Genomic DNA, 144,179 nt, shown 5'->3' with positions numbered 1-144,179 from the left:
GTGGTTGGGGAAGTATATTGATCGTTTCCAATCTGTTGGCCATTGTTTGGTTTTTCCATATCTGTTTACATTTGTTGGTTAGCACTAGAGTTCACTCTGTCAATATGGATTGCAGCAGTTTGATTTGAATATCATCGGTTAATGGAGACTTGTTTTTTTTTTGTTGTTGTTGTTGTTTTTGCCATTTCTCTTATTGCAGCTCCCACCTTGCTTTTTAGAATTAGACCATATATATGCAACTATAAGTTGACTTCAATGGTCAACAGATAGGTTTGGGGGCTAAAATTATGGATTGTGATATGACTCATGGAAAAGCCAAGGATAAAAACTTAGGGGCATGTAACAAAGGATGTAATGGACAAAGGAAAGGAAAATGAACTTTCAAAATTCTGGCAGGCATAAATGTTTGTGCGCACCCTAACTACTTGATAGATGAAGAGGGAACTACAGTAAATAGTAGTTGGGCAATGTGTATGAGGGCAGGGAGTGACCAGGCATGGGTGAGGCAAAGAAAACTCACACATATCAAAAATGATAAAAAAAGCAAAGCAAAGGAAATGACAACTACGTTAGCAATGATTATATCCTTAGGTTTAATGTGATAACTTTGCCTGATTTTAACCCAGAAAAGCTGACAAACATACACAAATGTCTTATTCAAATCCTTCAAAGCCCGATTTCTCTCTGTGTTCCTTTGAGGGGAAGTACCAAAGAATTTCCACCAATGCCATTTTCCCATCCAGGCATTCAAAAAGGTCAGAATGGTGGAGAGAGTAGAGGGGGGGTGTTGCTTTTAGGTTCTCACAGGACAGACTAAGCTCTTGCTTTTCACCGCTCTACTCAGAGAAGGAGATAGCTGCTTTTTTATATACATACATAAAAGTTAAAGTATAGTACTTTCATGGACAAGGTGATTCAAGTTTTGGGAGTTATTTTTTTTTTAAACTAAAATTTCTAGACTTATACATGAGTATATACAGTAATTTAGTTTTCTCACCTGTTAACGGATGGGTTTTAAAAAACAAAATAGCCAGTGTGGTGTAGTGGTCAAAGCAGGACCTCAAGACAATATTGTCCTATGATGCTCAGTGACCCAAGAGAAGCATCAATGACCCTATGCCAGTCATATTCTGCCTCTCAGCATAACACATCTCACAGATTGGGATTATGAAGAATGAACAAACAAACAAACAAACAAACAAATAGTCATATCACAATCCATAATTTTAGCCCTCAAACCTACCCTCAACTTATACATGAGGTCAATTTATCAGAAGATTGTAAGACCAAAAACAAAACAAAGCCCACCTATGGTTTCACCTGACATATATCACAAATGGAACAAGGCCTGCAGATGGATATTTCAGTCTTCTAGAAATGTAACACATCTCTCAAATCAGGACTTAGAAATGCAACTCCCAGAATTCCCTTAAGACTGGCAATTCTGCTGGTTGACGAATTTAGGTAGTCCAAAGAAGCAACTTTTCCAAACAATGATTACTTTAAGTGCTAAGAGTATGCATGAGCTGCAAGGCACTTTAACTTCTCTTCAGTGCAATTTAGTTAGCTCACAACATTTGGTTTGCTTTAGCTGCACATGGGAAGCTCTCTGGGCCTGCACCCTCAACTGCTCCTGGAGGTTGTAACTGCATTCCATGAACTTGGCACTGACCCATGGTAAATTTCTATGCCCTCAAATCACTCGATTTTCTCATAGGGCAGAAGTGTCATAGAAACACCTCTTTTTGTGTACATCTGTTTGAAGTGTAAAGAGAACAGGGAAGTGTGTTATTATTGCCATAAAAACCTTCATTCCCTAAAGCCAAACAAGCAGACTTTGCTGCAATGGACTTCATTCTGTGGGAACTAAATATAAATGGAAAAAAACATTCTGCTTTGAAGGGAGAAATTCCCATCGTTTTGAGGTGGGCACATTTGGAACTTTGATAGAATGTTGGGGATGCTCTCACAAAATAGCTACTGGTACGCATGGGTTTCTATATACATTATTTCCCATTGTATGGAGGATCAGAGTCTCAAGTGCATCTGTACTATAATGCAGTTTGATATCACTTTAACCACCATGGTTCTATCCTACAGAATCCTGGGATTTATAGTTTGGTGAGACACCAGCACTCTTTGGCAGAGAGGGCTAAAGACCTTGTAAAACTACAAATCCCAGAATTCCATGGAACGGAGCTGCGGCACTAAAAGTGGTGTCAAATTGCATTTCTACATTTTAGATGCAGTTACAATCTGCCAGAAACACAACAGCTTCTCTTCAGATCTTCCCCATATACATGAAGAGATGTGAGTGGAGAGGGGTCTAGCCTGCTTGTCTTTTTCTGCCCTCCACATATATAGATGTTGAGCCTCTGAAGAAGGCTAAAGACATCAGGAAATTCCATCACAGTCTTCCCATAGCATGTCACATCTGGTCTGCTCTTAGTTAGAGCTGGAGCAAGTTCCTTTTTGGGACGGCTAGGAAGCCCTAGTCAGTTTTGGCTGGGGGTGTCTGGGAGTTGTAATTAGGAAAGAATATGTTTCCATTATCTGATCAGCATGTGAAAGCATGTGGAAGGAAGGAGTTTTTCATTTACACTATCCCAAAATCAAAGGTGTCTGTGTTAATTGGAGGCAGCTACTAACTTCATTGAGCCCATACAGACAGGCCAAAATCATAGAATCATAGAATCATAGAGTTGGAAGAGACCATCCAGTCCAACCCCTGCCATGCAGGAACTCGCAATCAAAGCATCCCCAACAGATGGCCATCCACCCTCTGCTTAAAGACCTCCAAGGAAGGAGACTCCGCTATACTCTGAGGGAGGGTGTTCCACTATCTAACAGCCCTTACTCTCAGGAAGTTCATCCTAATGTTGAGGCGGAATCTCTTTTCCTTTAGCTTGCATCCATTGCTCCAGGTCCTGTTCTCTGGAGCAGCAGAAAACAAGCTAGCTCCCTCCTCAATATGACATCCTTACATGAAGGTCAAAGGCTAGCACCAGACTCCTATATGTTATGCTATGTAACTTTATGAAGTAGTGTGACATAGCAGTTTGAGTGTTGGGCTATGACTCTGGAGATCAGGGTTCGCTTCCCAGCTCAGCCATCAAACCCACTGAGTGAGCTTGCACTGGCCACCTTGCATGCAGTTTGAAAAGAGGGTTGTATAAATTAATGGATGTTTATATCATGTGGGTATGACTGTGTGTTACCTTACAGGCATTGTACCTCTGAATACCAGTTACAGGGGAACACCAGTGGATGGGTGTTATTGTTCTCAGATCCTCCTTGTGGCATCTAGAATGACACTGTTGGCAATATGAGAATAGACTAGGCAGATGTTTGTTCTAGTTCAGGAGGGCTCCCCTTAGCTTCTTAAGCAACTCAGTTGATGCTAGCCAATTTAGGGAATGCCTCTGAATTCAATCTTGGGCTGCAGATCCTTGTCATCTATAGAATAGGTTACATGTCCTGTACCTAGGATCAAACATCGATCTGAATAGAGACTGCAGTAAAGAAATCAAAGGAAGACGAGGAATAAGAAAGGCAGCTATGAAAGATCCTAAAGAGTAAAGATATTCAATTGAACATTAAGTTAGAAGCATCCAAGCCATTGTACAGACGTGAAAGCTGGACAGTGAAGAAAGCGGACGAAAAGAAAACCAACCCATCTAAAATGTGTTGCTGGAGATGAGTTTTGAGGATTCTGTGGACAGCCAAAAAGACAAACAAATGGGTCCTAGAACAAATCAAGCCCGAGACTACCCTGTTTCCTACTTCTCCATGCTGCAAACATTATAACTGAACTAAGATAATTCTTGGCTTCACTTGGCTTCAGTCTGTGATTATATGGATGCATATTATTCATGATATAAACACTTGGAAGTGTTCATATCCTCTACTCAGATTGTCTTGGCAAGGTGCAAGCATCTCTTTGTCCCTGGCATCTCAAAGAGTTAATGTGGCAGGAATGAGAATTGTTAGGAAGGATCTAATTAGGGGAATTTCTGAATTTAGCTCAAATTGCTGAGAGGTAGGGTCCTAACAACACCCTCGCGAGACCTTGTCCCGTGATGTCTAAGAGAGGTCCACAAGAATTCCCTTGAGAGACGACACTGAGACAGACTGCTCCAATTAAGTCCAAATATTTACTAAACAGGGGAAAACAAACACACAGCAAAGGGGCACACAGATTCACACACACAAGCAATTCTCAATGAAAATAAAAGAGGGAAATCGGGAGATACTTACTTCCGAAGGCTTCTCCGGGAACCAGATGTGGATGTAGATGATGAGATGACATGGCCGCTGAAATGAGAGTTCGGTCCTTAGCTCTGGCATGGCTTCTGACTCTTAGGACGCATGCATCATTTAAAGAGCATACCTCCAAAGTGACCTGAAGCAACTTTATTTTGACATGTCTGTACTGGGCCATTGTCAATGGGGAAGCAAATCTGCTCCAGGTTTTAGTCAGGGTTCTCCAAGGTGCTGAATCTTTGTTCTCCAAATATGTTCATCATCATGGACAGCTTCTTTGCCCCACTGCCATTACCCCTCAATCAGTCAACTTTGGTAGAACAGTCTTGTGAAGGCAAGCCAGATTCTGGAAGAAAAAAGTAAACCAGAGATATACCTGCCATCTCTGTCATTTTGGAGCTTCATAACATTTTCATCACAGGCAAAACTGGACAAGTGCCAAGTACCATAAGCCATCTGTAACTGGAGCAGTTGATGTTGATGCTGCTCCTGACTCTTGATTCACCATTCGCACCATTTGCACATTCAGACACAGATCTATAAGATCAGAGGGATGTTGCTATCAACAATGACAGCAGGCCTCCAGTTTCAGAGATGGAGAATTATGTCTGGGTGGGAAAATCCTTAAAGGTTTATGACGACAGACATGTCATAACATTTGTCTTTTGATATGATGCAGTATAAATGCTATAGTCAGTACTTCATGTACTAGACATCATATGACCTGTCCTCAATTTTTTTTCTTGCCTTTAAGCTTACTCATAAATTATAGACATATTACAAACAAGATGGAGACACAGATTTCAGTTTCAAGTACAGAATGTTTCACTAGATCCAACCCAAACTATATATTCCTGGAGGTGTATACTGATCAAGCAATACAATCTTCTAACCACTAAATGCTCCATTATGAGTGTTTTGACTTTCTGGCCTTCCAGAGTATATCTTTTCACACGAATAGAAGACCCAAACACACTGTACATCAGTTAAATCCCAAGTCATAGAAAAGTAACTGCAAAGTACATGTATGTCAATAAATATCAAAGATTTTGTTCATACAGAATCAATATGCTGTAATATATCCATCTATAAAGGGGTAATCTCTGAGCATGTCCATTTTATATGTAAGTTAGAGACTTCAGACTTTGCTATGTAAGGTTTTATAAAAACATGCCTCAGACAAACATCCAGCATGACATGGTCAAGACATAAAATCATTCATTCATTTTGTGAATTGTGTCATACAGAGAATCACAGTATTTTTCAGTGGGGCAGACTTGCCCAGGTGGTGGTGGTCTCTTCAAATAACTTTGCTGCGTGCATTGGAAGGGAATAATCAAGGCAAAAAATCCCCCAAAAAGAGCAATATCATGATGGATAAAAGCAGAATGTGAAATGATCTGCTGTTAATGAATGTTGAAATAACAAAGGGGAAAGAAACACAAATCCAAGAAAGAAGGCATTAGTTATATTATGTTTATATTTGAAATTTAAAGTAATAGCTTGTCAGCAGAGTTAGCCATCATCACAGCAACCCCACTCTCCAGATCGTTAGCTTTTGAAAAACTAGTGTTCAGAATTGTCCCAGTTTTCAGAGTTGAGTTGCTCTCACAAGTGTCTGCCTTAATACAGTAAATGGGTTCCATATTTCCCTCAAACATACCTTTACATTTAGTGTTACATTCTATAAATATGTTCCTTACTCCTGTGGCACACTAACTAACATGGACATGAAGCAGACAAAATGTAAGGCACTTTTTTGGCTCTTCCCTCAGGCCAAGACATCCCACGAGATAGGCTCAGAGCTTTGAAAAGTTACATTTTAGAATGCAACCCGTACAATCCCCCAGCCAGGTGGCTTACTGGCTGGCCATGCTAGCTAGAGGACCGTGGTTGTCTAATGCACACACACACACACACACACACACACCTGATACCATTTCCATGCTCTGGCTAAACCAGTGATTTGTTAAAGACTAGCAATGATCTCACCAGGCAGAGAAGTTCCACAGACAGACAGCTCTGCCATTTGAATAAGCCTGCTGCTAAGTCCACTGCGTTATTCCAATATCAACATCAATAATAATAATAATAATAATAATAATAATAATAATAATAATTTTATTTATATTTCCCGCCTCTCCCAGTTGGACTGAGGTGTTGAGGTGGGATTACAGCCTAAAATACACCCAAAACAATTAATAAAACATAACATTAAGTATTTAGAATGGAGTACAGATTTAGACTCCATGAAGTTCAAATGCAATTAAATACATTAAGATATACTATGCATAGGGAAGATTGGAAGATTGGCAGTTCGAGGCCCGAGTACTGCATGATGGGGTGAGCTCCCACCACTAGTCCCAGTTCCTGCCAACCTAGCAGTTCAAAAGCATGCAAATGCAAGTAGATAAATAGGTACCACTTCTCAGTGGGAAGATAACAGTGTTCAGTGAAGTCATGCTGTCCACATGACCACCAGAGCAGTCCTCAGACAACGCTGGCTCTCTGGCTTTGTAATGGAGATTAGTACTGGCCCCTTCAGTATCGGGAGGCATGGAGACACACTATCCATGATGCTGCAGCCTTTTTGAAAGCTCACGCTGAACGAGTCTCAAAGAGAAACGACAACGCAGAATGAACCACAACCCAGAAACATCACCCAAGGATACTTTCTGCTGTGCTTTCTGCAACCGGACTTGTTTATCTCGGATTGGCCTTTTTAGTCATCAACGCGCTTGTAGAAAGTGTGGGATTAGTCCTTCCTGAATCTTCATTCGCGAAGAAAAGACAGAGATTCCCACTTAACCCAGTAGATTTTAGGATTACAATGTAATTAATTTTTTTATTAGGATTAACTTCATATTGGGAAACAAATCTCTTCCTCTTCCTCCTCTTCTTTCCTACCTTTTTCCAAAATTGGGAGTTAAAGCAGCCTACAGTAATTTTAAAAACCTGCTAAAATCGACAAGATACAAAAATTAAAACATAAACAAAAAGTAATAATTAAAACCAGGTTAAAACATACATCATTCACACACACACACACCAGCACAACAATTAGCAATATCCAGCGCATTGTGTAAGATGGGCCCTATATAATGACTGACATTGCTTCTGTCATATCATCAAAGCTAGTATCACTGGACAAACCTCCTGCTCTTAGTTCTTCTCTTTATAAAATTGTTTTCTGCTAAATGACTTGGACTACAGAATTAGGCTTGGCCCTAGCATTAGGCAGAGTGACACAATCCCTCTGGGGATCAGATGCTAAAAGATTGCAGCAAGGTATTAGAGGTGTTTGCTGTGGACCATGGAGCTTGCTCTCTATCTCCTAAGCTAGCCTGTCCACTTGGTTTTGGGGCATGAAGGTGACAGAGATGCAACTCAACTTACATTCAAGATAGGTACAAGTAGACTGAGGGTCAAACCTCCTCTTGGTGTTAGATTGTCTTTTATCTATTCACCCTATGTTGACCTTCCTTCTGTCTTAAACTGACATCCTGTTAATGGCATGCATAGGCATAAGTCTACCTTACACCTCCACATATCTTTTGCGTTGCTGTTGCACAAGATGGTATTTCCTTCCTGCCTCTGCTATGGCCAAAGATCTTCCTTCTCCACACTTACCACTGAGCCATTGCAACACCCGTCTGACTCCAGCTAGATGCCGAAGCATCTGGCTATGTCCCTGTAGCCAGATGCAAAACAATAATCTTCTGGGACCTCCAGAGGACCTTGGCAGATTTAGACGCTTCTCCAATCCCCCACCCCCTCCCCACCATCTATGGGGGAGACTGCTGCAGCTTAACAGTATCTCCAGGGTATATTGAATGTCCAGGTCTAGCACAGTATAGGACTATCTGTAATCTTGTCCGAATGCGTAGCCAACCTCTTGGGCAATCAGCTCCTTCTCTAACAGCCTTACTCTGGCCCCAGACAGACAGGCCAAAATAAAGCTGCTTCAGGTCACTTTGGAGGTATGCTCTTTAAATGATGCATGTGACCTACAAGGCCAGAAGCCACACCAAAGCCATGTTCCAGTCGTAAGGACTGGAGTACAACTTTGGCACTCTTAGGATGCATGGATCATTTAAACAGCATACCTCCGAAGTGATCCAAAGCAGCTTTATTTTGGGCTGTCTATATGGGGCCTTCGATAACCTTAGGGTTTTTTATTTTTTATTTTTATTTAGGTATTTATAACCCGCCCTTCAGCCCTAATGGCTATCAGGGCGGCTTACATTTATTATTATTTTTAACCAGACAGTTCCCTGCCCGCAGGCTTACAATCTAAAAGACACGACACAAAAGGAGAAGGGAATGGTGAGGGGGGAGGGGATCAGGTCCAGCATTCTTCTCTCCCTCTGAGGCCTGGACCAAGGCAGATGGACCGGAGGGAGGGCTCTGCTTCTTCCAGGCAGGCCTGGTGGAGCTCACCTGCCTCTCTCTCCCAGATGGTGGCTGAAGGGAGGGCTGGTCCTCTTCGAGGAAGGCAGTTGGAGCTCGCCTGCCTCTCTCTCCCAGATGGTGGCTGAAGGGAGGGCTGGTCCTCTTCGAGGAAGGCAGTTGGAGCTCGCCTGCCTCTCTCTCCCAGATGGTGGCTGAAGGGAGGGCTGGTCCTCTTCGAGGAAGGCAGTTGGAGCTCGCCTGCCTCTCTCTCCCAGATGGTGGCTGAAGGGAGGGCTGGTCCTCTTCGAGGAAGGCAGTTGGAGCTCGCCTGCCTCTCTCTCCCAGATGGTGGCTGAAGGGAGGGTTGGTCCTCTTCGAGGAAGGCAGTTGCTAATGTCATATCCCCTCCCCTTATTTCAAGTTTGTCTTCAGAAGCTTTCTTCTATGAACACCGTTAAGCATGTCTTCCTGTTTCCACCGCCTAGCTCGTCAGAACTAGATTTCTCTTACCTTTTTGTCTCAATTGAGTTATCTTAATAAAGATTCAATTTAGACTTTGAATTGTGCCCCAAAACAAACTGGCAACCAATGGAGGTGTTGTAACAAAGAAATCATATGCTCCTTTGTCTATGATACACCAGAACTAAGGAAGTCAAGGCCCTCCAGGTGTTGTTGAACTCCCCTTCCCTGTAGCCCTAGCCAATTTAGTCAACAGTGAAACATGGAGAGTGAACCTTGGGTGAGAGATTCCCTCCTCTCCTCTACACTGACTGGCAAGTGGCTCTCTGGAGAGCCAGGAAGGGTCTTCCCCAGTCTCACCTGGTGATGCAAGGGACTTAACATGGCTGTCTACATGCAAAACATGCACTCTGCTACTCAGCTACCACCTTTCCCCAGCAGATCAGTTTGGAGGAACTTCACATGAAGTTCTTTCCAGACCAAAGAATCAGGACAGGTTAAAACAGGGAAGGGCTAACACAGAGAAAAGGGAAATGTTCATAGTCCCTCAAAACCTTTCCCCTGCCTCCTCCTTAAGGAATTTACCAGCATTAAACTTATCCTCTCCCCAGGCATTCCTGTATATAAGGGTACAACAGGGTGCTTAAATTTTATTACTTTCTTAGCAGGGTAGTACTTCAGTCTGTGTGCCATATGTCCCTCTAGAGGCCAGCAAAGTATCAGAAAACAGCTGCAGCAAAAGGCAGGATGCTGCTGTGTAAACTCAAGACTTACTGCCCTCTGTATATTATATTACAACCTTCCATCAGCTTTCCAAGGTCTGCCTGGCTGTTTCAGTCCGTCTGGTTTGCACAGCACTTACTGCTGCAATTTAAAACCATTCCATTCCTTGTCAGGACCACAGTTGTTAGAAAAGCAAATATACTGTGTTCAGTTAAAACTTCTCCTCCTCATGTATATAGATGGGTTTGTGAAGGAAAGAGCAGTCTAGAGACAAAAAAACAGACCTTTGTATCAACAGTGTCTTTGGAATGGAAGCAAGGAATTTAAGGCCCTCTGCCCTTCCTTTTGAGATAATTGATCTGGCATTCTTTGTGACCTTTATCAATATTTTTTTCTTTCTTTCTTTCTGTGAAAAACAAATCCTGATACTACCTTTTATCTGACTACTTTGATCTACTTTTATTTTCAGTGTTAGATGTTGAATATCAATCCACATCCCATTCCAGTTGAATTTGTGTGCCTAGCAGCAGTTATTTATTTATTAAAATATTTATATCCTTCCCTATATCACAGGCTATCTAAAGCCGAACAAGTCAGTTTAGCACATGAGACAGAAATTTAACTAAAGCCCCTTTCTAACAGTGCAAATACAACAAGTCAAATTACTAATATTTGCTAAACTTTCATAACATGCAAAATCATGTTTTTCTGATGTGGCTGCCTCACTCTTCTTAATGATAGGACTGGCCCTATATCTCATTAAGGCAGTGGTTCTCAATTATTTTCTGTCATGCCCCCCCTAGGAAGAAGAAAACATTTCGCGCCCCCCGCGCGGCTGTAAATAGTATCATTTGTCTATAAAATTGTTATAAGTACACCTCTGCATAACAGAGCCTCGCGCCCCCCTTTACGGAGCCTCGTGCCCCCCCTGGGGGGCCCGCCCCACTATTTGAGAAAGGCTGCATTAAGGGCACATCTTCCCAAATACTTGGGCCTCATTCCCACTGGCTTATAACGCACATCAAGAATCGAATTATGGGTGCATCGTTCCCATTTGAGCGCACATTCGATCCTCATTGCAATTTGGGGCAAATGAATGGGAACGACAAGGGTGTCTGATTCAGGGACTTGGGGATGGGAGGAGCAGTGCTCAAGGGGCTGGCCTGGGGGTGTCACCCGCTCATTCTCTTTCCTGCATTACCAGCGCCATTTTTCCCCGTTCGCATAGTCTTTCCCCTGGTGGAGTTGACCCTCAAATGTAGTAAACACATTACGCCCTCTGCAACCTCCCCCCTGCTCCACATTCATAGACCGACGTGTGAGGAGACCCATTGAACACCATTTTTAACTTCTTTTTTCTTTTTTCTTTTTTTGCCTCTGCCTGAGAGCCTGAGCAGCAGATCGGCTTTGCATTACATGCCTGCTTGATCGCCCTCCCCCCCAGACAGCCCAGGGAGCAAAGGGGGTGGCAAAGGGATTTGGGGTGAATACAGGCTCCTTCTCTCTTTCCCAGAGGAACTATGGGAAGACACAGAAGAGCCTGGGATACAAAGGGATTTGGATGGATAGAGGCTCCTTCTATCTTTCCCAGAGGGAATATGGGAAGACACAGAGGAGCCTGGGATGCAAAGGGATGGAAAAGCGCCTAAGCGACTGATTGGCTGTGACATCAAGTGCTTAGGCACTTGATTGACAGCTTCTTTTTTTAAAAAAGAGGTTCCAGAACGGCAATGGGAACAGGGAGCAAAATAACCCGCTTCAAATTACCACGGGGAAAATACCAATGGGAACGAAAACAGGAGTAAAAAAGCGGTTCTGTTTGCACCCATTTTAATGGGAATGAGAGCCAGATTTGATTATGACTCGGAAAAAAAATCTGAGTCAGAATCACAGCGATATATGTCGCGTTATATGCCCAGTGGGAATGCCCCTATGGGTGTCTGATGACTATAATGACAATGGAGTCACTATACTCTGCAGATACTCTGAAACTTTAGGATTTAACTTCTTCCTAGTATAGAGACATATTAAGATCCTAAAGGTGGTATGACCTAGACACATAGAATCATAGTTGAAAGACACCCCAAGGGCCATCCAGTCCAAGCCACAATCAATGAAGCCCCAACAGATGGCCATCCAATCTTTGTTTAAAAGCCTCTGAAGAAAGAGACTCCACCACACTTCTAGGCAGTGTTCTACTGTCAAACAGCTCTTACCAGCAGTACATTCTTCCTAATGTTGAGGTGGACTCCTTTTCTGTAGTTTTAATCCATTGCTCCATGTCCTGAGTCTCTGGAGCATCAGAAAACAAACTTGCTCCTTCTTCAACGTGACATCCCTTTAAATATTTAAACAGAGCTATCATGTTACCTCTTAACCTTCTCTGCTCCAGGCTAAACATGTTCAGCTGCGTAAACCAGCCCTCATATGGTATGGTTTCCATATCTTTCACCATTTTGGTCACCCTCTTCTGGGCACATATCTTCTGTGGCTAGATTCAGCCACTGTACAGGCCTGACTCTACCCAGGATCACTAAGGCAGTGAATCTGGGTTTTGGTTAGCTTTGAAAAGTCAAAAGCACCAAATTTGCTCAGAAATAAGGTTTAGAACAGGGGTAGGCAACCTTTTTGACCTGGGGGCCGAGTTGCTGTCCCTCAGACAACTGGGGGGGCCGAAGCCAAAAAATAAATAATTAAATAATTTAAAAATATATATATAAATAAATAAACCAGGACAAATGTAGGACAACATTTTCAAATGGAGGACACTTTTATAAAAATGGAGGACACGTGAAAAAACTTGATTTTTTTTTTAAAAAATGTTAATATAAATACATGTTTCTGAGACTTCTATAGACAATTGCCCCCCTTGCCCACCGCTTGCCCCCACTTGCCCGCCTCCTCCTGACAGGCCAAAGGCCCCGGCGGCAATCGGTGGCAGGATCGGGCTGGGGCCAGTCCCAAGGCCTCGCCGGGCTGGATCCGGCCCGCGGGCCTAAGTTGCCTACCCCTGGTTTAGAACCTTGGACAGTTCATTTAAAATCTGGATTGAAATCTGGAGTGGGTTCATTGCCTCTCTGACATGGGAGCCATAAGCCACCACTGGCCACCACATTAAGGAAATGAATGTCTGCTGCAGGCATCAAATTTTAGATGTAATGCATCAGTGAAAAAAGATGGCAGATCTAGAAGCCAATTTTCTTCCTCCAGGAACTTCTACAGGATGCACTGTACACACATACCCTTCTGCAAAACAATGAGGGGAGAAAATGCAACAAATCAAAACCAGAAAGGAACTGCTTTCAGTTTAGGAACTGGGAAGTTTAGCAGTAGATACAAAATTCTTACTTCTGGAACAGAGGGCTTCCCATGACTACCAGAGAGATGGGGTAGCCATGGGAAGTCTCCTGAGCACTGTGATAGAAAGCTTTTATATGGCACATTTTGAAAAGTAAGCCCTGGAAACTGCACCAAAAAAGCCCACAACATGGTTCCTATATGTGGATGACACTTCCTCCATCTGGAGCCATGGAGAAGAAGATCTGGCTTGTTTCTGAAATATCTGAACAGCATCCACCCAAACATCCAATTCACAATGGAAAAAGAAAAGGAAGGAACATTGCCATTCTTGGATGCCCTGGTCATCCACTAACCAAACCAACATTTGGGCTGCCTAGTATACAGACAACCTACACGCATGGACAAATACCTGCACAAGAACTCCAATCATCACACAGGGCAAAAAAGAAGCACAATAAAAACACTGGTAGACTGGGCAAAACAGATCTTTGAACCTAACTTCTTGGAAAATGAATTGAAGCACCTAGACCAGGCTCTACAGGCTAATGGTTATTCCAGCTCAGACATCAGAAAGGCTGCTAGATCCAGAAAAATGAAAAGGAGGAAAGACAGGGGAGAAAAACACCCAAAGGGAAGGATTTTTTTGCCATACATCAAAGGAGTCACAGACAGAATAGGGAAACTGGTGAGGAAACAACCTCTAAATGATTTACAAACCAACCAAGAAAATCCAGCAAATCCTGCGCTCAGTGAAGGACAGGAGAGACCCTCTCACAGCCACAGTTTACTGCATACTGTACAGCTATGGACAAGTCTACATAGGGACCACCAAACGCAGTGTTCAAACACGAATCATGGAACATGAGAGACACTGCAGACTGAATCAGCCAGAAAAATCAACAGTAGCAGAACATGCTATAAACCATCCTGGACATAAAATGCTATTTGAAAACACCAAAATTCTGGACCATGCCAACAGCTATCAGGTCAGGATGCACAGGAAAGCCATTGAAATCCACAAACATCTAGACAACTTCAACAGGAAATAAGAAACCCTTAAAGTTAGCAAGGTTTAGCTACCAGTCCTGAAAAACACTAGAATCAAGACCCAGCAAAATGCAAATGAAAAAAACCACACCCAGAGTCAGGAGTTTTCCCAGCAGAAAATGATCACTCATTAAACAGACACTAATCCTCTTTGCATATCCTCCAACCCTGAGGCCTTGCCATTCAACAACAGAACAATACACAGATTAACATGGAAATGACTCCTCCCTACCCAAGGTCTGTCAGCGTGTGTGTGTGTGTGTGTGTGTGTGTGTGTGTACACACACACACACACACACACAACTCTCTTCCATGCCAGCATTCTATGAAGATGCCAGCCACAGATACTGGCAAAACTCTTCTAGAACATGGCCACATAACCTGAAAAACCCGCAAAAAACTATGCATGCCAGCCATGTAAGCCTTCGACTTCACAACTATTCCTAAATGCTGAACAACTGGAGTTTTAGGTTCTTGCAATGCTAGAAATTTAGGGACTAAAGGAAAATTTCATCAGGAAGACAGACTTCTTACTGGGGGAGGCAATGCCCTCATTTTGTTCAACTTGTAGCTACATCTCTGGATGAGTTTGTTGTTGTTGTTGTTATTGTTGTTGTGTGGTTTCACATCTTTTCTGACTTTGGGCGACCCTAAGGAGAATCTAGCCTGAGGTTTTCTTGACAAGTTTCTTCAGAGGGGGTTTGCCATTGCCATCCTCTGAAGGACAGAGTGTGTGACTTGTCCAAGGTCACCCAGTGGGTTTCATGGCAGAGCGGATATTCAAACCCTGGTCTCCAGAGGCTTAGTCCGACGTTGAAACCACTACGCCATGCTAAGTATGAGGTGCCATTTTTCTGTATTGTTCAGGTAGAAAAATTACTTAAGCCAGTGGTTCTCAACTGTGAGGTGGGACACGGGAGGTGCAATAGTTGCTCAAGGGACTTGGGAGTCCTGATTTCCCCTTCCCTCATCCTCTGCTTCCCAAACTTTTTTTTTATCCTAGAGGGGAAGAGAAAGGTGGTATAGCCACTTCTTCCTGAAGAGGAAGAGAGCAAGGAAAGTTGCTGGATCTGGTGGGGCCCATCCTAAGTCACCACATCTTCTTTCCTCACCCATCCTATTACTGCTCCAGTTCTTGGCATGAGATGCTGCTGCATGAATATATGCATGTACATTTGTGACTATATATGAACGTGTGAATGAAAATACACACAGTAAACAAATAAAATATTTTTATTCATATACTCTCTGTGTGTATCTGTGTGTGAGAGAGAGATGTCCACATGCAGATGTAAAGGGGGTCACAAGGTTAAAAGTCTGAGAAGCTTACTTTGGCCATCCCTGTTTCTCTGTTGTAAGATACACTTCTGTAAGGTGACAGTGGAAGGGGACATTGCACAAGTTCTACCAGTTCTACCCCATTCTGATATCATTAGGCCCTTATAGGACCCAGAGGCAAACTTGGCACACTAGAAATGTTGCTGCTGCCACCTCTGTGAGACAATTCGCAGCTGTTCTCACCAGCAGGAGTTGCACCTTCTGCCACTACTATATTTCTAGCTTGAAGCATGACTAGGCAGTTGGCACAAGGCATCCCCATTGGCTTATGGCCCAAGGGCCCATCTCTGTCAATCCATTGTAGCATTGTCCATCTGACAATGCAAAGGTGTTAAGGCAAGATTGGGAAACCTTTGACCCTTCAAACGGTGATGAGGGAAAGCTCGCAGTTCCATCATCCAGGCTGGGATGGGCAGATAGGAACTGGAATCCAGAGACATCTTGAGGGACCCAGGGTTCTCCAGCCCTGCTAGTTTCTATGCAGTTCACCCCACCCAGGCGACCCAGACATTCAGGTGTCAAGGGCATGAGATCTTGTCATTAAAAAATCACCTCATTTTAAAAAAGAAACATTTGCACATCTGAAACAGGCTAATGCATTGACACAAATAAAGGAAGCCCACCAAGAAATTCAGTGGAATGTTAATCTGAATCAAACTTGATGAATTAGTGAATTAAAGCGACATGGTGAAATGAGCAGAGATGCTGCTTAATCTACCAAGAAAATGTTAACCTGTGCTTCTAATGCTATTTTGTTCAGTTAGCTTACTTTGAGGTCTTTTGAAAGATTTGGATTTTTCCACTGGGCAGTTAATAATAATACTTCATAAAAATACTTTATGAAGTATTTTACCACCAACTACATTGATCTTTAATTTGGTAAAACTTCTCCATGGGATATGAAGAAAATATGACTAAGGCTCTCAAGATCATTCTATCCAGTATATTTTTATTTTCACCTCAGGGGAAAACAATCCTCAGTTAACAAGGCTATTTCTTTCGCTCTTTATAAGCAACATGAAATGTGCCATATGCAATTTTATCTCTTTGGTTTTACCATAGGGTTGAAGACTTGGGGTGGGGTGGGGGCCTAGAAGTACAATTTTCCACTCTTTTCCTAAGCACAAGACATTTTTCAAAGACGCTATAGTCATGTGGGTGGGCAAAAAGGATGGATGGGTAGACAGACAGACGGAAAAGGGAGTTTCCTTCATGGCTTTCCAATAATTGGTATGTGGTTTGCATTCCATTCATCTGAAGGACTGGGATATTAATCAGAACCAGGCACCGGCTACTAAAACTACCTCTAGCATTCAAAAAACATGAGCCAGTGTGTTTTCTCACATGCGTCTTTGCCTCAACACCCGCAATCCCCTGGGAGAGGTTGTGGTCACTTACTAGCAAAGCTCAGCTGCAGGTACTATAATAGGAGCAGCCTTGGAGATCGTTTCCAGGGAGAGGTTTTGCTGATTGCTAGTTTCAGAAGTGGAATCATTTTATAGACCGGGAAGCCTTTCTCCCCTTTTAAATTGGCTTAACTCATATGCAGAAAAAATTGCTGTGGGAACCATCCAAGTTTTGGAAAAACCTCATCTGGATGGAGACATGGAGGTCTGGCAGTTGTATCTGGCACCTGGTAGCCGGACATTAAAGTGGCCAGGCAACGAACAAAGTCTTACTGCTGGCAGTAATATTTACTGTGTGGTTAGGAAATACACTCCTCCCTCCACATTTGCGGCTTTAACTTTTGCGGCTTTGATTATTCATGGATTTTATTAATATGTTCTCTCTAGGAATATCTAGGTCCTCCAGCACAACTCTGTGGTCAGCTTTAACCAAAAGTCTCACTGAAGGACCTAGAGAATCCTACAGAGAACACTCCACTATGCATTTGTAGCTCCTCCAGCACAGTTCTATGGTCAATGTCTGGTGGATGCACTGGAGGACCTAGAGATTCCTAGAAGGCTGTTCTCTCAGGTAAAAACATAGTGCCTTCATTATTTGCAGTTCTTCCATGTTCACAGGGGTCCTGTGCCCCTAACCGCAGCAAATGTGGAGGGGCGAGTGTATACAAAAGATCTGGCTAGAAGTATCTCATGGTCATACAAACTTACTTTTGAACTCGCTCACAGAGAATAGTAAGGAATGTGGCATTTGACTGCTATCGCCAGTCACATAGGTAAATCGGCTAATGACAAAGGGATGGTTTAGAATCTCAGATCATGACTCCTTGACAAAGGCACAGACATCCAGAAGATAGCATATAGGGGAGACCGGGGCCCTTCCACACTATCCAAATATAGCACTATGATTCCAATTTAACTCACATGGTTCCATCCCATAGAATCCTGAGATGTACAGTTTAGGAAGAGATATTTAGACATTTCAGCCAGAGTTTTCTAGTGCCTCACCAGACTACAAACCCTAAGATATAAGTGGAATCAAAGTGCTATATTTGTGTAATGTGAAAGATCCCCTGGTCTCAGATTCCCAATTTAGCCACTTCATTAGCAGAACTGGTCCAAGACCATTTTCTCCCAGAGGAAAAGGACAAAACGACATCTCTCCACTGTAAAGAAGCTGAGCAGACTAGCAAATGAATTCTTTCAACATAGGAACCTGATTGTATGATTAATTAGTTGACTGAAACATTTATAACCTGTACTATATCAAATGATCTGAGCAGGGAATACAATAAAAAAAACTTGTTTGTTTGTTTTGTATCCCACCTTTCTATTGGCATGAGTCCCAAAGTTTAAACATGATGCAGCAGCTAAAAAAATGCTAATACGATCTTAGGCTGCATCAATAGGAGTGTAGTATCTAGATCAAGAGATGTAATAGTGCCACTGTATTCTGCTTTGGTTAGACCTCACTTGGAATACTGTGTCCAGTTCTGGGCACCACGGTTCAAGATGGATATTGACAAGCTGGAGCATGTCCAGAAGAGGGCAACCCAAATGGTGAACAGTCTGAAAGCTATGCCCCCTGAGGAATGGCTTAGGAGCTGATTATGTTTAGCCTGGAGAAGAGAGGGTTAAGACATGATAGGATAGCCCTGATTAAATACCTGAAGGGATGGTATATAGAAGTAGGAGCAAGCTTATTTGCTGCTGCTCCAGTGACTAGGATATGGAGCAATGGATTCAACCTATAGGAAAAGAGATTCTACCTAAAAATTAAGAAGAACTTCCAGATGGCAAGAGCTGTTTGACAAATGTTGCCTCAGAGAGTGGTGGGGTCTCCTACTTTGGAGGTTTTTAAACAGAGGCTGGATGGCCATCCGTTGGGGGTACTTTGATCATGGCTTCCTACATGGCAGGAGGATGAACTGGATGTGACCTTTGTGGTCTCTTCCAACTCTAGGATTCTATGATTCTATGACAAAGCTAAGAAGCTGATAATAAAAAAGTTAAAACACAAATAAGTTATCATATTAAAATACCATTATGTTTTTAAAAGTGCAAAATAATTTTTGAAAGATAAAGATAAAAACACAGGACATACACATATGCCATCTTTAAATTCTTGTTTCAAAAAAGGGGGGGGGGCTTGCCTCCCAATAAAAGAGGAACAGAGCAGAGCAGTAGCCAATTGGATCTTTCATGGAAGGGAATCCCACAACCTAGGACCAGCCACCAAAAAGACTCTCTTCCATATCTTCACCAGAGTGGCCTGTGACAGAAATGTGGCAGAAATTGCTTTAAATGTACTAATTCATCAGGTTTGATTCAGATTCTGGCAAGTTCATAGAGAGAGAGTTATGACCTTTCATCTCATATGGACTTCAATCAGGGACGTAGCCAGGATTTTGGAAAGGGGGGGGGGGGGTCCAGACTAAGTCCCACCATTATAATGGGGATTGGGCACAGCGGCGCAGTGGCACACACCATTCATTGTATCTAATAGAAGGGGGGGGGGTCCGGACCCCCCGGACCCCCCCCCCCCGGCTATATCCCTGCTTCAACCATATAGGAACTTCAGTTTGTGCCTATAAACAAACCAGTAGCCAGTAACTAACTTTCCCTATAGCTCACTTTAATATCACTTTAAAACGACCAGTGAAACCACCTGCCAGGCAATATCAAAGGAAGGGCATTCCCCAACCAGGATGCTACAGCCAAGAAAGGTGAGATGGGCCTGTGTCCTCCACTGCACCTGAGAGTAGCAGGCTTGCTTTATGGGTACAGACAAGGTTGCATGGCAGAATGATCTTTGTCAGTGGTCATGATGACTAGGGGACTCAAGGAACTGTAGTCTAAAAAATGAACTTCTTAAAGCTCTGCTTTGCACATTGGTTGGGCCAACCCTTTCAGTTAGAAATTTCTCATTCCAGCTGCTCCTTTTGGGGAATTCATATTAAATTGTGACTGAAGATGACTCTCGTGTAGAGCTTAGATATATACATATATCAGGTGGTTTTTCCCACAAATCACACAGTATAACTAGGAGAAGACTACTGGTACCTGGCTCTGGCTCTGACATCTTTGAAAATAGGAGAGGCCCATCTGGGCCTCTCCTCCATTGCTCACCTTCTTTTGAAAAACTGAAGAAGATACTGTGAACAAATTGATGATGAGCATCCAAAGAAGCACAGAGGACTGCTGACATTGGGGATGTCACCAGGGCCTGAAAGATAAGCATTTTTCCATTGCAGTCTAGGGCAGGCTGTGAATTAGAATGCCTGTGGGGAAGCAGAACCTTGCAGGGCAGGTTGTTCAAGGTAAGCTATCCTACCTGCCCAAATTCAGCCTATACAAATCAAATCCATGGGGGTTTGCCCACATCATCTTCCTACTTGATTTGTCACAACTCACTTATCCAAATTTGTAAGACCATTTAACTACACAGGGCAGTAAATCTTCATATTTCTTCTGCTTCAGGCAAATCTGGAGAACCATAGCGTCAAATAATAAAATAAATAGAATCAGCAAAAACATGTCATAAGGCTGTTTTTGCAGTTTCTGTTTACAGGAGTTTCTTTTTGCTCCAAAATAAGAAAACAATACAATCAAATCATCTGCAAAAATGCATGAAGAGGCTGCCCTTTCTTGTGATTTCAACATCCAACTTCCAAGGTATATGTGGAAAAAAGATCTTACCTATGTTCATGTAACGAGAGTTGTGGGAAAGATCAGACCACACTTATACACCTGCAGTTTGCTTCCACCAGAGGCTGCTCAGCCTATTTCGATTGTAGTAGGGGATTCAACAGTCCCCCAGATTTGGCTAGCTTTAGGAGGAATGTATGAAGGCTTTTGGCATTTTGTAAAATTTGAATTTATGTATAAATATGTACACTAAACATCAATAAAGGCACCCAGTTTAAACACAAATCCATTGGGCTCCATCAGATTTCCAACAGCTTAAGTGGAGCTTAAAAGATGATTTGGAAGGTGACCTGTTATTCATTACAATGCTGGAAAAGTAACCATTTTTCATTATTCATTACAATGGTGAAAAAAAATTACCCAGGATATTACTTGTTGTGCAGCTCATTGCTTTTCTATTATGTTAATCATAGAGCTGATAAGAAAATGACATAAAATACTCATGTCAAAACGCTTCTAAAAATTCCCTTCACAGTAACTTTTTGAAGGTAACTAGAAACCATGGCACCAAAGTAACATTCCTTTTACTCTTAATGCTACTTTTGAATTAAAAGAAGCAAAAATGTTGAAATACTCCTTCATTACTAATTCTATGAATATACAGATTCACAGTCATTGCACAGTGTGTACATATGTTGAATGTTATGTGTGAATAACTATACCTACATTCAGTTCAGCAATCTATGAACACTTGTACATTGATTTTACCACTATTCAGTATCATATTTGAACACCTCTGAGGTGTACGTTGTCTTTGAGAGTATCCTGAACTGAAGCCAGGTGATTCCCAAGATGTTTTGCTGCATAAGGTGATGGACAAGATGGCACCTTTTCTCTGTTTCACATACAGAGGCTTTACTGGACAAGCAGTTTAGACTGACTTCAGCACTGGCAGAGGGAGAGTTCCTCCATAACATGGGAGACACCAGTTTGGAGGACCCAGGACAAGTTATGTGGCAGAAGGAAACAGCTGTAGATGTTAGGAAGAACAACCAGGAGGCTGCCAATGCTGCAGCATACAGACTCTGCTGCCAGGGGTGATCCCTCACTTGGACTAATGCTCTGGCACTCCCTGAGATGCAAAACAGACCCTTCTTTAACTTTGGATACCCATATTTTTTTAAAAAGAAATTTTCTTTAAAGGACAGTAACGTTGTGATTGATGAAATGGTTAGTTCAGAATGCTTTGGGTACAATGAGGGCTTAAATTGTGCTTTTGGTAGAATAAATCTAATCAGTTGACCTATTTCTCCAAACCTCAATGTAAATGCCTGAGTAAGCTATATAGCTGGGAACCACAGGGGACCCCTTGTGGTACTGTCAGTTCATTTAATAATTTCCCCCCAGAGTGTTTTTTCTTTCTCCCTCCTTCCTTTTCTGATCAGGATTCGGTAGCCTCCTCTACACAGCGAGACCCTATAATCTGGCCTTTAAAACTTAAACAGCTCCACCATCATAAACATTCCAGTTTGTTCTCTTTCCTTTTGGACCCATGTGTTGCTTTAAAGTGATTATGTTTAAGCATTGCAGGGAGGAGGGAGAGACCCACCTGAGTTAAATAAGTTAGCTTATTCACTTTTGCTGATAGCAGCAGTCCACCCACAGAGCTCTTTCAACTCTTTTTTTCCCTCCCTTGTGTTTTGGAAAGTGGATAAGGGACTCATTCAGTGACGCACAAGTTTTGCCCAAGCCTGGAATGAAGCATGCATTTCATAAAACGAGAAAATAACCTCAGAGACCACACACACACATAGTGCAATTTCTGAACTCTGGCTCATTCCCTTTTTCTTCCCCTCTCTTCTCCCCCCCCCCCCATCCTTCTCTCTCTCCCTCCCTCTCCCACACACATAGGCTCTTCTACAAAACAAGACGATGACTGACATTCTTAAATCCTTTAAGCATCCGTCTACAAGGAATGGGCAAAAGGAGATTTTTTCAGGGCTTAGGTGGCTGATTGTTAGCAATGAGCTGATGAAAAAATGGATTACTACAGTATGTGCCTGACATGCTGAAGAGAAAAGTCACTGAAATCCTTTTCCCATTCTCTCTCTCTCCCCCCCCCCCCTCACTTTTATGGGCAGCTTTTCAAAAGAAAAAGGCAGCTGATGGGTGAGCTGTTTTAAAGAGTGCTGTTAATAGGTAGGTTGGCATGTCTGTTTTGGAAGGGAAGCAAGACAGAGGGCAGGGGAAAGGAGACAACTTTAAAGCTGGTCTCGTGTTTACTTGCAAAACCATGGAAAAGAAATGAAAGCTTGAAAGTGGCTTCTTGTTGCAGTTATCAATGCATTTTTGTGCACTTTGTTGTTATGAACACAATTATGTCATCTGCACTTATTCTCTACTCTTTTTTGGGGGGGATTTCATGGTTTCCAAAGAGCGCTGTATTTTCTGCTGGGAAACGTAGGATAATTTCATTTAGCTAATACACAGAGATGACTGGGTCAGATATTCTATGATGAGGTCACCATTCACTTTCTTTCTCTTTCATGACTCTTGCAGAAATGAGTGATAAGGAAAGTGTAAACCCATACTCAAATCTATAATATAAATGCCTGACACACACACACACACACACACACTGGGAAGAGAACAGGGCAGGGAGACAGGGCTATGGAAGCCAGTGTCCAGTGTCCTATGAAGGCAGAGCCTGGGCCAGAATCAGGACCGTGGCGATTTGGAAGAACTGTGTGATAACGAGTGTCCCCAGCCTGGTATGCTTATGTTTCCAAGACTTACATGATTGGAGTGCTTCTGAGCCTGGTGTAATAAAGTCCATAGTTCATCTTTCCCTAATCCTACCAGTTATCAACCCAAACTTTTTCAAGCACAAGAACTCTTTAGTCCCTGCAGTTTTCCTTCTTATATGTTTCAGCTTTGTGCCCTGTGTACCATTTCTATGACATGTGCCATTTTCATACAAATTGCCCACAGAAACTTTCTACATGAACTGCTGCAAATAACGGTGACAAAGAGGACAAATTTTATAAACATTTTTGTATTTCCCATGATAGTCAGTGGGATACACAACTCCATCAGATTTATGAAATTCAACTCAGGTCTTAGATCTTAGTCAGAGAGGAGTAGCTCTGAATTAATTCAAGAAGAAGCAAGTGCCCAACTGGTATCCAGTTCAAATCTGGGCCTACATTCATATTCTTAGATCTCTTTACATACACTTCTTTATGTTTCCAGCAAGGTTATAATAATTTTATCCTTCCAACAATGGGAGATAGGTTAGGCTAAGGGTGCATCTATACCACAGAAATAATGAAGTTCAACACAATTGCCATAGCTGCATCCTACAGAATCCTGGGATTTTTAGTTTTGTGATGCACCAGCATGCTTTGGCAGAGAAGATGAATGTCCTTATGAAACTACAAATTCCAGGATTCCTTTGGATGGTGCTACAGCACTTAAAGTGGTATCAAACTGCATTATTTGTACAATGTAGCTGCACCCTAAGAGAGTATGACTAGCCCAAATTCAGCCAATGAGCTTCATCTATTTGAGCCCCACTTCCAGTTCAGCAGTCTAAACTACTATGGGGCTCAATAGACAGCTCCGTGCCACCCCTGGAAGCACTGGATTGGGGTGCAGCAACCGTATGCCATTGTCCTGATCTGGCCTTTCCGCAGTGCAAAAAGAAGCTGCAAAAAGTGGCTCCTTTTTGTGTGTGGAAAGGGCACCCTTGCCACCATGGCGGCAGCTTTTTGATACTTCTTTGGTGCAGCACATTTAAACGCTGCACAAACACAGCACCGTAACACCACCTCCATAAGGTTGGGCGTGCGGCATGACATCAGCATGGAGGCAGCTGGTGTGCGTATGCCATGCTCCCACTCCACCCCCACACTGGCATATAACGCTGGTATGTTTAGCCGCTCTATCACTGTAGCTCTCACTTAGCAGAAATAGGCAAGGGAATGAAAAGAATCATAGAATCATAGAAACATTGTGTTGGAAGAGACCACAAGGGCCATCGAGTCCAACCCCCTGCCATGCAGGAAATCACATTCAAAGCATCCCCAACAGATGGCCATCTAGCCTCTGTTTAAAGACGTCCAAGGAGGGAGACTCCACCACTCTCCAAGGGAATGCGTTCCACTGTCGAACAGCCCTTACTGTCAGGAAGTTCCTCCTAATGTTGAGGTGGAATCTCTTTTCCTGTAGCTTGCATCCATTGTTCCGGGTCCTGTTTGCTGGAGCAGCAGAAAACAAGCTTGTTCCTTCCTCAATATGGCATCCCTTCAAATATTTAAACAGGGCTATCATATCACCTCTTAACCTTCTCTTCTCCAGGCTAAACATCCCCAGCTCCCTAAGTCGTTCCTCATAGGACATGGTTTCCAGACCCTTCACCATTTTAGTCGCCCTCCTTTGGACACGTTCGTTTCTCAAGGTCATTTTTGAATTGTGGTCCCCAGAACTGACACAATATTCCAGGTGGAGTCTGACCAAAGCAGAATAGAGTGGCACTATTACTCCCCTTGATCTAGACACTATACTTTTATTGATACAGCCTAAAATTGCATTGGCCTTGTTAGCTGCCGCATCGCACTGTTGACTCATGTTCAGCTTGTGGTCTATTTGGACTCCCAGATCCCTTTCACACGTAGTCTCGTTCAGCCAAGTGTCCCCCATCCTATATCTGTGCATTTCATTTTTCCGCCCTAAGTGCAGTACCTTACATTTCTCCGTGTTGAAATTCATTTTGTTAGCTTTGGCCTAGTCTATTCAGGTCCTTTTGAATTTTGATCCTGTCCTCTGGGGTGTTAGCTATTCTTCCTAATTTGGTGTCGTCTACAAATTTGATAAGTATGCCCCCAATTCTGTTATCCAAGTCATTGATAAAGATGTTGACTAGCACTGGGCCCAGAACAAAACCCTGTGCAACCCCACTGGTCACTTCTCTCCAGGATTAAAAGAAGCCCTTATTGAGCACCCTTTGGGTTCGGCCGGACAACCAATTACAAATCCATGTAACAGTTACCTTGTCTAGCCCACATTTTACCAGCTTGTAATCACAATAAATATAATCCTCCATAAATACTGTTATCAGTATGACAAATGCCTGGACCATCCTGTCCCATGCAGTATCATGTTTTTGTTGTTTATTTAAAGAAAGAGATAGAAAGTATCCATGCCACCCCACAGACAGAAATCCTGTTGGTGCCCTTCATTACCAGGACATCTTTTTCAGGGTCACACAGCAGGGCTGAGAATGGCTCTGAGTAGTCTCTTTCTCCCAACTTGCTTCACAATCACTGTTGGCCTGGGGCCTTTTTGTCTCTTGCTCCCTCCACCTTCACCAGTATAGTCAACACAAACATAATGTACCAACACTGGCCTCAAATTGAAGGAGTATCTATGATTTCTACATGCTTGTGAAAATCATATGGAAATACCAAAGCCAGCCCAAAAACTGAAAATGAGATTACTGTATCCTCTAAAATGGCATATGGTGAAAATCAGAAGCAGCACTGTAGTTAGCATGCATGAGATACAATGGATATTTATACTACAAATAGACCTAATCTTCAGAATTACTGAGAATGCCACAAAGCCACAGAATTCCTGTATGACAAACCCTGGTTAATGCGATCCCTGCCAAATAACGGTTAGATATGGGAAGTACACAAAGAGTTGTGAAGTACACAGAACAAACAATTGAAGATTGCACTAATTGATGACTGCACTTTTCTTGGGGATGTTTCCTGATATTTATTTTGTCACTTCTTGCAATGGTGAATGATGTTCCAAGCAGTATCCAAGTAAGTGGGGAAAATGCAAGGTAAGAACACTTGGTGTTGGCTATGGCTGGGTGCAGGTTGCTTCAAAGCCTGAAACTTGTCAGGTGCAACACTCTCTCCAGAGGTCCCACTCTTTCCCTTAGGAATTTTGCATTTCTAAATCCAAAAATGACCTCAGATTTGCTCTATCATGTACAGATTCTTCACAACTCGCTTTGACATTTCTATGTTGTAATATGTGACTGAGTGAAATGATCCTGCAAAGAAATATCATGCAAATAATAATAATAATAAAATTTATTTGTGTTTCCCCGCCTCTCTCAATGGATCGAAGCGGGGTTACAGACTCCTAAAATCTAAGTACATACAACAATCTTATAAAACACTAAACAATAAAATATAAAGAGTAAGAAAGGAGACCATGTGTAAAACAACAACACACACCACTCATGGCATTAGCATTTTCACATGTATTCCTCACAACCAGGCAACCTTGTCTTCTAACAGATTTTCAAAACACTTTAATTTGCTGATATGAAACACCAAAAACAATTCAAAAGCACTAAAAGAAATTGCACTGGAACATCAGCACCCATGCTTAATCAAAGCTGAGTAACAAGTGAATTGATAGAAATATTAAATTTGTGAAATAACTGTGTGTGGTATGACATTTTTATTGTGTTTTTCAATTTCAGCATCCCACAGTGCATTTAAAATAGCTAAAGTATAGAAAAATGGTGACCAAAAAGGAGGAAATGGTGCTTTAAAAGTCAGTTTTTGAGCACTTCTTGGGAAAGAACGTTCTTAGGTTTTTTTCAGTCACATGAAGAACTGGTACCCAACATTTATGTGAAATGTACCAAAATGGAATACTGTCCTAATATAACTTGTATCAACTCTCAAAAACATTTTAAAAGGTAGAATTTGTACCATATGGGGCATGTGTGGAACACATGCTCGTACGGTGTAAAGATTTTACCCACATTTATATTGATCTTTATAACTTCCTTCTGGTTTCACCACTTGTGACTAATCTGACCATCTGAAAGTCATGCAAGAAAGAAAGAAAGAAAGGGTAAAGGAAAAGGGGGTGGGGAAGAAAATCCAAGAGTGGTCAAGTCCTTATCACACTGCACAGCTATTAATTTTGCAGGCTTCTACCCTCAGGGAACAATGCAATCAACATTTCTCAAGAGGCAGGCATCCTTCACTTTTGGTGGTCCTTATTATCAGATGTAAAGGCAAACATGTCCTCCCCACTGTAAATCTTCTCTGTTTGAAAACTGGAATTTGCTGAAGAAACTACATCAGCATGTTGCAGACCATTACTCCGCAGCAGTTTCTAAAAATGCACCTACTTTGGTAGCATCACAGCCACTTTAATGGAAAATGGAAGTGGAACATGAATTTTGTTGAAGATCAGGAATATAAACGCAGCAGATAGAAAAGTATCAATTTTGTTGAGCTTGGGGAGGGATAAATGTACTTCATAGAGCAGCAAATAGTTTTGGTGAAAAGAGAGTTCTCATACCCCAGAGCTGGGCAACTGCAAAGGAGACAAGGGAGAAATTCTGCCTCCATGCCCCTCACAGGCTGTGCTAGCATACTAAAGCCCCCAGACCCAAACATGTACACTTTTCCAGGTGATTTTTTTTTAATTTCAGTGTTTCAATTTTGGTCATTTCTGGTTTCTATTTTGGTTGATTTTCAGTTTATTGAAGGGTGGGGGTTCCTAGCCATGTAGTGTGAAAGCCTGCATGGTGTAGTAGTTTGAACACTGGACTAAGATTCTGGAGACCAGAGTTCAAATCCCTGGTCTGCCATAGAAACCTACTGGGTGACCTTGGGCAAGTAATACTTTCTCACCCTCAGAAGAAGGCAAAACTAAAACTCCCCTGAACAAATCTTGCCAAAACAAAAGAGAGAGAGAGAGAGAGAGAGAGAGAGAGAGAGAGAGAGAGAAACAAAAAAGTTAGCTTCACCTTAGGATCACCATAAGTTGGAAACTATCTGAAAGCAAATCATAAATAATAACAAGTAGTTCTGAGAGGTTGGGAAAAACCACCTCCAATATATTTTTAAATTTTTAGGGGCTTTGGGAAGCTTCAGCAGCTGCATTTGGGAGCGCTAAAGGCTGCTTGCAACCCGTGGGCTGCATGTTGCCCACCCTGTGCTAAATTATGAGAATTATGAAAATGGTGAGAAAAAGTGCCACTTCTGTTTCCTAAAGGATTATACCATTAGCCCTCCAGATCCATGGATTCAACCATCCACAGCTTGAAAATGCACAATAAATGAATAAATTCCAAAAAGCAAATCTTGATTTTGTCATTTTATACCAGGGCCATTGTATATTATGGGACTTGGGCATCCAGAGATGTCAGTATCCATGGTGGGGTCCTGGAACTAAACTGTGGATACCAAGGGCCTGCTATATCCACTCTGCTGCCTAAGAACCTGTCATTTCCATTAGCATCATATGTAGATATGACCTAATCAGAGCTTGGAAAAGTTACATGCTGGCCAAGGGACTCTGGGAGATGTAGTCCAAAAGAAAAGTAATTTTCCAGGCTCTGAGCATAACTGATAAAGTAAAACATATAGCAGAGCATGGGTGCTGCTCCCATCTGTGTCTGTAGAAGATTGTAACCCATGACTTTTTTCAACTGGTCAGGCCATTTTATTATTTCATTTGATTATTTCACCTACTCTGTGGTCCAAAGCATTCTGTTTCTGAAAATGTAGGCACATGCAGAAGCGACTCTTCCTTTGACTCTGCTGAGAGACCAGCTTCATTAGATGCCTCCTTAACCTGACCCTGTATCCAGTTTGTTATTTAAGAACTATTTCATTGTGAGAAGTGGTGCTGGAGTCAACTTACTTCCTCCCTTCACTCTTTCTTCTTCTTTACTTTTACGTCATGGCTTTTATCTTATAGCCATGGGACAGGGCATATTGTCTTTTATCAATCATTTAAAGAGAAGAAGTAAAATCTCTTCAGGTGGTACTCAGTATGATCAGTTATCACTCTTGTACAGATTGCACTTTGATATCATAGGCGCGCTACAGACCGTCCTTAAAGGACAGTCTGGCAGTGATGCTGTTTGTGCTGCCGTCAAGTCGCAGCGGATATACCGTGCAGCTGGGCGGCGGCAAGAAAAAGAAGCCGCAAAAAGCGGCTTCTTTTTGCAGTGCGCCAGTGACGTCACAGTATGCCATTGACGCACTTGCGGCGTCACCTGGGCGCTGCGATGTGCAGACGCTAAGCATCCGTTATGTCAAAATGGCGGTGCCCATGTGAACAGGGTGCCACCCTTTTGTACATACTCCGTACGTACTAAGGTTGCAGGCGTCTAAAAGAGACGCCTGAAGGCAACCTTAGTATGTATGGAGTACGTACTTGGGTGCCTGTCTGTAGCGCGCCATAATTGGTGATGGAAAAAATTTCCATTGACTTTGACAGACTTGATTATGTCATAAATTCACACCTCTTGAGGTTCTTGAAAATGTGGGCTTCTGCCCACATTTGCATTTTAGTAAGGCTTATGGGGATTGAGCATTTGCATTTTAGTAAGGCTTATGGGGATTGAGCATTTGCATTTTAGTAAGGCTTATGGGGATTGAGCATTTGCATTTTAGTAAGGCTTATGGGGATTAAAAAAAAATACACACAAAATTATACACATATTTTTACCAGTGCGGTGTAGTGTTTTAAGCATTGGACTAAAACTCTGAAGATCATGGTTTGATCCCCCCCCCCCCCACTCAACCGTGGAAACCCACTGGGTGATCTTGGGCATATCACACATTCTCAGCCCCAGAAAACCGCATGATAGCTTCGCCTCAGGGATGCCATAAGTCTGAAATGACTTGAAGGCGCACAACAGCAACAACAAGACTTATGGAAAATTTTCAGAAAAAAAATTAAAATGCACACAAAACTATATATATTCTGCATTATTACAAAAATCAAAAATACACTTTGGTCAGTGAAAGAAAGTTGAATATATTAGATGAAATGAAAATAAATAACAGAAATCAAGAAAAATGTTTAAAATATGTGCAGATATCGGTGCAGGAAGAAAGCACAAAGTCTTACAGTCTGCTACAAAACAAGAATGGGAAGAAAATAAATCTGGGATTCAAACAACCTTGACAAAATCAAGACAGAAGCTGCATCTGCACTGCAGAAATAAAGCAGTTTGACATAACTTTTATTGCCTTGGCTCAGCACTATGGAATTCTGGGATTTGTAGTTTTGTGAAATATTTAGCCTTCTTTGTCAGAGCTCTGGTGCCAGAACAAGCTACAGATCCCAGAATTCCATAGCATTAAGCCATGGCAGTTAAGTGCTGAAAAGCTGCATTATTTCTGCAGTGCAGATGCAGCCAGAGAGATGTTCATGCCCCTAATCATCACATTCCAAGTATTCAAAGCAAAAAAAAAAAAAAAAGATGCTTTCTTGGAGTGCAACAGCTTCCATTTTTAGCAAGCATGCAAGGATCCTAGCAAACGCAGGGACAAAGCGAAGCTTATAGCTTCTTCCCATGACCTAAAGGAGAATCTGCTACAGATCAAATGTAAGCTTATTTTCAACTGGGCAGCGATCCAGACCACAAAAACCACCACAGTTCACAGATTGCTGTGTTCAGCATCAGTGCCCAGTGTTCAGAACAATTTCCCCTTGCATGGAACAGTTTATATACTGTATTCAAAGGCAAGAACATACACAAATCCTTGTATTAATGTAGTGTTAAATATGAAATTTCAAAATGTGCAGGAGTCACACAAATCAAAATGGCTTTGTTTCAAGGAACTCTGCATCAAATAAATTCCTTCCCCATCGTCCATTTAGACTTGGGATACATGATATACATTGCGGCAAATAAGGAATTTACACTGCTTACAATATAGTAATTTTGTAATCACAGAAGGATTAGTTTCTTATTAGGTGACTGTACTAGAAACAACTGTGCTTCCAACTGTGCCTCAGGGATAAAATGCTTGCTTCTTTATGTATAATATTTGTATAATCAAGCCTATTAGGCCATTATCTATCCTTTGTCCATTCCAAAGCCACTACCTCCTCCCACTTACTTTCTCACTTACTTAATTTTTCCTCCCTCCCTCCCTTCCTTCCTTCCTTCCTTCCTAGACACCCATGTGGAAATTTTTTTCATTCTGAAAAGGCAAAAATACAATGTTATCCCAGGGAACCTTCCTTGGTCCATATGCCACAGATGGATCCATCTCCTTGAAAGAAGTGGCCGAATTAAAAACTAACAGGGCCAGGCTCATCATCCTTCTCCATAGCTTGGGAAAGTTACTTTTGGGCACTACAGCTGCCCAAAATTCCCCAGCCATCAAGGCAAGTAGCCATGAGGGATGGAAGATTTGAAAGTTGCAGTCTCCCAACCTGCCAAATAACTTTTCTAACCTCTCCCTCTATCTTGCTACTCTCTCACACACATATTCACCATAAACCTTTCATTAGCACACCTGCACATGTATATTCACACACGACATACTCATTTTCATCGCCATGCACTGCATAATTAGGTCCAAAACACACTGCAGAAATAATGCAGTTTGACACCGCTTTAACTGTCCTGGCTCCATTGCTAGTGAAATTTGGGAACTGTAGTTTTGTGCAGCATTTAACCTTCTGTGTCAGAGATGTCTGGTGCCTCAATAAACTACAATTCCCAGGATTTCCTAGCACTGATCCAGGGCAGTTAAAGCAGTCTTGAACTGGATTATTTCTGCAGTGTGTTTTGGACCTTAGACTTGGAAACAGATGGGTGGCTTTTGTTCAAGCCAAATGATGATGCAGGAGGAGGAAAGGATGGCAAATCTAGGGAGGGAGTTTTCCTTTGCTCTCTGGGCCTCCCAGTCTACCCTGAAACATGCACTTTGTTTATGCTTGGAAAAAGCTAGTGGAAGGAATTTAAAGCTAATTGTCTTGGAAAGAAGGAACAGAAGAGGAGAGCTCTATGGGGAAGCAATTCCAGAACATGCATCCAGTCTTTGAGTTAGAAATCATCCACCCATATTCTCTTTACTGGAAATCTCTGAGCATAGGTCCTAGTCAGGCTGCTTTGAACTTCATTTTGTTTTAATACTTGTTTGTCTAAATTCAGTGTTACTCTCCCTAAATTAGATCTATTGAAATTACATTCAAATATCACCACCATCATCATCATCATTACAGGTTGAGTCTCCCTTATCCATAATCCATAATGCTTGGGACCACAAGTGTTTGGGTTTTGGGGGGATTTTGGGATACCTATATTTGCATATACTTACCTAATGAAATATCTAAGAGCTGGGGCCCAAGTCTAAGCATAAAATTCTTTTATGCTTCAGAGATACCTGATATGCATAGGCTGAAAATAATTGTATACAATATTTTTAAATAACTTTGTGCATGAAACAAAGTTTGTGTTCACTGAACTGTCAGAAAGCAAAGGTATCACTATCTCAGCCACCCATGAACAAAGTGAACGTTGAAATGGAATTAAACTATTCACAGTATTAAAACAATTCAAGCTTCCAGTTCAGAGAATGAAATGAAATTTTAAAAGATAAAAACTCAGTTTTAATGTTTACTTTTTGTATGTTTTTATAGTAATTGTATTTTTAATTGTATTTTTAAAATTTGTTAGCTGCTTTGAATCCCAATTTTCAGAGAAAAGTGAGATACAGGAGGGATCTCCCTTATCCAGAATTCCAAAATTCAAAATATTCCAAAAATCAATACTTTTTCATGGGTGGCTGAATTAGTGAATTAGGAACATGCAAGGCTCACTTCTGTTGAGTTACACAGAAGTGGGAGTGATGTTGTTATGCTAGAGAGAAAGGCCAAAAACAAAGGTTTAAATAACCTAGTTCTTCACTATCTTACCCAAAACTAGTTGCAAAATTTGGCAAAACTTTAGTGTTTGCTGCTCTTGACACTCCTCTTAAGGAAGAGTCTTGTTTCAGACAAACCAGGTATCTGCCATCAAAAGATGCACACCTGAAGGTCCCTGCATTATCTTTGCTAAGTTTCAGGTACCTAGGTTTCAGTCTAGGAACTGTGTGATGAAGACCAAAAGATGCACAAATCTCTTTTATTGTAGATATCCTTGATATTGTGGGACTGTTTCTTACTATTGGGAATTTTTTTTTTGTCAGAGTAGCATGTTCTCTCTCTAAATAAGAAAATGGAGCACCTATTGAATAGAATACTATGAGGCCAGCTTTGGCTAAGTACTGGGAGTACTTTAGGCGAAACTGGCCTGTGTGGTCATTTTTTGTTTGTTTTTTATTGTTTGTTATTGTTATTGTATATGTTCAGAAAATATAAGGGTGCTGCAATTTCAGTCATAATGGACAGGGGGAGGTATGGTGGTGGAATTAGAACAAGGCAACAGGAGAAGCAGGGAGAGAGATCTCATCAATGTTTCTCCTTCTAGTTCAGCATCCAACTAACCTGGCTACACCAGCAGAATCCTATCAGACCAAAAAAGTGTTGCTGTTCCTTAATGCCAAATCAATGACTGGGAAGAGCTGTCTGATCTAGGACATGATCCTGAACAAGCAAGGTGACCTTGCATGTATAACGGAAACCTGGTTAATGGAAGAGGAGGGTGTCAATTTGCATACACTTGGCAATACAACGAGATAAGATGGGGATTCTGGTGGTGTACCATCCATTCCATTGCCCAACTGTCTCCCTGCCTGAGTTGCTGGAAGTGGTCTCAGAGGTGGTGTTCCTCTTCCCCAAATTTATTGTGTTCGGAACTTTATCATCCATGCTGAAACACCCTCATCATGGCCAGCTCAGGATTTCATGGCTTCTATGGCAACTATGGGTCTGCCTCCGTTAATGGTGGTGGTGTTTGACCCAGAGAACCAATGCTCTGCAAGATTTTCGCCGTTTTATTTGTGGGACAAGGAGATGGACCAACAATTGACACAGTTGCTTCCGAGCATCTTTTACTTGGGTGCTGAACATAGACTCCTTAGTTTTCTGACAAGCGGCAGGCAATGAAGTGCTTGACTAGATAACTAGAGCAGTGATACAGAGAGACTCAGGATGAATTCAACTGAGCACAGGTTAAAGGCCCATTTTAGAATCTACTTTGCAGCAGTGAGGGCAGTGAAGAAATGAGTTTTGGCTGTCTCTATTACATCAGCTCAATCTTGCACAGCTGTTCCAGGTAGTTAAAGGGCTATTACATGCTAGTCCTCAGATGGTTGAGAAGCCTTCAGAAAAGCACTCTGACAAATTTACTAAATACTCTGCAGAGAAAATTTCTTCAACTTGTTCTGACTTGGACTCTACACTGAAAGTAGTCTTTGGGGAGGCAACTGAGGCATGTATTTGTCTGGTTTTTGATGGATTTCAGTTTTTTCAACATGGTAATGTAATCCTTGCTTGGAGAAGCAGGTCAATCATTTGTCTGTTAGACCATTTCCATCCTGTCTAATTAAAGGTGCCAGAGGAGGACTAGCCAGTTGGGTTCTGAATGTTGTAAATGCTTCTTTGAAAGGCTTTCTTGGGAAAGTCAGATTGAGGCACAGTGGTTCATGCCAGGTTACCTCCTGATAAGACTACTATAATGCACTGTATGTGGAGCTGCCTTTGGAAAGTGTTAAGAAACTGCAGCAATCAGACACACAGGTGTCAGGTGTGAATTTTAAGGACCATATAACACCAGTCTTGCAAAAACTCCACTGGCTTCCACTTCACTTATGACCTCATTTCAAGGTGTTAGTGTTGACCTATCTTAAACAACTTGGGGTCAGGATTTTTGAAAGACCAACTCTTCCATACAAGCCTGCCAGAAATTTGAAATCTTTAGTGGAGGCTCTGTTGCATGTCCCAACTTGTGAAGTTAGGTAGATGGCTATATGTATATGTATATATATGTAACAGGGCTTTTGCTGTAGCTGTGACTCAACTGTAGACCTCCTTACCCAAGAAATTAGGCCAACCCTGTCTCCTTCAGCCAAAACAGAGCTGAAAATGTTTAAAATTGCTGTTTTAACTGTTTTAAAGCTGGATTCTAGGATTATTTTTAGAGTATGGACTTATCAAAGTATTTCATTGTGTTTTTAAAATGTTTTTATCTCTGTATTATTTAATTGCCTTTTATTTGTTCATTAGCTGGGAAGTTCTTGTGGGATGAGTGGCAATACAGAAATACTATAAACAAATAAACAAATTCTCTTTGCCACTGAAAACAAGTGAAATGAAGTAAAAATGTAGCAAGGAAACTGTGTGGCTTCAAAACATCTGAATAATTCAAAGTAGGTATCCCTCAGAGAGATTACTGCACTTTCAGCTATCTGAAGAAGCAGCATGTTTTGGAAAGTTCTACTAGTCTACAGTGTAGAAACTGAACCATATAAAAACCAATGAAATGATAAAGACTTTAAAAAGACAACCTACAATTATGAAATCTTGTGTATTAAAATATTTTTATTATCAGAATGTTTGCTTACAAATTCATCCAGGATACAGCTTCACAGGACTTGGTGACATACAAATTTTGAATCCCCCCCCGCCCCCCCAAAGCTCACTGCATGCTGTTTACATTACATAGGCCCCAAACCCTGAATGAGGGTTGTTCTCTCAGTGCCCAGACCTGATTTGGCATTTCCACTCCCTGTCCTACATTAAAAAGACTTATCTTTTGTGCTGGGTTTTCCAGAAAACCTGGAACAAAATGCAGCAATGACAGGCAGCTGCTTTTCCACACGGTCCCCGTGAGCATCCCTGCCAAGCCACTCTGTAAGCACAATTTGCTCTGAAGTCAGGACAAGATTTGGCAACCCATTCTGACCTCTGAGTGACATGCAGGCTTGCATGAACAACAAGTGAAGGCAACCATCTGTTATTCACTGAAACCCCACAACAGGTAAAGGGGGGATTCAGGGAGAATTTGGGGCCAGAATATTCCAATAGTATCCCAGAGTAAACTGGCAAATGTAGACGAGCCCATAAGTCATCCATCATTTTCTTATACAATAGTACTTGGCAATTTAAGCAACTACCATAATAGGGATTTTTTTTAAAAAAAACAACCCCCCCAAACAAAACCAACAACTAAATATCAGCGGCTCACATACAGAACAGATTAAGACTGACTCGTAAGTCACACAGAGAAGTGAAAATTTGAAATGCATCAACCAAACCGCTCTGCAGTTTTCAGTGTGGCTATCGTACATTGTTCACAGATGGCAAACATTACAGTGCAATGGTTGGTAATCTGTATCCACTTACTTCCATAATGTTTGTTACCTGCTCAGTGTTCCAATAATAGCCAGGTTCAACAGAACCAAAAGATGCAATCCCTATGTGCTCCCGAGGGCTGGAAAATTCTCTGGAACTGATTTTCTCTACAGCAAGTTGGGGAAAGGAGGAGAGAGAGAAGGAGGAGGAACACTACTACAATGTTTGATCCTGGCCTATGTTTTATATGGAAACAATATACCTATTAAATAGCTGTTTAAAGTTCTAGTTAGGGAAGATAAACGTTTGATTCATTTTAAAACGTTACTTGCACCTGATTTTCCCCTGAGCAGCCTTACACAGTACAGAACAGCTAGTTTTAACATACCCGAGTATGTATCAAAACAAATTTCAGTAATTTCAGATTATCCCTTTAAAGGGGGTTTATTTTAAATTTAGGAGTCTCTGTAATAGGGTTGTTTTTAATGACCTATGTTTAAAACACTACAACTGAAAAGTTCTAATCCAAATAAAATGTAGCAGGACTCATGGTTAAATTCAAACAATGATACTTGTGAGTTTTTGTTTAAGCAAGTATGATTTGTGAGACAGTAATGGATACCCTGCAGGCCCATGCTGTTAATGTTACACACCTTGCTACATAAATGATCCCAAGGGAATGGCTCCTCTGTCTCTCACATATTACAAATTAGATAATACAACTATTTGCTCTTACTCAATCCTCCTTCAGGATAATTTGACAGTGTCTGTAGACACATCTTGATAAATTTGTGATGCCTGATCATGCTGTTAACTTAGTAGTTGCTAAACTAGATTTACCATTGCACAAATATTTTCAAGATGTCATAACCACAGCAACACTAGAGGAATGTATCTAGATGCTAATCTATTCAGACATTTCTTAGGTGCACAACGGGAGAAGGAGAACCTTCATAATCACTTGTGTCATCTTCCATGTTTGCAGGGTGATGAGCTTGAAACTGAAAGCCTCCACTTTCACTGATGGCTCTCCATGTGAGTTGGAGCCTTGGGAGAATTGCGGTTCCACTTCACACAGACAGCCTCTTAGAGCAGATGCTTGGCTTTGGTCTGTTACCCTCCATGAGTAAGAGGGTAATGAAACAAAGGATGGAGATAGGTTTACTATGCACACTTAAAGAATGACTGAATAGTCATATTTACAGTAGATTCCATGAAATCATCAGGACTTACATCTCTCATAGCCAATTTAGGTCCCATCCATTTCGATGGTCTATTCCAAGCAAAGCAAAGTTCAGATACAGGCTTTTGATTATGAAATATTTATAGTTACTTTTGCTTGACTTTGGCTGCTGAAATTTGACATCGCTGCCATGACTCAATGCCATAAACAAACAAACAAGCTTCATTTATATACCGCTTCATACCGCCTAAGCAGTGTCTAAGCAGTTTACAACTGTAAGCTAATTTGCCCCCAACAATCTGGGTACTCATTTTAGCGACCTTGGAAGGATGCAAGCCTGAGTCAAGCTTGAGCCCTTTTTTGCTGGTCTTGAACTCGCAACCTTGGGGTTTTGAGTGAGTGGCTGCAGTACAGGCATTTAACCACTGCGCCACCAGGGCTCCAATGCCATGACTCAATGCTATGAAATTTTGGAATTTGTAGTTTGGTGAGGCACCAGGCCTCTGTGACAGGCTAAATATCTCACAAAACTACAGATCCCAGAGTTCCAAAGCATTGAGACATAGCAGTTAAAGTGTTGTCAAACTACTTTATTTCCACAGTGTGGTAGAAGCTTTTGTGAAGTCTGAAAGTGTTCTATCTGTTTCACCAGGTTGAGTTACACGTTTTTCTTGTAATTTTTGTCCCGACAATTTAAGAAAATATGACAGGAAAACCTGTAGATCCAGAAGCCAATAGATCATAATGAAAAAGTGGTTGTTTACCCATGTGGCTGCAAAGTCTGTGCAAATAGAGATCTTCATGGCCTGCTTCACCTCAAGATCACAAATAACTTAATTAAAAGAAGGTCAAGACTATATGGGGGCAAAAAAGATTATTTCCAGATTTGATTAAAAAATATAAAATGTCCATATTTAGGATAGAAGCAACAGAGCCCAGAACACCAAAAACAATAGAAAAATATCCAGAGGTGCTGCAAAGGCACACTTTTATTTTAGCTATTGATCCAATGCATTCAAAATTTCTTTATCTCTTTTCCAAGGATATTTTCGTTCTGCAGTACCATCAATCCCCTTTACAATGAAGAAGAAAACAAACTTTTTTTTGAAGGAACACTAAAAGATAGTTATCCTTGGGAAAGGAAAGAACTCAGCAAGCTTGAAACACACTGGGCTAGTTCCAGAATTCAAAAGTAGTATTTCACAGCATCTCTAGCATTATGGATATTTAGACATCACATCTTGTACCAGGTGAAGAGTCATCATCAGTGTCAGTTGTGTTATATCTTTTCCATAAAAAATTGTCATTTTTCTTCCAAAGTGATTCTTTAACTTCTTCTTTCTTCTTAGACAAAGTGACAAGAGGTGTTTGACACAGTTTCTCTACAACAGCCAGATCTGTGAGTTTTTGGAGACTCTCCTCATTCTGTTCATTCAACATATCCCAGAAGTCTTTTGCTCGAGTTTTTGCTTTTTCCGTAGGCCCAGAAAGAGACCTCCTGGGTGGTTCTGTTGGTCTGCTTTCATTACCTTTGAAGAGGTCGTTCAAAATGGAGGTGTCTCCCAGTAAGTCTGCAAATGAGTTTTTCTTGCATATTTGAGCCTGTCTGCTCTCTGACTGAGACAGAAAGGGTTTTCTTGGCGACTCTGTCCCCTTCAAGTTTGGCTGTCCTTTACTAGTATTAGCAGACAGCCTCTCAATTATTCCTGATTTACTGCTTAATGAGTCAGATGCCATAAAGTCTTTGAATGCCTGACTGTTTCTCCCACTAATGCTATCTTGGTTAATGACAGTGGGCAATTGTTTATCCTCCACATTATGACACACAGCAGCCTGTATGCTGGGATCATAGTGAAATTGCTTTTTTTCTGCATCCCGTCTTATTTGGCTACACGTATCTGTTGAAGGATCATGTTTAGAATTGGACTTACTTTTTCTAGACTGAGATCTGTGTACACCAGTTTCCTCACTTGCCTCTGAAGCACAAACTGGAACATCAATTTTTAATAGATTCTTCAACTCTGGATATTTTGAACCATAAAATGCTTTCAACATTTTCTGCCTTTCTTCTGATGTTGCTCTGGCAATATACTTTGCAAAATCTTCCACTGGATTCTTATGAAAATGAGATGCCATTTCTTCAAATTGTTTCCTGTATTTATTAAGAGAAAATAAAACATTCTTATTGTCACAGTGATATAAAAACTAAACAAACCCAGGAAATTGGATGTCTATCTTATAAGATCAATGAATGACAATTACAGTGGACCCTTGTTATACGCTGGGGTTTGGTTCCAAGATCCCCCGTGTATAACAAAATCCGTGTATGCTCAAGTCCCATTAAATATAATGGCATAACAAAATGGTGTCCCTTATAAAAAATGGAAAATCAAGGTAAATTTATACTGTTTTGGAACATTTTCAAACCGTGTATGCTTGAATCCGTGTATAAAAAATCCGTGTATAAGAAGGGCCGACTGTATTTCCAGAGCAGGTTAGGAGCTGGATAGCCAAAACTCTGTTATTAAAAAAAGTAGCTAAATGTAAAAGAAATCTGTAGTACTCTGAGTGTATGTAGGTAAGTGGGCTCATTCAGGGGAGGGAACGCTCCAACAGCACATTCCACATCCCCTGATCTTTCACTCTTTGCTTCTTCTTATTACTCAACTTCTGGGAGGAATAAAGCAGTTACAAGGAAAGCTTGTAACTTATTAAACAGAAACTAAACTTTCCTTGAATGGTCTGGGGGGTGAGGGGAGGTCACAGAGAGAGTTCAGATATATGCCAGTCCATAGTTTATAATAATAATAATAATAATTATTATTATTATTATTATTATTATTATCATTATTATTTGTATACCGCCCTATGGGAAACCAATCCGGGCGGTTGACAACAGTAAAATATAAAATACAACAATTAAAAACACTTTATCCCTCCCCCCCTTAAGACAGTATTAAATAGTATAACATATTAAAAACACAATATCAAAGGTGTGATATCATAGTTTGAAAATCATAGTCAAAGCAAACTGCTTTTCCTGTACTCTGAACTGGCAAAAACACATGGTTTAAGACACTGCTCCTCCTGCAAAAGCTGCCATTTTGAACTCTATTTCTATCATTCTCATGAATTGGGGAAGCTGGGAAACTGCATAAACCATGGTTTGCTACAGAACACAAAAGATGATGAGAGGCTAAATTACTATTACAGCAAACTATGGTTTGGTATATCATCATTATCATCATCATCATCATCAATTAAAAGAGCATACATATTACAGCAAGTAGCAACAGCAAGTACATTTCTATACCGCTTATCAGGGCACTTAAGCACTCTTTAAGCAGTTCACAGTGTGTAAGCCAATTGCCCTCAACAAGCTGGGTACTCATTTTAGTGACCTTATAAGGATGACATGCTGAGTTGACCCTGAGCCCCTGGCTGGTATTGAATTCACAACCTTGTGGTTTGTGAGTGAGTGGCTGCAGTACAGGCATTTAACCACTGCACCACCAGGGCTCTTACCAATCAATTCATAATTTAAAAATCATCTGGATAGGTATGCCAGAAGAGTCTGTTATATCTGAAAAAGCTCTTAGTGAGTGTCCCCTCAGCCACTGTTTGTTTATCTGTGTTGCATTCACCTTTCTCCCAGGGCTGAGATGCAAGATAGCTTCCAAAATATTTAAAAAAGAAATTCCAGAAAACACCCAATAAATTACATATTTAAAAATACAAATTAATTATACTGCATAAGTATAATATATACTATTAAATATAATTGTATTTAAATATCAGATTAAACTGAAACTTTTAAAACTCCATACTAATAATAAGAACTAAAAATTACAAAGATAGCATGGAGCAAAGCAATATAGAGCTTTGTAGATCTGCTCTAGGACCCATCCATTGGTCTTTTTAGTGGTTCATGGTATTGTCAGCACCACTTCTCAAATGAGTTTATCTTCTTCCTATCAGCTTTCTTCACTGTTTGCTCTTGCAACACACATCAAAACAGAATTTCTTGCTAATCGTAGGCAACTTGAATGCAAAAACAGGAAATTCAACACCTTCTTCAACCCAAGAATCAAATCTATACATGGACATCACCTGATGGTCAATACAGAATCAACTAGATTACATAACTTGAAGCAGAAGATGGAGAAATTCAATTCCTTCTGCAAAACAAGGCCAGGAGCAGACTGTGGCGCAGACTACTAATGAACGACTAATAGCAAAAGTCAGAGTAAAGCTAAACAAAAACGTTAAACCAGCCATCATATCAAAATACAACTTGAAAAACATCAATGAAGAATTTAAAGACAACATCAAAAACAGATTGTATCATTAAATCTGATGGACCATGAAGCAGAAGACTTCTGGACTAAAGCTAGGGATATGGTTAGTGATGAAAGCAAAAATACACTGCATGTATCCAAAAAGACAGAAAAGCCTCAGTGAATGACAGATAAAACCCTACAAGCAGCAAAAGAGGAATGGTGATAGAAATAGGATCAGAATCCTGAATGCAAATGTACAACTTCTGCACAGGGATAAGGAGAACTGCTATAGTAATCAAAGCAATGAAACAGAAAATAACAAAAAAGGAAGACCAAGAGACCTCTTCAGCAAGGTATGAGAAAGCAAGGGAAATTTTAAGCCAAGAGCTACAGATATAATCTACTCTACTTCTAACTAAAACATATCAACAAATTTGGAAAACAAAACAATGACTGACAGACTGGAAACACTCAATATATATTCCAGTGTCCAGGAAAGGAGACACCAGGAACTGCAGCAGTCACAGAACCATAGCATTAATTTCTCATGCAAACAAAGTGATGCTTAAAACTCTACAACAAAGTCTCTAATCATATAAGGAGTGAGAATTAGCAGATGTCCAAGTGAGGCTGAGGAAAGGAAGAAACACTAGGGATCATAGGGCTTTCTTCTGATCTGCAGCAGATCAGAGATAAGCTTTGCCCCCCTACGCTGCTGGGCAGGGTTTGAGCAATGGCACACACAAACCAGAAACCCCTGTTGGCCATAACAGGCCAACAGGCTGGAAGTTCCTTTTCTAAAGGTCACAACTTATATTTATTTCTGAAGCACCAACGTCCACTGATAGTGCCTTCTCTTATAGAAAACTAAGCATTACAATGAATTTTCTACTCTTCTCTCTGTAAAACAAAAACCAAAAAACCCTAGATTTATTACAAGGCTTTGAAATTATATTGTCCTTGAAAAATAAAATTATTAGTAAGTCTCACTACAAGCCAAAGCATTTACAGCTCTCTAAATGAGAGCTGGGGGAAATGAGACCATCTGAAGCCATTTTTGTAACTTTTCATTGTATTCTTACTTGCGAATTTTTTGGGGTGTCCTTCCCAGCAGGAAAGTTCTTAAGCCTATTCGGTGGATCTTCTTCTGCTTCTGGCATACAGGATGTCTAATATAGAGAAGAGTTGGCTTGATGATTTCACCCTCTAAATTATCCTTCTGGGTGTTCATCCTCTTAGATGGCACTTTTCCTGAGTTCTTTCTGCATTTCTAAACCAAATTAGAAATAAAACACTTCAGTAACTTCAGACATCTAGCTTGTATCCTAAGAAAAAATACCACATTTGATTTCATTCTTAGTTGAGGTTTTGAAAAGTTAATGGTAAAGTTAATGTCAGTTTTTTGGTGGAAGGAAGGGTTATTTGACTATGGAAAGATTCTCTACATCTATTAGATGTTCCTATTAGAAAATGAGATTTTAATCACTGGTAACCCATCAGGGGAGCATAAGATATAATTTGCAACTCTGACAACTCAGTTTATTCAACAGTTGGATCAAAAGGTCACTGAAAGTGAAAAACACAGGAGATGCCTAACTGAGGGCCTGCTGCTGTGGCAGATGAAAAAGGCTGAGAGAAACAGTGGGAACCCTGTCAAGGTATGTGCAGGGAGTGCAAAAGTATTCCTATCAAAAATGCTATACTCAGCTCTAGAAAGTTTCTACTAAAAGAACAATCCATTTGTATTGAGTCACAGAGACCACAAAGAACAGCAGCACTTCTTCCCAAATTTGTGGGCAAGGGGTGTAGAGGCCCTGGAAAGTGACAAGCATGGCACTGATTGGCTTATCATGTGGCTCACAATTTGCCTCGTATAGTCATGCTTTGCTTGATCTAATGTCCAAACCTATCTCCAGCCCTGACAACATAGAGACTTCCTGAAAAACTCAATCATCTCTTCCTACACAGAAGCTTGCAAACTCTGCACTGAATAGACAGATTTGAGTTTTCAATGCCTTTTTGTATTCTAAAACTGACCAACAAAATTTTATTGTTCTTATTTTATTGCATTTGCTGTACCCAAGGAGCTCATGGCAGGGCAGGGGCACTGATGACCTTAATCTGATGGTTCCCAGACCTTGCATCCAAACCATTACAAGACAACATGTAGACCACATGACTCTAACAATGTCATTTCCCCTACATGATTTTTATTTCAAGGTGGGACGGGGTTCCTACATCTTTGCAATGTGAAGAAATGGATGGTTACAAATAGAATTGTGTGCCTTTTTTGGTTAGCCTGACAGACACAAGCCAATAATAGATGTATCACCACAAAATGCACTTTGGTTCACTCATGTCATTCTTTGAAATGGGCTGATAGTAACAAAAAAGCAGCAAGATGGCACTAACAAAGAGCTAGCTCAAACACATACATAATACATGATATAGCTTATGACTTTGTAGAACTACCTAGCTTTGGGATTTTTAGAACTAAACTAATGTTAAACTGGTCAGTAACTACATTTATGGGAAAGCCACTCTCAAGATGAGATAGAGGAGAGTGAACTGCAGATTCACTTATTTCCGCACAAGAAGATGGGCTGCTAAGAATACAACTGCAAGTTCCCACTACATACCCTTTCTTCCTCTAGATTAAGCTATTTAAGGCTTTATTTAGTACTGGAATCTAGTTTCTAAGATGAGCAAAAAAAGAATTAAAACTATATTAACATATTATACTTACATTCATGGAAAGCAAATGAACAAATCCTATCAACATCTTTCTTAAGTTTTGAATCTCTTAACATTCATTTGCTTTACACAATGAATAATGCCCAATGCATCTCTTTTGTGCATCTCTTAAACAAACTTTTTAAAAAACTTATTTGGAAAATTGCCAGCTTTTGTAAATAGACTGGAAGCCACAAGCTTTCTTGTCTTTGTAAGGGAACAAAATTGCTGTTAAACCTAATAGTGTTCACTTCACTGTAAATAAATTATCACAGATGGCATCTGCAATTTGAAAAGGATAAAAACACATCTAAATGTACTCACAAAACCTTTTTTTCCTCCTTAAGAAACTGGTCTCAAAATTAACTGTTTAAAGATTTCTGCCTAGAGGCTAAAAAACACTTGCTGTAAACAAACAAAGTATTCTGCAAGCTAATGGCAGAACAAGCTTCAAGCGATCATGAACTATCTATCCTTGAAGTATCTTAACTGAGTCTCTGGATGAAAGCCAACGGGCTAAACAGACCCACCAACAATGTCTGTTGATGCTGTAGTGCTGGGTTCATTTGAATCTGCGTAACATTCAAAGCAACACACATCCAAACTAATCTCCACAATGTTTTAGTGTTGAAGATGAGCAACATAGCTTGCAAACAGTATCATATAAAAGAAAGAAAAAATGCTAACATTTTGTTAGTATTTTATAAAACTGGGCCCTCCACAGCCTATGGAAGCACCAAAGTCCAAACACCGGGGCGGGGACTGCAATAATAAATCAAAGTGGATGGCAACAATGGAAAAACCAAACCCTGTGCAAGCTGGCACCCATGTTCCCACGAGCCCTCCCTGGCCTAATTCCTATATTGTGCACCATGGAAGTTTCTTCCCAACTTTTTCCTGTTGTAGCCCTTGAAAACCAGCTCCAGGAGGTTTCTCAGTCTTCAGGCACAGGCTTTTGGCAAAAACGGGGGCTGTAGTGGTGAGAGGGATAACATTTCCTCAGTTTTATTGACAGAAGCAGCTCTTTGGTTAGCTATAAGCAGATGCCATTTTTATCAGATTCCATTATCTTCCATGGTAGACAGATTAGTGCTAAAACTTCAGCCAAAGGATCAGTTTTTGCTTTGTAGGTTCAAAACACACTGCAGAAATAATTCAGTGTGAGACCACTTTAATTGCCCTGACTCAGTGCTAGGGAATCCTGGGAATTGTAGTTTATTGTGGCACCAGAGCTCTCTGACAGAAAAGGCTAAATGTTTCACAAGACTACAATTCCCAGAATTCCCTATCATTGAGCCAGGGCAGTTAAAGCAGTCTCAAACTGGATTATTTCTGCAGTGTGTTTTGGACCCCAGTAATTTCATTAAAGTGATCCAAGAGACTAGAAATATGAAACCTGAAGTGAACCAGATTCTTTCCCTTCTCATACTTAAGAATACAGTTGTACTTTTGTCACATTTGAATGCACCACAGTAATATTCATCAGTAATGTTCAGTAAAGTTTTACTCTCCAAATCTGAATCCTATTAAAAATCATCCAACATTAAAGCCAAAGCACATATCAATATATTAAAAGTAACCAGAATAGCATCTGTGGCAAGCATGACCAGCTGCGCATCTACCAACACAAAAACAGTAGAATTAATGCACTATTAAGAGTTCACACAGATTATTAGATTGCACTGTTCAACAGCAATAACAAAGGTACATACATGGGATCTGATTTTTTACTGCCTTTTAAACTGTTTTACATAAATGTTTTTCATACTGTTGTTTATTTAATTGCTTTTAACTTGTGTATTATCTATTGTTTTAACTGTACACTGGATCCTTGTTATCCACTGGTTCCAGGATCCCCAGTGGATAACAAAATCCATGGATGCTCAAGTCCTATTAAATACAATGACACTGCAAAATGATGCCCCTTATATAAAATGGCAAAATCAAATTTTTTTGAATATTTTCAAGCGTGGCTGCTTGAATCTGTGGAGAAAAAATCCATGGATAAGGAGGGGCGACTGTATTTGGTTTTAACTTGTATGATGAGCCACCCTGGATTCCATACTAGGGGAAAGGTGGGAAAATAGAGAAATGAATCCTTTTTTTTTTTTTGGTTGAAGTAAATTTTATTTCACTATTATGTACCAAAACTCACAATTGGACTTCTCTTTGAAGGCCTGCAGCCTTGCTGAATCCAAAATCTAAACAAACGCCCTGCACTCAAAATCTAATACAGCTGAACTAAATCCTTTTGTTTATATAACCTATGGAAAATACCTGTGTAGTATGAAATACAAGTACCACAAAGAGGAGTCCTTAATAACTTTACTTTTGTATTTACAGTATTCCACAGAGCACTTAAACCTGAACTGGGCATAGAAAGGGCATGTTTTTTTCCCTAGGCTGACAGAATGCGTAGTCCTCTCATTTACACCACACTGCAATAACATAAAGAGGGGTTTACCATTAATCCAGGTTTTACTACAAAGCATCCTGTTATTTCTCTGTCAAACACTGACAGGAGTGCCAAGTGTCTGTCATCCAATTCAGGGGATTAAGTCTTCTTTTATAGTGTGATACTTGTACCAATTTATAAAAATACAGATATAGTTTCTTAGAGCTGGTCACAGTCTATATTTTGGACTGGATTCACGCCGCAAAGGTTGAATATGACAGCTGGCAGGAAGCTGAGGGGAGAATACATCCTCCCCCTTTTCAGTCACCACATTTGGGTTGCCATAGGGATTAATCCTCACTTCAATGCCTGTCTTTGTATATTTCTTTTCAGTAAAACTTTAAGTAAACTTAAGTTGAAAACAAGCAGTTGAATGAAAAAAGAGGCTTCACATAACCAAGACGTACAGTATAAGTCTTGTGACCAATATATTTCCACATATTAAAACAGCAAATTAACTCTAATGCATAATACAACTTCTTCAAACTCCCTAAATATATCCTGTCCCTGTTCATATAATGATTGAGTGAAGTAACGTTTCCTTTCTACTACCAAAGTTTATTTGGTTGAGTATGCATGTTTGTATTTAAAGGGGATCTCTTTATGCATAGCATTCAGAAACATGAGTCTCTAAAATGAGCCAAACGGCCATCCCATACCCTTGTAATTCTGAATTCTCATTTAGGCTGTTTCACAGAAATTGTTTTTGCCAATTAACACAGAAATTAATTAGGGAATTAATTAAGGAATCCAGACATCCAATTCAAAATAGATTGGAAACAGTAGAAGAGGATGTTGCCCAGGCTCCAGAAGACTGAAATTACTTTAATGTTTGTAGGTTGTTGTATTTTTTCCTGAAAGGACACAGGCTACCCTTAAAGTAACAGAACATTAAAAGAAATAAATCCAGAACACCCGCTATTAAGATCAATCACTGTTTGATGGTTTCGGTTAGTACTGCTTTAATGTACTCAAAATAGTAGTACAAGTTCAGCAAATCTTTAGTGCACATTTTAAGTGATACACTTCCTTCAAAAAAGAATACCAGGTTTGATCCAGAGCAGATCCAATTAAATCAATTTGACAAGTGAGCCATGATTAATACAAATCTAAGTTTTAATAGATCTGGATCCATTCAATCAAATTTATAATTATATGCATATTTACTTTCCATTTTGGGCCCACCTATTTGCATCCTGAACCACAACAGGTGGCAGTATCATCTTGTTCATCCATTGTCACTTTCAATTTATAAACATTAAAACAAATTAGCATATACAAGAGCTGAACTTCATTTGGCTCAAAAACTCCTCAATTTTACATAAAGTGTATTATCAAGTTTATTATGAACTATCTCTGCTCAAGCAAATGTTCTAGTATTACATAACTTTCACCTACCTTCAAACAAGGAGGCTAACTGATAATTAATGGGTTGCATCTTGGAATAGATTTTTTAAAAAGTTTTAGCACCTTCCCCATATGCAATTATTATATTATCATTATATTTGTTTATATCTCTCCCGTTCCCTAAAACTGAGACTCAGCGTGGCTTAAAGGATTAAAACAGTACAATTAAAAACATAGAAAAGTGTTACATTAAAACAGAATTAAATTATTACAATATTAAAACTGATTTGCATATAAAATACAGTTAAAAAGATAAAAGTGTTTAAAATACTTTAAAAGAATACAACACCCAGACTGTTTTTTAAAAACCTTGTTTTAAAAGCCTGTCTGAACAGGTAGGTTTTAACCTGTCTGAACAGGTAGGTTTTAACCTGTCGGCAGAAGGCAACCAAGGAAGGGGCCATTCTGGTCTCTCTGAGAAGGGAGTTTCAGTGTTTAGGGGCAGCCATGGAAAAGGTCCTCTTTCTTGTCCACCACCAACTGTGTTTGTGATGCTGGTGGGATGGAGAAAGGGCTTTTCCTGAACATTTCAGAGCCTGAGCTGGCTCATACAAGGAGATACAGTCTGCCAAATAGCCTGGACCTGAGCCATATATGCAAGGGATGGGTTGCACCTTATAGCAGTTTGCAGGAATGTTTTTGCTAAGAGTCTGAAGCCTGAAGAAGATGAACAAAAAGCACCAGCTTTGAGCCACTTGAGGGCATGGTGTTTATATGACACAGGCCCCAAAAGCAGCTAGAAGCCATGCAGAGCACACCAACCTGGAAAAGCCAACACAAAAAAGAGCAGCAAAAAGCTGCTCATGCCGGTGGCCAGGTTGAAGACTGCAGCGGCAGCCCGCTTCAGACGTGGGCCCGTACAGTCATCGCAGTCCCATTACGACCCTTTTGGCCCATCTGCTTTGGGCCTTAAAAAAATCTGATCAAGGCGGCTTTACACTGAGTTATGTGCAGGAAGGTGACAGTATTTTTGAGGGCAGGAGTTCATCAAGTGCTGGAGATAAAAACCTAAATTTTATACAGAGAACAATAAACAGGATGAACTTGAACTCTTAGCAGAGCAAAGCAAACATGATATAATTGGCATCACTGAAACCTGGTGGAATGAGTCTCATGATTGGAATGTAATAATAGAGGGGTATAACCTATTTCAGAAAAATAGACCAAACAGGAAGAGAGGTGGAATGGTAGGATGTGTACAGCTGTGAACAGATCCGTGAGTTAAATCCTGGAGGTAGGGTTGCCATAATTTGCTACCGGGACAAAACAAAGAAAAAATGTAGTACAAAATGTAGGGTAAATGTGGGACAAAATGTAGGACAAAATTTGCCTGAAAATGTTGGACATTCAAGAAAAGTGGAGGACACAATCAACTAGAAGCCAAAAACATTAATTGTTAAAAAAATTCAAAGATATCAAGATCGTACCTGTGAGATACATCTGAGGAAGTGGACTTCAGGAAAGCTCATGCTGCAAATTAGTTGATGCGGCGGCGGCAGCCCCGCACGCCTCCGCTGCCGCCAGAGGAGGCCTTGCCATGGTGGCCTCCTTTTTTTGGGCCTAGCCAGTCAGCCGGGCCCCTCATGGCTTCGGAGCCGCCAGGAGAAGCCCATCGCCGCGGTAGAGGCCTTCTCCGGGGCCTAGCCAGCTGGCCAGGCCCCTTGCGGCTTTGGAGCCACCGGGTGATTCCATGATCAAGAATACTAATAGAGAAGGGGGCCTATGAGGTAAGGGAGTTTCTTGAAAGTGAAATATTGAAGGCACAATTTCAAACAGTTCTGATGTCTACAGAAACCAGGATGGATGTCTAAACAACTTTCAAATGAAGTAAGACTCAAAAGAGATATGTACAAGAAATGGAAAAAGAGGGAAATCGGCGAAGAAGAAATTAAAAAAAATAACCAGCTCATGTAGGGAAAAAGTCAGAAATGCTAAAGCACAGAATGTACTCAGGCTTGCTAGACAGATTAAAAACAATCAAAAGGGCTTTCTTTGGTTATAACTATAGCAAAAGGAAGGAAATGACAGGGTCAATATGTAGAGAAGACAGCAAAATGCTAACAGGGAGCAGAGAAAAGGCAAAACAAGTCAACACTTTTTTTTTGCTCAGTCTTCTCTGAAAAGGAAAACAGTGCTCAGCCTGGGGAAAATAGAGAAGATGATGCAGTAGGGGAAATGCAGCACAGAAAGGTAACAAGGTAGTACAGGAATACCTGGCTACTCTAAACAAATTCAAGTCTCCAGGGCCACATGAACTACATCCAAGAGTATTAAAAGAACTGTAATCTCAGAACTACTGTCAATAATCTTTGAGAATTCCTGGAGAACAGTAGAGTTCCCAACAGACTGCAGGAGGGCAAATGCTGTTCCCCTCTTCAAAAAAAGCAAAACAAAGAGGACACAAATAATTACCACCCAGCCAGCCTGATATTAATATGCAGAAGGATTCTAGAGCAGATCAGTAAACAGACAGTCTGTAAGCACTTAAGAGGGAACCACTAAAAGTCAGTATTGATTTCTCGAAAATGAATCATGTCAGACTAATCTTCAGTGTTGCCAACAAGCCTCGAAGATATATCCCTGAAATGTTTTACCAAAATCCAAAATCCCCAGAATTCCCCAAAATTTACTGGATTATTCAGTCAAAATACCCGGAAAGAAATTAATTAAATTCCCCAGATTCCTGGGAATTCCCCGGAAATTGACAACACTGCTAATCTTATATCTCTCTCTTTTTTTACTATAACTCTGATACTGGGGCCTATAGTATCTGGAGGACTGCATAATTCCCACTCATGCTCCAATGAAGCACAGCCACCTATAAGACCATAAGTAGCTGGACGGAGAGAGGTCCAATAAAATCTTTCCGTTTCTTGGCATGTACAGTCATCTATCACTCCCTCCTCTTCCCAAACTGACCCCTAGCAAATAGCATCACTTATTAATAACAATTATGATTATTATTACTATTCCTACTACTACTATATCTCTGTAACAGAAAAAAGTCGTTCAATGGTTTTTATACCATGAGTGGCATTGTAAACACATAATGACTAACAGGTACAGCTGTTCATCACTTTTCTTTCTCAGAATCTGCAGGAAATTGGTGAACTCTAGGGTAAGCTGAATATTCAAATACTGGCACATGGGGAAGGGGATCAAAGCATCCTCTCTTTAGATTGTTATTATCAAACATGTATACATATATGCCTGTTGATAGAGGCCTGGGTCCCATTGGTAATCTCACTGAATCAATATGATCTACATATAAAGTGTTGACAATCAATCACCAATTGATTCAGTGTCTAGCTGGGATTTAAAATAGGATTCAGGCTAGAGGTAACAGGTGAATCTCTGCACCGGAGAGAAAAAAAATACAGTTTTTTCTTTCACAGCCTTCCAATTTTTAATACACAAGAACTCTCCCGCTGGCAACCCTACACAGAGACTGTGAATAGGCAAGCTCTTAAACAGACTGATGCAAAGAAATTAGGTGAACATTTCCCCATCATTTTATTTCTCTAATAAGAAACATTTGTCCAATTGAATGTCTTTGTAATAATTCCTTCTAAAAACACTTCTTTAGTCTGTTCAAAAGTTTGTAGACATCCCAATAATGGTTAATGGAATGTCTATGAATATCTGAACTGCTCAGGGAGCAAAGCTATCCAAAAAAAACCTCAAATCCTGTTTACAATACATTTCCTGAGAAAAGTGATAGTTGCCAGCTTAACTGGCAGATTGGTTCTATGGAAGAAGTGAGTCAGGTTATGCACTTGAAAGCTGACTTGGAGGTGTTCGGGGGGGGGGGGGGGGAGAAAGAGAGAGTGAGAGAGAACCAGAGCAGAAGAGAATCTAGGCCTGAACAGGCCACTATGGAGGAGGGTTCAGGGACACTTTCTATACTCCTGCCTCCAATATACTCTGGCAAAACCAGTAAGATCCAAAAGATGACTCCATTTTTTTTAAAATGTTCTTGTTGTTAACATTGTTGGGTAGGCATCTGAAGGCCCTTTTTCTTGCAAATAAATTTATCTGAAATAATGTGGGATGCAGAAATGGCCTTGGAAGTCACATGATTCCCACCTCTGGTCCACATGAAGGAAAAGAATGAAGAAAATCTTTTTTAAAACCCAGCTAGAAAACCTTGTTACATAGCCTTGCCATGTTTACACATTAAAGGGGCTGCTATGCCTGTAAGAGAAGTAACACAAGTTTTTATTAGGAGGAACTTCCTGACAAAAAGGGCTGTTCCACAATGGAACACACTCCCTCGGAGTGTCATGGAGTCTCCTTCCTTGGAGGTCTTCAAGCAGAGGCTGGATTGCCGTCTGTCAGGGATGCTTTGATTTAGATTTCCTGCATGGCAGGGGGTTGGACTGGATGGCCCTTGTGGTCTCTTCCAACTCTATGATTCTATTATTATCATCACTAAAAAACAGCGATTTTAAAATGCTTCTAAAAGTGTCTTTAAAATGTGCTCAAAACATAACTTTTGAAAACAACTAGAAATTCATTTTATAACAATACAGTGACTTCCTTTCAATTTGTTACTTTGGAAATACGAATTGATTACACGCGTGTTACCTGCCCAAGTAACTAATTACAGGCAAATTGTTACCTCCAGACACTGGTATTATCTAACAAAAATGTTTATAACATATGAACATGTTCTATTCCTTTTTCAAATTCCTTGTTTTTTTTAACAAAAGCATATCAATTTACAAACATATCTTTGGCATGCCTGACAGATAAGCATTTTCCAGTTAAAATAACAATCTTTCAAAACAAGACAGTCTGCCCAGGTCCTGACTCCTTCAGTACATAAATAGCAATGCTGCTTTGTCAGGACTCTGTTGGAGGCACCTCCACCAAGAAACAAGGCCTTTGATCACTCACGGTGGCCAATAAAGGAACCCCTGGTTTTAAAAACAAGTAAAACACTGAGGTTAAAAAATAACAACAGTAATAGAAAACATTTCTCAAATCCTCCTCTTTACCTTGGCTCTGCATACTGCTACATTTGCAGGGAGTTGGGAAAATTGCTGTAGTTCAAATACATCTCGCACTGCCCACCGACTCAAGTGATTTTCAGCTTTGCTTGAGCCAACAACATTTTGGTTCGAATGAATGTATGAGACTTCAGCAACATCATCTGATAATTGGAAGGTGAAATACAGAATTCATGTATTTAACACTGCATATGACTGACAGATAAACATAAAATGAAAATTTAAGTCACAGTCCACAGTTTTAATTTTTTAATTACTATTCATTCATTCATTCATTCATTCATCTAAGCACATCTGGGTAGCAGAATACATATGTAAACCCTATGACTGGAAAGTTTTAACTATTTTAAGGAAGGTTATCTTTACTTCAGCAAGAAAAGAAAAAAATTGTTTGAAAGCACTATTAAAAAATCTCCACAAAGTTGGTTTTCATGGTCATAAAGTACAAACAATACAGTCAGTTTTATACTGTCAAAAAGATACAGGGAGATGAAGAAAGTACAGACATATCTCAATAAACAAAGCCTATGATAAAGAAGCTCCATTTTACAAACTCTTTTTACACCCACACCCTACTTTTCTTCTTTGCCCAGTCTAGCTGGAAGTCTTTTAACAGCAGCAGCGGCGGCATTAAGAGAATGGTAAAAGAGGGCTGGAGAAACTGACTTTCATTTCTGATGTTGCAGCAGTGTGTATGCAGTAAACAATGCAATATAGCGTAATCTGGGAAGGAATGGATATGGCTCAAGTGAATCCTACTGAAGCTGTGTGTCCCTGCCTACAAAAGGCAAAGTAAACTGCAGCTGCCTCCAGCAAAAAGGAAAGCAGACGAGTTGACCTCATCAGTTCTCCGAGTATAATTTTTTAAGAAAATCATAGATCTATGTCTGACCACAACATGGCAGTCACAAGATACTTGGAATTAAAAAATCACCCCAGGATGCAGTTTGGAAGAAACTTTCAAGTCATCTCTATGATGTTCAAAATGTCTTCAGCGAGGGACAGACCGCCTGAAAAGGGCGGCCTGCCGGCAGCCTAATTCCCTCCAGAAGGTAGCTGCAGATGCCAAACTGCGCGGCTTCCCCCTGCAGGAAAAAGAACTTGTAAAAACTAGGTTCTTTTTGTGCCACAGGGCCGATGTCACAGATGTGCCACTTGCACATTCGTACCGTAAGTGTCGCGTAGTGATGTGCAGATGCCACACAGTGCTTACGTAAAAATGGAGGCGCCTGTATAAACAGTGCACCGCCATTGTTACAGAGCCGCGTTAGGGACCATGCAGTTGCCGCATGGTTCCCTAACCCTAAAATTGGTGCCAGCACAGCACTTCATGCCCGTTTGTATCGGGCCTTTGTTTATCTCTGCAAGGCTTACCTAATCTGGTTGCTTCATTTCGTATGTTCATATTGTTAGTTTTTAATAAAAAAAAGTTTACTGAAATATGACTTCTTTCTTCTGGTTCTTTCTATGTTATTTCACCTTCTGGTACCAGAGTTTTTGTTAAAGTGGTAACACATCTGCTTCATGAACTGAGGCGTCACCCACTGGATGACCTTGGGCAAGTCAAGTCCCTCAGCCTTAGAGGAAGGCAATGACAAACTCCCTCTGAAGAAGTTTGCTAAGAAAACCCTGATAGGTTCACCTTAGGGTCACCATAAGTCAGAAACAACAAGAAGGCAAACAACAACATCACCACACCTGTAGTGTAAATTAACTCCTGCAAAGAAACAGATTATTAAAACTGTTTTAACAATCTACAAGTTTAGATTGTAATACAGGCTGTAAACCTGTTTCAGAAACTCTACTTAGGAATTTATGGTGCTTTCCAGACCACCTTTTAGGGCGGTCTGTAAAGCGCCCTCATTTGTTGCGTAGAGGAGCCTCAGTGGCCAAACCGCGTGACTCCTCCGCGCAACAAAAAGAAGCCGCAAAAAGCAGCAGCTTTTTGCGGTGTGGTAATGACACCGCAAGGCGGCAATGGCACACTTGCGGCATCATTACCGCGCAGCGACGTGCGGACACTAAGCATCCGCTACGGCAAGATGGTGGCACCCATGTAGAATGGGCACCGCCATTTTGTACGTGCTCGGCACATACTAAGGTTGGGGGCGTCCAGAAAGGACACCCCTTTCTAACCCTAGTACGTGCCATGCACATACTTCTGGCCCATGCGGAACAGGCCTAACTCATTATAAAAAACCGCAACTTACCTCTTCCACATTGAAGTCTCTTCCAGGATGTAACCAGGTTCTATCACATGCTGTGAGCTTCGCAACTTTGCAAATTGTCCAGCTGAAGGTGGATTCTAGCCAGATTTTAGGCGGGATGCAGCTGGAACGCGGCATCAGCGTCAAAATGCGTGCGATAGAATTCAATTCAGAGGAGGTAAGTTGTGGTAATTTACAATGTGATAAACTCCTTATTTTAAGCCCTGGCAGCAATTTTAATGGGCCTTCTCTAGTTGGAACTATACAGGACAATGCCAGCCAAAATCTGCAATTGGCTTTAAAATGTATATTATGTACTATGAGGGATTTTTTGGGGGGCAGGATACCCATCTTTCAAACACTGTATTTTATTTATTTATTTTTAAAAAATTGATAAAAAAGCATATATAAAGTTACCAAGTAGTCTGTCCAACGAATCTGCTCCTTGTCTTTGGCTTGCCGTTGTTTCCTTTCTCAAAGAAGTATGTGTCCTATTTGAATGACTTCGTTTTCTCAGCACCACAGAGGGAGGATGGGAGTATTTTGATAATTTAGACTTAAACTGAATTCCACGCTTATCACCTTTTAGCCTTTGTTTTTCTTTATTAACATCAACCTTCCCAGCTGAGAAATTGTCCTCTGGTGACGAAAACTCTTCTATATTCTGAGAGTCAGCATTGGTCTTCACTATCCTTGATTTATTACTATGCAAAGTCATTCTGGAAGGATTGTTGAGCACCTTGTTACTGAAGCGGCGTTTTTTCACGTGTTTGGTAAATGTATGTATTCCTGTTCTTGACATCTCAATATCATCAGACTCATCACTAATGTCACTTGCTTCTTTCACGGTCCTTGATTTTATTTTGCTGAAAGATGAAGTACTCCTACTACTCTGCTCAGAATTCAAATGTTTTTGCAGAGGTGTAAGCATAGGACTTTTTTCAGTATCTAAAAATTCACACTTTACTATTGTGTCTTTATAGTTTTTAACAATTTCCCGATCGGTATGAACTTGGGAAGAAAAAATAATATCATCATTTTCAGATGAACTGTCTTCAGTCTCTTGAACTATCCCAACTTGATTTGAAATATACCTATCTTTATAATTTTTCCCAACATGTTTTCCTTCTTCTTCAAAATGTGGTGAAACAGAAGGATCACAGTCTGCATTTTCAATACGCACCTGTTGTTTTTTCATTCTGGCTTGTGACACAGGAGTTTTCTGATATTGTAAAATATTACAGTGGTCTTCATTTTTCAGGGAACAGCTACTTGGATCTTTAGATCTTTGTCTCAAAGACTGGCCATCAGTACTTTCATCACTGGAAGCATCAATGCAACCATCAGCTGCTGTACTTCTCTTTTCCAGAAGTTTAGGAAACCCACACTGCATTAAAGTTAGTTGTCCCTGGAGAATTTTAATGTTTTTTGCATTGCACAGTCTGCTTCTTTCTCCTTTCACCTTACAATTTCTCACAGACTCCTCATCACTGAAGTCACTGCAGCAATCAAATCCTTCCTTTTCCAGTGGCTCCAAAGGACTAACAGTATCTTGATCTTCACAACCACGCTGAAATCAGGAAAAACCAGACCAGCATAAAAAATGTGTATTTCAAAAAAACAAGAAATTGGAAAACAAATGGCTCTATAATTACCTAAAGGCTATCATAGCTACACATATATCATGGGTGCCACCTTTTATTTTCTTTTGTAAACGTATTTTTATTGTTACTTGTAAAGGCAGTTATAAACACTGTTACTTATTTTGATACCATATAATCTGCTGTGCCACAATAACATTCTAGTCTTATTCATCTAGTTCTATTACCATATTCAAAGACCATAGTACTACATAGGAAAGTACTGTAACACTCCACAAACACAGTTCCTCTCCCCACCGAAAGACAGCTGTTGAACACTGGGGCAATGTTACATCCATTTATTGGCAAGAGGGGAGGGGAAGGGAGGAGGAGAGAAGGAGAGGTGACTATGCAGCACCTATCCCAAAATGAAATTTCAGTCCTGGATCTCCTTTCCACAGTTACAGTGGGAGTGCCCCCAAGTTGTCTGGGGCTGGTGGTGGATAAGAAGTTACTGAATAGCTCCTTGGACATATACAATACATATGAATATACACAATTAAAAAACAACAGAAATCTGGGATACCTCCAATCCCATATAGTGCCGTCATTTTGTCCTATTTTTCCTTGATTTTTCCAAGTTTTTTAAAATTAAGTGTCTTGTAAACATTCAAACATAAGAACTTAGAACCACATTGGGTTAATCCAAAGGACAATCTAGTCCAGCGTTCTGTTCACACAGTGCCCAACCAACTACTTATGGAAATTCCCAAATCAGATCAAGAAAAGATCACCACCACCCCACTTGTGCTACCAGAAATTGCTACAAAGAGACAAACTTAACTATGGTATAGGAAGATAGTATGCCATTTATCCATGGTATATATCTATCATGATAACCAGTCATGGATAGTCCCATTCTATATAAATTTATTTCATTCTCTTTCAAAGCTGCAACTTTTATCTCTACTTAAGACATTTTATGACACTTCTCACAGAAAACATTAAACAGTATGTTTCATAGCATGTCATGGTAGAAAGAGGGACATGGTGGCTCAAGCAGTTAAGATGCTGACTCTGTTGATTGCAAGATTGGCAGGTTGGCAGTTCAAGGCCCAATTACTGCGTGATGGAGTGAGCTCCCATCACTAGTCCCAGCTTCTGCCAACCTAACAGTTCGAAAGCATGGAAATGCAAGTAGATAAATAGGTACCACTTTGGTGAGAAGGTAATCAGTGTTCTGTGAAGTCATGTTGGACACATGACCACAGAATCGTCTTCGACAATGCTGGCTCTTTGGCTTAGTAACAGAGATGAGCACCACCACCTATGGTAGACAAGACTTGAGAACTTTATCAAAGGGGAATACCTTTACCTAATGTTAGAAAGACAACTTGCTAATTTACCATTTCTATTCCATGTTGCTGGGGTTCTTCTTCTAACCATGTAGTAGCTGTCATGACACCAGCTTCCACTTGTCCTTCTCTCTATAAAACATCAATTGCATAAAAACTCAGTCTGCTTCATAATTTTTCTGTATAGCAGTGCACTATATCATGAGGATGAACTCATTCTCATAGTACTGGCCATTATATAGCTCCCCCCAATGGTACCATCCATGCATAAAACAGAAAAATCAACAGATTTGGGGGAGCTATGGAGTGCAGCTCTGTGACAAACACATGCCTTCCTTACATGCAAAAGCTCCCAGTTCAATACTTGGCAACTTGACAAGGCACTGGAAAAAAAACCCGTGTCTGAAACGCTCAACAACAATTGACACTCAGAATAAATACTATACTACTGACAAAGACAGACAAATAATATAACCTGGTATAATGTAATGTCTTATATTTCCTAATCTCAAAGTTTATAGCAAGTAGAAATTTTTTCTTTGAGAAAGAGGGGAATCCTACCAAACAAACAAGCTGGATGACTATCTGTCAGGGTGTGCTTTGACTGTGTATTCCTGCACGGCAGGGGGTTTGGAGTTTGAGGTCTCTTCCAACTCTATCATTCTATGATTCTAAAGTACACTGAAGACTTGAACATCCTCAATGGTAACAGAATACTGTTTGCTGGGGGCCAGGAGAATCAAGATGAGCAGACTGTAGAAATAGAAAGGCTTAAAAAGGGCATGGCTGGCTGGATAAACACTGAACAGCAGGGCTGCACATTGCAATATTTTCTAGCAGGAAATTAGATTGTGCTAAATCCAACTGTTAACCTCAATAGCATATGCCTATTGAATCAACAGGATTACATAAATGTTAAATCAACACTTGTGCAAATTTCACTAATCCAATGAGTCTACTCTAGATGGAACAAACAACTGAATTTAACCAGTTATCTTTATGACTCCTATGAGGGGTTCTGTCTAAATCTGGACAGGTCTATACTTTTGCATTTTAGAATTTGTATTTTTTCCCATACACAGTAAGCCATAATGAACCTATACAAAGACATTTGAGATGACCAAGGAAAAAAACATTGCACCTCCAAAATCTCTTTTGTAAGACAGGATCCATGGTCCTGGAGCCTGAAAAGGTTATGGATACCAAAAAGTTCTCCTTGATGTTCTTTTGATCCTTGCACTGCCTCAAAATATCGCTTGGCATTTTCACTTCCTACCACTGCACAATGCAATTGCTAAAAGAGAATGACACAAAACATTTCAGAAGCATGTTCCTGTAACAACATGTCAGAATTTCCTGGCATTTATAGTATATACATAGATTAAGAGCAGACCTAAATCCCTATGCAAGAAAATATTATGTTTTATTTTCCCTGGCAGATGCTGCCATTGTGGAGTAATATTAACCTAAGTGATTTTACTGGAAAGGAAAAAAATGTGGCCTGAAGTCTCCTACAGTATGTACTCATATAACATATGAGAATCCTAGCCTACAGCAGATATAGTATTTACAACACAGTTATTTTTTACAATAATTATTTTTATTATTACTAATAAATAAGAATTTGTTGTTGTTAAACATAAAATGATACTAATTTATAGTTAGAAAGTGGCAATGATGAAATAAACCAGACATTTTCTCATAACTATCATCCTCAAAGATCAAGTGAAAAGTTAATTAAAGTGATGCAGGAAAAAGAAATCAGCTATATCTGGATTTCCAAGGTTTCCCCTTGACTTGAGCAACAACTGTCCAGGGTTTCCTCATGATCAAAATGTTTCAAATTCAAAATGGATTCAGGAAGATGGGGTTACAAGGGCAGTGTTTGCCTATAAAAGGGTGGAGATATGGATTGAGTCCTGCTTACTTCTGACATAAATGGCAAAAAGAGACTATTTCCTGTGCGATGTACATCTGCATAAACGCACTGGGTGACCATGGACAAGTTACACTCTCTCAGCCTCAGAGGAAGGCAAAGGGAAACCAAGGTTTGCCTTAGAGTCACTATAAGTTGAAAACAAATTGATGGTACACAACAACAGCAACTTCAAGGAGTGGTGTGATGGCAATATTTCTATTTCTAGGAAATACTTTGGTTACATATGATAATTAATATTTTGAATATAAAACTTTTTGTTTTAGTGGCAAAAAAAAGATTAGAAAGAAAGAATGATATAAAATAGCTACAAATTGTCTTGGAGAGTAAACACCATGCCCCTGAAGTGGCAAAAAGCTGCTTTATCTGGCTCATAGGCACGTTACAGAGTGCCAAAAAGAGGCGCTCTGCCTGCGCCGTCATTAGCTGTGCCGAGAAGCCCCAGCGGCCAAACCGCGAGGCTTCCTGGCGCAGCTAAAAAGAAGCGCCAAAATGGAGCTTCTTCTTGCGTCACGGAAATGACGCGACAAGGCGCCAATGGCGCACTTGACATGTCATTCTCGCGATGCTACATGCGGACACTGAGCGTCCAGCACGTAAAAATGGCCGTGCCCGTGTGTATAGGGCGCGGCCATTTATATGCTCCCGTCACGTGCTGGGGTGAGGCCGGTATGGACGCTAGGTCCTCGGCCAACCCCTAGCATGTGACGGGGCAGCGCAAAGGCCCATGCAGAACGGGCCACAGAGTGTTAATTTGAGTTTGATGTTGTTTATTTTGAAATTCTCTTATACTGCTAACTGTCTATAATATAATTTTGTTCTAGCTTGTATATTTTTTACACAATTGTACACTTTTAATGTATCTGCCATGACCCTTGGAATAGTGCAATAAATTCACAGAATTAATGAATGCTACATTAAGTCAGTTTCCATCAATACACAATTAGTGAAGTTTATCCATTTATATTTTAAAAGTAAGCAATATAAATGGAAACCAAGAGAAAACATTACCTGTTTGTAAACCTGTCGTAAGTACATCATCTCCTCCACAGTTCCCAAAGAGATAAGCCTAAATACTTTCACATCTCTGCACTGGCCAATTCTGTATGCTCTGCAAAACCAAGGCCTCCAGGGTTAAAAACAGAAGACTCCATATGTATTATAGTAAAGAGTTTTTAACAGTATGCTTGTACCTGTCAATGGCTTGAAGATCATTAGCTGGATTCCAAGTTGGATCAAAGAGTATAACGATATTAGCACCAACAAAATTGAGTCCCAGTCCACCAGCCCTTTACAGTAACAGAAGAAACAAAGAACTGAAGAAGATATAAAGGTGTGTAATTTGTAAGTTATCACTATTATTTTCTAGACAAATCAGTAACAAGTTCTCTTCTAAGGACTATCTGTGGCTTGTAATTAAATGTATGGCAAATTAATCACATACAATTTGCCATAAATTATATTACCTGCCAAAAAAAAGACTATGAAATACTCCCCACAAATACTAGCCATCTTGTCCTAAGTATGTACCATCCTATTAGCTTCACAGCCAGCAAAGTTTCAAAACCAATCCAATGCAATACAGCTGATGCCTCTCATCGCCCACAATCTAAAAATTGTCAAAATGTAAAATTGTCATAATGTAAATTGTAATTATCTAAACTGTTTGTAGTTATGAAGTTTGTTGTTGTGACATGTGTACACAAAAACCGTTGGCTCTCAGATTTCTTTCTTTGGCTTTTTGGTAGAAGAACAAACCAGAGCATCAACTGCTGCAGTGATCATATGTCACGTGAAAGACAACATAGACCAAAGGGTTATGGCCACTGAATATGGTATTTTACACATGCTACATTGAAGTAATTTTTATTCGATCCCTGCACTATACAGGATTGAAAAAAGAGGTAAGGTTTACATCAATTACAGTGCTCAATTTACGGAATAATCCTCTTGCCACATTTAATTAACATAATATGCCACATTTCAAATTGAAAGAGGACACAATTTATGTTCATTTGAGTTTCCAAGAAAACCTCAAAAGACATAAAGCTTTCCGAACTCTCTTAAAATTTGGTGCTTCAGCTTCCCAAGCATCCCTTCTTTTCCACCTCTTTTAAACTAGCTGAAGATTAGCCAAAATAAGCAATTTGGAAGATGGTATTTTAAAAGAGTTGGTTAAACTTCATCCATGTTGGCCAATTTCACTGAGAAAATGTGAAGACTTGTTCTCATTAAAATCCTCAGTGCTATTGTTTGGATCTTAAATGAATTATCCTACATGATAGAAGATCAAAATGAATATATCAATGGGCCTTTTCTCTGCAGCAATTTTTGTTTGACTAACACATTTCTCTTACAAATGTTTCAAAGTGGCTGAATTTCCAGGTGGGCTTGGAATATTTAATCTAAAGCATTTTAAAGAACTTTTAAGTCCAAAATTTTAATGCACTGGTGTGCTTCCTCTTCTTTGACCCCCACCCATCCACCAAATCCCTTAGGTGAGAAATCCTATTAGGTTACAATGGGCAGGAAATAACCACTCTGCTAGTTAAAGATACCTTCTCCAATCTTACTTGCTTTTTAAAAAATGAGATCTGTTGGAGTTTAAAAAAAACAGAGTGAGAAACCAGAAATATAATACAGTTAGTCAACTAAAATTATCAATGTTATCCTTGGCTCTCACTCATAATTAATAACTGCTATTTTTCCAGACATAAAAAATTAATCTGAGTTCCAAGGTCTGTGATTCTTATAAGATGCCTCTCTACTAATCTGAGAAACCAACATCTTCAGAGATGTTCACACTGTATTAATCAGAGGGAAATTAATCTCAAAATTCTCATGGGCTGTTTAAGCAAAGTGAAATACCTGCTCCTGGGAGCAATGTATACTGTTGAAATGGAGAAGTAGGAAAAGTATAAATTGGTTTGGCTCTCTCATAAACCTTGGTAGAAATATACAAGCACTGGAAGAATTAACTATCACAGAAGGAAAGTGAAGAGATCTTAGCTGTTGAATCAGAGAGCCACATAACCTAAAGTGGAACATTTCCTTTCCACGTTGTAGGAGATGGGGCATTGGAGCCTAGTACTCTTATAGGTTGAGAAAGCTGCTGAACCATATTTATTGTTTTGTACTATATCACAAAGGACCCAGATACTCTAAAGGCACCAGATCCTGTCTGATCTTGGAAGTTAAGCTGGAACAGACCAGGTTAGTACTGAATGGGAGACCACCAATAAATATCAAGTGCTATAGGCTGTATTTCAGGCGAAGGAATGGGCAAGACCATCTCTGATTACTCCTTGCCAGAAAAAAAACTATGAAATTCATGAGATTGCCATAAGTCAACAGGTGACTTGAAGAAAAAACACATATATGCATACTATATCACATAATGACTGAACTGTGTAATTAGAATAGCCAAGAAGGTCACCTGCCTTGAATGCTAGTTTATAGTATTAGCATCAAAAAAAGCAAAGATGCCCAACAGAAACTGTGGCCCAAAACAGACCGGCCAAAATGCCAGCTTCAGGAAAAACTGGCTACAAAAGGAGTGGAGAAAGCCCACTCTTTACTGTCATCCAGGTTTTTTTTTGCCCTGTCTGCCTGACTCCTACGTCTTGTTTCACAGTGTTTTGATTCTAAAAATGACATCACAGATAGGAAATCTTCTAAGTGGACTAGTTACATTTTTAGACAAGAGTTAAGAAACTAGGCCAACTACCAGTGGTTGGGGAATTTCTATTTATACGTGCCATCACTGGCTTAATTCACACAAAATTCAGTGTGATAACCTTTGAGAATGAATATATTAATGATTATTTCAGTTATGAAATGGAAACAAAACTTTTATTTATTCAATATTAGCACTCAACACTTTCAGATCTCAAGTAATCTCTAGAAAGAAGAGAGCCAATCCAAAGAACCATGGAAATGAGTAAGGGATATGACTCATTTTTAGTTTCTATCCTAACGGCCTTGATTGATGCAGTCTACTTCCCAGTCTTATAACAGCAGACAGTAATGTTATTGCTTCTTCCCAAGGAAGTGACAAAATGCAAGATCAATCAAGCACGAGTGCAGTAAATTTGCTATAAACCTCTAACTACCTAGACAAAAGCAGACACAGCATTTTCTTACATTGTAGAAACAAGGCAAATGTTAACTTCTTCCATGCTGTTGAACTCTTTTACTATCTTGACCCTGTCCTCTGCCTTTGTATTTCCATCGAGTCTTCGGTAATCTAGCCCAGATGCCATGCAATATTGTTCCAGAACATCAAGCAACTAGTGAAAAAGATGGGGAGACTAGGCAATTAGTACAATTTAAAGACAACTACAATAAACCAGAGAGATCAAGTGTCTTGAAGTTTTTAAGAGTCCACAGTCTCCTTGCATAAATATTTCCCCAAGATCATAGAGTCATAAATATTTATCAGCATAAAGATTTATAATGTTTTCATTTTTATTAAAATGATAGTACATTTTTAAACTGCCCACTCTCCTAGTGGAAGTAGCAGAGTATTTGATACCGGAATCTCAAATTATATTTACATTCATTTTAGCACTGACTAAACTACCCTGCATGTTCACAGATGACATTTTACAAGTTGCATTAATCACATACAAAACAGTTGGGGGGGGGGGAACAAACCTTATATCCACTAGCTAGTCCCAACTACAATAGACCTACTGAATCACTGGGATTTACACAAGTGCCGAGTAATTGATTCTCTGGGTTTATTCTGAAACTAGTAATTAGCTTTAGACCCCAAAGTGAATGGCCTAGTCACACTAGTTCTGTGCAGATTTACTCAAATGTAAGTCTGACTGAATCAATGAGGCTAAATTCCAGTAAACAGATATAAGAACTACATCATAAGTTTCTATCAGTTGTTTCACGCATAACATTTTTCCTACAAGGGAAATACTGGTATTTCCAAGTAAGGGACCACAAAAACTGTACATGTACCATAATCATATACATATCTGTATCATTGGAATATATGCACATGTAACAAGAGCCAAAGGTGCTATCACGACAGGAGATTGTATGCATTTAATTTCCAAATTTTTTTCTACCTAGAACTGTTTTTTTTTGTAAGTAAAATGTAAAGTTTCACATTCGAAGCTGCCTTGTTATCATATTTTGCACATAACATTACAAGTGGAAAAAGCAAAAATGAATTAAAACTGCAGAGATTTCAGTCCCCATATATTTCATTGTTAAAGTCAGTCACACTAAAAAAATAACATGTAGCTCACCTTGGTTGAAAAGGAAAAAAGTAGCACTTTATCTTTGTTTTTTCTGAAGTGATTTAACAGTTTCTGAAGGACCTGGAAGTAGAAAATGGGGGGAGAGAACACCATGTAAACTTAGCAATACATACCTCCATAAATGTTCTATAAACTTCCAAAGATGGGAGTTTAACACAAATGGATGAATGAACACAATCCATTCAGCACTTTCATCAAGAAGAAATAAATAAAAAGAAGGCAATTGTTTCATGTGGCATTTTAAAAACTGCGAAGACACTATCAGTATGTGTGAACCAACATGTATATAAAACAATTTTTATTTTATTTTTTACAAAATGTTACTCCATTACATAAAGAAACTTCTGCATCAGAGGTGGGCGACATACAGGATGCATCCCTTGGACCTCATTTGCAAACCTTAGCTGTCAAATGGGCTGCTACTGCTGCAGAAGATCCAAAAATTGTGGTTCCCACAGCAAACATTATAGCATTAAAAGTACTCCTTACAGCTTTTTCATGACCATAAATTCAATCTAAATGATGAGAAAATTGAAATAATTAAAGATTTCCCATACCTTGGATCAATAAATAATAAGAATTGAGATTGCAGTCAAGAAATCAGAAGTCTAGGATTGGAAAGGGCAGCTATGAAAGAACTAGATGAGATCCTAAAGTGCAAAGATATAAAACTGAACACTAAAGTTAGGATCCCCCAAACCACTGTATTTCCCATCACCATGTTTTGATGTGAGAGCTGGCCAGTGAAGTAGGCTGAGAGAAAGAATATCAACTCATCTGGGATGTGGTTCTGGAGAAGGATGTGGTTCTGAATGAAGATATTGTGGATGGCCAAAAAAGACAAATAGCAATAGGAAGTACATTTCTGTATCACTTATCAGTGCACATACACACTCTCTAAGCGGTTTATAACATGTAAGCTAATTGCCCCCCACAAGCTGGATACTCATTTTAGCGACTTCGGAAGGATGCGAGGCTGAGTCAACCCTGAGCCCCTGGCTGGTACTGAACTCACAACTTGCGGTTTGTGAGTGAGTGGCTGCAGGACAGGCATTTAACCACTGCACCACCAGGGCTCGTCAAACAAACAATTGGGTCCTAGAACAAATCAAGCCTGAACTCTACCCAGAAGCCAAGATTACTAAATTGAGGCTGTCATACTTTGGCCACATCATAAGAAGGCAGGATTCATTAGAAAAGACAATAAGCTAGAAAAGGTGGATGACAGTAGAAAACGAGGTAGATCAAACACCAGATGGAAAGGCTCAATTAAGGAGGCCATGACCATGAGCCTGCAGGATTTGACCAAAACGGTTCAGGACAGGGGGTCTTGAAGGTATGTCATTCATCCCAGATGTGTTACAGTGGTCAAAGTTTGGTGACAACTACAGCAGCAGAGAATGGCAGGTTCAGTGTGTGACTCTCCAACTTGAGTAACTCCCGTCAAAGATTCAGGCACAGGAGGGGCAGGGGTGCTTGAATCTCCTGTAAGATTAGGCTGGGAATCAGGGCTCAAGTCCCATTAAAACTAAGCTATGGGCTGAACCCTCTGAAATGATCCAGAAAACCTGGACCATCAGGATTCCTGTGTAGTTGGGCCTCTTTTAGGCACTATCAATCAGAAGAGTATAAATAAGGTAGTGATTGTTGTTGAGATTTCCCAGGAATAATAAAGGCTGCCTGCAATCCTATGAACATTTAACTTGGGAGCAAACTTCACTGTTACTATTACTAAATAGTACAATTTATTAAATATTGTAAATATGTAAATAGTACAATTTACTAAATACTGTAAATATTGTAAATATAAATATTGTACCAAAGAGTATAATAGAATAATTACTAAAGAAGGTCCAAGATGAAAGTGCAAAGACAGGCTTAATGCTGAATATAAAGAAAACAAAAGTAATGACCATGGAAGAAATACATAAATTCAACCTAGACAATGAAGAAATGGAAATAGTTAAAGAGTTCCATTACCTAGGATCAAACATCATTCAGAATGGTGACTGCAGCCAAGAAATAAGAAGACTAGGGATAGGAAGGGCAGCTATGAAAGAGCTAAATAAGATCCTAAAGAGTATATACATACAACTGAGCACTAAAGTCAGAATTATCCAAGGCATAGCATTCCCCATTACCATGTACAGATGACACTGATGCTTGGAAAGGTGAAGGGCAATAGAAAGAGAGGAAGACTGTATCCCAGATTTCTAGACTCAATTAGGGAGGTCACGGGCAGAATTTAAGCAGAACAATGAAGCATAGGGGGGCTTGGAAATGTCTCTTCCACAGGATTACCATAAATTGGGGCCAACTCAAGGGCAGTTAACAACAACAAAGCTCCACTGAACACATGGAAGGCACCTCTACACTGCACTTCTAAGAGTCTTCATAATGAAGCATGTTTGAATGATAATGGACAGAAAAAGTAATTTGTCCTCCCCCAGCAAGTAGGCAAAATTAATAATGCCTGCCAAGGCTGAGCCCCCCTCACCTTAAAAACTGTTCCAAAGTCTCTGCCCATCATTCTGCTGCCCTATACCACTTTGACTAATGTAAAATAAAATGCATGAAACTGTCAAGGAAAAATGATTTTATTTCAATCACAATAGAGAAAAAGAGAAACCATATATTTCTAATGTTTTCACAGCCTGTGACATGATTTCTTTGTCTACATGATTGATACCACAACATACATATTATTTTAAAAAAACACCTGGAGACCAAATTCAACCTGAACAGAGATTACTCTATTTTAATTCTGCTGCACTATATCCAAGTTCAGAATTTATTGGAAGTTGCCTTCTCAAAATAATCAGTCAGCTGAAAGCCCCGCTTGCTCCTACTGTCCTCCATCCCTGTGTTTACAGTAAATTTGGCTTCCCAGACTTTGCACAGACCCTAAAAGGCTAATAATCCACCCACATGAAACCTTCATCTGCCACGGAAGCAAATAACCCAGGACATTCCATATAATAGTAATACTGTTATTTTCTAAAGAACCATGTCCACATCTGGCAATAGTAATTCCAGAATACTGTGCAGAAGCAATTCACAAATGGGAAAAGAGGAATTTTCTACACCATGTCTGTAGTCTACTCCCACTGGGCAATAAATATTTAAACAATGTCATTGATTCCATGACAAATACTTAACCTCTTCATTTGAAGATTTTCCACAAAGCACAGTACCCAAATCACAGGATACTTTTCTGATTAATTCTGTAATAGTAAGTAAAATGCTGACTACAAGGCAGCAAAATCATGTCAGCAATAACGTACTCTTTAAAGAACCGTCACTCAATTACATGGCAATTAAAAGAGGCATAAATAGGAAATATTTGCAGAGCTTCAGCCTACTACTCAGTTGGAAACTGTCAAAACTGGATTGCTTTAATGGATGAAAATGTTAGTTGCATTCTGCAGCACAGCAGCTCTGAAAACAAGTGAAGTTAAGAATAAAAAACTCAGGGAGAAACAAGCCAATCCACATTCAGATCAATTATTTAATGAAAAGGCGAAACATGAATGGTAAGAAATCAAATGCAAATCAGAAACAACAAGATGCTAAGCCTTGCTTTAATGCATAATGCTCATAAGGTAAAGAGAATATCATGGTTTCACATTCTCAGGATAAACTACTACAGTTAATATGGAAGCAGGCTGGTTAATTTGAAGATGTTTATGAGCGAGCATTTTTTGCTCAATGCAAAAATACTTTTGCAAACATTGCCCTAACCTTCATAATCTATAAAGCTCTTCTTACCTGAGAGATTTTACAATACTTGCTTTTGTTCTGGTCTAAAGTACACAAAGGATCTTTTCCTTACTTATATACTATTGATGTGTTCAGACCGTACATGATTTTGAGGGCCGATGTGGCATAGTGGTTTGAGTGTTCAAGTGTGACTCTGGAGACCAAGGTTTGATTCTTTAACCATGGGACTAGGGTTGCCATAACCTGGTTTCAGCCAGGACAATCCCGGTTTTGGGGTCTTGGGATTGTCCCGGCCCAGTTTTGACAAGATGTCCCGGGTCCTGGCTCAACAAGCTCCCACCCACCTCCACCACAGGTCCTCAGCTCCTTCTCCTCTTGGCTTCGCCACTGGAGGAGCTGAAAGACCACCCGCTGCAGCCTCTCCAACTCCCCACAAGGGACAGTGGCCCAGAGGAGGAGGAGCTTTTAAGGAAGACCAGGTAGGGCAGGGCTGTGGTGGGGGAACGCAGGGGCCTCTGCTGCCATTTGCCACGCTTTTGGCATAGTGGCAGGAGGCCTATGCCTTTGAGGCCTCTCTCTCCGCTGGCGAGGAGGAGAGTCGGGGGAAGGCAGGGGCCTCCGCCGCCGTTTGCTGCGCTTTCGGCGTGGCAGCGGGAGGCCTATGCCTTCAAGGCCTCTCTCTCTCAGCTGGCTGGGAGGGGGTTGGGGGAAGGCAGGGGCCTCCACTGCTGTTTGCCGTGCTTTTGGCACGGCGGCGGAAGGCCTATGCCTTCGAGGCCTCTCTCTGCTGCTTGGGGGGGGGTCTGGGCTGGGGGAAGGTTAGGGCCAGCTGGGCCCTTCTTATTTCTTATTTCTCCTCCTCTTCTTTTTCTCCTCCTCCTCCTCCTCCTCTTCTTTTTTTTCCCCTTCTTTCTTTCTTCTTCCTCCTCTTCTTCTTCCTCCTCCTCTTCGTCTTCCCATCTTCCTCCTCCTCCTCCTATTTTTATCTTCTTTTTCCTATTCCTCTTTCTCCTCCTTTTCTTCTTTCTCCTTCTCCTTCTTTTTTCTCCTCCCCCTTCTTCCTCCTCTGCTGTTGTTGTTGTGTGCTTTCAGCTCCTTTCCAACTTATGGTGACCCTATAGAGTTTCCTTGGCAAGTTTCTTCAAGGGGGGGTAACCTTTAGCTGAGAGAGTGTGACTTGCTGCCCAAAGTCACCCAGTGGGTTTCCATCACCGAGATGGGATTTGAACCCTAGTCTGCCATTGTCCTAGGCCACCACACCATGCTGGACCCTCCACTGCACTTAAAATTACAGTACTTATTTATCATTTATTATTGTGTACCTTCAAGTTGTTTTCCGCCTTATGGAGACCTTAAAACAAACCTATCCTGGGGTTTGCTTGGCAAGATTTGTTCAGAGGAGGTTTGCCATGGCTTTCTGCTGAAGAGGCTGAGAGAGTGTGACTTGCTTGAGGTCACCCAATAGGCAGGGAATCGAATCCTGGTCTCCAGAGTCCTAGTCCACCACACAAAGCTACATCCCAAACTTCTATCCAGGAAGAATGTCAAAATGTCCTCCATTTTGAGCATGAGTGAGAAGCATAAATTTATATTGTTTTTTATTAATGTGTTTGTCCTCCATTTTTCTTAATCATCCTACATTTTGTCCTACATCATGTCCTACACTTTGTCGCAGTTTTGCGAAAGGGAATTATGGCAACCCTGCATGAAACCCACTGGGTGACCTTAGGGAAGTCACATTCTCTCAGCCTCAGGGAAAGGGAATGGTAAACCTCCTCTGAACAAATCTTGCCAAGAAAACCCCATGTCTTAGGGTCACCAGAAGTCAGAAACGACTTGAAGGCACACAACAAAGAACAAGATAAACACTTTTTTTTAAAGGATGCAATTTTTTCTACAACTTGCTAATACATTATAGCCTCTAGAAATTTTGGTCTGTTTATGTACACAAACAGGAATAGTTAAAGAGTAAATTTATCTACCAGCATCCCAAAATGTTAGTATAGTGAGTGCTCCATCACTAGCATACCAGCCACATCATTCTAGTCCCACTTACTTCATTTCATATACATCCCTCTTGTTTTCTACTATTCCATAGTCAGCTATTATTCTGTACCCACGGATTTGTAATACTCAGCATTCTGGAGTTGCATAACCCTCACCATACTCATATTTGTCCTTTCTTCTTTGAAGAGAGGTCAGCCTGAAAGATTTGAGCTTTGAGGAATGGAGAAACATAGGCTGAGGAAGGAGCCAAGTTATGTCACATCCAAATGTCCCCCAGCATAAGGACATAGCAACTATGCCAGGATATTCAGACAAGGAAAATCCTAAGTAATTTCCAACAACCCTACACTGAGAGGGACTTAGATTCAACACAGCTTTGCCTGGATTGGCTTGACTCAAGTGGCCACCAACCATCTTGTGTGTCAGGACAACAGTTTTACCATGGACCAAAAATTTTGCATGCATATTCACAATTTCAGGGAATGGCTGAAAACAGTTTAAGTTGCTGTGCTTGCTCTGGATTACTGAGGAAGGGAAGAAGAATTTGATTGGTCATGTGACTGTCTGCAGCAGGGATGCTCACTTGTAGGAGACAAACTGAGCTAAGACAGAGTAGACAAATTTGTTCAGACCACAAATCTGGATTTAAAAAACCTTCAAGAGGAAGATGTAGTGTAGCCTGATATGGCCTGACATGGAAAAAAGTGTTGAGGTGGTGGAAAGGAATCAGTGTTGCCAATTACCCTCAAGGATATTCCCCGGATTCCAGGGAATTCCCCCAAATTACCCAGAAGGGAGCGGGACTTCTGGGGTGGGGGGGCTACAAGGCAGTATGGGAAGGCCTCAAGGGGGCGGGACTTCCAGGACGGGGAAGGTATGTTTGGGCAGGAATTTCAAAATCTCCGGGAAAGTCAAAGAGAATTTAGAATACCTGAATTATTCAAAATCCCCTGAAATTTTGAAAACATGGAAATTTCATGGAAAGAGATTAAATTCCCCGGATTCCAGGGAATTCCTCGGAAATTGACAACACTGAAAGGAATAAAAGACGTGAACACAAGATTGGGTTGGGGGGGATTAAAGAATGTTAGTTTCAGTTTCCTTTAAATCATGCATGGGCAAACAGTGGCCCATGAGTCACATGTGGCTCATGTGACACCTAGATGCAGTTACTGAAGACCCCACAGCCCACAGACCTTTGGGCTGAGTTGGGGACATTTTCTTTGCCATAATAATAATAATAATAATAATAATAATAATAATAATAATAATTTATTTATATTTATTTATACATAATACAAATTAACATTAACATTAAACAATCCCCCAACCCTCCATCATCAACACAATAATACCAATCAAATAGAAATTAACACAGCTAAAATAATTAAAAACAATTTGAAAAACAAGCGGATAGGAGCAAGGCAATTCGGAGCAGACAGGGCTATCCTTAAATGGGAGGTCAGTCTGATAAGGCCTGCTGGAAGAGATCAGCCTCAACAGCCTTTTTACAAGTGTCAAGAGTAGTAATATGACAGATCTCCTCCGGCAGGTTATTCCACACTTTCGGAGTGGCAGATCAGAAGGTCCTCTTGGAAACCGCAGCCAATCTAGTCTGTTTTGAGTGCAGCAAATTCTTCCCAGAGCACCTGAGTGTACAGGGTGATTATATGAAGGGAGGTGCTCCCACAAGTATGCTGGACCCAAGCTACGTAGGGCTTTAAAGGTGATAACCAACACCTTTTACTGCGCCCAGAAGCTAATTGGCAGCCAACAGAGAGATTTTAATATAGGTGTTATATGGTCAGTTTTGGATTTACAGTCTGACTGCCATGTTTTGCACCAATTGAAGCTCCTGAACTAGGCACAAGGGTAGCCCCATGTAAAGTGCATTGCAGAAATCAAGACGAAAGGCTACCAGCATGTATACCACCATTTCTAGGACACCTGGCTCCAGGTAGGTTTGTAGCTGGCGTAGCAGCCAAAGCTGATAACAGGTGTTCCTTGCTGTCCCATCTATCTGGGCCATCAACTGGAGGGACGAGTCCAAGTGCACCCCAAGCTGCGAAAATAGTTGTTTAGGGGAAGTGTGACCCCCGCTCAGAACTGGCTGGTATATCTCCATACTCGGATTAGGGGTCCCTATGGCGAGTACTTCCACCTTATCAAGATTCAACTTGAGTCTGTTTTTCCTCATCCAGTCCATTACAAACCTAAGACATTCATTCATACTGATAACCCCCCACCACATGTTTCCGGATGATCTCACCCAGTGGCCTCATGTAAATGTTAAATAGAATAGGAGACAGAATGGTGCCCTGGGGGGACATCAGATTTTAGCTCCCTTTAAGAGGAGCAGCTGTCTCCCAGCATCTCCCAGCATCACCATCTAGAATCTGCCTTAGAGATAGGTGTGGAACCACTACAATGCAGTGCCCCCGATTGACAATTCTCCCAAGCGTTCCAGAAGGATACCATGGTCAATGGTATCGAAGGCCGTTAAGAGGTTCCAAAGCACCAACAGGGTCACACTTCCCCTGTCGATGCCCAGACAGAGATCATTGACTAAGGCAACCATAGCAGTCTCAACTCCATATCCTGTCCTAAAGCCGGTTTGAAATGGATCTAGATAATCAGTTTCCTTCAAGACTGCTTGGAGTTGAATGGCAACTGCTCTCTCAATCACTTTGCCCAAGAAGGGAAGAAGGGTCTGTAGTTGTTTTTGTCCAGGGGATCAAGGGAAGGCTTCTTCAATAGTGGTTTAACCACAGCTTCTTTCAAGCTAGCTGGAAAACGGCCTTCCCTGAAGGATGCATTAATTATAAGCCTAAAAAAATCAGCAAATCTCCCCCTCTCCCAAATAATAACTTGAAATTGCAGCAGTTTATTTCTAGATCTCTTGCCAGATGGATCAGACCCTTTTAAATATGTGTTTCAGGGTTCAGCAGGTTTTGATGTTGCATTGGCTAATCTTTTTTATTTCAGAGATCCATTTGACCTATAGGTTGACATTTTTTCCATGCAGTGGCAGAATCAGCAGTTACAGTTTCAAAGTTATAATATAAACAAGCTGATTTATATTTCTTTGTGGCTGGTATATCAAAAAGAATGCCAAAATAGGTAACATTGTAAAATCCCAGAATAAGTGAAAATAATTTTAAAAGAAGTATTTACTTAATAATAAAACCTGGTACATTTTAATGTTTTGCCACAAAGCTCAAACCTTATCACTAGTAAAGCAGGGAGGGCTTCATTACTGAAGTGAAACTGTGTTTCACTGCAGTAAATCAAATAAAGACATTAGGCTCAATCCCATTTCTAGACCCACTTAAGAGGAGCTCTATTGACTCAATAGCATTTACAGTGGATCCTTGTTATACGCTGGGATTTGGTTCCAAGATCCCCTGTGTATAACAAAATCTGTGTATGCTCAAGTCCCATTAAATATAATGATATAGCAAAATGGTGTCCCTTATTAAAAAATGGAAAAGCAAGGTTTGCTATTTGAAATTTATACTTTTAAGGAACATTTTCAAACCATGTATGTTTGAATCCATGTATAAAAAAATCCGTGTATAAGAAGGGCCAACTGTATACAGTGGGCCCTTGCCTTCTGCGGGGGATCCGTTCTGGACCCCACTACGTAAGGCAAATTTCACCTATGCTCAAGCCCCATTCATTTGAATGGGGTTTGCGTACGGTGGTGCAGCAGCATGGGAGTGTGCAGGGCACCACGGGCGCACGCCCCATTCATCTGAATGGGACCGCTGCACCTTGCGGCCCCGCATGCTCCCGCGGCATGAGCGCGCACTGTATTATAAAATCCTATTCAATTCAGTGAGTCTGAAGGAAGGAGAGAGATGCAGGTGAGTTAAAACATAACTGACAGATACCATGCTTGACATGTTGGACTATAAATCTCAACAGATAATGAACTGTGAGTTTTGTAGTCCAAAGCTTCTGGAAACTGCCAGTTTATGCAGTCACTACTGTATGTACTGCAATCAAAAATTTGCAACCAAATATTCAATGTAAAATTTTTTGATGAACCCATAGTATGCAAAGAGACATTTTTCAAGTGGTGATTCCAAGTTGGGAAAAAATGAAATAGTTTATGAACAAATCAGGAAAAACCCAATGTATGATAGCTTATTCTTAAGCAGGACTACAACAGTGAATATGTAAATGTGGGTAGATAGAAATGCACCCTTGACCTCACTACAAGAGGGCCCTCGCCTATAAGTGTTTGTGTTATGAGAAAGAAAAAAAATATGGTGGATTAACCCTTTCAGTTACTTACCCATTTCTTTCTAGATGATATGAATCTGATAGCAAGTTATCACTATTACAGGACCATGATTATATGTAACTAGGAGGGAAGTACATACATGTAACTGCATACACTTAGCCAACGGACAACAATCAGAATTTAACTGGATTGTTATTATACCAAAAGTGTAAGAATGTACTTTTCTGCACTATTGAAAAACCATGTATTCATCAAGTGGTGCAAAATCATGCCGTGTATGATTAATCCTGTATTATTTCACACTGACAGAAAGAAATAATGCAGTTTGATACCTCTTTAATTGATGTGGATCAAGACTATAGAATACTGGGAATTGTAGTAAAATTCCCAGAATCCCATAGCACTGATCCATGGCAGTTAAAGTGATGACATACTGGATTATTTCTGCAGTGTGGATGCAGTCAGACAAAAATAAATAGGGGATGACAGATATTAAATAATTTTGAAATCCAGTAGTACATGCAAAATTAGCATGCTACTGCCATGGCAATTCTTTTTCAGTATTGCTCAGTTTCTCAACTATACTGAATTACTGATGTAAGTTATGAACATACTTTTCAGAAGTAAAATAACCCAATTAAATATTTGAACACTAAAGTAAAATGTAGTTGGAAAAACTGCCCCTGAAATATTTTCATAACCTTCTCTTAGCTGAAGATTTGGCAGACTTGCTAAAATTAAAGCAAATCTCTTGAGGAAAAGAACATCTAATTAAAATATCTTCAGTTACTGGTGACTTACTAGTTTCATTTTAAAAACATATCTGAAGTAGCACAGTATTTATAAAAACGCAGAGATTTGTATGAGAAATATAAGAAGAGGAATAAATATACAAATGAATAGAGGCAGTGTACCTCCTTCAAGGAAAAGACAACAAAATGAGTTGCTTTGGCAATATTCACGTACATGGTTATTAGTGTTCAGTACTGGAAGGACTTATTTCACACTTTCTTGTAATCAGGGCTTTGCTCATCCAGTGTACCTCTGCCTCTCCTCTGTGTTCCCACCTGCTCCTACTGTCAGAAATAAAACTGTAACCACAGAGGCTCTGGGAAACCAGATGCACAAAAAGGGTTTGTGTGCTCTGGTTCTTTTCTCCTCAGATATTTTCCTTTGTATGTTCTTGTCCATTTTGCCTGGCCATCTTATCTACTGGAATGACTGATGGAAAGAAAGAGGCAGAATCATATACCTGGAAGGAGTGCCATAGGTCATCAGAATATAGAACAGGTTGAGTTTCCCTTATCGAAATGCTTGGGACCAGAAGTATTTGGGATTTTTATTTTATTTTTTATTTTTTGAAATATTTGCATATATATAATGAAATATCTTGGAGATGGGTCCCAAGTCTAAACAAAAAACTCATTTATGTTTCATATATAGGGTTGCCATTCATCAGGACCTCCGGGACAAATGTAGACAAAATGTTCAAATGTAGCACACATTTTTTGTGTCCTACATTTGAATAGGAACCTCCCAAGAATTCCCTCTGGGCCTGGGCCCTGCCCTCGGTGGGGGCGGAGCCCAGGCGGGGAGGGACTCCTCCCCTTCAGGGAGGCTTTTCCTTTGGGCCTGGGCTCCGCCCTCGGCGGGGGCAGAGCCCAGGCGGAGAGGGACTCTCCCCTTCAGGGAGGCTTTTCCTTTGGGCCTGGGCTCCGCCCTCAGCAGGGGAGGAGCCCAGGTAGAGAGGGACTCCTCCCCTTCAGGGAGGCTTTCCCTTTGGGCCTGGGCTCCGCCCTCGGCGGGGGCGGAGCCCAGGCGGAGAGGGACTCTCCCCTTCAGGGAGGCTTTTCCTTTGGGCCTGGGCTCCGCCCTCAGCAGGGGAGGAGCCCAGGTAGAGAGGGACTCCTCCCCTTCAGGGAGGCTTTCCCTTTGGGCCTGGGCTCCGCCCTCGGCGGGGGCGGAGCCCAGGCGGAGAGGGACTCTCCCCTTCAGGGAGGCTTTTCCTTTGGGCCTGGGCTCCGCCCTCAGCAGGGGAGGAGCCCAGGTAGAGAGGGACTCCTCCCCTTCAGGGAGGCTTTCCCTTTGGGCCAGGGCCCCACCCTTGGCGGGGGCGGAGCTCACATAGGGAGGGACTCCTCCCCTTCAGGGAGGCTTTCCCTGCAGGCCTGGGCCCAAGAGGCAAAGGAAAGCATCCCTCAGCTTGCCATATCTCGCCCGGGAGCAGGGGCAATCCCGGGGGGCGGGGCCAAACCAGGGCGGGACCGTGCAGCCCCGCCCCAAACCGGGAAAGTCCCGCCCCCAGGCGGGATATGGCAAGCCTATTCATATATATCTTATAAACATAGCCTGAAGGTAATTTTACACATAATATTTTAAAGTTTGAAATGAAATAAAGTTTTGTGTACACAAAGCCATCAGAAAGTAAAGGTGTCACTATCTCAGCCACCATGTAGACAAACTCAACTTGTAATTGAGTTTGGAAATAATAGCTCTGTGTGTGTGTGTGTGACTACAACTGTCAGGATACCCCAGACAGGGATTCTGGGAATTGTAATCCAAAAGGCAACTCTTCCAAGCTCTAATTTACCTTGAACCAAACTTCTATACATTCACATTGAGCTCCCATGCAACTAAAAGGCCTACTAATATATCAGGGTTACAGCATTCCATCATAACTGCTTTCTCAAATCACAGAACACTTGCAAAACAAAACAAAATCCACACCACAGGCCAAAAGAAAAGTGTAGTATCCATTTGACAACAGCGATAATTAGGTTACTACCTGTACTTGCCAATTCTCACTCTAAAGACAATAAATTGGCATCAAAATGTCTGCCAGTAGAAGAATATCCTGTCATTCATCGCTAATAGTCTTAAACATAATTGGTATCTTGGAACTACATGATGAAAGAATTTCAAAAGGTGGACTTTCTTTCTCAAAGAAACTAATTTGTTAAACAAAAGGCATTCCAGATAATGTATTCCACACAAAACATATGCTACCCCCCCTTCATTTCTTACCTTCATTTTCCCACTATACTTTGGATCAGAAATAGTTTCAAAGGCTGCATCTTTACTAAGTTGCACAAAATCAGGAAATTTGGAAAACACTTCACTGCAAACCCTTGTGATGTGAGCCTCCTAAAATAAAATATAAATAGTGCAAAAGAAGTAATTCAAGTAGGTCACATTTTGACATATCTGTAATTAACATTGGAATAAAAACATCTGACAAAATATTCTTAGCAAATTATGAAATCCAAAACGTTTTAAAAAATCATGTACAGTGTGCTGAGCCATACATGGGCGTGCCATATGGGGCTTTAACCTTACGTGGAAGGTAAGCCCCAGAAGCAATAATGGCATTCGCACCACCTGCAAATAATATACTAAATATATCTTCTCATGTCATTATTTATTTATTTATTTATTTAAATCCCATCTTTCTCCCTGGGACCGGCGCTCAACTGGCTGCTGCCAAAGTGACCAGGTGCAAAGGGAGAAGCTTCTCCCTAGGAACAATTCTCAATACTTCTTCAACAGGGTGGAGAGGGGCACAGTTGGCTTCCCATTTTTCTTCCCAGCAAGAAAGACTCTCAACCTGAAAGGGGCAAAGGACTCTTTTGAAGAATCCACTCTGGATACTCCTCCCCGTCAATCCCCAGAAATGTGCCTTCCCCACAGCACTTCAAGTTGCTCCCTACCCAAACACTGCTTCTTCTGCTACCTTTTATCTTAAGTCTGTCCAAGAAAGAAAGTAGGGATACCAGTATAGCTCCAACCTGCCAGCCAAGTCCCAGCAAAGCTCACAAAGCTTAAGCAGGGCCCCAAATGTGAAATATCTTTTTTGCCACTGCTTCTCCCACATGATCACATGCTCTAACTCCTCACTCCTGTCAGTGTTGTGGGAGTGAGCTTGCATGGACAGGTGAAGAGTGAGAGATGCCACCACATGAAGTGATCAATGAGGCTGCGTGGTGGTTTTAAAGGACCCTGAAAAGAGGAGCTGCTGGTTACCCTTGTCTTTCTCATGTGCCAATACTTTGACTGAAGGCCCGCCTGCCACCCCTTTTCCCTCACTGCCCCCCTGGATCTTTTAACCACCTCCAGGGAGATGGCACAGCCCACTTTGGGAATCACTGCTCTAGCTGGATTGCTTTGCATTAAGCAGGGAATTGGATTTAATTACCTATGGGGCACATTTTTAATGATTCTATTCACGTTCCACAACTCTATCTTCTGGCTGTATAAGCCATTAAAATATACATGATAGAGAGTAGGAAAAAGAGAATCAAAGTAGCAGATACAAAGGAAAAGAGCGGGACATGCGGGGGTGGGGGGTGGGGAACAAAACCCAAGAAAAGAGCTGGGGATTGCTAACAGTCTCTTATAAACATGATTATGCTATTGGATGAAAGTGTTGGAAAATATACTTGCTATTACATAAATGATGCTATATTTTATGAACAGTAAATTCTCAGAACAATTTTTAATAGATTAGACAACTAAAAAGACATTGAAATGAAAAAGTATCAGTAGGTTACTGCTTCTTCAAAATATTACTGGGCATGAAGACTTAAGGAAACTAACCTGTTGTTTACTAGTGTTGTCTGTCTGTAACAGGGCAGTATGGTTAGCAATCTTACGAAGGACTGTGAGGTAACTGAAATACAATGCCTGCATCGTTTCACCGTGAGCATTTGTCTGTAGAAATATAAATAAATAATCTTTAAAAGATCAGAGGATTAAACCAGTTTACAATTGTTTCTCAGGAGATAAATATGTATCACCAAATCCATAGGTTTGGTGTCTACCCCCACCCCCAGTACATGATTCTAAAAGTATAAATGAAATTCATAGGGTTGCCATAGGTTGACAGACAACTAGAAGGCACATAAACACGCACACACATGATTTTCTGTCTCTCAGACCATATGGATCAGGCGGTTAAAAGACATTTTATTGATACAGAAATAAGCATCAAAGAAAAGCTATTATTATTATTATTATTATTATTATTATTAATTATTTTATGATCTGTAGCTGCCATCACTTTGCTTTTCAGACTTTAAGATCATAACATATCCAGCAGCCGTTGCCTTATAAACACTGAAATCTTTCTACTCCGATACAGACCATACCAATTATGCTTAGACTATTATGCAATTTTCTATAATAATTATGCAAAATCAATTACATGCAAAACTAAGCGACTGAGATATGGATCTGTAGCTTACATGTCCTCCAGGAATTAAATACTTTTTAAAATCAGTGCCCTAAATCCATGCTAGTGCCAACTGGAACAGACCCATTTAATCAATGGGATTTATGTATCTTGTGACCTACCACTTAAAATTTGATTCACTGAGAGTCTGCTCTAGTTAAGACTAGCAACTGGCTATAAGCCAGTGTTTTAAGCTTAAATAATGCTATCTTTACCTTAACATAAAATCTGAAAAATTCCAAGGGTGCGGAAACACTTGATGTTAATCACCATTTGCTTTTTTTTGTTTAAGGAGATGTTGTATTTACTTGTCTACACATGCATCAGAACAGACTTGCGTAAGAATGAAGTGGAAAAGAGCTAATGAAGCCCTGAGGTGACAGAATAGGTAGTAGCACTTCAGACTGTAGGTTGTACATGATTCAGAGAATATAAGTTGCTTAACAACTGAATATATATAAAAAATTAAGTGGAATATCACAATGTTAATGCTCTCCTACATTTGAAAAAGCCATTGTAAGCAGAAACCCAGCCGACAAGCCAGTAAATCTTTCATGCTAGACTTGTGTGGGTTTTGTTTTTTTAAACTTTGGAAGCTTTGTACATAGGAGGCCATTCAAAATGGCAGCCAAACCTGCTCCTGAGATGGCACAGTCTGCTTTACCATCTCACTGTATTTTATGGACAGACTAGCTGGTCTTCCACACTGCAGAAATAAAGCAGTTTGACACCATTTTGGGATTGGTAGTTTGATGAGGTATTCAGCCTGTTCTGTCAGAGCTACAAATCCCAGAATTCTGTAGGATAGTCATGGCAGTTAAAGTAGTATCAAACTGTTTTATTTCTGCAGTGTGAATACAGCCCAGGTCTTAGATTAGGATATGTGGTAAGAACTACATGAAAGGAATGCAGAACTAACATTACCCTAATAGCTCCACATCTTTGTGAAACTGAATGTGCATGAGATGTAAATCAGTGAAACGAGTGGGAACCGTAAAGTCTCCCAGTTTTTATGTAAGAGTACTGCCCAACCATAAATTCTCTACCTCAGTACAAATATGCAACACAAACCCTCTTCTCTTCCCCTTCACCAACCAATGATCTTATCTGTTGAAAAACTGCAAGATTAAGTGGTATATTTTGATTACTTTAAGTGCCATTTTTAATGATCTTGCATTATTTTGTGTTTATAACAAGACACAGTAGTCTGGTTTGTATAAGCATATATTCATTATAAATTAGAGCATTTACTACTGCACTGTAGACACTGTTATCTGACCAAGGATCAGTTGTCAATTCTTCTTACTCTCATTTGCTCTGATATGTTCCAGCACTGGCAAATCCTATGAGAAGCATGCCTTTCACTATCCCTGGTATCCATGCGATTCATGCCCTCCCCTCTTCCTCCTTCTCACCATTACATACTGTTGGGTGCTGCTGCCCATATACAGAAAATGCCAAGAGGAGCAACAGTGTCAGCACTTGAGGGAGACTGATACCCAGAAATGTATACCTCATTTGGCCATTCAACCTATAAATTCTGGATGTCATGCCCCCTACAGAACTCCTAGCCCAGCTTTTCCTGTGGTACTAAGATAAAAAGCTGAAGATCAGTCAGTAACAAGGGAACACAGGAGCAGGGACAGGAGAAGAATTGTTCATCCCTGAGAGTGATAGTGCTTAAAATGGCCAGAAGCCTAATGCTCAAATAAAGTACCTGAACAAATCTTGCCAAGAAAACCCTGTGATAGGTTGCCATAAGTCAAAAGTAACTTGAAGGCCCACAAACAACAAAAAATTAAACTGCTGATATTATTATAAATTACATTTACAATAGTTTTAAATATCTAAATAATTAAATTAATAAAAAACTACAGGACATCAGTTAAAATTCTGGTCTTCAGCACACATACAGTTGCTATAGGCAATGAGAACAGAAAAACTTTTGCCTACCAGCGGAAATTAAACAAAGAGGGTCAGACTAGTAGTCTTAGTTTCTTTTGTCATTACAGAGTGCGGCCTTACTAAATGGTGTAAGAGGAATACCGCATTCTTCACCTGCTGGCTCATACTCCTTTCTCACACCCTGTGAGTGTTAAGGGAACAAGATGAACAGAAGGAGAATATGTTTTGGGCCGGCATCTTACAGCTGTCACATGTTCTTGAAATAAGTCAAAGCAGTGGGCTTTTGAGAAATGGAAAAGTGAAATGTTACTTTAAACAAAAATTACAATTATATGAGTAACTAACAAAAATGTTTGGGAACAAAAAGCAAGCTACTGAAGGCACTGCATTAACCTTTATTCAGTCAATGCATTAACCTCCACCAGTCAATCTGAATGATAGTACAAACTATGGCAAAAACGAAGAAATGGAAGAAGAACCAACAAGAGGGTTTGAAGGAAGTTTCTTTGAACTGGCTAACTATGACTAGACATTATATCTGTGTTGAGTAAAAGGATATTATGGCATTTGAATATACTGATCCCCAGTACTCTTGCCCCCTTCAATGTATGAATTATATGAGTCACAGCATTAACATACTACCAGCTATTCTACATTTAATTGAAAAGTTATAAGTTATGAAAGTGTACGCTGTATTAAAATCAAAAAACATTGTAAAGACCACAGTACTTTTAAATACCATAACAATTCTATCCAAACACATAATAACAATCTTCTAAAATGTGACAGTTTCAGGATACTTAATGTCAATTACTTTTTGTGTAGCTCAACTCTCATGCTTATTAAGTCCAAATAATAATAATAAAAAGATTGAGTGAATTAAAGAACTAGGGAGTAGGGGGAAGATGATAGAGGGAGTGGATGTAAGCATGTCCCATGCCCTTAAGTGAACAATGTCTCTAACCCTTCATGTGCAAGAAGCCAGTGCAGAGGAGTAGGTCACTGCAGAATGGAGCATGTGTTACAATCAAACATGCTGCTAATAATTAGAAGAATTTTAAAAAATCTTACTTTGTAACAACAGTTCTTCCTTTTGCGGCCACTGTTGCAGTCACATGGTTTGCGTGCTTGTAACACTAAGTGTACATCCTCTGTTTCCAATACAGCCTTATAAACAGCTCTCTGGAACTCTGTCAGAGAACAGTACACCATCTGGCAAAATAATATGCAAAACAACATGGAACAAAGCACCCATACAAATGTTAAAATATTACATACAACTCCAACAAAACAGTGGGGTGGTATATTGTTATAAACACAGTGCAGTTCAATGGCCGTTCTGTTTTTGAAAAATAAAGAGGTGAACTTTAGGACTCTAAAACAAAGATTGTAGTCAGTTACTCTCTTATATTTAAGTTATTCAATCTGTTAAGAATATAAAAGATAAACTGTAACCTTCATTCTCTATTTGAGGCTGATACGAGCAGGACAATGAAAGAAAACTACTGAAATGCCTAACCATAAGACTAAAGATTCTGCATTGCTTAAAAGGTCTATTTGCCGTTCTTGGCACTAATTATAGCAGAGAACTAATGCAGATAGAGTGAATAAAAGGAAACAGTCAATTCTTTAGACTGACATTCTGAATTGGTGGTGTAGAAGGGAGGGGGTTCTGTACAGTGGTATGACAAACTTTATCCATCCTCTTAAAGACCATGGGTGGCATCTCCATGACATCTTTTGGTCTCAACCAGCAGGATACAGAAATCCCAAGATCACTTCTGAATTTAGACCACCCACAAAGCAGCAGCACCATGCTGTGCTGTAATAATCCAATGGTATCTTGAACATATACTCACATTATCAAGAGAATAGGGTAAAATAAAAGCTGCTAGATTAAAGGCAGCCGAGTGACATTGCTGTTAATCTTCTCTTTAGAAAGCAGAATCTGCTGCATTATTCCAAGCTTTGGCAGAAAGGCAGGTATAAACAAGGAGGGAAGAACAGCGGACTAATGTGTATCCTTATTGAAAGTATGTGAAACTGTGTGTTCTCTAAAATATATTCTTGTACTCATCAAAACATTCTAACCAAAATGAAAAGCATGCATTCTTTCATTATGGCGATGCCAAGCCCAGACAGTTTTCCTTTTAACAGCTCATAACTAGCTTTTTTTTTTTACAATGAATCTATCAGAGAAATAGAGGTATGAGAGCAGAAGGTTTTCAGCCAAATCTACACAAAGCCAGTCCTTTTTTTTTAATAGAAATTTTGCATGTATATTGAAAAGCTAGAATAGGCAAATTCAGCTGTATATCTTATTTAAGCATTTAATTTCATAGCAGGCAAAAATAACAAAAAGTTATCTTGCTGTGTGCAAATGTCAAAAACAGATGTTTACCTAGAACCATTGTTCTTCAGCTGAGATTTAAGGGACTGTTCATACACAGATCACAACTGGTGCCTTCAGGAAATTCCTGGAAGACAGAAAGCCCTGGTTCCCTCTCCCCCGGTGTCCCTTGTATGGTAGCATGCCTTGTATGGATGCAAAGACTGTTACATAAAACATGTTTCAAATAATATGACCATAATTCTACAGATGGTTTTCAACTGGGTTCCTTTAGAAAGGGCTGGGAATGGAAGAATCATGTCCATTGGCTGCAAACAATGGGACAACATAGCCATTCTAGCTGGTTCAAAAGATTTAGTCTGTCAGAAAGAGAACAAGTGTGAACTTTAGGGGTTCAGGAAGCACAATAATAGGTTGCATACCTGTGACTGTGAAGTGGTGCCTGCACAGAGCACCTTTGGAAACTTCTGGAATAGCTAAGCAAGATTTTTGGCAGTAGCTCAGCCCACCTCCAACCCTACCCCTCTATGTTCTTTCTAATTTATCTCAGTTCCCAAAGATGCCGCATAGCAGCATCCCAAACCCCAAAAATGTAGGACACACCTAAGGTGGATGGGTTTGTGTGATTTCACAGATGACCACTCAAAGAAGCACAGTTACAGGTATGCAACCTGTTCTTCTTTGTGGTCTCTGTAAATCACACAACTGAGAGATTAGCAAACTACCACATTGGGATGGCAGGAGTGTCACACTAGTATTCATACTTCCATAACTATAAACAAAAAGATTTATTATCCAAACAAAAGGGGACAGTTGTCACCAGAAAGAAACAGCAATCTTTTTAAACTTGCTACCTTAGTTCTGGAACAGGCATCCAGTCTGTAATGTGAAATAATTGTCAAGGGTTGAGACAACACAGCAACATGACAAACACTGTCCAGTAACACATCAGTAAGGAAAGCAGGAGAGGCAGCTAACACCCTGGCAGAATGGGGCTCAAATGCTGATGGGTGGCTCCTTCTTATCCATTTCATAGGCAAGGTCAATTGTTGAGTTAACCCATCTCAAGCAATGTTGAGGTGAAACTAGGAGTCCAAACCTTGAATCCGAATAACATATGAAAAGTATACTGTACTAGTCTTTCTTGAATTCCATTTTCTATCCACGTGGAATGCAAGAGCTCTACAAGCATCAAGACAATGGAGGACTCACTTGAAATCAGAAGTTGGGTTTTGCATAAATTCTGGCAGAACAATGTCCTGATTCAAATGAAATGCCGAAACCAGGCAGAAATGAAATATCTGGACATAGGACCACCTTGTCACAATGGAATCTCAGGTAAAACGGAGAACGCAAAGATCTCCAGACCGCCTCACCAAGAAGATCACTACCAAAAATGCAGTCTTCTAAGAAGTAGTCTCATGTCACAAGAGGCTATAGGTTCAAAGGGCTTCCTAGAAAGCTGTGAAAGAACCAACTCCAAACTCCAGGCTGGAGTGGGTCCCCTTACAGGAGGGTGGAGTTTTTTGTAGTCCTTTAGGAACTTCCTAAGTAGAGGATTCTGGCAGCAAGACAGACAGCCTCGAAGCTTCAGCTGTGAGGATGGGGCGGCCAAACAGCACTTCAGCAAAGACAAGGAGAAGACCAAATCCGAGAGGTATAGGAGGAAGTCCAAGATGTGCTAGATTCAAACCTGAGTTGGTGATAAGTGTACCATGGATAAAAATGAAGTAACTTTGTTTCACCTATAATTGTAAGATATTTGAGTGAAGAGTTTATGGGCTGTTCTGATAATTTGCCAAATTGGGTCAGATTAATCCAGGCAATCATCAAAGACAAATTCTCAAGCCACTAATTAGAGTTTCCAGGTCTGGCTGACAAACCCAACTGTCATGGATGGTCAGCAGGTCAGGTCAGAGGCAGGTGAATTTACAAGCCTTGAGCTAGATGAAGGAGAGGAGCAAACCAAGGTTGTCATGGCCACCACAGGATGATCAGAATGCCATCAACCTGATCCTCCCATAATAGCTTTGCCACAACTCTTGTGATTAGGGGGAGAGGGAGAAAAACATATATCTGGCTGTTCCAGTGGAACAGGGATATGTTGCCTAGGGATCCCTTTCCCCGAGTTCTCGAACTGAGCCTTCAGTACTGCTTTTTCTGGTGAGGTGCAAAGAGGCCCTCCTTTGGGATGTCCCATTGTCAAAAGATGTGGTAACTTCTTGGCATTAGACTTCCTTTTCTGTGTAAACTCCAACTTTTCGTCCGTACCCTTACTGGAGAGGCCAAATTCATGGAAGGGTTTGTTCTTGATAGTAGCTCTGCTTTGTGTGGAAAGGCCAGAGGAACGTAACCAGGCATGTCTCCGAAGAGCTACAGTGTCACCAGGACCTTCACTGAGCAATCAATGATGTGACATGCTGAATTAATCTGTTGGCCAGTGAGGGAGTAGGTTTCAGCTTGCAGGGCATTAGCCAGGTGCTTTTCTTCTTCCAGGAGTTTCTGAAAGAGGGGCAGAATCCTCTCTCAAAGATTCTGTTGATATGCCCCCATGCAGCCAAATAGTTGGCACTGGAAAGGGTTAGGACTAAGGCAGAAAAAAATTCTTTTCCATGAGATCTAGTTTATGGCCCTCCCTATCTTACATCATGGAGTGGGACCTCCAAGATATTTTCAACTGGGAAGCCTCAACAACAAAAGAATTCAGCTTCAAAATTCAACCAAGTTGAATCCAAATCTGAAACCCTATATTGATTTTCTTGGAAGTGGATGGAATTGTTGAAGGAGATATTCAGGACTTCCAAGAGATCTGAAAGAGGGAAGTCAGGAATGGGACTGAAGCAGGATTTGGAACCTTAGGCTGAATACACCTGTAAAGCAGGTCTACTGGCTCAACTTCATGTTGTTTAATTTGCAGGTCCAGTGTATTTCTGAAAAGCCCTCCACTCACCAAGTGGACAAGAGACTTAAGGAAAGAGAACAAAGTCCAACAAATTAACTGGCAGGGTCATAGAATCATAGAATTGTAGAGTTGGAAGAGACCACTAGGGCCATCCAGTCCAACCCCCTGCCATGCAGGAAATCCAAATCAAAGCATCCCTGACAGATGGCCATCCAGCCTCTGTTTAAAGACCTCCAAGGAAGGAGACTCTATCACCCTCCGAGGGAGTGCATTCCACTGTCAAACAGCCCTTACTGTCAGGAAGTTCCTCCTAATGTTCAGGTGGAATCTCTTTTCCTGTAGCTTGCATCCATTGTTCCAGGTCCTGTTCTCTGGAGCAGCAGAAAACAAGCTTGCTCCCTCTTCAACATGACATCCTTAAAATATTTAAACAGGGCTATCATATCACCTCTTAACCTTCTTTTCTCCAGGCTAAATATCCCCAGCTCCCTAAGTCGTTCCTCATAGGGCATGGTTTCCAGACCTTTTACCATTTTTGTCGCCCTCCTTTGGACACGCTCCAGATTCTCAATGTCCTTTCTGAATTGTGGCGCCCAGAACTGGACACAATATTCTAGGTGGGGCCTGACCAAAGCAGAATACAGTGGCACTATTACTTCTCTTGATCTAGACACTATACTTTTATTGATGCAGCCTAAAATTGCATTGGCCTTTTTAGCTGCCGCATCGCACTGTTCACTCATGTTCAACTTGTGGTCTACTTGGACTCCTAGATCCCTTTCACACGTAGTTTCATTCAGCCAGGTGTCACCCATCCTATATCTGTGCATTTTATTTTTCTGCCCTAAGTGCAATACCTTACATTTCTCCGTGTTGAATTTCATTTTGTTAGCTTTGGTCCAGCTTTCTAGTCTATTAAGGTCATTTTGGATCTTGATCCTGTCCTCTGGGGTATTAGCTATTCCTCCTAATTTGGTGTCATCTGCAAATTTGATAAGTATGCTCCCAATTCTTCCCAGAGGGTCCTCTGCAAAGAAGTTCTCTTCCATCTGTAGTAACAGAGAACGCAGTAACTGGAATCCTGATGGAAGGCTACACTAAGTTAAGAATCTTTGGACAAGACTTCTGGTCACCCTGCCAACACATCCAATTTTCTAAAGCAGGGGTAGGCAACCTGCGGCCTGTGGGCCGGTTGCGGCCCGGCGAGGCCTTGGGACCGGCCCCAGCCCGGTCCTACTGCCGATTGCCGCCGGGGCCTTTGGCCTCTCGCGCGCAGGGGCAAGGGGGGCAATTGTCTATAGACGCCTCAGAAACATGCATTTATATTAACATTTTTTTTTTTAATCAGCAAATTTTTTTGCGTGTCCTCCCCTTTTTTTAAAAAAAAAGTGTCCACCATTTGAAAATGTTGTCCTACATTTGTCCCGGTTTATTTATTTATGTAATTTTTTAAATTTTTTAATTATTTATTTTTTGGCTTCGGCCCCCCAGTTATCTGAGGGACAGCAACCTGGCCCCCGGCTCAAAACGGTTGCCTACCCCTGTTCTAAAGTATTTTTTAAAAAGCCCTGCCTACAACTTTCACAGGTACATTCACTTCTTTGAGAGTACACTACGCTACACTGAAGCCAATATTAACAACCAAGAGACAATCAATTTCACTAAATCCAACCCTATGTATTTTCTGAAGTGTGAATATGACAGCATTCCCATACTGACCGTCCCTGCCAGCGTCCTCATATTTGTCCATATGTGTAAAAGGATCATCCCGTGTTTAAAATGTCTGTTAGACAAATTGCACAAAATCCATATTTAAAGTCAATTAACAAATTTAATAAATAAATTGTAATTGATGGGTCTTACTCTATCTTCCTTCTTGGGTAACTGGTCATTGATAAGAGCCTTTGTACGCCTTAAGAAGTAGCCAGACATTTTTTTAGCTAGCCGTTGCATTGCCTTTCGACCAGTGGCTAGCTCTCTTTTAGTTGCAGTGTGCCTCTGGCCATGCTCTACCGGATCAGAAAATTCTTTCTTAAATCGTGCTTCATTACCCAAAAGCCCAGGTACTGCCCTAAGAGGGAGAGAGAGAGAGAGAGAGAGAGAGCGAACGAGAACACATAGTGGATATATTCAAGGTGTTACTATTTGTTTATGAGGCCCTGAACATTTCACAGACCCCCTAAGACACCCTTTACTTTCTGAGGGGCAGGGCAGGGTAGTGCAACCTACTGAAAATCATTTTCCCAGGGTTCAAAGGAGGGCCTTCCCTGTTGCGATGCACACCATGCTGAATGATATTTCTACTGAAAATAGGTGAAATTAACTAAACTAACCATCAACTAAAGATTTCTTTGTTCTGGCATTTTCCTGCTTATTTTCCTAATTTTTAAAAACCCTATCTACTGTATTTGTTTCTATATACAATACTCTTCATGTATGAAGTGATTTACAAAATACCAGGGTGAGCGATGCTATCCCATGATGATAATCTGTCAGGATAAGGCCCCATCTGGAATTTCAACTCAATCTTATTTTATTAAACAGCCTTTCACACGCCTGGCTCAATGTCATATAATTCATTTTTCCCTGGCTGTTAACACTGCCAATTACCACTGGTTTCGATTAATTATTCCTTTTAATTATTATTTTTATCAATTCATTTTACTATGTCTTGTTTTTAATGTAAACTGCTTTGGGATTTTTAAAGTAAAAAGCAGTACATAAGTATTATTATTTGTTTTTTATGATCTGCTTAAAATAAAAAATTAGATATATTTTTAAAGATTGCTAAATACATACCTCGATTCTTGGATCTGCTATGATGAAGCATGCGTTAATATAGGAACTGAAGTCAGATTTTTAAAATGCAGCTTATTTGTCTATTGCTGTGGTCCATATGGTAATTAATTAATGCCACAATGACAAGTAAGTTACAATGAATGCAGAGGTTAACTTCTGAGAAGATCTATATAGGATTGCACTTTAAACCTCCATGCATATACCTCTTGTATATTCATTTCTGGAGCTCTTTCCACACAGGTTTGTTAAAATTCAAGAATATACTACAGGGAATTACACCAATGTGGGGTTTTTTTATGTTACATTCAATCAAAATGTAATACTAAAGCACTGATAAAACTAGCACACCATTAATGATGGTTTCACTATGCAGCTGTCACATTAAAAATGGCTCCAAGGAACAACCCTCTATTAGCTGTACTGAACTGAAATTATGGTATCATTCTTGCATGTTTACCACAGTAGGACTGTACCCACTACAATAACTAGAAAACATACAATTACTGTAACTACTATTCCCATGACAATCAGAAATACTGCAATACTACCAGTTATCTCTAAATGCAATTTCAGTAAAATCTGGATCAATAATGTATTGTGCATTGCATCTACCGCTACAGAACAAAAAAGGAAATATGAATTAGAATTTTCAGTAGTTTTGTTCACTATGCTGTTTAGAGCTATATCACATTCATCCAAATCTGTGACCTCAGATATTAAACACTGCACACTGATGAACGCATATTTGCTACTGCATAATATGTGACAGGAATCATAGCTTTGTACAGTTCTATGAACTAGGAATTTGTAACATGTTTCCCATGGTCCCCTGCCTTATGGATCAGTAGAATGAAACACACAAGTATCCTGTGCTTCCAAAGCGTTAGGGTGGCTTTAAATGCTACAAATATTTGGTCTCCTGTTCCAATACTAACTCTTTTCACTTACCAGTCCATGACACACCAAAGTTCCTTCATGTTGTTCTGTAGAATTGTCCCAGTAAGTCCAAGGCGAACCTTACATGTTAGAGCCTTCACTGTCTGGGTTATTTGAGCTTTTGGATTTTTGATTCTGTGCACTTCATCTACAATGACAGCTGACCACTCTAAGCTGTGAAATAAGGAATATTGACAGTTATCATAAATTTTATAAAACAGTGGCCTAAATCGAATTGCAGGAGACCTATTAAATCAACAGAAATATGGTAAGTGAACACTTATGTTTCATTGCTTCAATAGGTTTACTGTAGTTGAATTTAGGATAGCCAATGGTGAGGGGTACAAGGACTTCAGAGTTCAACTACTGAATTAAAGTCAGAGGTGTTGAATGATTTATTCTGTTCATGGTAATGAGGAGGATGTTCAATCTAGCACATTCATTAAAAAAAATACTCTGAAGAATCAAATATAATAATCAAAACTTTAACGTTTTACATTTTGAAGAGCGCAGTCCTGTTTACACTGCTGAAAGATCTCTGAAAGAAGTGCCCTATATCAGACAACATTCATTCAGAAATAATCAAAGGAAGAAAAGAATTAACCAGGGAGACTTCTCTAGTCCAAATAAGCATATGTGCTGTATAACTAAAGACTGAAATGTTAGTTATTCTTTGTGATACTCAGTTTTACAATACACCTGGCACATGTGGTCTCTATTATTCTATATATATATTGGTATAACTATAATTTTTGAAGACATGGTCAAATCCAATCAACGCTGTCAGCCAGTGGAATGGATATGATTGGCAGAATGGATTCTTTTTCCTGAACACCCCAAAATCTGCTCTAGAACACTGAAGCATCCACTGGAGCAGATCACAGATGTGCACAGGGAATGGAGGGGAGAACAGAAGAAGGAATAATCAGATTAGAAAATAAGCTTGGAAAAGGTCTTCTTTCTGAATGACAACTCTGAGTTTGCCAGCCTGACAGGGGCCAAGTTTATGGGGGCGGGGGGAGAACATGGGAGTTATAGTACAGTACAGTACAGTACAAAAAAGCAACTTTTCCAAGCTTTAAACAAAGGCATGTTTGTACAGTATTGGAGAGAACCCATTTTCATCTTATGGTCATTTAATAAGAACATAAATTCCACAGATTTCAATTGGCATTGTGGATGTAGTATTATATCTCTTATGTTCATGTTCTTTTCTTACTAAAAGTTTTCAAAGATTCACTATCCAGTTGGTTCACTATCTTAGGAAGTTAGAAAAAATACCCTCTGTACTCACCATAATTAGATAATTCCATTACCTGTTAAGCTCATCTAAAAAAAGGCGAAGTGTTTCATATGTTGTTAGTGCAATCTCACATTTTCCTTGCTTGATTCGATTCAGTTCATAGTCTTTTCTATTACCATGCAAAACTATAACCTTGAAATAGCCCCAGGTATCCAATTCATCTTTCCAATTATAAAGCACAGAAAGTGGTGACACAATCAAGAAAGTCTGAAAAGAAAAACATATGATACTGCTGCTGACTAACATAAAATACATCAGTATACAAAATTCCCACACATTCTGTTTGGTGAGGTATGAAAACCTACACTTTTCAATGGTCCAAGCAGAGAAAAGCAAAAGAGAAACCCAGAAAAATATTCCTCAGTAAGGTATAATGAGTAATTCAAAAACATGCAAATGTTGCCATTTTATAGTTGGCAAAGAGACTTTTTGGAAAAAAGTGAATGCTAATAGTCATATACTGAGACCTGCCAGTTGACAGAACTCCCGATTTTTGCAGTCCAAAACAGATTACAAAGACAAGAAGTTAATCAGGCCATCAGGTGGCCAGCATTAAATGATCTGCCAAATAAATCTAGAAGACAAATTTCTAACTATAGGTTAGGAAGAATAAGAATCTCAAAAGAGTTGTGCTAGATCAGATCCAAGGTCTACTAAGTCCAGCATTTTGTGTATCTCTAGAAGAAAGATCATATCAATTATATATGATTTGATTAGATTTGTGATCCCCTTCTGTAGCCAAGGGTCTGATTAGGGGAATTTATATTATTATTGTTATTAGCTCAATATTGCAAGAGGGGGTCTGCTACGATGGCCCTGCAGAACCTTCTCCCTTTGTGTCTACCAAGAGACCAGGGAATTCCAATAAATAGAGCTGAGACAGACTTCTAAAATTAATATCCAATTTATTTATAAGAGGAAAAACACATACAATTCACTAACACACTCTCACTCATACAAGGCTCAGGAAATCAAGAGTGGAAATAGGGAATAGTTCAAGGCAGTACTAGGGCTATACTTACTCCAGTAGGCTTCTTCAGGAGTCCAAATGGAATATGATGGGGATGGCATGAGGCTCAGCCATAGAATGACTGGGCAGGAACTAGGAGTCAGGAGCCAGGTCAGGGTTCAAAGGGACATAGCTTCGCCCTGAAATCCAGACTGGCCCAGTGAACAGGAAAATCTGATTATACTTAAAGGCAAATTCTTGCTTCTGGAAAAGGTTCTTGATGGTGAGAACAAAAGGTGTTTGGTTGCTTGGCCATTGTAAACAAAGGCTTTGCATTGTCTTGTTGAGGCAAAGTGGTCTGACAACAATGGCGGGAGAAGGTAGATGAGTTAAGTTAATCACTGGCTCATCAAGTATGAGACCTTTACTCTTGGAGGTGATGGTTTTCCCTTTAGTAACTCCCAAACCTTTCTGTGGGGAATTTCCAAAGTGTTGCTTTTCAGGGGTCTTGTGAGGTTGACTCATCTGCCTACCTGACCCACTGCTTTCAGGATTATGGCTGCTAGTCTGGCAGGTCAGTCTGGAGTCAAGAAGGAACTCCACACACACTCCAAAATTTATTAAAATCTATATGTGGTAACACTTCCTCTTCATCCCATTTTGTTGTTCTGCCTTCAAATGGATTTCGACCCATGGCTGATGAGACATCTCCAAGACCCTCTGTCCTCCACTGCTCTGCTCAACTCCTGCAGACACATACTCCTGATCTCTTTAATAGAGTCCATCCATCTTGCATGCAGCCTTCCTCTCTTTCTACACCCCTCTACATTTCCCAGCATTACTGTTTTTTCCAATGATTCATGCCTTCTCATGATGTGTCCAAAATATGGCAACCTGAGTTTTGTCATCTTGGCTTCTAGGGAGATTTCTGTTTTGATCTGCTCTAGGACCCATTTGTTGGTCTTGTTAGCTGTCCATGGAATCCTTAGAACTCTTCTCCACATTTCAAATGAGTTGATTTTCCTCCTATCCTCCTTCTTAACTGTCCAGTTCGCAGATCCATACATGGCAATAGGGAATACAATGGCTTGTACAATTCTAACTTTTGTGCTCAGTTGTGTATCCTTTCATTTTAGGATCTTCCCTAGTTCTTTCATAGCTGTCCTTCCCATTCTTAATCTTCTTCTGATTTCCTGGCTACAATCTCCATTTCTATCAGTGTTTGATCCCAGGTATGAGAATTCTTTTACTATTTCTATTTTTTGTTGTTGTTGTCTAATTCAAATTTGTGTAGGTTCTCTGTGGTCATTATTTTTGTTTTCTTTATGTTCAACAATAGGCGTGACTATGCATTTTCTTCCTTGATACTTTTTTAGTAGCTGTTCCAGGTCTTTGAGGTTTTCTGCTAGTATTATGGTGTCATCTGTGTATCTCAGATTGTTGATATTCCTTCCTCTTATTTTCACCCCACCTTCTTCTGTGTCCAAGCTTGCTTTTCTTACAATATGTTCTGCATATAAGTTGAATAAGTAGGGTGATAAGATAGATGTCTGACTCCTTTGCCAAATGGGAACCATCCTGTTTCTCCATGTTCTGTTCTGACAGTAGTCTCTTGTCTTGAGTACAGATTACTCATCAAGACTATCAGATGTGTTGCCACTCCCATGTCTTTAAGAGCATCCCATAGCCTTTCATGATCTGTGCAGTCAAAGGCTTTGCTATAGTCTATAAATCGCATGCTGATTTTCTTTTGGAATTCCCTACTGCGCTCCATTCTCCAACTTATGTTTGCGATGTGGTCCCTGGTGTCTCTTCCTTTCCTGAACCCTGCTTGGACATCTGAGATTTGTCTCTCCGTGTATGGTTGGAGTCTACATTGCAGAATTTGAGCATAATCTTGTTTGCATGGGATATTACTGCTATGGTTCTATAATTGCTGCAATCATTTGTGTCTCCTTTTTTGTGGATGGGGATGTATATTGATCGTTTCCAGTCTGTTGTTTTGTTTTCCATACCTGTTGACATATGTTAGTTAGCACTATAGTTGACTCTGTCAATGTGGATTGCAGCACATCAATTGGAATATCATCTGTTCCTGATGACTTATTTTTCACCATTTCTCTTATTGCAGCTTCTATCTTGTTTTTTTTTAGAATTCGGGATTCATCTTCATATGGCTCTTCATTCCATGTGTCTTAATTCTGTCATCTCTTTTATATAGCTCTTCTGTGTATTTTTATTCCTTCCTGGTCTTGAATTGTGTTATTTTTATTGTCATAGAGCGTCCCAGTCCTTGGTTTGAACTTTCCTTTGATTTCCCTGCTGTTGTGGAATAGATCTCTCATTCTCCCCTTTTTGTTATCTTCTATTTCTCTGTGCTCCTCATTATAGTAGTTTTCTTTATCTTTATGCATTAGCCGTTGTACTGTTGCATTCATAGGTCTTACCTTCTTCTTATCTCCTTTCTGTTTTGCTTCTCTTCTTTCCTTTATTGCTTGTAACGTTTTATCTGTCATTCATGGTTTCTTCTCCTTTTTTGCTCATTGAAAGTGTCAGTCTGCATTCTTCTTTTATTATGTTCTTGACTTCAGACCAAAGCTCTTTTGGTTCTTGATCAATTATGCTTAGTAGTGCAAATCTGTTCCTTATACTGTTGATGAATTCGGTGGAGATATTGTTTAGATCATATTTTGGAATGGTGACTGGTTTTGTTTTCTTCTTCAGTTTTACTCTTATTACACAAACCATTAATGTTTAGTGAAAAGAATTTTAGTTTACATTTTCCCATTAGTACATATTTAAATTATCTGTACATCTTCTCAGTTATGTCCCCTTAATTTTCATTTCCACTCCCTTCTATGCAGTATCACCAGAAACTGCTCCCAGCAGAAAAACAACAAGTTGTAGGACTCCAGTAAACATAAAAAACATTCTGCAACAAAACATTAGCAATATTATCCCATGCTCAATCTGGTGACCAGTTTCCATCTGGTTAGCACAGGGGGTTTCAAAGGTAACATTAGGCTTTCTTATCTCTCTTTGTATGATTACTATGCAGCATTTCTGCTTAAGTAGAGTAATTTGTGCAAATTATGTTGTTATACAATGCGTGATTGAATGCAGTGTATACACAATTAACATATGGTTTTTATTACCTCACATATAATTGGGTCAGCAACTAGTGCAAATTGTAGAAATTATCCCTTGCTGTATAAGTAGATCTTCTTCAGTAGTACTTGAAACAATCCATGGCAACAATAATCAATTTAAATCTAATCCCAGTTTCCTTTTAGAAATGCAGAAAGGGACAAACATCCTTTAAAAGCACAGGACCCCGCTGGTGTTATTACCACCTGTCCGTGTGCAGTTCAAAGAATAGCTTGGCAATACACACAACAGCAAAATAAAATTCAGCATGTAAAATAGTTACATGTTGCACTACTGAACCACATTCACTCAAACAAAGAAGTAATCATAATGGCCACAAAAGAAATACTTGGGTTTGTTTGTTTGCTTGCTTGCTTGTTTGCTTCCTTTTTAACAGACACTGTCAGCCATCTTGAATCTGTTGCAGAGACTATACTCCTCCTGGGAGAAAGAGAGGTCCGTTTTGGAATTTTTACATTTGTTATATCACATTCTTCAAGATGGTATCATCTTGAGAATGACTAGTTGCAACATTTTTCCTGCTATGAAAAACTGACAGCTAAAATAAGAATTCTCACCGATTCTGAATTCCTGCTTTCCAAAGTGCATCAGTAAGAGAACACATTTCTCTTAATGTTTCTGCAGCTACATCCTGAAACACTTGTACTTTAATCATGCTATTCTAGACTTGTGAGCTTGTTTCAAATGCAAAATTTCTGCACAGAACATTCTGTAGCAAAATTATTTATAAAGCACAGAATCCATTTAGTACAATTAACTAAAAAGTCAGTACCTACTTGCATTATAAGCATAGTGCAACCTTGCTTGTTCCAGAAAAGTAAAGTCCAACTAACAATTAACTGGTTCAGGTTTATAAGAAAATAGGAAAAGTACTCTTTGGCCAAACCTAAATACTTGTGAGACTACTACCCACACACTGATGATTCTGCATATGAGACGTTTCAAGTGAAAATGTGCTAAGATGAAGCAGATAATGGCCTGTTACAGACTGCTAAAATAAAGCTGCTTCGGGTCTCTTTGGAGGTATGCTGTTTAAATGATGCATGCATCCTAAGAATCCAGAAGCTGCACCAAAGCTGCACTCCAGTGCTTAGGAATGGAGTGTGGCTTTGGCACGACCTCTGGACTCTTAGGATCCATGCATCATTTAAATAGCATACCTCCAAAGAGACCCGAAGCAGCTTTATTTTGGCAGTCTGTAACAGGCCAATGAGATGCACTAAACAAAAACAAGAAGCAAGCACCAATGCTTATATTCTCCTGTGTTGTGCTAAACCTTCAAAATAATGAAATGTCTTGCATATAATCCCAATTTCCAGACACTGAATGCTCAAAGGATTTGCTCCTGGGGCAATTTTGGCTAACTACTTACATAATTAATCACTTTAAATTAATTATTGTATAAGATTTTATAGACCTCATTCCGAAGAAGCAAGAATGAAATTGCTCTTTGTAGAGAGAAAAATAACTCTGCCAAGTTTCCTATGATTATTTTTATTAGCAACTGCACTGTGTTTCAGGTCACATTTAATTTTCATTCAGACCCCAAATTTCTGTATTACATGGCAAGAATTTCCAGTGAAACATAAAGCATTTAATAGAGGAGTACAGATCAATTTCAGGACTGCCTTTATACTTGCTTGTCAAAGCTTTCTAATTGTGCAGTGTTATCTACAGCTAATCAGAATTAAGTTCCTCTGTGTTAAATGGGTTTTATCTCCAATAGGATTGTGCCTTAAATATAACTTTAAGCTGTTTCTGAAATGCTACTAAAATAATATTTTGACCAGAGCAATGGATTATAACAGAAACTGCTGTAACAATGCCATCAGTTGGAACAGATAATAGTGCCAATGCATTATTGCAATACTCAGCAAAAACAGAGGAGATGCTGACAAAAGTGGCCTCAGAACAGAGATTGGCAGCTCCTAATTTGAGTGGGATTGGGGGGAGGGGTAACCTAACACTGCCATTTCAGAGTGAAGAATCCCTCTTCCTCAAACTACACACTGACACTGACAACAGAATATTTTGGGCAAGACTGTGTTATACACGGCAGACTAGACCAAGAATCTTGGATATGGGAAATTTATGATGAAGTAATTAACTACTCAAAAATGGTATGAACATAAGGCATCTTTCTGTATTCACATAAAATGATCTTCTCCAAAATGGTGTCCTCTGGATATATAGGATTACCATTTCCTACCAAAGACAATGCTAACTGGGGGTAATGGAAGAGGTAGTCAAGTGGATGAGGAGCATGCCAAGTTGGAAGGCAGATATAACTAATAATAATAATAATAATAATAATAATAATAATAATAATAATAATTTTATTTGTATACCGCCCTTCTTAGAATCAGGGCGGTGAACAACAACTATACAACACTACAACACTTTCTATACAAAGCTCACATTTCAAGAAAGTGCTTTCAGACACAAATTATTTTTAACACTAGTTGCCACCCACAGCTGCCAGGTGAGCGATTTCAAAGGCATCAACAATGAGATACAATGAGACAATAAAGCATCCCACTTTCAGGCTTGGATGGCAGGCACAAAAGTTTTCTGCACATACAAAATAATTAGTTTCTGCACAAACTTCACATTTTGGGGTGTAAATTTATTTTTTGAAATAGGGCTAAAGTGTAAAGTTGAAAGCTGAACTGAAGCAATAAAAAAACAGTTTTACACAGATGTAACAGATTACACAGATGTAACAATGTTGACCAAAATTACACAGATTTGGTTCAGGATTTTAATCAGGAATGGGTAACATGTGAGAAGTGAGTCACAAGCAGTCCCCACTCATTTTCAGCTGCTTCCAAGACTCTCACCACTGGAAAAATGTTGAATGTAAAACATTGATTAATGTAAAGAAAAAAATTAAGATGTAATTCATATACACCAATTAATGTAAAAAATGTAAAATTGTTAATTTTTGACATCTTTATACAGCTTGGGTATATGAAGTCCTATTTTGCTTGGTTTCAGACTCTTCAAAATACTACCTTACCCAATATGAAACAGCCTGAGTTTTAAGATCCTCATTGTTGTGTGCCTTCAAATCATTTCCAACTTAAGGTGACCCTAAGGTATATTTTATTTTAACTCATATTGTGAACTGCCTTGGCTCTCAGACTGAGAGAAAGTCAGGATATAAATTAAATTTAAATAAAACAATTAATCAATCATTGTGCCCTTTCAAAATAAGACATCATCTCATTAGTCAAAGGTGCTCCAAGATCCCTTTGCATACTGATTCAGAGTAACACGGTTGTGTCTTTGAATCCTGTATTTTAGCAGCTTCATAGCAACCAGCAACCTCATTAAATTATCTGAAGCTTGTCCAGAATGCTTAGCCTTTAATATGTGCACAGAATACAGGCAAAATGTTTTATTGTCCCCTAAACCATTCCTCCACATAAGTTACAGAAAAGGTCAGCCGGTGCGCAAGAGCTCTAACAGAAACTCACTGACCGCAGAAGGTACCCAAAAACTTTTGTTGCTCAAACTGTTTAATTGTCAAGGTGGTCCAAGCTGGGAGGAGAGGGGACTCATCCTGAAACAGCAGAAGAAATTCCCCTCCTTCCCTGCACTTGGACCACACATCATACAGCATTTTCAAAATGTTGTGATTTAACATGCTTAAATTCAAATCTTACTTTCTTCAAAACAGATGGCATTTCATTTTTCATTGTTCTTAACAAAAATTCTGGCATATTATTTTCAATATCGGCACGTGTCCCCTTTTTGTTCAGCACTGCAGCCAGGAATGAAATAACCTAGGGAGGAAAAAAAATAGCATGAATGATTAAAAAAAAGGGGGAAGTGTTAGCCAGAGAAATTCAGCACAAGATTTGGTCTGGGAATTCATACTACGATACCTACTGCTAATGCTCATATTTTCAGTATCCTCACAGTTACTTTGCCCCAGGACTCCAGATGCAAGCTTTCACCAGAAAATGCACATCTACTGTTGCAACTGGCGATATAAGGACATAGCATACCACACAGCTAAGCAAGGGATGATACAGTGTGGCTGAACATGCCTTGATGTATAAAACACTCGAACACTCATGGCCACAGACTATCTCCTACTCGTTCAATGAGAGGCAATGCGTACTTAGAAAACAAAGCCTTCTTAAGCAAGTAGTAGAAATGGGAGCTTTGGTGGTCAGAACCAGAAATGCAGGTAAATTCCATCTAAGTGCTGGTAAAGGCAATGGGGAATACAAACACCTCTGTTGCAATATCCCATTTCCTTTACTGGTATTCCTGCCCAAACAACTGTTTTGTTTTTTTTTGTTTGTTTGTTTGTTTGTGTTTTTTTTTGGAGAGGCAGGGGGAAAGAAAGTAAAGAGGAGAAGGGATGTGGAGAAAGGGAGGCTGGCGAAAACTTTTTGTGAGTGGAAAGGAAAAAGAGAAAGAGAAAAAAAAACCAAACCCTGAACGTGGCTCCTGCATCCAGCCTTGTTTCCTTTTTTGAAACAGAAAAGGAGTGGCTGGCAGCTGCATATTGCAGTGGTTTGAAGAAGAAGGGGGGATAAGAAGAAGAAGGGGGGGATTAGAAGTCACTGTGACGTCTAATCGTTTAAGCGCTTGATTGACAGCTTTAAAAAAACGGTTCCAGAAAGACAATGGGAACAGGGAACAAAAAAAAAACCCGCATCAAAATACAATGGAGAAATATCAACGGGAACGAGAACATGGGTCAAGAAAAACCGAGTCCATTTGCTCCCTTTGGACCTGATTCGAATACGACTCAGAAACTTGATCCGATCCAGACTCACAGCGATATATGTCGTTTTATATGCCCAGTGGGAATGGGGTCAATGAGGACTATCTCTGACAAGCAGGAGTTTAGGGTTCCAGTTCCTGTGTAGTGTCAGGAGAGTGGAGTTGCCCATCACTGATTTTGAAGCTTATACTTCCTCTACTCTTCAAGCACAAGTCATCTACAAAGGCAACCAAGATACTTTCAGGATAAAAAAAAGTCCAAAGCAGTGGAGAATAGAAGGGAGGTGGTAGCAATGATGAAATAGGCCAACCTAGATTATTTATCTAGATGTTTCATTTCAGATTTTATCCTGAAAGTGTCTTGGTTGCCTTGTAGATGACTTGTGCTTGAAGAATAGAGGAAGTATAAGCTTCAAAATCAGTATGGGCGGCCCCTTCCCTCATCCCATCCTTGGCCAAGAGAGCCCAAAGCCATGGAGAAGCCCAACTGGGAGGCAGTGTGCAGCAAACTAGTTGCAAGCTTACTACAGGCACTGTCACCTGTCTGTTCTTCTCCACTGCCTTGATTAATTTTGGCTGAGAGAGCCAAGGCCATGGAAAAGCCCGAATGGGAAGCAACATGGTGAGCTGGTTGCAAGCTCACCACTGCCGCCGCCACCTAACCATTCTTCTCCACTGCCTTGAACTCTCTCCACTGAGAGAGCCCAAGGTGATGGAGAAGCCCAAATGGGAAGCAGCTGCCACAGCCAGCGGAGCCAAGGATGGGATGCGGGAAGAGGCTGCCTACCCCACCAGTGGCTGCAGAGGGGGGCATCTGGGGGGTGTACTAGGCAGCTTCGGTGGGACGGGGACTGAGGTGAAGTGGTCAAGAAAGGTAATGGAGAGTGCATGTTCTTCCCTGCCTGCTGCTGCTTCTATTTCCATTGCCCCCTCCTCCTGATCTCTCCATGTTTTCTCCCTTGGAGGGACTGCTTGCCTGGGAGTGACAGCATGAGTTTACAGCACTGGGATGACACCATCCCTAGAGACGCCAACTCTAGTGATGCTACTAGATACAAAAACCTACCCATACCAGGCAGTTTTCCAGACTGGATTTTACTGTGATTATTTAAGTACAAGTGATGATGCTCTCCATTTGCTATAGGATTAAAAGCCAATATTAAATTAATCCAGTTCATAAAATAGCTCTGTCTTCAACCAGATATTTATTATTCAACTAGATGAGCAATTAAACATTAAAAAAAGAATTACCACAGTAAACAGTGTAGATACACACCCTCTTCCAGTTTAGAATGAAATTCAAACTGTTCTGTAAATAACATGGTTGTAATGGAATTCTGATCTTCTCACTATGAGCCCCAGGACAGTATCACAAAAAAAGGCAAACAACACAAGAAAAACTGGGAAGGGGAATAAAAGTTACAAAATGAAACTGCAGAGTAAAATCAGTCCGAATTACTGCTCAAATTACAGTTTAATCCTTGGATTTCTCACAGAGCAGACTGATATTTCAATTTTGGAATGAATGGCCATTCTAAGAAAACAATGTTACAGGCGTCTTTCTTCCTGCTGACAAGAGAGCATTTTTACAAGGTATCTTTCCTCACATACTGTCATTTGGCAATGCGTGTTATACACTAATGTCTGGGAAATAGTGTAATAAAATTTCCCAACAGCCAAGACAAAAAAAGCAAGTGGAAATCAGTTTTGTTTCTAAAAGGACACAGAGACTGGGTAGTATTTCCTTGTATTTCTTCGTTTGTTATTACATTAAAAAAAAATAAAAGACCTCGGAGTTTCTAATGTTCCTTTTTTAGATTCTGGGAGTTGTCATCCAAAAAAGTAACTTTTCAAAACTCTGCTTCAATCTCAGCAGTTATCTGCCTTAAGTTTAGGAAATAACATAAACTGGATGGCAAAAATCAATCCAACTTTCTTAATATTACCAATTGCTTATCTACTTGTTGACATATTCTAAAAGCTGAAATATCTGATGATTTAAGTTTCTAGACTTCACCACTGAGGAGAGAAAATAGGAAAAATATGTGACTGCATTGTTGTTGTTTGTTCAGTTTAATTTTTATACCCTGCACTTATCTTAATCATCAAAATGATTATTAGAAAACCAAAACCAAAGATAAACTTGTAAGATGTTAAGGAGGAGTGTAATCAAGTCCCCTCCCCCCCACTAAAAATCTGTGGTTTTCTAACAAAGTAAGACTATTTTGCTCAAAATGTATGACAATTTTATTTTTTAAATGAAGAAACTTAGGGTTTCCCGTTAGAATCATAGAGTTGGAAGAGACCACAAGGGCCATCCAGTCCAACCTCATTCTGCCATGCAGGAAATCTCAATCAAAGCATCCCCGACAGATGGCCATCCAGCCTCTGTTTAAAGACCTCCAAGGAGGGAGACTCCACTACACTCCGAGGGACTGTGTTCCACTGTCAAACAGCCCTTACTGTCAGGAAGGTCCTCCTAATGTTGACCTGGAATCTCTTTTCCTGGAGCTTGCATCCATTGCTCCGGGTTCTAGTCTCTGGAGTATCAGAAAACAAGCTTGCTCCCTCCTCAATATGACATCCCTTCAAATATTTAAACAGGGCTATCATATCACCTCAACTTTCTTTTCTCCAGGCTAAACATCCCCAGCTCCCTAAGCATTTTCTCAAAGAGTATGGTTTCCAGACCCTTCACCATTTTTGTCATCCTTCTTTGGTCATGCTCCAGGTTTTCCACATCCTTTTTGAATTGCAGTGCCCAGAACTGGACATAATATTCCAGGTGAGGCCTGACCAAAGCAGAATAGAGTGGCACTATTACTTCCCTTGATGTAGACACTATACTTCTATTGATGCAGCCTAAAAACGCATTGGCCTTGTTAGCTGCTGCATCACACTGTTGACTCATGTTCAATTTGTGGTCTACTTGTACTCCTAGACCCTTTCACACATAGTCTCATTCAGCCAGGTGTCCCCCATCCTATATCTATGCATTTCATTTTTCCACCCTAAGTGCAGTAGTTTCTCCATGTAGAATTTCATTTTGTTAGCTTTGGCCCAGCTTTCTAGTCTATTCAGGTCATTTTGAATCTTGATCCTGTCCTCTGGGGTATTAGCTACTCCTCCTAATTTGGTGTCATCCACAAATTTGATAAGTATGCTCCCAATTCTGTCATCCAAGTCATTGATAAAGATGTTGAATAGCACTGGGCCCAGGACAGAGCCCTGTGGGACCCCACTGGTCACTTCTCTCCATGATGAAAAAGAGCCATTGTTGAGCACCCTTTGGGTTCGGCCAGTCAACCAATTAAAAATCCATGTAATAGTTACTTTGTCTAGCCCACATTTCAGTAGTTTGTTTGCAAGAATGTCATGGGGAACCCTGCCAAAGGCCTTACTGAAATCAAGATATACTATATCCACAGCATTCCCTTAATCTACCAAACTCATAATTTTATCAAAGAAAGAGATTAGATTTGTCTGGCATGACTTGTTTCTCTGAAACCCATGTTGACTTTTTGTGATTATGGCATTGCCTTCTAGATGTTCACAGAGTCTCTGTTTAATGATCTGCTCCAGAATCCTTCCTGGTATTGATGCCAGACTAACTGGACGATAATTCTCTTTTTTCCCCTTTTTGAAGATGGGGGCAAAAGTATTTCTCTAAGTTTACAAAAATCAGCTCTCCTAACGCCTAGAAGGTGTGTCTGACTATGCCTGGCTTCTCCTTTCCACTGTATAACAAACTCCAGGAGAACATGATCACTCCCACCCAATGATCCCACCCTTTGCACCCCATTAATCAGGTCATCGTTGTTGGTTAGGATCAGTTCTAAAATAGCAGATACTCTTGTTGCCTCTTCCACTTTTTGAACAATGAAATTGTCTTCAAGGCAAGTGAGGAATTTGCTAGACCTTGAGGATTTGGCTGCATTTGATTTCGAGCAAATATCAGGATTGTTGAAGTCACCCATCACTACTACATCTCTCCTTTCTGAGTGTGTGGTCATCTGTTCTAGAAAGGCATCATTCAATTTCTTCATCTGACTTGGGGGTCTGTAGTAGACTCCCACAATAACATCCCTGTTATTTACCTCCCCTTTAATTTTTATCCAGATGCTCTCCACCTGGCTTCCAGGATTGATGTCCTGGATCTCTCCACTGGTGTAAATATCCCTGATATATAATGCTATTCCACCTCCTTTCCTGTTTGGCCTATTTCTCTTAAAAGGTTATACCCCTCTATTACTGCATTCCAATCATGAGACTCATCCCACTAGGTTTCAGTGATGCCTATTGGTATCATATTTGCTTTGTTGTTCAAATTCATCTTGCTTATTTCCCATGCTCTGTGCATTAGTGTAGAGACATCCAAGATCATGTATCCCCCTACTTGCTGCCTGTGCAAGTTTTTTTTGCCTCCCTTCCACTGTTTGCCTTGTTCCCTCTATGAGTTTGACTATTTTCTACAGCCCTTTTGCCTTCCAGAATACTGTCTCACTCTCCCATATAATTCAGTTTAAAATCCTCCTGATCAATTTTTTGAGACTACTGGCAAAAATGTTTCTGCCAATTGGCATGAAATGCAACCCATACTTTGTTAGAAGCCCCCCTCATGGAATCGCAGATCATAGTCCAAGAATCCAAATCATTCTGGGCAGCACCATCTGTGGAGCCAATTGTTTATATCTGCTATTTTCCTCTCCTTTCCTGGACCGTGCCCTTCAACTAGCGGAAGAGATGAGATGACAACCTATGCATCCAGCTCTTTCAGCTTCCCACCCAGAGCTTCATAATCCCTTCTGTTATTCTGAAGGCTGTGCCTTGCAGTATCATTGGTTCTCACATGGACCAAAAGGAAAGGGTAATGGTCAGTAGGCTTGACAAGTCTTGCCAGCCTGTCTGTCAGTTCTCTGATCTTGGCCCCAGGCAGACTACACACCTACCGAGACATCTTGTCAGGTTCACAAACCACTGTTTCTGAACCCCTCAGCAAGGAGTCCCCCACCACCACCACACACCTCCTCCGAGGCTTAGCAGCAACTATTCCCTGTGGTGATACTCTCAGGCTTTCCTGCTGCTCTGCCTCATCATCCCTGATAAGGGAGAGAGCTTCAAATCGATTCTGTAGCTGCAAGCCCCCAGAACAATCCCTGGTTTCCCTACTTCTGTGTGTGACATTCCTCCATCTACCTTAGTTGCATGTTAAGTGACCTCCTCCTCCCCAACAACTTCCTCTGTGTGTTTCCCATCCAAGACCATCCAGTCTGTTCTGTCCAGGAAAGCCTCTTGCTCCCTAAGATACTAAAGGGTAGATATCTGGGCCTCCAGCTGCTGGACTTTCTCTTCCAAGAGGACTACCAATTTGCACTTGGTGCAGATGAAATTCCCCACATCCCTAGGCAAGAAGATAAACATCCCACAAGTGCTGCAGGTGACTTGAGCAGATCCCTCAGTGTCCATACTGAGAAGTCTTAAGGAGGAAACAAGACTGTGGGCTTCCCCCTCAACTATGGGCTTCCCCTTTTAAATACCAGCATAATGGACCCCTGTTGGCTTGGCCTTTGTCCCCAAGCTCTGTTAGCGAGCTCAATCAACTGGGCCTATAGTTATCGATTATCATTATTATTATTATTATTATTATTAACTTTATTTATAAAGCGCTGTAAATCTACATGGCACTGTACAAAACCAAGTAAAGAGAGCTCCTGGCTATTAGATCCTTGCAGACGCAAGACTCTGACTCACTTCCTGTGAACAAAAGTCCCCACAAGTCCCTTAAAGAAACCCCATATTAAGGACTGCTCTCAATCAAGTGAAACCATTCCTCCACACATTCCTTCCATTTGCTACTACACAAAATTTGAATTTTAAATGAATTCCAGCACCCTTTATGAGATCAGTAAAGCATTAATTAAATATTTTCCGTAACAACTCAGTGACAAATACAGATAAAAAGAACCCTTAAAACTATTATTTAGTGTTACATAAATGTAAAGACAATGATATTTGGATTCACACAAGCTTTTCACCTCATTTCCACATGGCAATTCTTTATCTATCTGTTTGAGAGAAACGATAATTTCCCATTTGTTTGCACTGTCAAAATACAAAGATTATTCACCTTAACTTAGGAAAGAAATAAGAAAGAGTGGAAACAAAACATGTCAAGGATCCATTTTCCACATGGCCATTGTTTTCCAAGGCAGGTATAAACCTTGGTTGCTGGTTTGGGCCACACAGAAATCTGCTTTGCATAAGAAGAAAAAAGCCAAGAATCGTCACATGCAAGGGTAAGAGACAAGCATGTTAGAGCTCCAAACCACATGTAATCATTATGTCTGAACAACCCCATTGGTCTTCCCATATTAGTTATAAAGGAGAAGGAATTTAAAAGATTGAACTACAGCATTGGAACATTAATAAACATGAAGTTGTAACACTCAAAGGGTACCTAAATCACTAGGCATGACCCACTGACTAGAGGGCATAAGGATAGGGTGAAAGCGCCCTTCTGAAGGCAGGACAAGACATACTGACTTTCCACACTGGTAGAAAGCGGATTGAAATCTACAGCTGGTGGCATTTCTATGGGCAGCAACTGCACTTTGGCTACCAAAGAAGACATTCCAGGCTGGGCCAATAGAGGGAGAGAAGATCTGAAAGCCCCTTTGTTTACTGGAGTCTTTCAGCTTTTCATCCCTAAAACAAACTGAAGCAAGAATAACTAATCCGTCCCATGGAACCAATGGCAGTGAGTAGCATAAAACAGAAATGCAGAAACATGCAGAATAGAGATAAGACTAGGTTAGGACTAGGACACACAGCTTCTGTCTTGATCAGAACAAACTGACAAGGCTTCAAAAGTGCCTAAGAATCTGTGATTAGGCATGCCTCTTCCCATCTCAATGTATTTCACTGTAAATTGTTTTTAAAAAATCACTTTTCTTCCCTATAAAATTCAAGTAATTTTTTCCTGTGATCTAAAAATCAAGACATTTTTAGCTTTACAGTATTTTAAAAAAAGAAAGGGAAAACTACCTGTATTGTCTTTCCAAGTCCCATGTCATCTCCAAGAATACATCCACGTTTACAAACATAGTGACCATGTAAAAACTGGGCCCCTTCCCTTTGATAATCACGTAGGTATCTATTAATTGTAGAAGGGATCTGAGGCCCATCCTTGAACAATTCAAAGGCAACTGCAGAGGATGGAAGTCTTCTGTCAGGAAAATAGGGTTTCTCTAAATCTTCATCATCAAATATTAAGTTCTTTTTTGTATCTTTGCTAGTTTTGATCCTACAAAGTTTTGCTACGAGTACTTTCCTTTCTTGAGATGTGTCAAAAGAAACAATTGCAAAAAAATTCCCATTCTTGTCTGTCTCAAAGGATAATATTGTACCATCATAAAGCTTTCCATTTTCAGAAAAAGGAGCAAAGCACTTATCTCCAACATGCCACTGGTCTGTAAAAAGCACATACAAAGAAAATAACAATTCAGACGATCAAAATCAATGTAATGAAGTTCATTTAACTCTGTTCAATGTGGTGGGGAATGCTTGCTTAACAGAATACAAGGACATAAGATCTGTTTTTTAAAAGCACCTGTGTTGCATAAGAACACCTTTCTTATCTCCTTCCCTCATCCACACTAAGGAGAGTGCAAGGTGAAAAGTAAATAACAACAACAATTTTAAAATCTAGAGTTTGTCATTTTGAAAAGGGTTTCTTTCCTGTTTTGTGGGAAACTTCAGACTTTTTCAGCGTGGACTACACAGGATATAACATTTATAAAACATTCCCCCATATATAATTTTAATACATATCATTAGCACAAATTGAAGACAATGTTTACAAGCAAATATTAAAAAAGAGGCCTGAGCATTCATTTTTGTAGCATTAACCATATTTCAAAATACTGTTAAAATTAATTTTAAAACAAGCTGGTGTGTGGATTATAATGACAAAATACACTTTTTTGTTAATTTTCAGAAACATCAGCTCTCAGTTTAAAAGGGTTTTTTAAAATTAGTTCCAGTACTGATATCCAAAAAAACTGGGATAACACTGAAAATCTTTGATTTAATTACTCCTATGGAAGCTTTTTCAGGTATTTAAATGTGAAAAGAGCTATATTAAAATAAGACTAATAAGTAATAATACAACACCAATGTAAGAGCTTTTCATAGAGTTTTTTGTGGGTTTTTCAGGCTATGCAGCCATGTTCTAGATTCCTGACATTTTGCCAGCATCTGTGGCTGGCATCTTCAGAGAAGAGCTTTTCACATTAACAATAGTTGTCAAGGGTAGAAAGTTATCTTTCTCAGAATCATACGGAAGCTTATTATGGTAATACATGGCTCTCTAGATGTTGCTGGACCACAACTCCTATCAGTCCTGGTTATTTAGGCTATTGTTGATGGGGTGGCACTCCAACCACATCTGGAGGGATACAATGTCCCCATCCCTGTAGTAACTAGGCAAACATAATATCCTCCCCATATATTCTTTTATCCATCAAACAAGAAAAGTCCTATTTCGTTGTTTAGGAAGCATGTGCAGCTCAGACGCAAGAAGAGGAATGTGCTTATCCAGCACCACTCCACTGTTGCTTTCTCCATGCAAAAAAGCCAATTAACACACACACACATGCACAGAGGGTTTTCTGGTTGCAAAAACAGCCTTGGGAGCGACATGTGGCCACATATGGCCACAGTTTGCTCAATCCTAGTTTATAACAGGGACTATAGGGTTCTCAGACATTTTGAAATGCAGCTTCTATTAATCTTGGCTATGCTGCTTGGGGCTGTTAGGAGTTGCAGCCCAACAAAATCTGGAGGCTCACAAATTCTCCAATCACTTTAAAGACAGCATGGGATTTATTTTGGCTCTGCACCGGCTCAGAACACAGGGTGAATACTGTACTTAATCTCATGGACTATTCAGATGAAACACTCAGAGCTGGGGACCAGACCACACATTCTGAGGGGCAGGCCTGGTCTTATTAACCATATATTTTTAGTCTTCCATCAGAGCCAGCCTAAATCTGTGCAACTCATTTGATATCACAGTGAAGGAATCTCAAAACCATGATATAAACTGAGTTGGGAAGGCTCAAATGGCATTCCCTGAACCTGAACCTGTAATATATTGTATTAAGATGAAATCAAGCATTACATTTTCCACTAAAGGATAGCATTACAGTCGGACCAAATGTAACCTGAATTTCGTTAAATAAAACTATTTTTGAGTGACTAAAACAAATGAAGAGCCTGAAACTATGTGGGTTTTGTAACTCAAAACTATGTAATGTTGGTTATGGTCTAGAAAGCACTATACAGCTCAGGTCCAAGGTATGTGAAAGGCAACATATGAGTTTGTCCATGTCTTGAGATTGTCTGGGAAGGCCCTTCTCTCTGTCTCATCAACCTCACAGATATTTCTGGTGAGAAGACAGGAGAATGCCTTCTCAGTATTTTCTCCTAGACTTTGGGACACCCTCACTGCTATCTTTCTGTACTTGAGGACTGCTTGCTAAAGGGAAAAGGTCTTTCTGTAATGTTCTATACTGTCTATATTTGTTGTTTTTCTTTTTTATGGTCATTCTTTTAACTGCTTTTTAAAATATGACTAGTTTAATTATATTTTTTAACTTTTGTATGTTGTGATTTTTTTTGTGGTATCTATTTTAATTTTTACAAGCTGCCTTGAGTCCAAGATTGGGGAAATTGTAGGATATAAATATGGCAATAATAATAATAACTGTGGTGTCTATTCAGATGTGAAATCTATTCAGAAGCTAAATTCAGAGAGTCTTACACAACGATAAATGGATGTATATTCCAACCTAAGGCAATCTTTAACAAGGTTTAATGCTACTTAATTAAGCGAGTTTTACTACCTAGTAAAGATACTTATTATCAGACTACATGTCTGTTATTATATTCACACTTACCTGGGAAAAATTTCCCTTACATTAAGTGCTGCTTACTTCTGAGTAAAGGCATAGAACATTGATTTGGAAACAAGTATAAATTAGCACAAAAAGACAGGCCCCAATATTGTTTTCTTCTTTAAGGTAGCTGTCAAATAAATAACTCACCTGTCAAATTATCACACATTCCTACTTAAGCATATAAATGTGGATGCCCAAACACCAATACAACTGGAAAAGGAAAGCACAGAAAAATAGCTGTATTGACAATCTGTTAGGCAAGTATCATCAACTGTACATATATATGTTTTTATCTCACTGAATGAAATGGCCCAAACAAAGCAAAGGGAAGCAAACTTTAAAAATAGAACCCTCAAAATATAAAACAGATATTAAGACTGCATCCACACTGCAGAAATAATCCAGTTTGACACCACTTTAACTACCATTGTTCAATGTCATGGAATTCTGGGAATTGTAGTTTGTTGTGGCACCAGAGCTCGCTGACAGAGAAGGCTAAATGCCTACCTGTTGTTGTGTTTCTGACTTACGGTGACCCTAAGACAAACCTATCGTGGGGTTTTAATGGCAAGATTTGTTCAGAGGTTTGCCATTGCCTTCCCCTGAGGCTAAGAGCATGTGACTTGCCCAGCATCACCCAGTTTTCATGGCTGACTGGGAATAGAACCCTGGTCTCCAAAGTTGTAATCCAACATTCAAACCACTATGCCATGTTGACTCTCCTCACAAAACCACAATTCCCAGAATTCCATAGCACTGAGCCATGGCAGTTAAAGTGGTGTCAAACTGCATTGTTTCTACACTGCAGATGCAGCCTAAGTCCTTTCACTAAAAAACATAACAAACAGAAATTCCAAATAACATCCCAGCATGGGGGGAGGGGGGGAGTACTCCATGCCTCTTGTCACTGAAAGCCAAAAAACCATCTTAATTTTAATAAAACTGGGCACAGGGTTGCATGCATCCAGGATAAGCAATATAAAGTCATTGCAAACTGTCCATGCTAGAGCCTTTGTGTCATTCACCAAGCTATACCCACATCAGTAGTGCCAGTGCCATCTGCAGCAACAGCATAGATGGCATCTCATTGGCACCACGACTACTTATGCAACTCTTGAGAGCTGTTATACTCACACAGTATCCCATAGGTAAGCTGGAAGAAGATCCTAACAGGCACAGCTAAACAATATCAGAGCACACATCTGCATATAAAGTGTGCATCACAAGATTTTCTTTATTCCCTTATATCTTCAGGCATGCATGAGAAATGGTTTGGATTCCAACATAAGTAAACTTAAAGAAGTATGTAGAAGGTACATTTTCTCATCTCAAGCAAAAAATGTGACAATTATATGTTGTCAAGGTGTGCATTTTGTCAAAATGTTGGTGCTGTTGTTGCTCTGTTAAGAGGGTATGGATGAATATTCATGCAAGTAGGCCTCTCCTCCCTCCGGCCATGTGGGCTCTGAGAGACAAAGAGCCACAAAGTCCAGGAAATTAAATTCTATTAGCAACACAAAAAGATACTTCCTTTCAGGTCCAGAACGTCTTAGTCCTTTGTTGTGAGGCTACCAGCTTGACAAAGTGCAGGCCTGTGAATAACGTTGGCCCTTAGCACACGTGAGACTGGAACTCAAATCCAGAGCCAATCCGAAGCGAAGAAGAAGCAGTCAATTTGAATCCAAGGCAATTCACGTGATGCACTTTCACACATGAAGAACGAAATTGTGGTAATTACAGGGTCAAAACGAAATGAGTGCACATTGTTTTACCACACCGGTACATACCATGCGGATTCAACAATTCAAACCGGCACCCTTGCGCATGCTCAGTGGGGGTCTGAATGCATCGAGAACCTTTGCACTTCCGGGGTGAAGAAGGGGGCCACTTCCTGGTTCCAGTTTCACATGAATGCTAGCCTCATGGGAATGAGCTTCTTCATGTTTCCTCTTCCCTTCTAATTTATTCCCCGAAACATCCGAATGTGCCATCCTTGCCAGCCCCCCAAACCCTGCCGGCATCATCAAAACGTGCCCTCTTTGACAGTCCTCCATTCCTCCCTGAAACATCCAGCACTCTTTCTATGGGCTTTGGAGTCCGTTTTATCATCCTAACCAGCAGCCGTTTCTATGGGCTTTGGATTCAGATTTCCATCCATGCTCCTGGGACCTCTCTGTCAGATTTCCCTCCATGCCCCCTCCCTATCAGATTTCCCTACATTCCCCCACCTGCTTCCTGCAAACTGTCCTGGCTCAGTGCTATGGAATTCTGGGAACTGTAGTGTTGTGAGACATTGAGCCTTCTCTGCCAGAGAGCTCTGGTGCCTCAGCAAACGAATAACTTATTATTATTATTATTATTATTATTATTTTAAAAACATGTTTGGTTTTTGTTTTTATTATAATTATTATAACTATTCTCCATGCTCCCTAAAGTACCACCTCCCTGAATCCAATCCACTCTCCTTCTCTCTGTAACAGTTGCCTTCTCTTAGCTTGCATCTTCACTGGGGAAATAATCTGGTTTGACTCCACTTTAACTGTCCTGGCTCAGTGCTGTGGAATTCTGGGAGTTGGAGCTTGTTGTGGGGTCCTTAGCTCGAGGTTATGGAATTCTGGGAGTTGGAGTTGCTCCCCCCCAGCCTCTGATGGCCCCCTCCGTTGCTCCCATCTCTCCCCCCAGCCTCCTGTTTCATTCCCTTCATCCCTGTCAGCTACATCCAAACGTCAATTCTTGAAGGAGCACCGGAAGCAAATCGGGCAAAATTACAGCGCTGCATCATGGAAAATGTGGGACCTTAGAGGTTTGGGGGGTCTACTAGGACGGAAGTAAAGTTGCATTCCACACCAGACCAATTCAGATTGAAATCAAAGTGAGCTTGGAAACAATTTTTGTGAATTCACTTGTTACCGAATTCACCAAAATGAGAAATCACTTCGGATTCACTGTGGATGCACCTCGTAACGACCCCCCCCCCCACCACAGAAAGCAATCATGTGTGATAATACATCACTTTATCACGTGAATTCACATCGTTGGACCTGCAGTGGCTTCGGATCAGAGCTGCAAAAACCTCCGTGGGATAAACACCTTAGTCATGTTTTTCTTTCTTCTGTAGGATTTTTAACACCTTTGCCTGATGAAGATGTCAGAGGAACTTCAAGCTTGCAACATGTATTTTGTGCATTTTCATGGATCAAAAATCTTTTGTGGATTTTGGATGTTATTGTACATTGACTATGTTGTTTACAAATAATGGAACGTATAGATCAACATTTGAAGGGTCACAAGCTGCCCAACTGTGCTTCAAGAAAAGTCAACTGTGAAGGAATAGTAATAATGGTAATAATGAAGGCAATTAATGTGTTCAGTGCAGATCGTGCACCCAAGTCAGAAGGCACAAAACATACACACAAGAGCCATAATCCACTTTGGAGAGACCGCTTTAACTGCCCTGGCTCAGTGCTATTAGGGAACGTTGGGAATTGTAGTCTTATTGTGGCACCAGAGCTCTCTCTGGCAGAGAAGGCTCAATGTCTCGCAGAACTACGTTTCCCACAATTCCCTAGCACTGAGCCAGAGCAGTTAAAGGGGTCTATAAAGTGGATTACTAGTCTTAGTTCAAGGGTGTGTTTTGCTCTTAAAGGGGCTGCGTCGCGGCCTAGTGGGGACCAAGGACGAAGCCTTCAGTCAGGAAAACAAAATGGGCGCCAAGTGGGCCAGAAGGAAGGGAAGCCCCGCAACTCACGCTCTCGCTCGATCAAGGGCGCATGCGCGCACGCACCCTTCAGAAACGGCCGCAGTTGCCGAACGTTCCGAGATTTCACCCCCGGCGGCGGCGGCGCCGGCTTCCTTCAACGAGCCAGCACCAAGTCTCGCGAGAATGGCGGTCTCCGAACGAGAACAGGGCCCTGTGTAGCTTTCGGGATATCCTCACTCACTATAGCGACTCTCACTGATGAATGTTTACGCTTGGGCGCCATTTTGGTTTCCCTTCTAACCTTCCATACTGAAGGGAGCATTGACCAGCCCCCCTCAGTTGGAAGCATACAAGGATTTAACATATCCTGAGGCAACTAGTGTGTCCCCCTTCGCCATCCCGCCACACAATAATAATGGCAGTGTTCCCACAATAATAATAATAATAAATTAGTTCTACATCTCAAGTCTGCATTGGTTTCCTAAATCTATTCCTATTGGAAGAAATTACAGTGGCAGCTTCATTAAACTGGTGGTGAATGGATTACAAGTAAATTGAAATGGGAGAGGAAACCAATCTCTTCTTTAATATATTTATTTTGGTATTTTGAAGCCACCTTCTAGACTAAGGTCACCAAATGCAGCAAATAAAACAAAAGATTGAAGTAATTATAATAGAACTGTAATATTTAAAGATAGGGGGAAAAAGCCATAAATCAGCATTAAAAAAAATTCAACAGCCTCAGCAATAAAACATCGATAAAACACTCTCCACCTACCTTGGTAGCATTAATTGCCTTTGCTGTAAGATATAGCAGTTTATTTTTTTGCTCGGTTTTCTGAAAGGATGAAGACAGATGTTATGGCATGGAATTTAATACATGTTAACTCTAATGCAATGCTATTTGAAATGGCAGTTTATGGGCCAGTCCTGGTCCATGAGTCATTGGCTGTCAGTTCAAAGTTTCCAGAAAAGAAACAAACAATTGCACATCTCTGGCTTTGCTTCGCAAACGAAGATTCAGGAAGGCCTCATCCCGCTCTTTGTACAAGCGCGTTGGTGACTAAAAAGGCCAATTCGGGATAAACAGGCCGGTTGCAGAAAGCACAGCAGAAAGTCTCCTTGGGTGATGTTTCCAGGTTGTGGTTCTTTCTGCGTTGTCGTTTCTCTTCGACGCTCGTCCGGCGTGAGCTTTCGAAGAAGGCTGCAGCGTCATGGATAGTGCGTCTCCATGCCTCCTGATGCGAGGCCAAGGAGGACCATTGTTGGTGATCTATCTGGCCAAGCCTGAGATGTTGTTTCAGGGAGTCCTTGTATCTCTTCTTTGGGGCGCCCCTCTTACGGTGACCCGTGGCGAGTTCACCATAGAATACTATTTTTGGGAGGCGATGGTCCTTCATCCTAAAAACGTGTCCTGCCCAGCGCAGCTGCGTCCTCAATAGCATGGCCTCAATGCTGGTGATCCCTGCTTGCTCAAGGACAGCAACATTTGTCACATAGTCAGTCCACTGTATATTTAGAATTGTGCGTAAACAGCGCTGATGAAGGCGTTCAAGGAGTCGTAGCTGTTGGCGATAGGTGACCCATGTTTCAGACCCGTAGAGGAGAAGAGACAGTACAATGGTTCTAAACACACTGATTTTTATGCTTTGCCTCAAGTGTTTGTTATGCAGAAAGAACCACAACCCAGAAACATCGCCCAAGGAGTCTTTCTGCTGTGCTTTCTGCAACCGGACTTGTTTATCTCAGATTGGCCTTTTTAGTCACCAACGCGTTTGTAGAAAGTGCAGGATGAGTCCTTCCTGAATCTTCATTCGCAAAGTAAAGCCAGAGAGATTATTATTATTGTTTTATTTGTCCTTTGCTATGTAAAAGCACTGTGCACACTTTACAGCACTCTTTTATAAATAAATGTTTATTTATTTATTTATTTATTTAGGTATTTATGTCCTGCCCTTCAGCCCGAATGGCTCTCAGGGCGGCTTACAATTATTATTTTTAATCCGACAGTTCCCTGCCCTCAGGCTTACAATCTAAAAGACACGAAACAAAAGGAGGAGGGAACAGTAGTGGGGAGGGGATCAGGTCCGGCATTTTTCTCTCCCTCTGAGGCCTGGACCAAGGCAGATGAAAAGGAGGGAGGGCTCTTCTTCCAGGCTAGTCCTGATGGAGCTGGGCCTGCCTGGTCAACTCCCTAATAGGCCAAAAGATGACAGTTATGCAGGGAGGAGTCTCTTCTTCCAGGTGTAATTGTTATTTTGTTTGCTGTTACCTGCCTCGATCATCAAAAAGGGAGTGGTGGGATATAAATAAATAAGTATATTATTATTATTATTATTATTGAGAGTTTAGGGCAAGAATGCAAGCAGCAGATCAATGCATTGTGAATTACCCATATTTGTGTCCTCTTCTTTAAATTGAAAATGGACATTAAAGCTGTGCTTAACAGGCTATGCAATGTGGGAGACTGGCCCTTACTTTTTTTCCGGTGTTCCAGCAAACCGGCACTAAATTTGCACATTATGTGTAAATAATGTGCATTTATTTACGCTACCATACAGATGGTAGCCTGTTTAACTTAAGCTGCCTGAGGGCCCGCACTAAGACTCTAAACTATCTAGTCCGTGAGCTGCTTTTTGCTGACGACGCTGCCCTCGTTGCCCATACGGAAGCAGCTCTGCAGCGCCTCACATCTTGTTTTGCAACAGCTGCAGAGCTCTTTGGGCTGGAAGTCAGCCTCAAGAAAAGGAAGTTCTCTACCAGCCGGCACCTCAGGAAGAACACTACCATCCCCACATCACCATAGGCACATCTGTGCTTAAGTCCGTCCAGCAGTTCACCTACTTGGGAAGCATCATCTCCTCAGATGCCAAGATTGATAAAGAGATCGATCACAGACTGGCAAAGGCATATATCGCATTCGGAAGGCTTCACAAAAGAGTCTGGAGTAACAAACACTTGAGGCGAAGCACAAAAATCAGTGTGTTTAGAGCCATTGTACTGTCTCTTCTCCTCTATGGGTCTGAAACATGGGTCACCTATCGCCAACAGCTACGACTCCTTGAACGCCTTCATCAGCGCTGTTTACGCACAATTCTAAATATACACTGGACTGACTATGTGACAAATGTTGCTGTCCTCGAGCAAGCAGGGATCACCAGCATTGAGGCCATGCTATTGAGGACGCAGCTGCGCTGGGCAGGACACGTTTTTAGGATGAAGGACCATCGCCTCCCAAAAATAGTATTCTATGGTGAACTCGCCACGGGTCACCGTAAGAGGGGCGCCCCAAAGAAGAGATACAAGGACTCCCTGAAACAACATCTCAGGCTTGGCCAGATAGATCACCAACAATGGTCCTCCTTGGCCTCGCATCAGGAGGCATGGAGACGCACTATCCATGACGCTGCAGCCTTCTTCGAAAGCTCACGCCGGACGAGCGTCGAAGAGAAACGACAACGCAGAAAGAACCACAAATAATAATGATAATAATAATAATAATAAGGAAAATAAGGAAAATAAAATAAAAACCTGCCAAGCAGCGTACAATCTAAAAACAACAACATTACACGGTTAAAATATACCTGAAATAACACTAAGCAGTGTACAATAAAAACAAAGTATGCAGCAGATTAGCATGAGCTAATAAATACTTTGGGGAGGGAGGGGGATTTAATTGATGGTAATAATGAAGGCAATTAATGTGTTCAGTGCAGATCGTGCACCCAAGTCAGAAGGCACAAAACATACACACAAGAGCCATAATCCACTTTGGAGAGACCGCTTTAACTGCCCTGGCTCAGTGCTATTAGGGAACGTTGGGAATTGTAGTCTTATTGTGGCACCAGAGCTCTCTCTGGCAGAGAAGGCTCAATGTCTCGCAGAACTACGTTTCCCACAATTCCCTAGCACTGAGCCAGAGCAGTTAAAGGGGTCTATAAAGTGGATTACTAGTCTTAGTTCAAGGGTGTGTTTTGCTCTTAAAGGGGCTGCGTCGCGGCCTAGTGGGGACCAAGGACGAAGCCTTCAGTCAGGAAAACAAAATGGGCGCCAAGTGGGCCAGAAGGAAGGGAAGCCCCGCAACTCACGCTCTCGCTCGATCAAGGGCGCATGCGCGCATGCACCCTTCAGAAACGGCCGCAGTTGCCGAACGTTCCGAGATTTCACCCCCGGCGGCGGCGGCGCCGGCTTCCTTCAACGAGCCAGCACCAAGTCTCGCGAGAATGGCGGTCTCCGAACGAGAACAGGGCCCTGTGTAGCTTTCGGGATATCCTCACTCACTATAGCGACTCTCACTGATGAATGTTTACGCTTGGGCGCCATTTTGGTTTCCCTTCTAACCTTCCATACTGAAGGGAGCATTGACCAGCCCCCCTCAGTTGGAAGCATACAAGGATTTAACATATCCTGAGGCAACTAGTGTGTCCCCCTTCGCCATCCCGCCACACAATAATAATGGCAGTGTTCCCACAATAATAATAATAATAAATTAGTTCTACATCTCAAGTCTGCATTGGTTTCTTTAGCTATGGTCCTAGCTCTAAAGCAGTGGTTCTCAACCTTTGGGTCTCCAGATGCTTTGGACTTCAATTCCCAGAAGTCCCAGTTAGTATGGTCACTGTTCAGGAATTCTGGGAGTTGGAGTCTCAAAAAAAATCTAGAGAAACAAAGGTTGAGAAGCACTGCTGTAAGTGGTTCCCAAACTCTGCTCCTCCAGATCTTTTGGACTTCAACTCCCAGAAACCTCAGCCAGCCTTGCCCAACTGTCAGGAATTCTGGGAAGCAAAGTCCAAAAAAAATCTAGAGGACCAAAGTTTGGGAATCACTGATGAGTCTAAAGGAAGGAAACCAGATATGAATTGAGAGGACTAGGCGAGCAACTGTTGCGATATAGACGCTGGTGGTTTCTCTTTTAAGGAGACGGTGCTCCAGTTTTTGTTATATGCTTGGGTTAGTTTAGTTTTGGGCTGTGTTTTGGACTGCAGGAATGATCCGATTTGACACCGCTTGAACTTCCAGGGCCCCATGCTATGGAATTCTGGGTATTCACTTCCCAGAATTCCATAGCATGGAGCCCTGGCTGTTCAAGTGGTATCAAACCAGATTATTCCTGCAGTGAGGACATAGCCTTTGCTGGCCCAGAACAGTCTTGCTGCAGAGGTATCAGGAACAGCAACATGACATAGAACAGTTGCAATTCACACACACCCAAACACACACACACCCCGAATCGATCATTCCAATCCAGATTGTAGGGTCTGGTCTTGAGCATCCTGTTTCCATTAGTGCCCTCCCTTTCTTCTTTTAATTCAGTTTTCGTGAGTGATTTCTAGGCAGCAGGAGGCCAAGGTGCAAGTTCTCCAGGTTTTTTTTTCCCTGGGGGAGGGGGGGGGGTTGCTCAGCTACAGACTAAAAAGGAAAGGCTTTGTACAAATTTCCACTTCTGGTAGGAGAGCAGTAGCTGAACCATAATTTGCAAGACTTAATTGATTTGTTGCTGCAATTTACCACGGCTTTCCGGGGATTTATGCCTTTGCTTTGTTAGCTTCCCCCATCCATCTCCCAGTCTCTGTAATGCCAGGGGTCACCCTCTACACCAGTGGTCCCCTTTAAGAGATTTTGGACTTCAGCTCCCAGAAACCATAGCCATGTTGGTCAATAGCGTGGGATTCTGGGAGCGGAGGTCCAAAATCCCTTAAAAGCACAGTTTGGGGACCACTGCTCTACACTGAATCCACGTTCTAGATAAAAGCCAGTTTGTTGCTGTGTGCCTTTAAATTACAGGCTTTTCTAAGCCTCAGAGTGTGTGACATGCCCACGATCTGTGGATTTCTATGGTGGAATGGGGATTCAAACCATTTTATTTATTTATTTATTTCATTTGATTTCTATCCTGCCTTTCTCCCCAAAGGTACCCAAGGCGGCTCACAGATAAAACCTTTAAAATTGTTATAAAATTCAAACAATTAAAAACATGTACACTCATCACTCCATATTTGCAGATTTGATATTTACAGGATTTGATTATTCACGGATTTGATTAATATGTCCTCTCTAGGAATATCTAGGTCCTCCAGTGCAACTCTGTGGTCACCTTTAACCAAAAGTTGCACTGAAAGACCTAGCGCAGTGATGGTGAACCTTTTCGAGGCCAAGTGCCCAAACTGCAACCCAAAACCCACTTATTTATTGCAAAGTGCCATGTCCCTCTGGCTTTCTAGTAACAAACTCTGGCAAACTCTGTGCTGGGACGATGGCACATGTGCCCACAGAGAGGGCTCTGAGTGCCACCTCTGGCACGCGTGCCATAGGTTCGCCATCAATGACCTAGAGATCCCTAGAGTAGAGAGAATACTCTACTAGGACTTTGTAGTTCCTCCAGCACAGTTCTATGGCCAGAGAGGTGTCCTTCTCTCAGGTAAAAACAGGGTGTTTTTGTTATTTGCGTTTTTTCCATATTCACGGGGGTCTTGTGCCCCTAACCCTAGCGAATATAGAGAGACAAGTGTATATATAAAATCACATAAAATATACACAATATAAAATATAAAATATAATATAAACTCACATAAAATATACACAAGTTAAAAACAGACTAAAAACCCACCTGTTCCATAAAACCACCCTGCTATGCATCATTTACAGAAAGCCTGCTGGCATAAAAATGTTTTTACTTGGCAGCAAAAGGCCAGCAGGGAGGGGGCCAGCCTAGCCTCCCAAGGAAGGGCATTCCAGAGTCAGTCCAACGCACAAACCACTATGCCAAGCTGTAAGCTAGAGTAAATGTACCTTATTGCATCTTCCTGTGGAAATGACAAAAGAAGAATCCCTTTATTTCACCTTGATCTGGAAGCAGGCCCTTTAGCATAATGCTTAATGATATCACCAGAGGTTGTCCCTAGATCTCAGGTTTTAGTCTACAAACCTTAGGGCCTGGTGCAATCCTGAATTGGCAACATTAACTTTAGTCACAGGCTAGTGAAAATGCTACACCTCTAGAATTTCTGTCTCCTCTGAAATGCACAAAATATTTCAACATGTGAAGTCGAAGGCTTTCATGGTCAGCATCCATAGTTTTTTGTGGGTTTTTCAGGTTATGTGGCCATGTTCTATAAGAGTTTATTCCTGATGTTTCACCAGCATTTGTGGCTGGCATCTTCAAAGATATTTCAACAACAATTCAATATGCTGATCTGATCCAGTGGCGTTAATGGTAGTGCGAGGAGTGTGGACCGGACAAGGTAACATCCTAAGAGGTGTCTGCCTTTGGGGAAAAAGCAGGCTGTGATACTCACCTGTGTCCCATTAAAATGCTGAAGGGATGGTGTGAGTGAGGTGACGTTCACTGCTGCTGAACCAAGAAACCCCCCCCCCCAAAAAAAAAAAAACTACCTGTGCATTTTGTCTTTGTGGCCTAAATGTAGAATTTTGCCCCTGGTGAATTTAATTTTATTAATTTCAGCCCAGTGTTGTAGTTTATCAAGGCCCTTTTGAATTCTGTCCTTATCTTGCACTGTATTCGTTACCCCTCCTAGTTTTGAATCATCTGCAAATTTGATAAGGTTTACCTTCACCCCATCATCTAATTCATTGATTTAAAAAATACTGAAGAACATCAGCCGCAGTGCAGAACCCTCTGGCACTCCACTTGGGCCCTTCTTCCAATTTGAAGCACATTCACAACACTTTGAACAGGGTTCCTAACTAATTATGGATCCATCTAACAGTCTTTTCATCTTTTCCAAATTTAGTCAGTTTGCTAATCAAAATATAATGGGAAACTTTATCAAATGCATTGACATCAACAGCAATCCCACCATCTGTTAAACTAGTGCCCTGATCCAAAAAAGACGTAAGATTAGTTTGGAAAAATTTGTTTTTACAAACCCATGGTACCTCCTAATAATCACTGCATTGTCATCAAGATACTTGCAGACAGACTCCTGTATAATCTGTTCTAATATTTTTCCTGGTATTATGGTCAGACTAACTGGACTGTAATTTCCTGGATCTTCTTCTTCTTCTTCTTCTTCTTCTTTTGCCTTTGTTGAAGAGAAGGACAATGTTTGCTTCTCTACAGTCCTCTGGCTGCTCACCCATTCTCCACGATTTCTCAGAAAGTATGGCAAGTGGTTCTGCAAGTATATCAGCAAGTTCTTTCAATAACCTGGGATGCAGTTCATCTAGTCCTACAGATTTGAACTCATTTAGGTCTGAAACTTGAATTCCTTGCCAAAGTATCTGCAGATTCATGGAAGAGAACACAGTTGCCTCCAAAGGGGATGGGGAAGTCTTATGATCTTAATCAGAAAATTCTGAAATCATCCACATATGTGCACATCCACCACAAAATATACTCAAAATACAAGGATATCTCTACATGTTCCCTCAAAAGTACATGTGAGAAGCAGCACAGTACAAATGCTCAATTTATATAATCATATTTATTCAAGCATAAGAAGGATATGTTTACTTAAAGTAGCATGGTCAGAAAGTTCTGCAAACATTCATTATATATCCTTTTGTATGTCATTATAACAGCAACACATATCAACACACTCCATACACACACACTTACACCATGTCCCATATAGCAAAAACATGTACATACCAGCCATACCGATACAAAAACATAAAGATGAACCCCACTCACACTAATTTCCAATCATCCTCACACATGGGTGACATCTCTGTGGTGCCCTTCTCATCCTCACATTGGCTTCTCCCCACTTTTGTGCTGCCTCTCCTTTATGGTTTCTCCTTCCATTTACATGCACATTGTTCCTCATCATTTTCACTGACCTCAGTCTTTGTTGAATGAAATGGACGGATGCTGTTTATGCTGCTGTCCTGGGCAGACACTGGAAGTGGCAAGGAGTTCCCATATATGGTTATAGAAAGAGCATTCTTTATGAATGCCCTGTCTTGTCTGCCTCCTCTGCTATTTCCTTGGGCCAATGTTCTGTGCATACACAGACATTACATTAAAGAAGGAAGCAGGGGGGTGGGGTGGGGTGCAGAGGAAACATGTTGTAGTGTGCTGTCACACACCATTGAATTTCAGTTTTTGAGTAAGGTCAGGAAACAAGGAGAGGCACAGGGGTGGCTGTCTCCCTCATCCATAATATAAAGACACTTCTTTATGCAGCAGAATAAAGACCTAACTCCAGTTCTAGCTAAATGTGCATGTAGTAGGGCTGGGAGTCATGCATTTGTTGAACTGCAACTCCTACAAGCTATAGCCAGGATAGCCAGTGGTAAATATTGCTGGGAGATGCCATCCAACAACATCTGGACAACTGCATGATTCCTATTGCTGGTCTATAGGACTCTTTAGAATAGGAAGAAAGTGACAAGTGCCCACAATATCCACATATTTTGCAATAGCCAGCATGGTGTAATGGTTTGAGCATTAGACTATGACTTTGGAGACCAGAGTTCATTTCTCTGCTTGGCCACGGAAACCCAGTGAGTGACCTTGGGCAAGTCACACACTCTCAGCCCCCGAAAACCCAGTGATTGAGTCACCTTAGGTTTGCCACAAGTTGGAAATGACTTGAAGGTACACAACAACAAAGTGGGTTTTAAAATCTATCCATTCCTGAGCATAAGATAACATTGTTTTCTTTGGAGTTTGTTTGGTCGGTCGGTCTGGTTTTTGCATTCTTGTAAAACTTTTTTTCAAAAAAAGAAAAGAAAAGAAACATCTTGGTTGAGCTGATATAACCTAGGCAAGCCCACACTTATGAAAGGTGTGCCAAGGTGGTCCTACAGATCCTGTTGGATTCCAGTTCCCATTGGCCTTTGCCATCCTAGCCAACAATGGGCAGTGCTGTGAGTTTGGGCCCCAAAAATACATCTGAAGGTGTGCGTGATTTTCATGCATCCTGTAATACATGTATAGATGTTCTCTATAAATGTTTATTCAGAAATTTATTGCAATATGTTCAATGAGGCTTCCAGGCATATGATTGTATGCTTGATCTGTAAGAGCCTACACAGTACTCTAGTTTTTGCAGCTCTTGTGGTGCTAACAAAATTTAAAATTTAGCCTTATAAAACGTTTTAGTCTGAATGAGCAAAAAGTAGACTCACCTACCAATGAACGACTAACTAGCTTCTGGTGCCTTACATACAAGCTAGCTCTTCATTGCTGAGTCTCTCACAAGAATATTGGAGTTGGCGGATCTTAGTCTGGTGTATTAAGATACAGTGGGACCTCAGGATCTGCAAACTTAACATCCACAGATTTAAGCATCCGCGGATGGCAAGCTCTCATTGTCCCCAATAGTGGTGCTTTCACACGGCCACATGACCACTAGGGAAGCCCCCAGTGTCCCCAGTGGTGGTGCATGCACATGGTTGCACCACCATTAGGGAAAGTGAGACTTCAAGCGAAGTCCTGTTGTCCCTAATAATAATAATAATAATAATAATAATAATTTGTTTTATTTATATACCGCTATTCCAAAGATCATAGCGGTGATAATAGCGGCACAACCACATGCACGCACCGCATTGAGGACTAGGGTGTGGTACAGACCGCCCCAAAGGGCCAGCCTGCGCCCACCCCTTTTTGCTTAGGATTGGGGCCAGGGCAGCCTCACTCACAGCCCTGCGGCCCCAATCCGCCTTTTTTCCAAAATGCCGCTTCTCTGTGGTCTAGAAAAGGGGTGTCCTTGAGGCTTCGTGCCCGGGAGCCACAGCCATGGGAGAAAGGGGCTGCCCAGGCCTTTTCTCCTCAGCATTGTTCCCGCAGCCGTTTGGTTGTCACGGGAATGATACACATGATAAAAAGGAGATCCGTTTCGGAGCTCCTTCCTGCGCCGCAGCCAGGTCACTGTAAACGGCCTGGGCCGGTGCGGAGACATCACACACAAACCGTTCCGTTTGGACACGATGCATGCATTATATCATCGTTACGTGCTCCATGTGGATGGCACTGCGTAATGAGGCGCCGTCTACACATACTAGGGTTAGGGAGCGTGCGGTTGGTGCATGTTCTCCTACCCTAGTTTCAATGTGAGTACACCGCTTTATGGCGGTCTGTACCGTGCCAATGGGACTTGAGCATCTACAGATTTTGGTATCCACGAGGGGGCTGGAACAGATCCCCCACGGATACCAAGGTCCCATTGTACTTGTATTGCACCTAAACTAAACTGCAAACTCAAAATTGCATAAAGACTGAAGTTATTCTAGAATGATGTGGACTAGCAGGTTTATTGGGATATGTGAATTTTGAACAGCAATTAACTGCTAAACAGTATTTGTCCCCTATAGGCTATTTAAAACACTGAACTTGAGGTCCTGTGATTCCATGAAGCCTCATGTTACATGCTAGGGAAGGATAGTGATTCAACATCCTTACTTTAAGAATAAATAATTTTATATCTCACTTCCCTATCAATTTAAATTATCATTCTTATCAAATTATAGCTCTTTCTGAGCTCTTAATCTACATGGTGTGCTGTCATTCTTCTTCTCACAACACCAATCAGGTAAGGTCGCTACACTGTTGTGACTGCCCAGAATCAGACGCTGAGCTTTTTGCCTTGCTTAGAATGTGAATACTTCCACCCATGTAGGATCAGCATGACTGGAAAAGTGCATAACAGTTATTTTGTTTACTCTTCCTATTTCTGAGTACTACAGTGCTAAATCAACCTTTGCCTTCAGTTTCCCATTCATAAAACTGAATATTAAAAATGTATTTTAAGAAAACTGCTTTGAGGTCCAGCAAAATTAAAATTCAAAATTCTTCAGAAACTATTGGCAGTCATGTTGCATAATACACAATTAAAGAAAATGTATGTGTCACATATTCACAGCACTCAAGGTTCGTGAGAATTATCCCACCAATATGATTTACAGCAATAAACCGAACATGCATTCTCTCTATTCCCTGTACAGATTTCCAGTTCCAAATATAGCTACTTGATCTGTTTGCTTATGCAGAAGACCATGGCCTTAACAAATCTATGAAAGATGGTTTATAGCTGGGTAATCCTCTGAATATGAACCATCAGAATATTATTGAAGTACACAGAAAAATCTATTCCTATTTCCAGATGCCTGTCATGGAATCATGGGAGGTGGTTCAAAAATTAAATGTAATATAGTACCGTACATATAAATTGGTACCAGCCAATATAAACAGTTTGAAATCTGATTACGTACATTTCAGAGGAATGATCCATGAAGTATTCTCTTTGTTAAATGTGAGCTGTGAACACAGGACAGTATTTAATACAAGATCAAGACCAAACAAGCAATGGGAGTTTGGCCCTTCCCTTGAAAAATAATAAAATATTTTCTCTACATGGTACCTTAGATACCAGAGGGACTGGGGGCTGCATACTTTAGAAAGAGTTCTACATTTTTGACCCTTGGTGACCAGAAGAATTCTCTGTGTACATATAGTATATTGAATATATAACTATAACTTATCTATAGTTTCAATCTGAGGAGCAGTTGTTTTGAGCTGCTTCTTTCTATTGTTTGTATTGTTCATTTAAAGTATTTTATTGGGTATCTTGTTTTCTAAAGAGATGTGTAATTTAATCTTCTAAATGTGTTGTTTATGTAAGCTGTTTATGTACCAGAAAACCTGGATTCCTGTGAAGAAATAAATCAGTTATGATGATGGTTGACTTGTCATTGGATGCACTGTAGTATGAAAAAGCAGGAGTGTAGGGTATGTAGACCCAGGACATAATGCACACTTAGCACCTTAAACTAGGAAGTTATCTTTATGGGAAGGTGCATGCCTACCTTTTTGGCTGAATATAAAAGCAAGTAGTTGAGAGATTGTTGAGGTTTTCATAATGCAATTGCCCTGCCTAATTCAGAGAATTTTAAAGGCATTCCAAGTGACATCTCCCATTTGTTAATTTTCATATTCTATATATTTCTCCTACCTTTTTCCCCCAGAGAAAATCCATGAAAGAGGAAAATATGGAACAGCTGCATAAAGTTTTTAATCAGTAGTGCCCCTGGGCCGATACTCATGGGCATGAGCAAATGGATATGGCACTTCTAGGAAACTATGTAATGTCTGTGTCACTAGTCAGTCCTAAGCCTTGACTGTTAAATAATATGCAGTTTTATGATATATTTTACCAGCTCTGCCTTGTTTCAATAGAACCACTGTGTTGTGCCCAAGTGTTTTCATACTAATGGCTTGTTTCCAACTTGTGAACACCTCAAGGTGACTCCCTATCATGGGGTTTTCTTGGCAAAATTTGTTCAGAGGAGATTTGCCATTGCCTTCCCTTGAGACCGAGAGCGTGTGACTTGCCTAAGGACAACCAGTGAGTTTCTGTGACTGAGCTGGTATTTGAACCCTGGTCTCCTGAGTCATAGTTCAACACTCAAGCCAGTGCACCAGATTGGCTCTTAGGGATATGTGTGTGTGTGTGTGTATAATATTATATATACACACACACACATAGGAGAGCCAGCATGGTGTAATGGTTTGAGTGTTGGACTACATCAGGGGTCGGTTCCCAGCTTGTCCATGAAGCTCACTGGGTGACCTTGGGCATGTCCCAACAACATATGGAGGGTTGCATGATTTCTTCCCCAATCTATAGTAAGCTATTTGATGTTTTCTGAACAAGGGGCTTCACTAATTTTGAGAGTGAAAGTATGACAAGCCCAAGTAGTTGCAACTGCATGTTCCAAAAATGCACTATGGCGTGGGAGGGGTGTCTTTCAGTCTGAATAATCTGGAGAGTATTTGATTCCACAAGTGCTGTGAAGCATTGATTCATTTCCCCACTGTGTCTGTTTAATGGGTGACCTGAAGAAACTCTAAAATCTCGTCCTTAAATAAATATTGTCCATAAATGGATCATGTCAGCAACACTCAACTTACAAGGTTGCCTGGAATGAGACTGCATAATGATGCTTGTCAGCTCTGCAGGATTTGTAGCAGATATTTATGTGGAATGGTCCTTGTTGTTTTTTGAAAAGTATGTGAACACTTAAAGGACTAACTCAACAATCTCACATATATGGTTCCCCTGAATCAATGTAATTAATTATTCTTCAGAGAATTTTTTTTATTATGTGTTACTTATTCATTTTAATTTTTTATTTTTAAAAAGATTTTAAAAGCATGGTTTCAGGAACAGAATATTACTTTCCATCCGGCATAGCAGTTTCAAGAAAGGCTTTAAGGAGATTACAAATGAAGTTTTTGTGTTCAAGAATTCTGAGTAAATAAAACCATCACTTTATCAGATAACCCCAACTGCGCACTTGGTTCAAGGCTCTGTGTATGGTGATAAATAACAAGTAATATAATACAATGCACATTTAAACAAAGAAATAAAACAGAATGGATAATTGCTAGCTTTTTTGATTATCATTATTTCTTCTTTGTCTCAGTATGCCTTGGTGCAGCCCAGACCTTAGAAAAATTACTTCTTAGATGACAGCTCCCAGAATCCCGCAGCCAACTCATCCCAGAAAAAATCTAAAAACTTAACTTCTCCAGCCTCAGAACCTTTGAACCACAGTGCAAAATCATTTAATGAAGGCTGCAGTCCTAAGTATACAGTTCCTTGGGAGTGAATGCCTTGAAATGGAGCTTACATCTGAGTAATCTTACAAAAACTTTTAAAGTACAATACAATAAATGTAATTAAACAATGAAAGACAGGACCTGCCTTTGGCTTTGCTTTCTATTGTTTTAGCCCCTTAATTCATAACCATTGTTGATAACTTGGTAAAAGGGCTACTGTCCTGGAGTTTTCTATCAGATTTGAGTTGTAAAGTCTGTTATGCCATTTGTTAGGATATTCCCTTCCATATTCTGCTCTTGTGTAGAAGAGGAGACCCTCAAATATAATGAGGTGCCACCATTCTCTAATGTCTTTAAGGGTTTTGTAACATGATACATAATGTTTAACAATACCCACATTTTTGCGCTTGAAAGTATTATGTAAATTGCGATCCATTTAGGAATTAATCACATTGAACTAAACAGGACTCACTGCTGAGTAAATATACACAGAATTGAACATTGTGTTTTCTAGCATGATCCCAGTATCTTTCTGGGACTGCTTCTCTCCAAAACTGAAAAGCCACTCAAAAGCCATTGTTTTATTGCAGTGTTTCCAAAGCCTCTGGCTAAAGGAGCACATTTTTACAGAATCTCTCTTTGACATAAACCACAGCTTTTAAAATTTCTGGGTGTTGGCTTTGCAGTTTAAAAATAATGTGTGGTGTTTTCAAAGTGTATTATTTTCCTATACATCCTTAACTCAGACCACACAATCATTTTACAAAGTACCATGCTTCAGAATGGCATTTAGCCAACATTCAAACTCTGTTAAGCCAATGAGCCCCACTATTCTAAGCTTGTAATGAAATGCTGCATACAACCAGAGCTTGGAAACATGACCAGGTGTGTGTGGGGAACAAGAGAGAAGTATACTACTAGAGAGATGCTGGGAGCTATAGTAAAAAGAAAAAAAGAAAAAACTAACCGTTCCCATCAATTATAAAGTACATACAGAACTAAGGTTGCCATATTCCAACCCCTCATATCAAGGTGTCTAATTGGCATATTATGCAAATTATTATAATTATGCATATTATTAATTTATATTCTGATTATGCAAAGTCAACCTATTAACCATTGCACTTTTTCTACCATTATGTTTCAACATCAGTACTGGTACCAAGATAAGAATTTCTTCTCTCTCTCTCTCTCTTTTTTCTCCCTAGCTGCTGTGAACAGAGATAGGCTTCCAAGCGTACTCTCTCCAGGCTGTTTGGAAGCAAAGTTCCACTGTGCTGCCTAGCCCTACGCGCAAGCCGCAGACACAGTCACCACAGAATACAAGGCCTTCTCTGCTTGCCCCCTTCTTTTCCTCACCTTCTGGGCCTGTTGGGGGAAAAGGAGAGGGAATGAAAGAAGAAGGTGGCAATACTACCCCTGTGCAATAGCAACTGAAGCCTGCAGGGCTAATAATATGCATGATTATAATATGTAATATGCATATGAACTCCAGATTATAATATACATATGAACACCAGATGCCGAAAGTCCATCCTCTGTACAACCTTATCAGCAGTTGATACTATTGTTTATCTGGAACAGCAGGTGGAGGAATGGCAACTTCAACATCTCATTTTTATTATCAGTAAAATAGTAGGATCCAACAGTGCACAGTAATGTATCAAGAGCTCACATTCCTCTCTGATGTTCTCAGCAACTTTATGAAGAGAAGATTTCCATATTGTTTCCTGTACAATTTTAAACACCAATCTGCTAAGTGGCACTTTCAGAAGGACTGATCAACCAGATGAGACAGTGGCCCTTATCACACGTGAAATTTGAACTAAAATCCAGAGCCACTCCAAAGTGAAGGGGAAGTAGAGTCAATTCAAATCCAAGGCAATTCACGTGATGAATTATCACATGAGAAGAACAAAATTATGGTCATTCCTGAGTCAAAGTGGAGCGAGTGCACATTAAATTACCATGTGGATTCACCAATGTGAATTGGGACCCTTGCACATGCTCAGTGGGGGTCTGAATGCATCATGAACCTTTGCACTTCCGAGGTGAAGAAGGGGGCCACTTCCTGGTTCCAGTTTCACATGAATGCTAGCCTCACGTGAATGACAGGGAATGTCATCTATCACTACATGCCCTCTGCTTCATCTGAATGTATCACTGGCAAATTATTATTATTATTATTATTATTATTATGCAGTGAAATAATTATTTATTATTATTATTATTTCCCTAATAATAATAAATTTCTTTCACTGCAAAATAATCAGTGTAGAAGCTGCAGGTTTACTTGGAAGTAAATCCTTTGGATCTGAAGGAGACTCATTTTGGAGGATTGCAGAAATGATCCGGTTTCCCTTATTCTCCATGCTCCCTAAAGTACCACCTCACTGAATCCATTCCACTCTCCTTTCCTTTGTAACAGTTGCCTTCTCTTAGGTTGCATCTGCACTGGGGAAATAATCTGGTTTAACTCCACTTTAACTGTCCTGGCTCAGTGCTATGGAATTCTGGGAACTGTAGTGTCGTGAGACTTTGAGTGTTCTCTGCCAGAGAGCTCTGGTGCCTCAGCAAACTAATAAGATATTATTATTATTATTATTATTAAAGAAATATTATGCAGCCTCCATTCTTGAAGGAGCACTGGAAGCAAATGGAGCAAAATTGCAGTGCAGCATCATGGGAAATGTGGGACCTTGGAGGTTTGGGGGGGGGTCTACCAGGACGGAAGCAAAGTTGCATTCCACACTAGACCAATTTGGATTGAAATCGAAGTGAGCTTGGAAACAATTTTTGTGAATTCACTTGTTACTGAATTCACAAAAATCAGGGGTCACTTTGGATTGACTGTGGATCCGCCTCGGAACGACCCCCCCATAAAAAGCAATCACGTGTAATAATGCATCACTTTTTAACGTGAATTCGCATCGTTGGACCCGCAGTGGCTTCGGATCAGAGCTGCAAAACCCTCCGTGTGATAAGGGCCAGAGTAAACCAGTGGCTTTCAAACCAGAGAACTCAGAGCAATTCAGTAAGAAAATAATTGATGTCTTCTTCCAGGAAGGACTGCTTGTCCATTGTCATTAATTTTCTTTTGCACTTTCATAACTGTGGGCAGTGGTCTAGTTCACATATTATCATGAAGACTAACAAACCTAACTAGAGTGTTGTGTGAACTAGCACAAATCCAACAAGATGCTCCAGGAGTAACACAAAAGACTGAGAAGTCAGAGTGGAGAATGTCTGTTGAAAGTAGGGTTTATTTGTGTGTTTTTTAATGACTTAAACTCATTATAGAACAAAGACTATCTAGTGAGAAATCTACTGGAGAGGGCAGGTTGTCAGGGGAAATAAGAGGTGACCATCGTACCTTATGAGAAACTGTGGCCAATGGAACAAAACTAGACATACATATTGAGTCTTCATATGTCCTTCAAACTCCAGCACACTGCTAATGCTGTATATCAGTTTGGTATCAACCTCATGTACCACTTCAGCTTCTCCTCATGTGTGCTTTTATTCAAATCAGGGTCACAGAAATGTATTTGGGGCAATGAATTTACATATGAAAAACTGTCTTGGGATAAAACTGCTGGTGAAACTACAAAAGTGGAGATGGAGATGGGAGGGTTTAACAAACTGCAGAGGAAAAGCAAAAACAGCAAAGATTTCTGGGCAAGGTTGGATCAAGGAGCCCAAACCAAGGAGCAACCTCAGTCATTCAAGAACAAGATTTCCCCCGGTTCTGGTAACATCAGTATACACAGGATAGCCTACTCCAGAGAGCTCTCCTGATGTTGAACATTTTTAAAGTATTAGAGATAGGAAGAAGACCAACCCATTTGAAATGTGCTGCTGGGAAGAATTCTAGGGATACCATGGACTGCTAGAAAGACAAAAAAGAAAAAGACTCAGTTGGGGAAGCTAAGTCCCTGAGTCTCTAAGACCTGAGCAGAGCTGTTCATGATAAGGTGACTTGGTGGTCTCTCATTCATAGGGTTGCCATAAGTCAAAGTTGACTTGACAACACAAAGATCCCTGTAGAGTTCTACATAAGGGCTTCTATAGGGAAGAGCAACGGAATTTCATAACACCTTTAAGTATTGTAGTCCTGGATTTGGTCCCGCTACTTGCAATGCATGCTGATGTTTTACAATGACACCATGACAGCAGATACTGAAAGCCACCAAGAAGTCCAAGAGAAACAAGAAGAGGTCACACAGTGAAGTTAATAATGGCAGCTCAGGTGTTCTCAGCCCCAAATTAAAAGATTAATTCCCTTTTAGCTGTTAAGCCTATTAACATAATTAATAAGTAGGGGGACTTGGGCCATCCAGATGTTTTGGCCTACAATTCCTATCAGCCCCAGCCAGCATGGCCAATGGTATGAGACTGTGGGAACTGTAGTCCAAAAACATGTTGGCTGCCACACCTGTCACATCTAGGCTTCCCATATCCCGCCTGGGGGCGGGACTTTCCCGATTTGGGGCGGGTCCGCACGGTCCCGCCCCGGTTTGGCCCCCCCCGGGACTCCTCCCCACAGTGAGTCCTGCAGGCTTGGCTGGGGCTTGGAGGACGTCTGTCTTCCAAGCCCCAGCCATGCCCTGGGGGCTCCTCCGCGATCGCGGAGTCCTCCAGGCTTGGCTGGGGCTTGGAGGACGGCTGAAGCCAAGCCCCAAACCTCTGCCTGGCTGCCTCCATCTCTGGGGGGGGGGGGAATCCCGGGGGTGGGGGCAAAACGGCGACGGAGGCAGCCAGGCAGGGGTTTGGGGCTTGGCTTCAGCGAGGCCCCATTCCCTTGCCTGGCTTCCTCCGTTGGCGACGGAGGCAGCCAGGCAGGGAAAAGAGCCTTGCCTCTTTCTCCTCCTCCTCTTCTTCTGCCTCCTTTTCTTCCTCCCCTTCTTCCTCCTTCTCTTCTTCTTCTTTCTCCTCCTCTTCCTCCCCTTCTTCTTCATCTTTTTCCTCCTCTTCTTCTTCCTCCTCTCCTCCTCCTCCTCTTCTTCCTCCCCTTCTTCCTCTTCCTTCTTCCTCCTTTTCCTCCTCTTCTTCATCTTCTTCCTCCTCCTCTTCTTCTCCATCTCTTCTTCTCCTCCCCTTCTTCCTCCCTTTCCTCCTCTTCTTCATCTTCTTTCTCCTCCTCTTCTTCTCCATCTCTTCTTCTCCTCCTCCCCTTCTTCATCTTCCTTCTTCCTCCTTTTCCTCCTCTTCTTCCCCTCTTCCTCCTCTTCTTCCTCCTCCTCTTCTTCTTCTCCTCTTCCTCCTCCTCTGCCTTTTCCACTCTTCCTCCTCTTCAATGCCCAAATATGCTCTTTGGAATGGGGGGGGGGGAGGTTAGCCAGAAAGGGAAGTACATTTCTGCCATCTGTCTAGGAACAATGCCAAAATGTCCTCCATTTTGATCATGCCTAAGAAACATGCATTTATATTAACATTTTTAAAAAAATCATCAATTTTTTTTGCGTGTCCTCCATTTTTTAAAAATGTGTCCTACATTTGAAAATTTTGTCCTACTTTTGTCCTACATTTGTCCCAGTTTGGCGGTCCAGAATTATGGCAACCCTAGTCACATCTGATTCAAAAAAGCATCCTTTTTTGTCAACTATGTCAGAAAGAAATAATGATTGAAAGAAAAATGTTCAGATTTTTTTCCTTTGAAATGCCTGAAATGTAACATTGTAAGAAAGAGATGATGGTAACTCTTCTTTGGAAAAAGGCATTTTCACAATATTATGGTGGCTATCTCCTCATATCTGGCAAGATCTAATTCATCTCATGTAGCCATAAGTCTTATAGATTTTTTAAAGAAACTGTTAGAGTTATTAGATTACTCTTGATCCTCAGTGACATAAGAGCAATTTAAGATTAACTTCCGAATACATTTATGTAAACTGTGTATCCTCCCTCAGACAGAATAATCCACTACATTCACATATAAACAGAACCTTTAAATATGCAACAGATGTTCTCTTTTTTGAAATGGCTCTTGAATTCATTGACAGGCCTTTGGCTAAACGGACGAATTAATTTGTTCGGGGCAGATTTCATAAACCCTCTAATAATTCTTACCCATACACATCTTGACTTGATTTCGCAGGTCTACAGCATGTGTTTTAAATGTTTTAACCTTTACTACTTTAATCAGGTAGCATTTATGTCAGGTTTGGATGATGATCAGTCATTGAAAGATATAGTTAACTAGGAAATAAAATCCAATTTGTCAGTTAAATAAGCTCCACAGTTCTATATAAATGTATGAAATCAGTCTTTTCCACTGAATCTTTTAAAATGTTTGCATTGTAACTTTGATATCATTCTCACGTTCAACACCATACCCTGAAGATGTGTTACACAATTATCTCCCAGTACTATGAGTGGATAGTTATGTAGGTGGGAAATGGCCCAGTTTCTTTTGTCTGTTTTTGATTCCTATTCCGGACTGGATCCTCCTGAAACAATAAGCATACCTTTCCCTTTTAATTTACTAGCACATGCTGATTAAATTACTCCCATTTATACCATGAACTCATATTACACTTAGCTCTGCTACACTGTGAATAATACAAATAACAAATATTCTTATAAGGGCTAGCTGCTGCTCTGAGAGTATGTTTCAGATTTTAAAAACAGCACATTGGGGGAAGTCCTCCAAAGGCAGTGACATGTATGTAATAAGACATCCCTTTTAAATGAGCACCCCTTTTTCTATTAAAAATGAAGTCAAGTAAGAGGGGAAGAAGTTTCCCCAAAAATGTATATGCTGACTAGTAGACTTCTGTGTTTGACAAGGCAATGCCATTCTTGGTTACAAAAGCCCCCAAATGCTGTCTCTCATTCATTCATTTTATATCCTGCCTTTGACTCCATATGGGATCCAAGGCAACTCATAATCTGAGTTAAAACAAAATACAGTTAAAATAATTAGTAAAAATGTTTTTTGAAAAAAATTACAGAAACAATCATGTTAAAACGTTAATTTAAAATAGTTTTCTAAAAGGCACATCTTCAGGGTATATATGGATAAAAGTATAGATACAACACAACCCAGTTGAAAGATCTTCTGCAACAGATAGTGAACACTCAAAAGGCCTGGGTAGAGAGAAACGTCTTCACCTGCCAGCAGACAGAGAGTAGACACTGGGGCTACCTAGCTTCCCATGAGAGGGAATTCCCAGTCTGGGAACAGCCACCAAGAAGGCTCTCTCCATGTACTCTCCAAACATTATGGCGGTAAGACCAAGAAAACGCCTTTCCTCAAAACTCAGGAAAGAGATAAAAGGTGCATCTACACTGTAGTAATAATGCATTTTGACCCTTTATCTGCCTTGGCTCCATCCTATAGAATCCTAGTGAGACACTAGAACTTTTTAGCAGACAAAGCTAAAGACCTTGTAAAACTACAGATCTCAGGATTACTAGGATTGAGCTACAGCACTTGAGGCGGTGCATTATTCCTACAGTGCAGGTACTGTGCAGATAAGCTAACAATCATTACTAGAATTGAAGCCTCATGACTACTCCCTTCTGAAACAAATAGAATAAAGGGATTATTTCACTTATTGAAAGAAGGGGGAGTGATTTCAACAGGTAAGAAGGTAACAAAAAGCCTAAGTATTCAGTGACAGTGTACAATGTGTTCAGTGACAGTGTACAATGTGTGGTAGGAGTGCCACAGACCACAGCAGAGACCTGAAAGTTGTTGTTTTACCTCTTCCCTAAATCCCACTCTAATTACTGACGCTTGCACAGAAATCGGATCATTACACTTGGGCTCCATTCACACTATGAAAATAACCCAGGGTGACCAATGATCCAGTATTGCATCAGCATGACGATCCAAATCTCCTCAGGACAAAAAAGTGTGAATGTGCCCTTGATAACTTCACAATCAATTATCTTAACCATTTTAAAGATGGCTGGATTAACTTGGCTTTGTTAAACACAGACTAATACTCCAACTTCAGTATACGATTTGAGGGGGAACGTGAAGAGTGGTACATATAGGGTTCATGAAAAGTCAACTCTGAATGAAAGTTTACAGTTTATCTTTCATTAGGATGAAGAAAATAAATTGTGATCAAAGGTCTCTTAAAGGTCCTAGGCAAAATAAGACAAGTTTCTTTTGGATTGCAGTGTATATCATATATCACATTTGGCACATTGGCTTTGCTCTGCTAAAGGCCAGGAATGAATGTTTTTGAGAAGTGAGATACTTTTATCTTATTCACCAGAGAGTACTCTTTGCAGGTTAAAGTCTGATTTACAGCGCACTGAAGGATCAAGATGCATGACAATGTGCTGTCCAAATTGCATTGGGAAAGCAAAAGGATTTAAACAGCTTTACATTTTTCCCCAAAGTACCAAAATTATAGAACGTCTCTAAAAGAAATTACTGTTAAAGATCATTTAAAATCTAAACCTAAATACTGTATTTTGTCATGAAGTTTGAGTCACTAAATAAGAAGTAAGCCCCTGAAGAAAGAGATTTGTAGATTTAGCAGCAAAAGGCAGGCAGCTGTGTGTCTGTGGGTTTTAGACATCTAGTAGTCCATGGGGAAAACATAAAATTACGTTTCCTTCCAAACTGAAGCAGCACATGTGACTGAGCTGCTGGTGCCATCAGATCAGGATTTGGGGACAGATGTCTAGGCCTCACTGAGAAGAATTATCAGGGTGTTCCTGCTTACAGTAGGGCTGCATAACTAAATTTTAAAGCACGTGAAGTAATACACATTACTATCAAAAGTGTGAGAACAAAAAACATTAAATCCAAAGCCTTAAATTACCTAACTCCACCATGGTAGTGAGTTGTGAAAAACTAAAAAAGCAAGTGTTCCTGCTAAGAATTCAGAAATAAAGGATAAAGGATTTCTCCCCACTATTCCATCTCTGAAAATACTCATTCATAGCCAAATTAAACAGCTCTCACAGATAAGTACAGTTGGCCCTCCACATTTGCAGCTTTGACTTTTGTGGATTTGATTATTCATGGATTTGATTAATAAGTTCTCTCTAGGAATCTTTAGGTCTTCCAGCATGACTCTGTTGTCAACATCTGCCAAACATTGCACTAGAGGACCTAGAGATTCCTAGAGAGAACACCTCTCTAAGCATTTGTAGATCCTCCAGTGCAATTTCATGGTAAATCGCCGTTGACCATATAACTGCCTTGGAGGACCTAGGGATTCCTAGAGAGGTAAAAAAAATAATGTTTTTTTATTTGTGGTTTTTCCACTTTCACAGGGGTCCTGTGCCTCTAACCTCAGCAAATGTGGAGAGTTCACTGTATGTGTAACAAAGTACTAACAGTTAAGTTGATGTCAAACAACTAAGGGAAGGGATTTGAAGAGCCTGTGGTTGCAAAAAATCCCAGATTCATATTCAAGCATTTGCAGATAAGTGACAGGGAAACTGCCCTCTGAAACCCTGGATAGCTCTTGCCAATCCCTGCAGATCATACAAAAAGTAAATGGACTCATGCTATGACTCCCTAAAACGTAGCTTCCATACAGGACTCTGAAATTGTATTCTTTTAACTAAAAATCCATAAATCCCACAGTAGGGAATAATGGGATCAACTCGGTTATTGGACTGCCCCCAGGGTCAGGTGTTTCACCCAAAGGAAGGTAGTCAATGGGTGACACATGGCCTCAGCTGAATTCACATCAGGTTGCTCCCCTCCCCTTGCTTCTTCCAGGATCATTATGATGTAAACAGAGTCTATGTCAATATAGTGGCCCTGAGGGGCTGTACAGACCACCCCTAAAAGGCAGGCTGCAGCTGCCTCTGTCTTTGCCGGATTGGGGCCGCAGCAACTACACGCTGAGGCCCTGATCTGGCCTTTCTGTGGCACAAGAAGAAACCGCAAAAAGCGGCTCCTTTTTGCAGCATGGAAAGAGTGCCATAGCTGCCAGCGCTGCAGCTTTTAAGTGCTCCTTTGACGCTGCATCATCTGGATGCAGCACCAGAGTGTTGTGATGCCGCCCGCAGTGTGGTGGGATGCATGGCATCATGCTGGCATGGGGGCGGAGTTGGGGCATGTGTCATGTGGACTGCAGCCCCCACTCCACCCCCACGCTGGCCTTTGATGCCAGTCAGTCGAGGCTCTCAGTTAACCCAACTCTCTGTATCTGGTCTCATTATTCTTTGGTAAGTGGTCAACAGGATGGTATTCATGAGATGTCCAAATGATTGCAAGGAAAGCATCAAGAGCACATGTCTAGGTCAAGTCTTACAGTTTAGGTGGTATCACAGAAGAGAGCCTCTTTTCAATAGGTTCGCAGTTTGGGGGTACTCTTGGACTCAGCTTTGAACCTGGAGGCCCAGGTCTCTGCTGTGACCAGGAGTGCTTTCGCACATTTAAAACTTGTACGCCAACTGCACCCGTTCCTTGAGAAGCCAGATTTGGCCACGGTAGTACATGCCTTGGTTACATCCTGTTTGGACTACTGTAATGGGCTCTACATGGGGCTGCCTTTGAAAAGTGTTCAGAAAATCCAGCTGGTTCAAAGAGCTGCTGCCAGGCTATTAACAGGGGCAGATTACAAAAACCATACAATGCCCCTGTTGAAACAGCTTCATTGGCTGCCAGTTTGTTTCCGGGCACAATTCAAGGTCCTGGTTATTACCTACAAAGCCCTACATGGCTCAGGTCCACACTATTTGGCAGATCGATTCTCCTGGTATGAACCGGCCCAGACTCTAAGATCCTATGGGGAAGCTCTTCTCTGTTCCAACATAATCACAAACACGGTTGGTGGGGACAGGAGAGAAGGCCTGCTCAGTGGCTGCCCCTAGACTCTGGAACTCCCTGCACAGGGAGATCAGAACAGCTCCCTCCTTGATGGCCTTCCGCCGGCAGGTGAAGACCTACCTGTTCACACAGGCATTTAGGGATTTACTATAAGGACAGGCTGGGATGTTTGATGTTGGACCAGTTTAAAAATTATTTTCAATGTACTTTTTATTTTATTGTACTATTTTTTATTATTATTATTTTATTTTTAAATACTGTGAAGTCGCTCTGAGTCCCAGTCCTGGGAAAAGAGCAGGATACAAATAAGTAAGTAAGTAAGTAAGTAAGTAAGTTACCCAATGACAGGAATATTGGGAGATGAACACGAACCTCAGTGAAGCAGATTCCAGGTTCTTGTGAGAGCAGGTAGATTGACTACCTGGAGGATTATCCATCAGATATTTTTCAATGCTAATAGCACCACTCTGAATCTCTGTTTAACTGATAAACAGATATTACTGAAGAATCCTATCAAAACACATAGCTATTCTAATTTCTAACTACAATTTCATAACTGGAATACCATTACATCCCATGAAACTCTTTTAACAGTGCATGCAGTAATTCAATCCTACCCTCACCACAGAATTCCCATTGATCTATTTGAAGAGACAAAAATAACAAACTACCTCACACAGTGCTGCAACACATAATTCATTTTCTCCTAATACAGTGACAGCTGTTGGCAACAGGCACCAGTGAAGTGTGGTGGTGTGTTATAAGAATATTAGCATCCTATTTACTGTACTCTGTAATTTACAAAACCAAAATTAAGCAGAGGAGAAGCCAACATTTAGTTACTTGCTTCTATTAAGTACAGGGTTTTCTATGACTGGAAAGGATTCAACTATTTTCCTCCTACAGTGCTAGCAGCCAAAAGAGAATACCCAATCAACCTGGTATTTAAGGGTTTAAAGTAATCCTGACATCATCCTCTCCACACACAATCTGGAGGAGGCGTGAGGTATGAAAATTTTCATTAGCAAATTGCTCAGCCAAGGTGATAGAAATTAGGTTTCTGTACTTGGCACACCTGGCCTATAATTAATTGTTTCTTCCCTTGATATTTCCATTGCTATAGGGCATCCAAGTCACTTCCAGGCACTTACAGTTGACATTTGCCTAATAACACATGAAGGAAACATTTCTATATCACGTCACTAAAACTGATAATAGCCAATAAAAAGAAATCCTATTAATAGTATCCTTTCATGTTTTAAGTACCTTAATTATGTATATTCTCTTCGATCACATCATGAGCTCCACACAAAGCTTTGCTGTAGGGGAATGTACAGAATTCAATAAATAAACAGCAGCAGGAAGTGTTTTGCTACAGTGATGTGTACCTTTTAGGATTTATTTCTGCAAATGTGCAATTGCACTATAAATCACAAGACTCTTGTTGATTTTTTAAAATCTTAACAACCATTGCATTAACAATACAAAACTGTCAGCACAGAACAGCTGTACGATACTTCATAAAGAAGCTAGCCTTTGCAGCAGTAACAACAACAACAAAGATACTTGTGACAGCATGATTCTTGTGGCATCCTTAAATCCTGATATGTGTTTCTTAGTATTAGTTTTTGTGAGCTACAGTAACTTAACTTTTAAGGCGCAACAGGATTCCTGATTGTTTTTTAAAACATTTTAAGCATTTATTCCAAAAGAAAAGAATGCTAAATGGGGTTTTTTTAGTAATGAATAAGAATGGCATACTTTTATAATCTAGAGTCCTTGTATCGGTTGAGTCCCCCTTATTGGAAATACCTGGGACCATAAGTGTTTTGGATTTCAGATTTTTGGGGTTTTTTTAATACTTGTATATGCCTATACTCTGTTGTTCTTGTTTACTGCCCTTGAGTTGGTTCTGTCTCCTGGCGACCCTATGGACAAGACATCTCCAAGCCCCCCTCTCCTCCACTGCTCTGCTTAAGTCTTGTAGATTCATCTCCTTTATCTCCTTAATTGACTCTAGCCATCTGATGTGTGGTCTTCCTCTCTTTCTGCTGCCCTCGGTCTTTCCTAACATTATTGTCTTTTCAAGTAAGTCATGCCTTCTCATGATGTGGCCAAAGTATGACAGCTTCAGTTTTGTCATCTTCGCTACCAAGAAAAGTTCCAGTTTAATTTGTTTTAGGACTCACTTGTTTGTCTTTTTGGCTGTCCATGATGATATCCTCAGCATGCTTCTCCAGCACCACATCTGAAATGAGTTGCTTTTTTTCTTATTCATTGTGACGGACTTTCCTTATACACCTGAGGTTAGTTTTACCTCTTATCCATCAAAGGCCCCTAGTCACTGACACCTGCCTGCTTCTGCCCTTTTAACGTTCTTCTGAAGTGTATAAGGCCAGGGTCCTAAGTGTCTTCCCCAAACCAAGTCAATATCTTTGGTAGTGTGGTTGCCTTTGTTTATAATGTCTAGAATTCACTCAGACAGTCATCAATTATAAAGCATAAACAGTAACTTTATTAAATAACATGAAGCAAGAAAGTATCTTAGGTAGTTTAGTTCAATTTTATGTGGCTACATTAACGTACACTTGCAGGCATATCACAGTCCCCTCTGGACTAACCTAAGTGAACTCTGGCCCTCAACAGACAGGCAAGAAACACTGGTGAGAGGACAGAGTGGGGTGTGTGGCAACTGCACCCTGCCCACCTCCCATGCCGGTGTCATGCTGACATCATGCTACACACTCCACCACACTGCGGGTGCGTCACTCCATGTCTTTGGCACAGCATGTAGACGCACTGCATCAAAAAGCCGCAGAAGAGACACAGCAGCTGTGGCGCTGTTTCTGCACCCAAAAAACAAGCCACTTTTGCAGCTTCTTTTTGTACCGTGGGACTGCTGGGTTGGGGACATGGCATGTAGTTGCCACATCCCCAACCCAGTGCT

The 144,179-nt window shown here is 40.6% G+C and overlaps 1 protein-coding gene across 2 annotated transcripts; it reads right to left on the bottom strand.

The window, feature by feature from the left end:
• Positions 1-35,841: 35,841 nt before the first annotated feature.
• On the bottom strand, positions 35,842-120,136 carry ERCC6L2 (ERCC excision repair 6 like 2). Of its 2 annotated transcripts, none has more exons than XM_089490924.1 (21): positions 120,074-120,136; positions 116,728-116,787; positions 112,397-112,459; positions 109,335-109,759; positions 101,216-101,335; positions 93,444-93,637; positions 92,140-92,301; positions 90,256-90,463; positions 84,212-84,352; positions 80,602-80,715; positions 79,033-79,152; positions 66,021-66,092; positions 64,897-65,042; positions 61,947-62,042; positions 61,765-61,864; positions 59,959-60,111; positions 58,869-58,949; positions 56,300-57,452; positions 53,664-53,818; positions 43,151-43,338; positions 35,842-39,940 (listed from the first exon to the last, which is right to left on the bottom strand). In XM_089490924.1, the coding sequence occupies exons 3-21, from the start codon at positions 112,413-112,415 to the stop codon at positions 39,016-39,018; spliced, it is 4,572 nt and encodes a 1,523-aa protein (XP_089347050.1). In that variant the 5' UTR covers positions 112,416-112,459; positions 116,728-116,787; positions 120,074-120,136; the 3' UTR covers positions 35,842-39,015. The 2 variants fall into 2 exon arrangements, with proteins under 2 accessions (XP_089347050.1, XP_089347044.1); XM_089490918.1 differs by having other exon boundaries at positions 120,038-120,125.
• Positions 120,137-144,179: the final 24,043 nt, after the last annotated feature.

This window comes from Sceloporus occidentalis, unplaced genomic scaffold (assembly GCF_023333645.1).
Source record: "Sceloporus occidentalis isolate IW3139 unplaced genomic scaffold, rSceOcc1.0.p SCAF_1, whole genome shotgun sequence".
NCBI lineage: Eukaryota > Metazoa > Chordata > Lepidosauria > Squamata > Phrynosomatidae > Sceloporus > Sceloporus occidentalis.
Note: the sequence above shows the minus strand (reverse complement) of the source record. Positions and strands in the feature narration are given on the sequence as shown.

Coding starts and splice junctions, on each gene's coding strand:
- ERCC6L2 (XM_089490924.1), bottom strand. Junction 90,464..92,139: donor CTTTGGTGTGTCATGGACTG/GTAAGTGAAAAG, acceptor TCTCCCTCTTAG/GGCAGTACCTGGGCTTTTGG. Junction 79,153..80,601: donor ACAACACTAGTAAACAACAG/GTTAGTTTCCTT, acceptor ATTTTATTTTAG/GAGGCTCACATCACAAGGGT.